Raw genomic sequence first — 125,873 nt, forward strand, 5'->3', positions numbered from 1 at the left:
AGGCTTCCAATATGGTATGTTCTCATATGCCAAGGATAGATGGAAATGAGGCCACTCTCCAGGGGACAGAACAAGTCTAGTGCGAGCTTTCTGCATAAGGACCTTGCAGCCGTTCTGGGACACTGTTAAGCATAGAGATGGCCAACAGGATAATCTTCTCACAACACCACAGCTTGGTGTTTCCTGCTCTTTTGACAGACTTTCAGATGGAAACCAAATAACTTGATTGGAAAAATCTATTTCAAGAAAGAAGAGCCACCTCATATGGGCATTTTCTCCCATATAGGAAGAGCTGCCTTGGGACAAGGATGAAGAACTAGAAATTATCCCAGCAACCACACATCCTGCTAGTGACCCTATGGGTCAGAGCATCTTGCAAGAACCTACATGGAGGACTCCAGTGGGAGATTCTAGTGGTCTTACTTGGCTCCCACACAAAGAAGTATCTTGGTTGGGACTCCTATGCCTATCACAGATGGAGAGAGTCCAAGGCATGGGTTGCATTTTTATATATTTAGAACATTAGCCACATGCCCAAGATTTCCACAGAGTGGAAATTGACCATCTGTCTTTTCAGAAGGGAAACACAGACCAAGACAGTTTTGTGCCCAGTAATACTGGAACCTCAGGCTCCTTTGTATCAGACCCACAGGCTCTGCTTGTGAGCAACAGCTTTATTACAGGTCTTCTTGATCCTCATGCCCCAGTGGGCACCCAGCACAATCTTTATGAGAGAGAAATGGAGAGCTTCATTTTTACCATGGCATACATGACCTCGCAAATTAAGTATACTTGGTTTTGTTTTTAGCAAAATGAAGTCCCATGGGTCTCTAACATGGTCCAGACAAATCAGAAGGCAGGTAATTGGTAACATGACCTCGCAAATTAAGTATACTTGGTTTTGATTTTAGCAAAATGAAGTCCCATGGGTCTCTAACATGGTCCAGACAAATCAGAAGGCAGGTAATTGGGTGTTGAATAAATACTTACAGACAAATCATATGAAGGAATGGATGGAGACACGGTTTTACAACAGAGAGGGAGGTTTAACCAAGATATGAAGATTTGACATAAAAAAAACTGTACAACTTCAAACAAGGGTTTAGATGTTGTACTTCCTGTTCCAGGATGCATGTGAGTTGAGAAGCATCACTTAAGTGGATATATAGTACTTAAATCATTTGGGGATTTTGTAGTGTTTGGTATTGGCAGTGGGGAGAACTCCATGCTCCAGCATCCAGAAAGATGCATGAAAACATGGTTGTATATGACAGCTTTTCTTGACGAGGTAGGTCGTGGTGAAAACATGTCACAGAATCTCCAAAGTAGGTGACTGGGCTCAGAAGAGACAACAGAGGACCAGTTTTGAAATTAGGAGGAAGGTCCCTTCAGGGGATCCCTTGCCCTGCCTCACAGGATGATATTGGAGCTTTTAATAGGGTGTGCACTTTGGTTTAGTTCATGGCCTATAGACACTCTCCAAACATTTCTTGGATAGGTATGTGGATGGAATCATAGTTTCATGCATCCATAGACAGAGAGATGGACAGACAAATGAATGGATGGATTGAGGCAAGATTATGCAGTGTCAGTGGTGTCACATTTATGGTATAAAAGTCTTTGTGCAATTTGCAAAATAAAGGGAAGCCTGATATCTTTCAGTTCATGTTTTGATGTAAGTGTTTCTGGAAGAAAGAGGGTAATGGGAAATACAGCTGAAGGGGTTCACTGGGGCCAGGAAAGCCTTGACCACCAAGTAAGATATAAAGTAGTGGGGCCCTTTTAGAACTGACCAAAAATATGACCCAAAAGGCATCTGCATCAGGTTAATCTGGCAGCAAAGAAAGGAAAGACAAGAGGAGACAGAGAAAGAAAACCACCCCTAGAATATTATTGGATTAATCTAAACGTGAGATGATTGTGATCTAAATTTGAGACCTGGAAGTAGTAACTGAAAAATTATAGGGAAGAGACATCCAAGGAACAATTGGAAGGTCAAGGAGGGCCTAGAATATCTAGGGACATGGTAGTGGGATGCATTGAGATATGAAGGAATGTAAGCACATTTTGGGTAGTCTTGATGAATTTTGATTTAGTTATACTGATAATGAGTTGACAGAGAAACTTACTGGAGCAAATGTTCAGCATGGAGAAGGGAATGCATATCTGGAATTTAAGGCAGTGGTGAGGACAACAATAGACATCTAGTAGTCATGTGCTTAGAAGTAATGTTTGAGGAAAGAGAATCCTGAGGCAGAGAGGATAGACTAAAATGAGTAGAGGCTTAAGTACTGAATTCAAGAAATATTTGATAGGGTGTGTGTCTTAGTTTGGCTGCCTGCTATAACAAAGTACCATAGGCTGGTGGCTTATAAACAATAGAAACATATTTCTCACAGTTCTGGAGGCTGTAAGTCTGAGATCAGGGTTCTATGAGGCCCCCCTTAGACTTGCAGACTGCTGGCTTCTTGCTGTACTCCTAGGTGGTGGATAGCTCTCTGACTTCTTATAAGGGCTTTAATTTTGTTCATGAGGGCTCTACTCTCATGACCTAAGCACTTCCTAAAGGCCCCACCTCCTAATACCATCACATTGGGATCAGAGTTTCAATACATGAATTTTGAGGGGACACAAACATTCAGCCCATTGCAGTGGGGGTGTGGCAAAGAGGAACAGCTTGGAAAGAATTCCATTGTGCACTCAAAGAGACAAGAGAAAAAGTAGTAAGGCAGAAGATCAGAGAAGGGAAGGGAAGGAGAAAGCTTCCAGGAGTGGTGGTGAATAGGGCTCCATGCTGTTGAGAACTGAAAGAAAAAAAACTGAGAAAAGGCATCTACCATATTTGTTAACTAGCATGTGAGATGACAAAATTAAGCTTGCTTCTCCATGGGAGTGAAGGAAGGTGCTATCAAGCTGTAGAAAATAAATAGTGGAATTTTATAGCACTGCTGGTCAGCTCTCATTCAATCATACTGACCTTCCACACTGAGAATTAGGAAACTTAATGCAAAGTCATCACACAAAAATAGCTCCAAATTGCTCGCCAAAGATGCAGAGAAATGGCATTGCTTTTCTTTCTTCTGACATCATTCTTTGCCCTTCCATACAGCCATGAAACAAGTTCCATAGCATAGCTGGGCCACCAGATCAAGTTACAATCAGGAATTCTTGAAAACAATCTGAAACTGGATGGTTTCTTCTCATTATCTCCATACCTGTTGTGCTGCCAACTTTCACAGCCTGCTCTTTCTATGTTCTAGTTCATTATGATCCTTTCCTTTCCACTCGCATTCCATATGCTCATCCAGCAGGTGGCAGGAGCCATCCACTTTCAGGAGTGGGTGTAGCTTAAAGATTTCTGATGACAGTCACTCTTTAGCACAATAGTTCTGTGGTATGTGTCTTTTCTGACATACCAAGGTCTTTCTCCCATGACCTTCATCATACCCTACCCTACCATTGTCATCCAGCACATCCTTTTATTGGTCCTCTATAGGGGAGCAATTTTGAATGAAAGCAAGTTACTTCTCAAATGCTGAGCCATGTCTCTGACCAAGTTGCAGTTCAGGCCCTATCTTCTATCATGCTGATAGAAGAGAGTCCTCCTTGCTAAGTCATATCAGACTTACCGTTGGCCAGAAAAGCAGTCATTCAATTAATTCCCAACCAGCCCCATAATGAGTCTGGCCTGCCTTCAGACTTAGCTCCTTAAACATGGGACAGGAAAGGGTAAACTGAAGGGGAACGAAGGATCCAGAGCACTTTCTGTTTTTAGCTTACCTAGGGAAATTGTTAGATGAAGATAATTTCCTCCTATAGGCTTAGGTATCAAGACTCAGCTTTGTTCACTAGATTAATTGGTGGCCACCACTTTGAATCAACCTCTTTTCAACACTTTGCCAAAAGGCCTGCTTCCAGATCCATCCCTGTTGTGAGTTGCTCTGATCCATTCTGGAGGCCATCCTACGGGTGGGAGCCCTAACTCACCTTTCTTTTCTGGTTCATTCAATCGGTATTTATTGTGTGTTCTGGAAATATAGCAATGAACCAGACACATATGGATCCTTTTTCACAGAGGTTTTAGTCTGGAGGGGAGGCAGATGTTTCACTCATAAATAAGTATCTATATCAATATTGGTGATTGCCATAAAACAAAATTATAATCTGCCTTAGAAACATATAACAGAGAGACATCACCAAGCCTAGATGGTCCGAGAAGGCTTTCCTGTGGAAGTGACATTTGAACTTCAACTTGAAGGATGAATAGGAGTTATACAGGTGAATAAGACAAGGGAGGAAATTCCAGGCAAAAGGAAGGGCGTGTTTAAAGGCCTGAGTCAAGAAAGATGTTGGTATATTTGAGGATGTGAAAGAGTCAATGAGGTTGAGAATTGTGCATTGAGAGAAATAGTGACATGAGATGAGCCTGGAGAAATAGAGATTGAACTTGGCTATATCAAGCAAAGCTTTGTGGGCTAGAGTAAGGGTCTTGCACACTGTCCTAAAAGGAATGGGTAGCCTTCCCTAGTCATCCAGGCCCTTAGAGATCCCTCACTATATATGCCCAGACATCTTATTCTTGTATTTTGCAGCATCTATCACAATTAAACAAATATTTTCACAGTTGTCCTTAATTACACAGTCCATTGTAGGGTTTGGAGAAGGAGAGTAACATAATAAAAACTACAATTTTAACTCAAATTTTAATTTAAAAGTCAAAGTTTAATTTTACATTCATGTGATAGTGGATCACAGTGGGGCTGCAGTAGATGTTGGGAGGTCACAACAAAGCTCTCACCTTAATCCACGTGAGAAATGATCATGGATTGGATTATTGTTAGCAGTGAAGAAGATGAAGCTAACTGAACCACTTTTAGGTTTAGTTCTGAGGAGAGGATTTAGTGATGGCTGTGGAGGGTGTGGGAAAGAGGTGCCAGAGTTAATGAGGAAACTGTATAGTCAGAAGGATAAGATGATAAGATTACATGTGAAAATGTCAAGTTTGAGAGGACTGAGACCCTCAAATAGAGAAGAGGAACGGGCTAGGGGATTTTATGGGTCTGGAAGAGAGAGGTGAGAGCTCAGGCTTGGCAATACACATTTGGATTCTCTCAGTATAGGAATATTACTTGGGGCCGTGAAACTGAATGACATCCCTGATGAGAAGAAAAGAGGACCAAGGACTGTGCCCTGGAGAACTCCAAAATTCAAAGATCAGATGGAGGATTTGGCTATATTGACTGAGAAGAAAAAGGAATTGGCAAGAGGAAAACAAATAGAATGGGATGACAAAGCCATGTAATCATTTAGTGAGAGAGATGCAGTGAGCATAGTCTAATTCCAGGCTTCTTTTGCCCTTAAACTAGGATGCCACATTCCGATATCTGTTTCCTCAATACCCTTACTTATAACAATATGCCCCTCTCTCAAAAGCTGAATATTGACAAAGTTGTCATTGTGTTAGATAATAGAAGTGCCAGGGATCTTAAAAGAGTCTCTGTGTTACACAACTCCAGAAGGCACCGTTCACATAGAATGCAATGTGAATGGGGCTTCCTAGGGCCTTAAGGCCCAGTGCAGCTCCATTCTTGAGGTGTTGTTTGTCCTCAGCAAATTTGTTTACTCCAAGAGCTGTGTTCTGGAAAAATCAGTCTTAGAAATTAACCTGAATCTATACTCTTGAGCTGAAAGAGAATAGGGCTCACTTAGTTGTTTGGGAATAAGCCCACATCCATTACTATTGGCCTCTTTTTTCTCTACCAAAACCATTCTATCCTTCTCAGTGTGGAATGGGGGAATTCTGGCTGCTAGGAAAAAGATTGACTTGAGATATCCTTGAAAGAATTATCTGAGAATATTCCTCTCATACTCTTTCAGGTTCTGACGAAAGGACGCCAAGACTCATTCTCCAGTAGCTCTATTCAAAGAGCTCCAGGTTTTATCTTTGCAGGTTCTTGACATCAGGGCCAGCAATTCTACTTCAAATAAACAGATCCAAATAAGCAGGTGAAGCATATCTTTCTTCCTCCAGTTTGAGAATCCTCAAGACCTGCCTTCTAATGCTACCTGGGCCAATACGACAAGGCAGGGTCTATTTGCCAATAGTGGCCTCTCCACTAATGCTCAGCTGTTAGTCCTTGTGAGCAGAGCTTCCCTTCAACCCTAGATTTTAAGTTGAAGGTTAAACTGGATAACTTTCTGGCTTACTTTCCCTCTGATGACTCCTCCCAACCCAAGAAGGTCCTCACTATGCAGGTTAAAAACTCTGCCATTGACAGATTTATAGAGACTGGGACTGTGCAGGAAATGCTGCTCCAGAATCACTCCCTAGCATTCATCAAGCACATCTTGTACTGCAGGTGGGCAGAGCTGCAAAGCATTGAAGAGATTATGCAAGGATGACAAGATGTCCACAACCATATTTAAGTACACATAGTTCTATCCATGGTCAGATGCTGTCAATCACTGGGGAAACAGTGTTCCCATCTGAAACGGTTTGGCTGTGTCCCCACCCAAATCTCATCTTGAATTGTAATCCTCATAATCCCCATGTTAAGGGAGGGACCCAGTGGGAGGTGATTTGATCATGGGAGTGGTCCCCCCATGATGTTCTCATAATAGTGAGTGGGTTCTCACGAGATCTGATGGTTTTATAAGTGTTTGACATTTCCTCCTTCACACACTCACACTCTCCTGTTGCCTTATGAAGAAGATGCCTGCTTCCTCTTCTGTCACGACTGTAAGTTCCATGAGGCCTACTCAGCCATGTGGAACTGTGAGTCAATTAAACCTCTTTCCTTTATAAATTACCCAGTCTCAGGTACTTCTTTATAGCAGTGTGAGAATGGACTAAAAGAGGAATTGGTACTGCGGAGAGTGGGGCCCTGTTATCAAGATACCTGAAAATGTGGAAGCAACTTTGGAACTGCATAACAGGCAGAGGCTGGAACAGTTTGGAGGGCTCAGAGAGAAGACAGAAAGATGTGGGAAAGTTTGGAACTTCCTAGAGACTTGTTGAATGCTTTTGACCAAAATTCTCATAATGATTTGGACAATGAAGTCCAGGCTGAAGTAGTCTCAGATGGAGATGAGGAACTCAATGGGAACTGGAGCAAAGGTCAATCTTGCTATGCTTTAGCAAAGAGGCTGGTGGCATGTTGCTCCTGCCCTAGAGATCTGTGGAACTTTGAACTTGAGAGAGTTGATATGAAATTGGAACTTATGTTTAAAAGGGAAGCAGAGCCTAAATGTTTGGAAAATTTGCAGCCTGACGATGTGATAGAAAATTAAAAACCATTTTCTGGGGAGAAATTCAAGCCAGCTGCAGAAGTTTGCATAAGTAATGAGGAACCAAATGTTAATTGCCAAGACAACGGGGAAAATGTCTCCAGGGCATTTCAGACATCTTGGCAGCAGCACCTCCCATCACAGGCCTGAAGGCCTAGCAGGGAAAAATGGCTTCATGGGCCAGTCCCAGGGTCCCCCTGCTCTGTGCAGCCTCAGAACTTGGTGCCCTGTGTCCTAGCTACTCCAGCTCCAGTTGTGGCTACAAGGGGCCAAGGTACATCTCAGGCTGTTGCTTCAGAGGGTGCAAGCCCCAAGCCTTGGTGGCTTCCACATGGTGTTGGGCCTGCAGGTGCATGGAAGTCCAGAATTGTGGTTTGGGAACCTCCACCTAGATTTCAGAGGATGTATGGAAATGCCTGGATGTCCAGGGAGAAGTTTGCTGCAGGGGTGAAGCCCTCATGGAGGACCTCTGCTGGGGCAGTGCGAAGGCTAAATGAGGGGCTGGAGCCCCCACACAGAGTCCCCACTGGGGCACTGACTAGTGGAGCTATGAGAAGAGAGTCACCATCTTCCAGACCCCACAATGGTAGATGTACTGACAGCTTGCATAGTACACCTGGAAAAGCCACAGACACTCAATGCCAGCTGTGAAAGCAGCCAGGGCAGGGGGCTGTATCCTGCAAAGCCACAGGGGCAGAGCTGCCCAAGGCCATGGGAGCCCATCCTTTGCATCGGTGTGCCCTGGATGTGAGACATGGAGTCAAGGGAGATTATTTTGGAACTTTAAGATTTAATGACTGCCTCACTGGATTTTAGACTTGCATGGGGCCTGTAGCCCCTTTGTTTTGGCCAATTTCTCCCACTCAGAATGGAAGTATTTATTCAATGCCTGTGCTCCCATTGTATCTTGGAAATAACTAACTTGCTTTTAATTTTACAGGCTCCTAGGTGGAAGGGACTTGCCTTGTCTCAGATGAAACTTTGGACTTTTGGGTTAATGCTGAAATGAGTTAGGACTTTGGGGGACTGCTGGGAACAAAAGATTGTGTTTTGAAATGTGAGGACAGGAGTGGTGACTCACGCCTGTAATCCCAGCCAAGGCAGGCAGATCACTTGAGGTTAGGAGTTTGAGACCAGTCTGGCCAACATGGTAAAACCCTGTCTCTACTAAAAATACAAAAATGAGCCAGGTGTGGTGTTGGGTGCCTGTAGTCTCAGCTACTGAGGAGACTGAGGCAGGAGACTTGCTTTAACCCGGGAGGTGGAGGTTGCAGTGAGCCGAGATTGTGCCACTGCACTCCAGGCCGGGTGACAGAGTGAGACTGTCTCATAACAAGAAAAAAAAAAAAAGAAAAAGAAAAAGAAAAAAAAAAAAAGAAATGTGAGGACATGAGATTTGGGAGGGGCCAGGGCGGAAAGATATGGTTTGGTTTTATCCCCACCCAAATCTCACCTTTAACTGTAATCCCAATAATCCCCATGTGTTGAGAGAGGGACCCGGTGGGAGGTGATTGGATCATGGGGGCAGTTTCCCTCATGCTGTTCTCATGATAGTGAATGAATTATGAGATCTGATGGTTTTATGAGTGTTTGACATTTCCTCCTTCACACACTCATATTCCCTCCTGCTGTTCTCATGATAGTGAATGAATTATGAGATCTGATGGTTTTATGAGTGTTTGACATTTCCTCCTTCACACAATCACATTCCCTCCTGCTGCTTTGTGGAGAAGGTGTCTGCTTCCCCTTCTGCCATTCCCTTTCTGCCATTCCCCTTCTTCCATGATTGTAAGTTTCCTGAGGCCTCCCCAGCCATGCAGAACTGTGAGTCAATTAAACCTCTTTCCTTTATAAATTACCCAGTTTTGGGTATTTCTTTTCTTTTCTTTTTTTTTTGAGATGGAGTCTTGCTCTGTCACCCAGGCTGGAGTGCAGTGGTGCAATCTCGGCTCACTGCAAGCTCCGCCTCCTGGGTTCACACCATTCTCCTGCCCCAGGCGCCCGCCACCATGCCTGGCTAATTTTTTTGTATTTTTTAGTAGAGACGGGGTTTCACTGTGTTAGCCAGGATGGTCTCAATCTCCTGACCTCGTGATCCGCCCGCCTCGGCCTCCCAAAGTGCTGGGATTACAGGCGTGAGCCACCGTGCCCGGCCAGTCTTGGGTATTTCTTTACATTAGTGCAAGAACAAACTAATACACCATCTAAAGAAATGCATTTGGGGCAACTCAGGGAGCTCAGAGAAACCACAGAAGATATGAAAAAAAGAACCAGGGCCAATGAAACATGGAAGAAATTGATTCTACTTAATCCAAGTGACAGGAAGTTAAAGACCTACTCCTTAGTCTAATGGAATACCAAATCTGGAGTCTGGGGATTGTCAAAGTGAGTGATGTGTAAATTTATACTTTCCATGTTGATCTGTTAATCATCTATTTGTTTTATTATGTTACAATCTTGCCTACTTCAAAAAAGTCTTTTAGTAGTAAAGGAAGAGCAACTCTAACTCCACACAATTACTTTCACTTGAACCCTGAGAAATAGCACAGATATAAAATCTTTTCCACTCATTTTAATTAGATTTTATAGACCAAAAAGTTGGATTTTTTTCCCTTCCATCAGATGAGAATGAATGAATGACTTTCTCCCTGGAGAAGGCTATATATTTTCTGCTCTTCAACCTAAATATCATTTTCCCTAAAGTCTCCACCAGTATCTTAATGGGCAAATGAATTTGTAGTTTTGTTTGTAACCAGAAAATTTCCATTCATTATAACAATACTGTGGCCAGAAGATACATGGAAATTGCCAACCAGTCAAATGTGCGCCAGTGTAGAATCTCACATGTGATTTAGGCAGGTGCACCATCTTTGTACAGTTGGTCTCAAGAAATTGTCTTAAACAAAATATAAAATAGATCTCAATGGCTTCCTGGTCAGAATATTTGCCTGTTTTGCCCAGCCTCGGTTCATGTATTCAACCAGTTGTTCCATTCAGATGATATAGGTTGTACTCTGACCACAGCCTCCAGCCAGGAGGAACAAGAAATCGAGGAGGAGACAGAGTCTGGTAACAGTGTCAGCTTTAAGATCTGACTCACTTTGTAGGGATTTAAGTGACAATATTACAGAGCATTCATTTGAAAATGCTGCTATATAAAAAGAAATGAATTTAGAAAATCATTCAACATGGAGACTCTGATGAAGAGCTTAGAGTAAACTTTGTTTCATTCTACTGTTTCTTTGGTTATGTAAACAGAGAACTACTCCCTAGAGAAAATGTGTCCTGGCAGCCCTGGTCTTCACTATAAAAGCAGAGATACCCTGGCACTGCTGCTTGGCCACTGTGTTTCTTTTAGCAAATCATTAACCACTCTCAGTTTTCTCAGGATTGTATGTAGTCATAGGGATAACTTACTGTCAGCCTCCCACTCCTCACCTATGAAATGGAGAGCCCACACCACCTACCTCAGGGGTTAATGAGTAACTCGCACAGAGTGTGGCACAGGGTGGGTTTGAATTTAAGGGCAGTTTCTTTCCCCCAAGCACCACCACACCTCATTATTGGTGCAGCATTCTGCTCTTGCTTTATATTCTCATTTAAAATATATAACAGGGTCTAATTTCACCTCTTAAACTAATCTGGCTCCCTTTTTTCAAACTCCTAATTTTGAAAAAAAAAAAAAATCCAGACAAGTCCTTTTGTATCGCCAAAGGTTCTTGCCTTAGCCACGCCAAAGAGAGAGACACAGATCAGACCGAGAGTAAAAAAGCTGTAGGCTTTATTAAGCAGAGTGACAGTACAAAGCTTTCACAGCGTGGAAGGGGTCCCGAGCGGGGTAGCCAGTGTTAGATTTTTTTATCACCTTTTAAACTCTCTAAGGCAGGAAATATGTGTGGTGGGAAGATGTTACCAGAGGGAGAAACAAAGACAATTAACATGTCTCAGATCTTGAGGAAAACTGGAATTGTAACTTAAGTTTTCTCTACTTATAACCTTGCAGCGGGATGGCAAAGGAGACAGGATCTCACGGGATTTTACAAATTGTGTTTACAAGGAATTGGAATTGGGACCATAGATAAGGTCTGCTGGTCACAGAAAAGTGGGCTTTTAACATTCCTTTTAGTTTCAGGGGAGGGGGAAGGGAGAGAGGGAGAGAGGACACAGGGAAGCTTACAACAAAATTTTCGCTGTTTATAGCTTTCTTGGGGAAGAAAACACAGGCGCAAATTCTGATGTTAGGAATGTTTTAAGCACATATCTTCAATATTATTCATCCAGGACCAAAGTAAGTCCGCATGCAGGAAATGAGTGAGTTTCACAGCTTTCTGAGCCCCTACTTGACCCAGGAAGCCCAGCTGGAACCTCCTCTCACTTTCTACTTTCTTCTGATATTCCTTGAAAATACTTCTCCTTCATAGCGGAGATAAGTAGTTTTAAACAGCTTGGTTCCTTCCCTGCTGTGAAGTATTGAGTTTTATTTCAGGACCAAAGGACATAAACCAGTTTATGACATAAACAGGTTTAGACAATCTGCAAAAGACAGGACAGAGATTGCATATTGTATTTACTAGGACAAGAGATTTACACTGACCACTCTGGAATAAGACTGTGCTTACTTAGTTCAACTAAGTACTGAAAAGTCTTACAGAGACTGAAAAGCCAACACTTTTTCTGTGTGTATGTAATTGCTTTATTATTATTATTATTATTTTACTTTGAAAAAATAATGCTTTGTCATGGTGACAGTTTTATCTTTGATATCTTTAAATAGGGGGAATGAATGGAAATTTGCTTTCTCAGCTGTTCAACTACACTGTGTTTTTAATAGACACTTTCTTTCAGTAGGATGCTATGTATTTAAGCATGCAGAATTCTTCCTGGGTATTTCTGAATCCTGTTGTGTACATGTGGGTTGAAAATTCAAATATCTCATCTTCTTTAGTACTTAGTTGCTCACTTTATTGTTAGAGAAACTGGTGGCTAGGTATCCTTTCTCTATTTTCTGCCATAAAACCTTTTAGAATTTAAATTTCTTCTCACCATACATCTGGTATTGACTTTGGAAGCACTGGCCATAGAAAAAATGTTCTTACTCAAACCATCTAATTAAGAAATAATTGACTCATGCCTACTCCCTAAGTTTGAGGCCAATGTGGTGCTGTAATTTTTTCCCCATAACACTAAAATTCTACTGCAAGTATCTTCCTTAAAATCCTACCCATATTCAAGGAAACAACCATGAAAATGTGTGTGTGTGTGTGTGTGTGTAGGTATGTATTCTTTTCCTAAGATAGTGTTCATTTTCATATGTTAATTCTGTCATTTAATAAAATCTCATTCTTCTTTCAGTAAAACTGTAACCTTACGTCTTTTCCAAACCTTGCCAATTGGCAAACACCTCTTTGTAGAGCTATCCATAGTTCTCAGATCTGCTAGTTTACACTCTGTGGACCTCCAAATATAGTGGAAAAGATAATGTGACCAGGGAGGAGAGGATTGTTAGACTCTAACGCATTTTTGTTTAAATCTAGCAACAGGTTGTACCCTTTGCATAGTCCAGGGCAGATAACCTGATGCATCCTGGTCCTTTGTTCACACAGCTCACCACTGAGGAAGCACATCTATGAATTCCCCATTCAAATTTGGTTGGCTCTTTAGTATGACTAAAACATGGGGACCCCCCCATCTCTAAATAAATAGTACTGCCTGTTTCTTCTAATGGCATCTCAGCTTATTGTTTCTAAGCCATGTGAATCTTTGCAATTTTAATAATGGAAGCTAGCCCCCTAATCTCTGGGAAAGGGTCTATGTAGCATAAAGTGGACAGTTGTCCAACCCACTTCCATAATTCTTGTTACTTTAAACATCAGTTTAGTAGCTTACACTGTATTAACATTAACTCTATACATAATAGATGGAATTATGAGATCACATAATGTGCTAACGTAATAAATTTTTGTTTAAGACAAAATATTACATATTTCTTATCTGACAGAATTGTGCAGTGTTTCCTACTAAGTCTGAAGTGCACACTCTAGAGGATAAATGATACAGAAGGTATCTAAGTATACAAGAGCCTTAGAAACATTCTCCCTGGAAATACAAAGTGTAGAGACAGTTATTAGAGAGAGATTTTCATGTTCATAGTCTAAACTGGGTCTGATTGTTGCCATTACAACTAGAGAGCAATTTCAACAGAACATCTACCTTCTGAGGGGAGTATGGCAGTTCATTTCAGTGCAAGACTGAATCTGGCTTTGCATATTTGGGAATACTAACTTATGGTTTTTTGAGTGTGGATTTTTTGTTTGTTTTTTAAATGAAAGCTACATACCTCTTTACTAGGCTACTGTATTTTTAAAAATGAAGACTTACTTGTATTTTAAAAAGATGTTTAACATAGAGTTTCTAACTGACAGATCTGGAAATCAATCTGAATTGGACATATGGCTTCAATGCACAGGAGAAGTTTCCTCATATTGCTACCTTAACATGAAATTGACACTCAACTTGAAAACTCTATGTAGAAAGAGTAAAATAAAAATAAAAATAAAAATTTCATAAACATTTATTCACAGCCCCTTTAAAAGTACAACAGTGAAGTAAAACCCCAATTAAACAACTGCCCATTAACTTGTTACTTAAAATGTAGACTTAAAAACCAATAGACTTTTTTTGGTGTGTATGCAATTGCTTTTATAAACACAGTTTAGGTTGGAATAAGGAAGTCCTAATTCATCATGTTGGAGCTTGCCCTCGCTGCTGCAGGCTGTTGAAGTGAGCCTCCTTCAAGGTCTGGTTGATATGGGAGTAAAGACCTTGGCATGGTACATACCCCTCATGCAAGAACTGGGGAAAGTTTGCATCGGGTTCAGTAACAATCTGGTTTAAGTTGCCTTCTGGTCCACTTGCTCTCTCTGGGATATTAATGCGGCTGCTGCTCCTTTCATTATCACTCCATGAAAACTGGAAGGAAAAAGACAGAAAGGGGATTGCTATTATGCTATTACAACATTTTTCCTACTTGGCTTGGAGAATAGCAGCATAAAACTCTATAATGGGCTTAATGGTTTTTACAAAGTAGAGCCATTTAAGATAGTTCATTCTATCCTCACAATAACCCTTTAATGAAGTTGGGATTAACAGCCCCCATTTTACAGATGAGGAAACAGATCACTGCCTTGTCCAAAGTCATATATCTACGAAGTGGCAGGGTGAGGATTCAAACACAGGCCTTGCAATTCCAAATCCCTTCACACATTCTCTACCCTTGCTTGTACGATTTATTCCAATAACTGCATCAGAGAAGTAAGTACTCATCCTCCACCTGAAGTATCAATTAATGCTGAGGATGTAGTAGAAATAATGACCATAACAAGTAAGTTGGACTATGGGTAAAAGTTACAATGAAGCAAATAAGACACACACATTTATACATACGTGCATACACACATAGATACAAATAAACAATGATTTTGTTCACATATCCTGATGGTGGACATGTATGGTCTTCCTATATCAATTCAGTGCTACATACATATCCTGAAAGGCATTTGACATACTTTTAGTTAAAGTTATATGTTACTTATTAGCATTTTATGACTAGTATTCATTGTTCTTCTATACTTATGAATTTAATAGGGTGTGTATTTTCCTCTTAAGATCTCTTTTTCTTTCATTAAACTAACATGATTCAGTGTCTTTTTTATGTTGGAGAAGCTACTCAGGGATCCCTGTAAACAGTTGTTTCCAAGAATTTCCTGCCTTCCAATGTTACAATTCCCAAAAGAAGAAGGTAATGGCAAGGACTCTTATTCAAATTACAATATTTAACAATGCTGGTATTATATTTCTTCTAAGTAAGTTTTTTCCAAAGGTAACATTAGTAAGATTTAAACCAAGAATGGTCATAGTCCATAGGTCATTTGCAGCTGTTCAACTTAGGTCACACAGTAACACTGTCCACAGGTACCAAGAGACAACCTATGCTCATCTTTATCCAACTAGAAACATGTTAAAAGAACTTGTGCAGGAAAAGAGATAGAAGGGGTCAAATGAAGCCAGATGTGAGAGTTAGCAATAGCAATCAAATTGATTTAAGGATTAAATGTCAAAGCCAATTCAAAAAGAAAATTAAAAAAAAATTTTTCCTAGGCCTGAGTATAAAAATATAGAATGCCCACTGTCACAAAGTAATGAAGTTATGAATATTCCAAAATTAAGTAAGCTATTACATTGGATAAGAAACCCACAGCTGACAATTCGGTTCCTCTTAGTTGGCTTTCCTTGTTTTTTTTTTTTTTTTTTTTTTTTTGTTACAGTACTGCCTGAAAAATAAGGTAAGAACTAGAAATCATTTCTGATGAATCAAATTTTCTTCTCCAATGACAACATATTGATTTTACACTGTAGTGCAACACTAGGGTGATGCTATGCTGTGTACATTAAAAATTCATAGGCTAGAAGGGATTTCTTTAGAATAATTATTAAGAAAAAAATCTACCTTTAATTTGTTTCATTTTAAAAGTTTTTAAACTCAATTGTGTACAGATAGAAATGCTCATTAAGACATTTTTATGCTATCAATATTTTTATTAGCTGAAAATCAGAAATAACTAAATGTTTAAAAACAAAGAAGTATTTAAATTATAGTGCATGCATTCATACAACAGAATCTCATCAGCCATTAACAATAATGATATATCATTCTATATCAGAAGTCTTTATACTTCAGGTTCTTAGAAAAACCTAAATTTATAGGCTATAAAAATAGTTAACAGAGAAATAACTAAATGATGACATTCACAGCTTTCATCTGAGTAAACCATTTAAAAAATTAATTAGGTAAATGTAATAGAAAAAATGCCTGTAAATAAACTTGTCATATAATTTAAAATCTAAAGTTATATTAAGTTAAATAATAAATACTCATTAAACATCTGGATGATTTCTAATTTTTAAAAAATTATAGGAAAATATTTTTCTAAAAAATATTTTCTTATTTAAAAGAAAATAATTTTTGTCTAATTCAAAGGTTACTTAAAAGTTATTTATGAAACAAGGTGAAAGAAACCAGTAAATAAGAGCAATGTAAAGAAATGTCTCTTTCTTTACATACTATATATTTACCTCTTTATAAATATAAAGGGGTATTTTTGGCAAGAAACGTTAAAAGGAAAATAATTTTATATGAGAAAAAATCTTGTATGGTAAATTTCTGTCCTAAAATAACTGGTTATTTAAGAAAGAAAGATGTCTGGGATAAAACAGGAAGTCCAAGCATCTCATTAATGATTTGTATCAAGTTGTCTATAATTAAAGGGAAATTATTTATAATAGTCTTTTTAGAGATTGGGTTTTGATTTTTTAAAAAACATACACTAAAGAATCAGTTAGAGCAACAAAATTTTCTTAAGGTATTGATTTACTCTCAATAAAATTACAACGGATTTTAATTTGTTTAACCCAATTTTCAACTTTTATTATCTTGTATTTTCAGCTTTCTCTCCCCCTTGAAAAGGCCTGAGATAATAACCCTCTCCTTCAACTCATTTTCAGCTTCTGTAATTTTTCTCCTCAGGTTCTAACTGTTTGTCATAGCCTGATGCTAAAAATGTTTTATCTTAAAGGTCTAAAGAAAATGTTTTCTTCCAACATAACATTCTGTGCTCTTGGCTTTAAATTTGTCCATGAATCTGAAAATTTTCATTTATTACCCAGGAAACACTCTGCCTATGTCTAACTAATTCAAGTATCATTTTCATTAGTTTTGATTTGCAGCTTACCTAAATGGACTTTCCATAGGGAATATCAATTGTACTGCAGGAGGTTTTTTTTTTTTTTTTTCTTGCCTTTTGGTAACTGGTCTAACAAATTTTACATTTTATCAAAATAACTCCTATGCCATTGTTATTAAGTTTTAATTTGCTTAGAAAAAAACTGAGGTTAAATTTTTCTTTTAAATCAAGGTTACTATATCCACGTAACTTTCTTGCTTTTAAAGTCCTTGTGCCTTTAAGTTACAGGGCGTTGACTCCTGGATATAAAAAGAACACCAAGTCTTGCTAAATCTTAAACAATGACAGCAGTTAAAGCCTTATCTTCAGACCCAGTAGAAGATACCAATCAAAATACACTGTGTTCATAAGGCACAAGGCCAGAAATTAAAACTATTAAATTCCTCAAGGCCCAGGGACTATCATGGAAGAGGTGGGTGTGTGAGATTGTAACGGCCAATTTTGAGAGATAAAATTAGTTCAGTTTCTCTATAAATTAACTATTAATATTGAAGGCACACTGATGCAAGACCAGCATCTGGGCCCCGATGTCAGAGTAACAAGGTTTTCTTGGCGCATTAACCCATTTCTTAATTAAAGAAAAATAAAGGTTATGAAAAAATTTATTGAAATTATATCTTATGGTCAAGATGACCAAAACTTAATAAATTTGTTTGGAAAAATTTAAAAGACAGATTTAATGGGCCTCATGTTGTCTTTATGAAAGCTTATGGTTTGGGAAATTAAGTCTCCTGTCTCAAAAAAATAAAAACTTTTGTCTTTCTTTGAAATCTATCACTCAGCTAAATGAATGACTTATTTTACAATGACTTTTGATCCTATTTTGTGATATCAAGTGTTTTTAACTTTTTCTAGTTGACAAACTTTCCAAAATAAAATTCTAAATTTGGTCCTCATTAATCTTTTAATATTAGGTCCCCTGACGCCCAAAAGAGACATATTTGGGTTATTTGATATAATACAATCATACAAGAAGTATTGTCAAATATAAAATGGCATTTAACCCTTGGATTATATTTATATAAATGTGTTATTAGTATGTGTTTCAGAATTGTATGAAATTCCTGTGATTCTGATATGTCTTGGTACATGTCAGCAGTCCCCAACCTTTTTGGCACTTGGGACCGGTTTTGTAGAAGACAATTTTTCCACAGATGGGGGAAGGAAGGGATGGTTTCAGGATGAAACTGTTCCACTCAGATCTTTAGGTATTAGATTCTCATAAGGAACACACAGCCTAGATCCCTCACATGTGCAGTTTACAACAGAGTTTGCGCTCCTATGAGAATCTAATGCTGCTGCTGACCTGACAGGAGGCAGAGCTCAGGCAGTATTTCTCGCTTGCCCACCACTCACCTCCTGCTGTGCGGCCTGGTTCCTAAGAGGCCGTGGACCAGTACCAGTCTGCAGCCCAGGGATTGGGAACCTCTGGTATATGTTATCAGTAGTAATAATGATTATGTAAAATAGTTGTAAGCCACAGAAGTAACCAAATTTCCTTGTCAATTATGTCTTTATGACTGTTCTAAGACTCTTGTCATTCATAGTTGTTTTACTTTTATCACTTTCAAAAGGTGGTTTTATAATCAGCTATAGGACTCTGACAGGTACTCTTGAATGCAGGCTTCTGATAACTTTGGAGACTGTGATACTAGAATAGAGGAAAAACTTCCAAGACTCCCACAGAGAGCTAATGTGTTCATAAACATTGAGCAGAACAGGAGTTAATTACCCAGATGAAACTAATGGAAAACTGAAATAATCTTTTTGTGACTTCGAAACATTGTTTGAAACTCAGAAACTTTTGTTTCTGAATTTGTAACATTGTTTCTTTTTCTAACTTTTGTTTCTGAGTCCAGAAAACCATTTTTCTTTGAGCTATTTTGCAGCTTTTAATATTGGGTTAACTATGTTAGTGTGAGAAAAATCTGAAGCATATTTCTACCTGATTTTTCCAGAATTTGAAAACTATTTGCAAGTATACGTAGTTTATGGTAGTATAGTTATTTGCAAAAAATTGATAAGACTCTGTTTTCTTTTGTAACAGGACACAATTGAAGGCACTGATTTTACTGAGGCTTTGATTGGAATGGCAGATCCAAACAGATTACTTTAAGTAATCAAAGTTGACTTATAGAGCCAATAAAATCCCCTTGAGAAAGCTGGCCTCATATATTGTCTACACAGTACATGTACAGGTTCGTGACCTGTGGTAAGTAAAGAATGGCACTTTCTGACAGGCCCAAGGAGTCCCAGATTATCTTGGGACCTCAGTAAGTAATTTACCCAATTAATGTGGGTATTTACAGGCACAGATAAATCCATGGCTGCGCCCAAGGCGTTGAAGTGTAATCTGAGATTCCTTATGGAATAAAGTTCCAGCAAAACAAAAGAGCGTGCACGGCAAATAGTTATTCTTGCTGACTTTATACAAATACTCAGGCAAAGTATAATAAAACTAACGCTTATTTTACACATAAATTTGTCCTATGATTTGTCTTTAGTGAAAATGGGGCTTGGAGAGAGAAAAAATATGTTTCAAAATGAACTACAGTACACCTGTTGTTAGATTCTAGTCTTGCCTAATGTTTTCTCAATTTTTCTTATTTTCTAGTTTAGGCTGGATTCTAAAATTTTTCCTGGCTACAAGTCTCCAAAAATAATGTTTTCATTTTTTTTCTTTCTTTCCTTTCCTTTTTTTCCATTTTTCCTTATTTGAAATCACTAAAAATTAAGCTGTGCTTTCTTTTTTTTTTTTTTTTTTTTTGAGACGGAGTCTCGCTCTGTCGCCCAGGCTGGAGTGCAGTGGCGGGATCTCGGCTCACTGCAAGCTCCGCCTCCCGGGTTCACGCCATTCTCCTGCCTCAGCCTCCCAAGTAGCTGGGACTACAGGCGCCCGCCACTACGCCCGGCTAATTTTTTGTATTTTTAGTAGAGACGGGGTTTCACCGTTTTAGCCGGGATGGTCTCGATCTCCTGACCTCGTGATCCGCCCGCCTCGGCCTCCCAAAGTGCTGGGATTACAGGCGTGAGCCACCGTGCCCGGCCAAGCTGTGCTTTCTTAAAACCCTGTGAACTGAAGCTAGACAACTTCAGCTTCAGAAAAAAATAACAGCAACCTATTTACATACATAAAACACTTTCATACCTGCCTACAGATGTATGGACTTCAGAGTAATATGGCCTATATTGATTTTCCAGGATTGTTCTCCATCTTTTTGTTTGTTGTTTTCTTTCTCTCTTCCTCCCCCTACTTTTTTTGTCATAGAACATGATACTTCACAACCTGCTAAAAATAAGGTTTCCTAATAATGTGTGACCTACCCATCTAGAAACAAACCATCTTTGCCACAAGAGATCAAACAAAATCTGAGACCAGAGATTCATTTTCTTCTTAAATGCTTTCTCCAAAAGATTTAAGAAAGAAAGTGGTAAAAATGTGAAAGGAAAATAAATCTCAGGGCCCTAAAATCATTAGGCCAAGGGAAAATTAGTGAAAAACATTTTCACTAAAGACAAAGCCAAGGGAACTACATCAGGCAAACCCACTTCCCATTTTATTCCTAAATCAGATAGCTATAAAGATTCTTTTTAAAGCGACATACCTTTCTCACAATTTGCCCACAAAGAAATTCCTTGTGGGACTCAAGATCTTTACCCTAAAACAGTTCTGTTGAATTTTACCCTGGCAATGTAAACTGATAACTTATCTTCACAGGTGTCAGACAGAAAGTCACCCCTCTGCTCACCTGAGACAAATGCATATCTGATTACTCCCTCTACCCTATTGTTTGTGTAAAAATGCAGATTCACCAAGCCAGACTAAATTGTATATTCAGTGAAAGGCAGATCAAGGACTCAAAAGATTGCAACCTCTTGTCTCTTATCTACCTATGACCTGGAAGCCGCAGCTTCAAATTGTCTCGTCTTTCTAGACTGAATCAATGTACATCATACACATATGGATTGGTGTCTTCCGTCTCCCTAAAATGTATAAAAGCAAGCTATACCCCGACCACCTTGAGCACATGTTGTCAGGACCTCCTGAGGCTGTGTCACAGGTGCGTGCTTAATCTTGGCAAAATAAACTTTCTATATTGAGACCTGTCTCAGATATTTTGAGTTCACATATACAGAGTTGGGACTTTAAATAATTTTTTTTAAATTTTAGTTTTGTATTTTCACTTTCTTTTTTTAAATTTTTATTTATTAATTTTTTTTTTTTTTTTTGAGACGGAGTCTCGCTCTGTCACCCAGGCTGGAGTGCAGTGGCGCGATCTCAGCTCACTGTAAGCTCTGCCTCCCGGGTTCATGCCATTCTCCTGCCTCAGCCTCCCGAGTAGCTGGGACTACAGGCGCATGCCGCCACGCCCAGCTAATTTTTTTTTTTTTGTATTTTTAGTAGAGATGGGGTTTCACCATGTTAGCCAGGATGGTCTTGATCTCCTGACCTTGTGATCTGTCCGCCTCGGCCTCCCAAAGTGCTGGGGTTACAGGCATGAGCCACCGCGCCCGTCCTGTATCTTCACTTTCTAACTCATCCACTACAAATATATTTCTTTTGTGAAAAAGAAACATTTTAAGTAGGCAAACTAAAGAATGCTACTACAAAACCAAGTAAAATCTCCTGCTTATGGATTCAGTTACTTCTGACTTCAAAGCAAAGACTTAAAAAGCACTGTGATTCCATAACCGAGATTTTGGGAAGAGGGTTTAACCTCCTTTAGCCTAGTAAAGAGCATCTACAAAGTCATATACACTAGCATTTTCTAGGCTAATAATGCTGTTTATTTAATAAACATAGCCTATATTATGCAACCTGGGCTTTGTCACACTTACCTTGTGAATCTGTTTCATGTGAGATCCCACTTAATGGACCGTTTATCAGAATGATTAAGAGGAAAATTTGCTTTTGATGGTGTATGGTTTTGACACTTGAAACTGCTATCTTAGTACAGAAGCATTAACCTTAATACACTTTATTTTATTATTTTTTTAGAGACAAGCTCTTGCTCCATCACCCAGGCTGGATTGCTGTGATGCAATTGCAGCTCACTGTGGCCTTGAACTCCTGGGCTCAAGGGATCCTCCTGCCTCAGCCTCCCAAAGTGCAAATTCTTTTATCAGAGAATAAATGAGATTTTAAGCACTTTAGTATTTGGAAAGGCTCATAATATATAAAACATCTTCACCATCCTCCTGAATCCTCATACAAATGTCTTACCAGAATGCTTATACTATCTGACAGTTACAAAGCTTATTCTTTTTTGTCTGAATTTTCAATATAGGTTTAATGCTTGATATCTGTGCAAGGCAAATGAAGAATAGAGCCCTTGCAAATTCACACACATAGCAAAATAAAATTATATTTATGAAGACTCTAAAGAAGGGGATCTCATTATGCAAAATTCACAAAGGCACTTTACAAAACTCCTGGGGTCCAGGTCTGTGTGAAAAAGCAGGATTTAGGTTAGTTTGGGCCATAAAGAAATCTGCATACTTACCTGTAACCAAAGAAACTTTGAGGCCAGCAGGGATTTGCTATAATACATTCTGTTTCAGAATAGGCATCAAAATCACCGTGTGGTTTTCTAACACTTTGACTCGTGTGCATATGCTGGGGCCCAACCTCTGAGAGGCTGTCAAGTAGGCACAGATTGTTCTGATGCCCAAGCAGTATCTAAACAAATATTCGCATGTCTATTATACAATGTATAAGAAGGCACTTTGCCTGGGCTACTTAGGGATTCAACAGGTAATTCTTGAGCCTAATCAAGAAGCATACAGTACTCTGAGAATGACAGCATCAAGCTATTGCAATGACAAGAATGTAGCAATGAATGCTGACTGGGGAAATAGAGGAGGCTTCTTAAAATGAAATGCATCTGAGCTAGGCCTTCAAAGATACAGAGAATATTAATAGGAAGGGTGTGACAAATGGAGAGAGCAATAAGAGCACAAGCAAGCTGAAGAAGAGTTCTTGAGGAGACAAAGCCACAGATGATGTGGCTGGTATCTCCCAGAGAAGAGTTAGTGAGAGCTAAAATATGCAAGAGAAGATACGGCTAGGTTATCAGGGGCCTTGAATGTTACTCTAAGAAGTCTGTACAAACAGGTATTTGAGCATAAGATAAATGCTCAGATGTATATTTAGGAAGAGCATTTTAATGGATGAATGAAATAGGGGGTGGATGAGACCACAAAAATCACTGGGAAATTTTGCAATGTATCAAGCAAGAGGCAATGCAAGCCTGAATTAGGATGGTGGAAATGTAAAGAAAGGGATATATTTGATACACGCAGAGGTAGAATAGAAAGGAATCATTGAGGAAATGACAGAGACACTAAGTTGATGCCAGGCACCCAGGACAATGATTGGCAAATGGTAGGTGCTCAGTAAATATTTGGTAATGCAATTTAGGAAGTCTCAGATGTTTCCTGACATGTTACAGCAAAGGAATAGGGAGGGGATGGAGGAGCTAAGGTTTACTGAGCACGAATGGAGGTGAGAAACAAAAGGGAGTGAATGCAGATTACAGTTTGGATTTAAAAGAGAGGGAAAAGACACAGTACTTGAGAGAAAAATAAACTAGACACAAGATTAGTTAGGGAGTGAAAAGAGAACCTTAGCAGGCTAATGAAGGATAAATAGAACTGAGGAGATGAGGAGGAATATTAGTTACAGAATATCTTCACAAAAACAGAGCAGAAATTCATGCATGTATTCATGATATAAAATTATATAACACTTTTTAATGATAAAAGCAGATGAACCCAGTATTTTACTTTCTTCTTCTTCTTTTTTTTTTTTTTTTTTTTGAGAGGAAGTCGCACTCTGTCACCCAGGCTAGAGTGCTAGAGTGCAGTGGCACGATCTTGGCTCACTGAAACCTCCGCCTCCCGGGTTCAAGCGATTCTCCTGCCTCAGCCTCCCGAGTAGCTGGGACTACAGGTGCGCGCCACCAAGCCTGGCTAATTTTTGTATTTCTTTAGTAGAGGTGGGGTTTCACCATATTGGCCAGGCTAGTCTTGAACTCCTGACCTCATGATCCACCCGCCTTGGCCTCCCAAAGTGCTGGGATTACAGGCGTGAGCCACTGCGCCTGGCCCAGTATTTTACTTTCTTTCAAGCCCTAGCTTTCCTCTCAATTCCATCCCTCCATGCCTTACAGCTTTTCCTTTATGTGAACCTCCACAACAAAACATTCACTCCTAATACATAGTCTATCCCTGGAATAATAATATGATGCTTATTCAAAGGCACCTGTAGAAACTTGAGTAAGTAAAACAGATGATCCTAACCAAATCCATCAGAGGGCACTTAAAATATGTGCTCCCAAAGTTCCAAGGCATTTAAAATGACGTGTACACATTCTCTAATACTAGAAACATTGTGGAATCTTATGAATTGTAAAATACAAAATTAATTAGGTTGTTGAATTACAACCACTTTCCAAATTAGCAAGGTAATGATATTCATGTGTTAACTTCTCTGTGCTGATGGGGTAAATAATCAATGCTTTTTGTAGCTTAGTTTCCCTCCTAAGATGAAGTTAGAACAGACACTGAGTTGTAAGTTATTTTCCAGCTCAAAAATTAAATTTATAATAGAATCTATACAACTATTTAAAAATCTATACAACTCACCTTGTTTCAATTCAGTAAATGGGATTTGAACAAACAAAAATGAAAAAAAAAAGACTGATAGGTAATCCTCACCTGCAGAAAAACATGTGGACATATTCAATTCATTAAAACAACTGAGATTGTAAGATTCAATTGCAATATGAAAGTGCTTGGGATGTTTAGTATGCTCCATGAACACGGCTTCTTAAAATGTACAAAATAGATTAGGCCATCTTTGAAAAAGCTTGTTCCTCCATTTTGAATGTATCTTTAAGTAGAAGCTAATTTCAGAAGGTTCCCATTTTGCCATAGGGTTTAAAACCACATCTGATGACCATTACATTGTTCAACAACGATTTCATCCCCAAAAATGTTTCCCAAAGTAGTTCTGTCTCTTAGAATTTATGTGATCAAACGTGATGAGAATGACTCCAAACTACTAAGAACCTAAGAGAAAATGTTCTTCAAAAAATTTCACCAAAGCCGGGGCGTGGTGGCTGATGCCTGTAATCCCAGCACTTTGGGAGGCCGAGGCGGGCGGATCACTTGAGGCCAGGAGTTCGAGAACAGCCCGGCCAACATGGAAAAACCCCACCTCTACTAAAAATACGAAAACTAGCCGGCCATGGTGGTGCATGCCTGTAATCCCAGCTATTCCGGAGGCTGAAGCACCAGAATCGCTTGAACCCGGGAGGTGGGGGTGCAGTGAGCCGAGATCGTGCCACTGCACCTCCAGCCTGGGTGACCCAGTGAGACTGTCTCAAAAAAACAAAAATGCCCCAGTTGTCATCTGAATTGATATTACTTAAAATGATAACCTGACAAGGGGAGATTTCCTATCAGCTGAAAAATAACAGGATTCATAGACCTCTAATTTTAAATGTATTTGGGGCCTCCTAGTTCTGTTTTTCTCTCATTTGTCTTATTTCTGCTGCCCCCTTGGAATTGTAGCATTAGGGCACAAAATCTTTTCCTACTCTATACAGTAGGGAAGAGAAAAAGGCAGAGATCTGCTCCAGATAAGCCACTTGTGTGTATATCTACATAATATTCCACTCTTAATTTCTTGTACTACTCAGTAATCTGAAAGGTAAAATGAATGTTCCTGGCAAGTTAGACACACTTGTACAGAAATGTTCGGCTCTTTGTGTTTGTACTTTCTGTAAGTCTTATACCTATGTACTAGGGTTTTTACAGGGAAAGTGGTGGTATAATTTGTAAGATGTATGGTTGAAAGAAAATATTCCTATATGTGCAAACATATCCAACAAAAATCCCCCAGCACCTAAGAGAACAAATTATATAAGTTAAATCTAGTTATGTTTTACCCATCCAAGTAGCTGCCCACAATCTTGGATAATCATACCTGTGTATAGGTAGGTACCAAGAAGAGGACCTGGATTGATAATCTTTTCTCATCTTGCTCAAAAGAGGGCAAGGTGAGCCATACTTAGTTATTAACTAAGAGGATTAACTCAGAAAGACTTTATGAGGTTCCTTTAACACTCCACTAGTAATTATATCTCAATTAAAGCTATATTATGCTAATGAATACAAGTTATTAAAGTGAAGCACCTTGAAGTTAAAATTCAAGCTCCTTAGAATGGTGGTTACTAGAGGTTTAGAAGAGAGGAAGGGGGGATGAAAAGAAGTTGGCTAAGGGGTATAAAATACAGTTAGATAGAAGGAATAAGTTATAGAATTCAACAGTACAGTAGGAAAATTACAGTTAACAATAATTTATTGTATATTTCAAAATAGAAGAGAAGATTTATAAGTTCCCAACACAAAGAAAAGATGTATGTTTGAGGTGATGGGTAGCCCAATTACCCTGATTTGGTCATTACACATTATATACAGGTATCAAAATATCACATGTACCCCCAAAATATGTACAACTATTCTATATCAATAAAAAATTAAAAACTTCAAACTCTTTTTCCAGCACCATTAAAGTTTTGCAAAAATCATGAGACTGCCCCAAATTTTTCACTTTTTTTCACTGAGAAAGCAAGACTTGCCTTCCAGCTAATAACATATCACTATGTACTAGAAAATATGTTTTCCATATAAAAAGAAGGGAAGTAAGACTACTATTCCCTGCTCATATGAGGGGACAAAATTACAGGGGCTAATTCCTCCTGATTATGTTTAGCAAAGTTTTTCTGTGCTTCTTTTCCATTTTCTGTGAGATACTATATCATAATTTAAAGCTCCAGCTCAAAAGCCACTGTAATCAAGCAAGAAAACTTTTATGAAGGTTTCTTGGAATAATACATTTCTTTTCATTATGGAGCACAAATTGGATAATTTAGTGTAGGCAATGAATGAAATAGAGGCAATCTGACCATACTTGCTACCTCTGTATCTTGAGAATCCTGAAAGATAGGGTTTCTCTTATTCCTTTTGGGCTGGGTGGAATGATGGTTGCCCTCTTTACTGCCATTTCTTCTTCTTTTCCTGAAAATAAATTGTAAAGAGAGAGTTGTTACATGAAACAACTGATCTTTTGGATGCTTAAATTGTAAAGCCGTGACAACATACATATATGAGAACTTGTCTGAAAAAATGTCACTATCTGCTATCCCAAGATATAAAAGTCATATAAGTACTCCATTACCAGGCATGAAGATAAAAAAATGTAATACAAGAACTCTAAGTAAAGCCAAGCTGTGCATTTCATTTCTAGAAATAATTTTCATAACCTTAAATGATCCTTGAAAATAAAGAATATGAGGAATTTAATAGCTAAGTTTTCAAAATCTACCTAATTAGTTTCATTGTTTTGACTCCATGAAGTTACAATTCCAGGGTAAGTGATTTTTAACTCCTTCAATAAGATCGTAAGACATGTGTGTCTGCCAGTGTCTACTCTTAAGTTCTTATGCCAGTGGTGTAGCGACACTGAAGAGATATTTCTTGTATGCTGAATGTGGTTAGGCACTTACTGTTGCTATACCAGCTAATATTATGACATAGTTACTCCACTAGATTGTCACCATGAGATTGTGGCTGATTACTTCCTTGAAACATTCTTTTCTCAAAATTGTTTTCAATGATTGGTAAGATTACATCTTCAGTTTCAAGTTCCTTGTCAATAAGTAATCAGATTGCAGCGTTTGACATAGTTTTCACAGCACTCTATTATTAACCAGACATTTGCTTAGAGACTTACTTTTGAGTTTTTGGTACTCCTAAGAATGGCTGAGTTTACTCATTTTTATAATTTCATTACTCTTTAATCAATTCTCATCTCTAGGAGACTGAGTACTAGGAGACTCTAGGAGACTGAGTACTGAGTACAAAATGCCAAATAAAAAATCACGTAGAAAACTGCTCCTATATTACACTCCATTATGAAATGATTGATTATATATAAAGAAAAAATGACCGGGTGTAAATATTATTTTATTTCACAATGTTTATTGAGCATCCACTAAGTGCTAGGCACTCCTCCAGGTGCCAGGATAAAAGAGTGAAACAAACACATGCCACAGCTCTGCCTTCATTAGGGAGCATGGTGATGTTTGTCTTTGATCATGGTATTTTGAGTATTTGAGTATTTTGCGCTCAAGTTTTACTGAAACTTTCAACAGCTTACAATACGTTTGCATTGTTTTTAAAACAGAGTAATACTATGAAAATGATTTTTCAAAGTGTGAAGCTGAGTTTAAAAAGCGGAATGTTCATGAAACAATGTTAATCTCATTTTTTAAAATGCAACTTTACGAATGAAAAACATCTAAGGAAATTTATCACAGAATATGATTAATGGTCACGGCTGGGTGATCGGACTGTGGATAAGATTGGTTTCCTTTATTACGCTTTAACAGTCTAACCAAGTTTTCTACCATGAGATTCAGAGACGTTTGTAATGAAAGAATACATTGATAAAGGTCCATAGAACCCCAGTAACACGTGGAGAAAGATGACAAAACCAATCAGAGAAACAGAAATACCAGTTGCTAGGGTACCTAGCAGCCTCACCGAGGAAATGCCAATTTGAAAAACAGAATGCTATTGTCCACTGACTGAGTTTTCGCGAGGGACCACATCCCCACCTCACCCCCGCCTCCAGGGCTTGTAAGGCACTGACAACCAAAGAACCAGCATGTTCTTTCGGAGAAGGCTTCGCGGGATTTTTTTTCAAGCACGAAGGGCGGGGCACGAGGCAAGCAGGGCCGCGCCACCGGCCAACACTGTCACCTGCAGGTCATGAGAGCCGAGCGCCACCAACCCCGGAAGAAAATACATATCCGCTGCGTTTCCGCCCTGAGCCCCGAGATCTTGGCTGAGAAAGCAAAGCGTGATGACCGTGGGGACCAGAGCTCGGACTGGTACCGGCCGGAAAGGCCCCGACGAACTTACCGTACAGGGCAGCCTCCCATAGTCCTGCCCTCGGAACCATAGCAACCGCGCAGGAAGTTCCTGCGCCGCCGGAAAAACGCAGCCCGGAGGGCGGGGCTGGCCAAGGATTGACGGGCTCTGGGCCTGCGCATCGGAGCCCGGGGAGGTCGGCTCCTGTTTCCTCTGGGTCCGCCGCAGGCTCCCTTCCCTGCAGTTGGGAGCTGACGCCTGAGGGACGATCCGCTGAGGGTCAGGCTCTGCTGCGCGACTGCCCGAGCCGCCCCATGTTCGAGACCTGTGCCAATCCCATGGACATTCTCCTCCCACCCAGCCAGCCTCTGAACACGCTTCTCACGTGGCACACGCCCTGTCCTCGCAGCCCTCACACCGCTGATCCTCCTCGGCGACCTCAGCGCCCCCGGGGCTGACCAGGCCGTGGCCGGCGCCTCTCCGTCCTCGGGGGGGTCTCCTTCCCCCCACTTAAGTCTCTTCTGCCCGCGGTCATGCCCTGGGCCTCAGGAAAGACCGCGCCCCTCCACGATGTCCATTTCTTGCATCCCCCATTCTCATAACGGGCAGCACCCGATCGTGTCCTAACAGCTACCTCTTCCAGTGCCCCAGCATCCACAGCCTTTAGCCTCAAGGAGGCCTCCTCTCCACTAACCACAACCGCGTTCCTCACCATTCACCTTCCTTAGCCAGCTTACCCAAAGCTATTAACTCTCTCCTCCCTACTCTCCTGGCAGTCCCCCCGCCGCCAAGTAGACAAACAATGTACACCCTCCACAAGTGTACCTTCTCTGTCTAGTCTACTTACAAGATCCCTCCACAAGCACCAGCACCCAATTTTCTCATGATATTCACTGATATTCCCTTGAGAAAATAGAAGCAATCAGAGAAGAATTCACACCACTTCCCAACAGCAGTAGACCTGCACTTATAATCTTGGCTGCTTCCCTGGAGGAAGAGACAGGATCCTACTTGAGACCAGGCCCTTCACCTGGATCCTATGCCTTCCACCTTCTTAAGGGATCATCCTTTGCAGTTATGCTTTCTCCTGAATTATCATGTTCCTCTATCTGTATTTATTATCTAAAAAGTTGGCAAAGGGAGTGCTAGAGTTTAGGCTGATCCTGGTTCTTGCTGTTAAGTAGGTGATCTCACAGGGGGCTGCATTCCCTGAGGATGGAAGGGAAGATGTGGAAAGTGGCTGATTCAAGAACTAAAGATCATGCCATAAAGGAAGCCTAACCCAGCTAGGGGCTAGGTGACCCTGCAGCCGAGGCTGTGGAGTAGACAGCCCTGGACAGGGGACTTTTAGACTGCCATGTTTGTCGCTGCATTGTGCAATTTTAACAAGAATCCTGCTAAGTCAGTTTAGTTAGAATTTCCCATCATCAATATCTCAGTTAGGTTCCTCATCCCCCAGGTGATGTCTAGTCACCCTGGCCCACCTTCACCAACAATCCTGTTAGTTCAATTTAGCCACAATACCCCCTTACCCGTGGTGTTTCCTCTTAGTAATTTTCCGTCCATTGCTCCCCACCCTGCTCCTTGGCTATAAATTTCCACTTTTCGTTGTTGTATTTGGAGTGGAACCCAGTTTCTCTCCCTTCACTGCAAAACCCCATAGCAGTGGTCCCTACACCTATCTTGATGGTCCTGAATGAAGTCTGCCTTACCGTTCTTTAACAAATGCCATGAATAATTTTTTTTCCTTAACACCCTTCACTTGGATCCCATGCCCTTCCACATTCTCAAGGAACAAGCTTTTGTAATGATCATTCCTTTTACTTGAATCACCATGTTCTCCATGTCTATCGGATCATGCTATCGTCTACAAAGTGGGCAAATAGATGGTTAGAAATGAGGGATTTTGCTTTCAAGAGCTGATCTTGGTTATTGCTGTGTTGTAGGTGAGACCCCAAGGGGCTGCATTCTCTGAGGAAGGTGGAGGGGTTGGAGGGTATGGAAAGTGGCTGATTCAAGAGCCAGGGGTGCTACCATGGGGCAAGCTTAAGCCAGATAAGGACTAGGTTACCTTGCAGCTGAGGCTGTGGAGTGGACAACCCTGGCCAGGGGCTGAAGGGAGGATGAAGCCCAGATTCAGAGGGGTCTGCAGAAGCTAGCACACATGGGCTGAGGCTGAGTCAGCCAGGGAGTACCAGATTCTGACCAAGATGAGAGAGACAAAAATGCAAGTTACACCAGCCACAGACATACGTGAGCAAATCAGCATCACCAGCAGGATTTGGGAGATAAGTTAGCCTTCCTTCAGAAACCACTGAGGACACTGCAATCAACATGAGACTCCTAAGCAATGCAGACCATGTATTAGGCCATCTTGCATTGCTGTAAAGAAATACCTGGAGTCTGGGTAATTTATAAAGAAAAGAGGTTTGAATTAGCTCATGGTTCTGCAGGCTGTACAGAAAGCATGGCGCCGGATTTGTCAGAGGCGTTCGAACCAGAGCAATTCTATCTTGAAAAAATAGGAAAAATCTAGGAAAAAGGAGGCTGGGATTTGCTTGGCTGCATTCTCAGAAAATTAGGTATTTCTAGCCTCTAGATGTTTTTACTGAACAGACCCAGACTTAGGAGTGTCGTGATATCCCAATATCTTGAGAACAGAAGCATTCCTAATTTTGCTTTAAAGATCATAATATCAATTCTTGCAAGATATAGTAATTAAGAAAATTAATCCTTTATCACAAACCCTTGTAGCAGAGCACATCTCCCCATAATCTTTTTTATCCTGTATATAAACGAGTATTGTACCTAGGGTGGATGCATTCCTTTTCTTACTTTTGGGAATATCCTACTCTGTCTGTAGAGTAGCTGTACTTTCACCACTTTACTTTCTTAATAAATTTGCTTTTGCTTTGCACTGTGGACTCACCTTGAATTCTTTCTTGGGCGAGATCCAGGAACCCTCTCTTGGGATCTGGATCGGGACCCCTTTCTGGTAACAGCTTCTGGGGAGGCCTCAGGAAGCTTTTGCTCATGGTAAAAGGTGAAGCAGGAGCAAGCACTTCACGTGGCAAAAGCAGGAGCAAGAGAGAGAGAGAGTTGGAGGAGGGGAGGGAGGCGCCACACACTTTTAAATGACCAGATCTCATGATTATTATGTAATGTCCGATTTTGTCCCTTGTAATAATCTCCACTATAAAGAGTGCTTTGTGAGGTATTAATTTGACACCTTGAGTTTTTATGTGGTTCATGTTTGCAGGGTATATCTTCTTCCATCCTTTACTTGTAACTTGTTTATTTTTAAAGTGAGGTTCTCTTTTTCCCAAGATACAGATTAGCGATAAATATATTGTGAAAATCAAGATCTTCTTGCAGCCGTGAAACGGTAACAGTAAAAACACCAAAAAATCAGATGTAGAAGTTAATATGGAACTGAAGTGTTATGCAGAAATCCACAGAATAATTTGTTAGGTTCCTCAAAAGAACCTCAATCAAATTTACTGACAGCCTTTATAGAAAGATAACTTGAAACTAAAGTGATACATTTATATGAAAAATATTACTTTATCACCCCATTTTCTGCAGTAGGCTTTTAGATGAAATTTCATTTCACAAAAGTGTTCTGTTGCTAAAAATATTTTGAAAATGGCTGTATAGGATAATGTTTCAGAGGTCTCTCAGCTTAGAAATTTTGGGATTCAAATATCCTTCTCTACATTGAATGGAAAAAGTGAAAAGAGAACAATATCATGGGGGAGGGAAATGTTGGTCTACTGTATTTTTCTTTTCTTTTTCTTCCTAAACTAACCGGTCTGTGTTGGTTCTCAGCTGTGCTGTTAATCCAGGTAAAAGATGCCCTTCAGGAGAATACATGGATTCATTGGGCCCCAGGGAAGTTTTGAATTGCTCAGAAACAACAGCCAGAATAACTTTTGAAAGGCTGTAAATGGAGATGATTGAGATCTTCTGATATGGTTTGGTGGTGTCCCCACCCTGTGGAAGGGACTCGGTGGGAGGTGATTGAATCATGGGGGCAGGTCTTTCCCATGCTGTTCTCACGATAGAGAGTGGGTCTCACAAGATCTGATGGTTCTATAAGGGGGAGTTTCCCTGTACAACCTCCCTCCCTTTGTCTGTTGCCATCCGTGTAAGACGTGACTTGCTCCTCCTTGCCTTCCACCATGATTGTGAGGCCTCCCCAGCCATGTGGAACTGTGAGTTCTCCATTAAACCTCTTTTTGTTTTTTTTCTTTTTTGTAAATTTCCCAGTCTCAGGTTTGTCTTTATCAGCATCATGAGAACAGACTAATACATCCTCTGATTTATGTTACTTCTCACTCAAGTTGCTCAAAGTGCCTTCTCATCAAGAGCTGTTTGGGTAGAGACAGACACATTTGTTCAGCCCTATTTTTCTCTGTTTTCTTCTCCTCCTTCCTTCCTCTTTCCCTCCCTCCCTCCCTCCCTTCCTTCTTCCTTTCTTCCTTCTTTGTACAAAAAATAAGTGAATTTATTTCTTCTCAGTAGAAATATCAGAATATTTCATAAATTTTGTGAGTTTTTTTGAAACTTTTATTTTGGGTTGAGGAGTACATGTGCAGGTTTGTAATACAGGTAAATGCGTGTCACAGGGTTTTGTTGTACAGATAATTTTGACACTCAGGTATTAAGCCTAGCGTCCATCAGTTATTTTTCCATATCCTCTCCCTCCTCCTACCCTCCACCCTCTGATGGGCCCCAGTGTGTTGGTCCTTGCTATGTGTCCATGTGTTCTGATCATTTAGCTCCCACTTATAAGTGAGTAAATGTGGCATTTGGTTTTCTGTTCCTACATTAGTTTGCTAATGATAATCACCTCCAACTCCATCCATGTTGCTGCAAAGGTCATGATGTCTCTCTTTTTCTTATAGACGCATAGTATTCCATGGTGTATATGTACCACATTGTCTTTATCCAGTCTACTATTGACAGGCATTTAGGTTGATTCTGTCTTTTTTATTGTGAATAGTGCTTCAATGAACATACTTGTGCATGTGTCTTTATATACCTAGTAATGGGATTCTGGGTCAAATGGCAGTTCTGCTTTTAGCTTTTTGAGGAATTGCCACACTCCTTTCCACAGTGGCTGAAATAATTTACACTTCCACCAATAGTGTATAAGCATTGCCTTTTCTCCATAAACTCACCAGCATCTGTTATTTTTGTTCTTGATTTTTTTATTTAGCCTTATACTGTTTGACTATTTTTTTATTTGAGACAGGGTCTCATCTGTCTGTGAACGTGGATTCTACTTATGTCAGAGACTTCTAGGGATTCCAGCTCTCTCAGCTGCCTACGTTTGAACTTTATGAATTTATTACATTTCAGTTGTTTCCTTCTTACCCACTTTTATGACTGTCACTTCTTGCACACATGTTCTGCCAGAGGTAACACAGTTTGTGTGTGTCATCTCTCCTCAGAGGGGCTTGTCATCCTCTTGTATCAGTTCCCATGGCTGCCTTATTACCTCAGCTCTCTCATGATCTAAAAAAAAATGATAATATAGGTTATTAGGCTTTTTCTCATTTTCAGGGCTAAAGTGACTTTCTCTTGAGCCTTTCTAAATATTATGTGGAGGTAGAGCTCTCCTTTGTTAATATTTTGACTACTGGTACAAAAATGCAGCATTCAAATATTTGAATTAAAAGATAATCCAGGGGATAGCTGACTATGGCTTGGTAGCTAAATCCAGCCCATGGCTCATTTTTGCATAGCCTTTAAGATAAGGACTTTTTTTTTTTTACATTTTAAACTCTTATTTTTAAAAAACACAACAATATGCCACATAATCTATGTGGCCCACAAAGACTAAAATATTTATTGCCAAGCCTGTTAAAGAAAAATTCATGACCCTGTATTAATCTAATATCTACCATTCTGCATCACATTAAGAAATACATTTTCATCCATTATTTAATTTATTTACTCGCAGATTGAAAAGTGTGGATTATTTTCTGATCTTACCCTATCCCCTTAAGAAAGCATCCAGCTTTACCAAACCATGTTTTCAGTCTGAGAAACTTGTCCCAGGGCTTAAATGATACAGAAACATATATCTGAGGTAGGAGACTGGCAGGACTTGTTTCTGGTCATAACCCTGCTGACTAAAACAGAATCTGATTCAGACAGAATAAAGTGGATAAACTGGCAGAAACCAGCAGATGGCCACAAGGGTGATCCCTGGTTGCCCTTATTGCTTATTAGCATGAGACACTCCCACCAGCACCATCGCAGTTTACAAATGCCATGGCAATGACCTGGAAGTTACAACAGCTTCCCATGGCAATGGCCTGGAAGTTACCCCCTTTCATAGAAAGTTCTAAATATCTCGCCCCTCAACTTGCATTAACCTGCCCTTAATGTACATATAATTGAAAGTGGGTATAAGTCAATAGAAATGCGTTTGCAAAGACCCCATAAGTTGGTGACTCTGAGTGTAGTGCCTATGAGTTAGCCCTGCTCTGCAAGGAGGAGTTCCATTCAATAAAAGATTGCTGTCTGACACTACCAGCTCACACTTGAAATCTCTCCTGGGCAAAGCCAAGAGCCCTCTCAGGCTAAGCTTCAATTTTGGGGCTGGCCTATCCTGCATCAGTTTCAAAGGGAGAATTTTTCCAAGTATTCCATGATTGTGTATTTCTCAAGGTCATTTAAAAAAATGTCAATATCTCAGAATCTTTCATTCTATGTCTTGGTCAATGTATCATTTATGTAAGCATGATGGTGACATATACCTCAAGTGTAACGTCTGTTAGTCTGATTATAAATGCAGTAGAATTATTGCCCAGTAAGATGTAACATCAAATATGCATATTTAATTGCATTGGACTCCTCCGAGTACTTACAGGAAAGTTGGTAAGAATAAATATTCATGCTTGAAAATATTTTGGAATATGTGTAAAACGGATCAAATCCGAATACCACAGATGGCACTGTCACTAGATGCTAATGAAGTACATAATAGGAACCATAAGAGACAGTCAATAATAAAGGGGGGAAATGAAAGGGAACACATCAAAGCACCATCAGATGAGTGCAGAAGCACACACATGAACACACCCTGTAGCTGCAGAAACACATGGTAGGAACTAAAGCCCCACCACTAATCAGACTTTTTCTCACCAACTCAGGAGTTCGCAAATGAGTTTGCTAAGGGTCAAATGCCCACAATAAAACTGACCAATTTAAACATCACTGAGAGCTACTTAGAGCATTATGTAGAAAGCTACAGACAACAGTGAATTTATTCTGAGCAAGTCTTAATCCATCATCTTCACAGATGGCTAAAGAAAGGGCCTCTAAACATTTTGTCTCATAATCTCTAAGGTAGTGACCTTCAAACTCTTTTATTACAATGCATGAGAAATACACAGTTTGTATATACTTCAGTACACAAATAAATATAAGTATGTATATGTGGATGTGCCGTGTATTTGTATATTTTGTATGCAATGGATACTATTTACTAATTATTTTATCTCATTTCTTTAAAATTATCATTCTTTGAACTCATCCAGCTGGTCAAGGGTTATCTCCCACAAGAATGGTGGGAAGAAACTTAAATTTGGCATGAGGTTAAACACTGCCCTTTGAAGCTGGAGTGCGGCTACTCAGCAATCATTAAAATCCAGGTCTCAGTGAAGAACAACCATGCAGCCATCTGATGCCATGACTTTGATCATGTGTTAATTAGTTGCTCACAGAAAGTCTAAATCCGGAAATCACTATCTTCCATTCTTTGAGAACTTGTGAGTGCACTATACTAAAAACTGAAATTAACAAGAAAGATAAAAGATACACTAAATATTAGGTCAGGATTATGACTGCTCTTACTCCAAACAAACCAAAACCAAAACAAAACAAAACGAAAATAAAAACAAGGTCCAGGCGCGGTGGCTCAGGCCTGTAATCCCAGCACTTCGGGAGGCCAAGGCGGGTGGATCATGAGGTCAAGAGTTCGAGACCAGCCTGGCCAACATGGTGAAACCCCATCTCTACTAAAAATACAAAAATTAGCTGGGAGTGGTAGCGCATGCCTGTAGTCCCAGCTACTTGGGAGGCCAAGGCAGGAGAATCACTTGAACCTGGGAGGTGGAGGTTGCAGTGAGCCGAGATTGTGCCACTGCATTCCAACCTGGGTGACAGAGTGAGACTTCATCTAAACAAACACCTTGAAGAACCACAATTCCTACTCAAGCTGCTTTTTAGAGACAGAGAAATTGAGAAACCTCTCTTTTCCTACTCAAGGTATTTCCTTAAGGGAAGCCCAGCTGGATGGAATATATAGGAGTCAGCTCAACAAGATGTTCTAATTTACTTACAAAAAGCTACGTCTGATCAGGGCCCCCTTCCTATGCTTCCTTTTCATGTACTATTTCCCACATTAAACTGCTAAGTAATATAAAAGTAAAGACAACAGGAATCATGCACACAGCTTACTGTCTACGTTAGTGTGAGTTTATACTCCACTAGCTTCATCAACATGTTTACTAACACAGGAATCTCTTGCCTAGGAAAATAAACGTTGCAAAGAACTTTACTGTTGTTTCAGCAACTGCCTGAAAGATCTATCAACTCCTCAATAAAAGGTGTCAAATGACGTTTTTCAATCCCAAAACTCTTTGAAGCCTTAGTCTAAAAATCCTTGTCTTGTTGGCTCCATCAATCCTAAATCATTATGATTCCTACCCAATTCTAACAAAACTGTCCCTGACTTTAAAAGACCCACTTTACACCAGATTTCAAACTCAGAATAAATGTGCCTAAAGCCAGTACACATCTGACATACTAGTGGCTCTTTTGAGGTAGTGCTCTTCCTTACAGTGCTATGCAAATAATGTCAGAGCTCTCTTATGAACAGGTTATTTGGCTGCTATTTGGGGAGTGCAGTTTATGATGAGCATAGTCACCACTGCTGTACATCATGTCACAGTAGACTGAGCCTAGATCCTACCATCAACATCTATGGAGATTTCTGAACTATAACACTGCCTGAATGACCTACAGTTATATTCATGTAAATCTGTTACTATTCCAGAGAGTTAAATGTGCAATAACACAACCTAAAAATAGTAAACAGGTGTGTATTTATTTAGTCTGCATTAGAATTTAGTTAAACTCATTGCAAGCATGACAGAAAACACAGAACCAAATAAAAATTGATTAATCAAAGCATGTATAAAAATTGGCCAAGGTGGGAGGATCACTTGAGCCCAGGAATTCAAGACCAGCCTGAGCAACATAGTGAGACCACTGCCTAAAAAAATAAATCAATCAATTGCCCAGGTGTGGTGTCCACACCTGTAGTACCAGCCACTCGGGGGGACTGTGTCTTGAGGATTGCTTGAGCCCAGGAGATCGAGGTTGCAGTGAGGTATGGTCATGCCACTGCCCTCCAGCCTGGGTGTCTGAGTGACATCCTGTCTGAAGAAAAGCATTTATAAATATAGATATGAAAATAATTTAGTTCTTTCACAAAAGGTCTTTCTATGTCCTCCACTAAGGGTAATGTGGGACTGTCTGTTCCCAAAGTTTCTGGATGCATGAGAATGGTTGGCAAGAGACAAAACAAAACAAAACAAAAAGATCTCTCAAGTCCCTTTCTTTGTGTTCCTGAGACCCTGTGGATGTGAGTCTGGGGACAGCAGGAAAACCCTGTCTGGCCCTGCATGTATGTGACTTAATAGTGTGCATGCCCCTTGCTGGGCAAGTCCTTTGTTGCCCATGTGCCTTGGTGTCTGTCTCCTGTCCCTGCAGAGCCCTGATAGATGGTGACTTTTTTTTTTTTTTTTTTTAGGTGGACTCTCGCTCTGTTGTCCAGGCTGGCATGCAATAGCATGATCTCGGCTCACTGCAAACTCCGCCTCCCAGGTTCTAGCAATTCTCCTTCCTCAGCCTCCTGAGTGGCTGGGACTACAAGTGCACGACGCCACGCCCTGCTAATTTTTTGTATTTTAGTAGAGACAAGGTTTCAACGTGTTGCCCAGGCTGGTCTGGAACTCATGAGCTCAGGCAATCCGCCCGCCTCGGTCTCCCAAAGTGCTAGGATTACAGGTGTGAGCCACTGGGCCTGGCGACAGATGGTGACTTCTTTCGTTCTTGTCAACTAGGATCCAGCCAGTAGGTCCGCAGATCAGCCCTCCCAGAAGTTGAAGGGGGAGTGAGTGTGAGGAGGGGCGGGTGGTCTTTGCGTGCATCAGGCGACTGGATCCATGGCCACGTAGAGAAAAGGGTTGCAAGGTGGTCATCCTTCTACTAAAAGGCAGTGATGCTGCCATGGCCTTGTTGTCATGGGAGGACCAGACAAGGAAGGAAGGAGGGCCCTAGAGGGGAGGAGGGTCAGTTGCACTTGGAGTGAGTTGTGAAGGGGTACACTATTTGAGGTCTTTGAGTCCCTAAGCATATGAATCCTCCCACAGAGGACGGATTCCAACTTCCTTAGTGGGGACCTGGGAAGGAGAGGAGGACTGGACGTGGCGGGACAAGGAGGGGCAACTCAGCCCACAAGACAAAGTCAGATCTCACTGTGCATGCTTCTTGGGTGGCCGCCTCAGTGCACATGTTCACTAGGCTTCCTCTGGTCGACCCCTTTGCAGCACGTTGCAAACGCTATGGGGCTGAGAGGGTGTGAGGGTCGCTTTCCTGCTGTCTGGACTCTTTCTCCCCTACTGAAACATAGCGGGTAGGTCCGCAGGCCAGTCCTCCCGGGAGGTGAAGTGAGAATGAGTGTGAGGAGGAGCCAGCAAGCTTCTGAATGGGTCAGGCGGCGTGGTCCCTGGCTCAGAGGTAGAAGTGCCTCAAGGTCGTAGTTCTTCTCATGCGGCACCACGGCCATGGGCCTTCTGGTCTTGGCAAGGCCACAGCTAGGGAGCAAGGAGGGCCACGGAGTGGAGGGGGGTCAGGCGGAGTTGGGGCGACTGCTGGGGTTGCTGTTGGAGGTATCTGAGTCCTGGAAGCATCTGGAACCCCCAACAGAGGAGAGATTCCAGACTCCTAGGTGGGGAGTCTGGGTGGGTGGGAAGGGCTGTGAAGGGACGAAGTGCGTGGTAAGGAAGGAGGCTAGAAACTGGGAACGCTGTGGGCTGGTGACCACAGCCCTGAGTTCTGTAGAGTGCCCGGCAGAGGTGGCCCGTGAGGAGCACCCAGCGCTGTGTCACAATTTCTGAACTCCACCGTGGAGGTTCGAATGGGCCGGGCTCTGCATTCCAACAAAACTTGATTTTAGGGGGCAAATGGGCCTAGCAAATGGGTGTGTGAGATAAGCCGTTGCCACTCAGATTTTAATTCTCTGGCTGTATTTTCCTAAATGTCTCCATGATGGAGAGTCCAATTGTGACACCAAAAACCTCATCAGAAATTTCCTGCGTCTTTGCCAGGAGCCTTAAGACATTGCTGTGCTAGCTTGACCAACATAAGTAGCTTTGCAAGCATACGATTCAGAAGACATACACACACACTTGCCCTGGGACTTACTTTCAAAGTTTTTCCAAATTTTAAAAAAATTACAAGTTAACATTTGTCCATAGAAGTGGCCAAATATAGCTATCCTCTCAAGTGCATTTTCCCAATCACCGTATTCTGTTTGCAGAGTGAAATATGAGGTGCCAAGGAAGATCAACATATAGGCCTATACCAAGATGAAGTTTATGACCTTCTGAGCTGACTGTGCCTCTGCTTGTGAGTGCCTTAACATTCAATGTTTTCTATTAGCAGAAAGTTATTTTTGTGATAGTGTTGTTGAAATAGTATACATACACTGGTAAAGGTCTTCCATGCTGATAAAAAATGATCATGGCATCTCATGAAGGACAGACTAATCCAAGAGGATTATGTTCTGGTTTTGTCTGGATGGATGATCTTCTGTTCCACGGTTTTTGCCCATGACTTCCTTCTCATGCTTATTGATAACTGATTGCACACATCTGTACCAAGACAGATTAAAATGGCTTCCAAAGCCCTTGAGGGTAACTGTCTTAGAGTAAACTCTCTGTGGGAAGAGTAACTTTATGAAACATTAAGAATATGAAATAGTGTTGGAGAAATGTCTTAGACTTATGATCAGAAGTATCTATGTATTCTGTATACTTATATTACTGAGATGTATGTGAGTGTATTTGCACACACTCATCCCTCCTGGTCCCAGGAGCCCAGTCATGAAGAGTCTCAAGAAGAGGAACCACCAACTGAAAGTCGGGATCCTACACCTGGTCAGGAAAGAGAAGAAGATCAGGGTGCAGCTGAGATTCAAGGTGCTGGGAAGGGAACGAAAGATGTCTGTGGGAAGGGGAGGAGGCCTATGTGTGCATCACACATTATACCATGACCAGTAACAGGAGGAAAGAAAATATTAGGAAAGGATGTCAAACATTTGCTGAAAGTTGGCTGGAAAAGTGAAGAGTATGGTTTGCAGTCTTGTGCAGTCTCTGGATATAATGAATCTTCTCTTTTTCTTTGAGATCTACTTTGTATGCTTGCAAATACAGTCCTTGCTAAATTAGGACTTAGGTGACCACAGCCTTGAGGTCTGTAGAGTGCCTGGTAGAGGTGTCCAGTGAGGAGCACCCAGCGCTGTGTTGCAACTTCTCAACTCCACCCTGGAGGTTCGAATGGTAGGGGCTCTGCATTCCAACAAAACTTGATTTTTGAAACCATTTGATGTAAGAAAATGTACATTATTTCACTAGTGTAATTTGATCTTCTTAGAATGTTATATCATCTTCTCAACCGTGGTGTCCACAGTGTTGTATGCACCCTTTAATAGCACGTAGAGTGCCAAGTCACCCTACCTTGTAACACCCTGAGTAAAGCCCATTTGCATAGGAATGTTAGCCCCATTTTATAAATAAGAAAACTGAGTCTCATGGGTTGAGGTTTACCAAAGAACACTTGAGTCATGGAGACAGAATTCATATTTCGTTTCAAGGTTTATGTTCTTCCTATCATCTATGTTGTAAGAGAAAGTGACTGGTTTTGCTTAAGATGCGTAATACTCAAATATGGCTGTACTATAAGGTACTTCATTATTGGCTCAGGACAAAACACAGTTCAGTGAAGCAGGATAGAAACTCCAGAAAAGAGCTCAATGAATGACAGCCACTGTTTCCTTTCATTGGTGTTTTTGACAGTATGTTTGGTAAAAGTTGGATAATTCAGGACACTGGCATATGGATAGCTATATTAGTATGATTTTGAGAGGCTTTTAAAAGTTGTTTAAACACTTTTATAATTAGAAAACTTAAAGTGCTGTAAGATTATCATGAAACAGAAATTGTTTCCTCAACGGGTAGCATTTTCAAGGTAAACACTGACAGAATTTGGGCCATGGATTATTTAGCAATTCACTGTTAAGGGGTTTCCAGAATATGACTGTCCACAATCCTGGTTTATTTATTTATTTTAAATTATACTTTAAGTTCTGGGATGTATGTGCAGAATGTGCAGGTTTGTTACAGAGGTATACACATGCCATGGTGGTTTGCTGCACCCATCAACCCATAATCTACATTGGGTATTTCTCCTAACGTTCTCCCTCCCCTAGCCCCCCAAGCTCTGGACAGGCCCTGGTGTGTGATATTCCCCTCCCTGTGTCCATGTGTTCTCATTGTTCAACTCCTACTTATGAGTGAGAACATGCAGTGTTTGGTTTTCCTTTTCTGTGTTAGTTTGCTGAGAATGATGGTTTCCAGCTTCATCCATGTTCCTGCAAAGCACATGAACTCATCCCTTTTTATGGCTGCGTAGTATTCCATGGTGTATATGTGCCACATTTTCTTTATCCAGTCTGTCATTAATGGGCATTTGGGTTGGTTCTGAGTCTTTGCTATTGTGAATAGTGCTGCAGTAAACATATGTGTGCATGTGTCTTTATAGTAGAATGAATTATAATCCTTTGGGTATATACCCAGTTATTTATTTGCACTCAACTTCCTGTACTCTCACTGCAGGACAGTGATTTTGCTGTTGTTGTTGGTACTTCATTCTCAATGAGATTCATCTATGGAAAGTTACATGTAGGGCCTTTGGACCTAAGCATAACTTTAATTCATTTTACCAGAAAATGTTCAAGTTATTTCAACAAGGGATGGGTGTCACGACTGTATGACTTGTCATAGGCCAGCCAATACATTGATGTAAACTCTCAGAAAATTACATTTAAGTTATGATTAAAATGCTATTTATGTGGCAGACTTCAGATTTCTTAGATAGTTGACACTCGCTATTCATAATACACAATGGTAACTAACTTACGGAAAATGTAGGTATAGTGTGATTTATCCTTAGATTGTCATTTAAAATAAGATTTCAGGCCAAGACCAGTGCCTCATGTATATAATCCCAAAACATTGGGAGGCCAAGGCCGGCAGATCCCTTGAGCCTGGGAGTTTGAGGCCAGCCTGGGCAACCTGGGGAAACTCCATCACTACTAAAAAATACAAAAATTATCCTTGGTGGTGGCATTCACCTGTAGGCTCAGCTACTCGTCAGGCTGAGACAGGAGGATCCGTTGAGCCCAGAAGGTTGGGCCTGCAGTGGGCCGAGGTGGTACCACTGCACTGCAGCCTGGACAGAGTGAGACCCTGTCTCAAAAAGCAATTAAATACATAAAATAAAATAAGACTTCATAATATGAGAAAACGAAATTGTAACATTTTTGCATCACATTTGTTATGACACTAGCCTACAGGCTTTTATTTCATAACGCTGAGGAAAAGAATATTATAATTTCCTTATTTATATTTTATGTTTGTCTGCTTCAGTCGATAATTTTTGCATTTTTAAGTGTCTGACCTGGAAGCTGATCTCCAGGAATTGTCTCAGTCAAAGACTGGGAATGAATGCAGAGATGATCCTGATGTCAAGGGGAAGATTCTGCCAAAACTAGAGCATTTTAAAATGCCAGACGCAGGTATGTTATCCATTAAGATGCAAAATTAGGTGCTTTCTGTTTTCCACAATATTATACTTTTGATAATAAAAGCAGAGAACATTAGTGCCCCTTTAAAAACAGAGCTCAAATACAGACTTTCTTTGAAAGGTAGTTCAGACCCTGAATGCCTGACTGCAAGACTTAAACACTATCAGATACAGAAACAAATTGGGTCAAAGCCATGTTGAATCATCAAATGTGAAAGCATTTTCTTCTGAGTATAACCAACAGCTCACAATTTTCGAATTAGTTTTTAATTTCTGCTTTTAACAAATACATTGTGCATTTGTAATACCAGTTTGTGTGAAATGTGCTGAGAACTGAAGAGGATTCTAGTACCAGCTCTACCATAATTTGTGAGATTCTGGATGAATCCTATAAATTCTACACCCATGTTTGCTCTTACTGAAAATAGTGAATGCACATCAGATTAAATTCCATTTCAGTGCTGATTTCTACATGCTGTGGTTTTGTTGGATAGAATACAAAGATACTTGACTTTCATGATTTGTTTATCATAACAATCAGCTTCAGTCCAATTATAATATCTGAGTTGAGACTTCATTGCTCCTAAGAAAATAAACAACCACTCTGCTTGATATTTGTTTCTCTATATGGAGACCTGAATGACTGTTCTTGGATTTTGTCAAATTCTGAATTCTGCGGCTCTTTTTTTTTTTTTTTGAGATGGAGGCTTGCTCTGTCGCCCAGGCTAGAGTGCAGTGGCGCGATCTCTGCTCACTGCAAGCTCCGCCTCCCGGGTTCAGGCCATTCTCCTGCCTCAGCCTCTCGAGTAGCTGGGACTACAGGTGCCTGCAACCACGCCCGGCTAATTTTTTGTATTTTTAGTAGAGACGGGGTTTCACCGTGTTAGCCAGGACGATCTTGATCTCCTGACCTCATGATCCGCCCGCCTGGGTCTCCCAAAGTGCTGGGATTACAGGCGTGAGCCACCGTGCCTGACCAATTCTGTGGCTCTTAATGAATAATGGCAGTTTAAATCCTTTCAGCCGTGAAGCCTTGAATATCTGAATAATAAAATGGCAGGAGACAGGTTTCTGTGGCCCATGAAGTAGGGAGAATGCATGTAGGCCAGTGAGCATGCTCCTTGCCCTACTGTTAGTCTTCATGAGCTACTGTGTGTAATTACATTGAAGACACATATGATAGAATCACCTCTAACTGTATCATAGATTACATATTATAAATTTCTGTCTTGAGATGTCAGTTAATAGGATCTAAAGTTTAAAGTCCGTAACTCACTAATTCCTGAGTATTCAGCATAGTTTACACATATTTTCCAAATTGCTGACTGTTAATTAGAAGAGCTTCTGAATTTAAAGGAAACACTCCATGTTTAGGGAAGAAATTACCTAGATGTTTTTACTCTACACTGCTAAACCATTTCATTAGACTATTTGCATTAAAAGATAGTTTTCAGACTATTTCCAGGAGCCTATTGAACAAGCCTCAATTGCATTCTTAGGAAGATCATAGCCTTAAATGCACATCTTATTAAAGCGGATAGCAAATTACATGATACAAGAAAATCATAATAAAAAACAAAAATAATAATAAAAGAGCAACAGAATAAACCTAACAGAAGAGGAAAGAGGTCGTGAATAAAAGACAGGTACAAATCATTAGTAAAATGCAAACTAATCCAAAAGTAATAAATTTAAAAGCTTGTTCTTTTGAAAAATAGCTATGAATAAAGTATCCAGTAGTATATAGTAGTTTACACTATCTAGAAGAAAATGGAAAAAGATGGACATGGAATATGTACAAGACACAGGTTTTGAATATAGGGCGTAATAGAAAATGAATACATTCTTGAACTCTAATATTTTCAAAGTATGGATGAAATTATTGATATGATAAGAACACACTCATTATTTAACATATTCCTGTAATACCTGAATATCTAAACATCACAAAGACTGTAGAACTTGTGACATTTGCCAGTTGTCCCTCAAACACACTTACTTTTAGAAACAAATATTTGTCTTCTTCACGTGTCTTACTCTTCTTTTCCATTTCCCTCTATCTCTGTTTCCTTTTTTGCCACACTGTTCATGATATATACTTATTTGATGTTTTGATGTCAAAAATAGTGATAGCTTAACACTAATGTGGCTATATAATTAATTATGTAATCAGAAATACTTTCCTAGTGAAAAAAGAGTCATTGTGGTAATAAAGTTAATGGCCCCTAAGATAGAAGAAACACCTGCCAAGTGGAGCAAGAAGATGGTCAGATCCACAGAGGCTTCTTCATGTGCTAGATTTCCTGCTAAAGGGGGATAAACTGTTCAGCTGGTTCCAGTGCCAGCTTCTACTATTGAGGATGCAAGTGGAAGCAGAAAAGATGGGGGAAGAAGTCAGAAACTCATATTATTTATTCGGGGGAATGCCATGTTGGGTGCACCAATTATCAGAGGGACTAATCAGTTGCTGAATCCCCCAATTATGACTGGTATTACCAGAAAGAAGATCATAATGAATGTGTGGGCGGTAACAGTAACATTGTAGATCTGATCATCCCCTAGCAGAGTTCCTGGTTGGCCTAATTCTGCTTGAATTAGAAGGCTTAAGGCGGTGCCTAGTATCCCTGCCCATGTGCTGAATAGCAGGTATAGCGTTCCTATGTCTTTGTGGTTAGTTGAAAACAATCAACAATTAATGAACATAAGTGGGGAAAAAAAGGTAAAATGGCTGGGTAAGCATTAGACTGTAAATCTAAAGACAGAGGCCAAGGCCGCTTTTTAGCAGCCCTGAGGGGATTTCTCATGTTGAATTGCAAATTCAAAGGAGAAGCTTCAGTCCTGCTGGGGCTTCCCCCACCTTTTCCCCCAACGGTGGAGAAGTAGATTGAAGCCAGTTGATTAGGGTGTTTAGCTGTTAACGAAATTTTCGTGGGTTTGAATTCCACCAATCTAGCAAGGGCTTAGCTTAATTAAGGTGGTTGATTTGCATTCAATTGATGCAGAATAGAGTCTTGCAGTCCTCAGGTCTGTTACAGAAATTAAGTGTAATCTTCATGCTTTGAAGGCTCTTGGTCTTATTTAACCTAAATTTTTAAGTTATAGTTAGTATTAATGGAGAGATAGGTAAGAGGAGGGTAGAAGAGATAAGTGGGGGGAAGAATGGTATGGGTTTTGTGTTTTTGAATTGTCATTTTATTTTCATATTATTAGACGTGGGGAATAATGTCACTGAGGTGGAATAAATTAGGCGTATGTAAAAGTACAGGTTGAGTAGGGTTATGATAGCTATAATGTTTCAGCAATAAGGCTCTTGTTTTTTGTAAATTCTTGGATGATGATTCATTTAGGCAGGAACCCTGTTAATGGAGGTAAACCTCCTAGAGATAGTAGAATTAGTGGAATTATAGGTGTCAACCATGTTAATTTGTTTCAGGTGTGTAATAGTGACAGCGTTGTGGTGCTTATACTCAGGTTGAGTGTTAAAAATATGGTTATTGTTAAGATAAAATAAATAGGTTTAGAATGGTAATGTTTGGGCTATAGAGTAGTGCTGCTATTATTCAGCCTATGTGAGTGATTGAGGAGTAGGCTAAGATTTTACACAATTGTGCTTGGTTAAGCCCTCCTCAGCTGCCTACTATAATGGATAGAATTGTGATAGACAGGAGGATGTTCATGTTTGTTGATGGGAAAATTTAAAACATAATCGATGTTTCTTCACAATATCATGTGAGGAGAAGTATACCAGGTATTAGAGAGGTTCCTTGGGTTACCTCTGGGACTCAGAATTGAAAGGGGGCTATTCCTAGTTTTATTACTAGGGTCACTATTATTAATGATGAAAATTGATTAATAGTGTTTATTATTGTTCATTGTCCAGAGGACAGGTTGTTGAAAAGGATACCTATTATGAGAATTACAGATGTGGTTGCTTGCGTAAGGAAATATTTGGTTGCTGCTTTTGTACAGCTGTAGAGTGGGGACTTATATTTTTAATTAGGATTGGGATAAGGGCTAGTATGTTTATTTCTAGGCCTGTTGAGATGAGAAATCAGTGTGATCCTAGCATTGTGATAAGAGTTCCTGTAAAAATAATAAGGGAAATAGCAAGTTGAGCTAAGGGTTTAATTAGTATGGGAAGGGTGTAACCAACATTTTCGGAGTATGGGCCCGATAGCTTATTTAGCTGACCTTACTCTAGGACATGGTGTGATAGGTAGCATGGAGAATTTTGGATTCTCAGGGGTAGGTTCAATTCCTACAGTTCTAGAAATAAGAGGATTTTAACCTCTGTTGTTTACTCTATCAAAGTAGTTCTTTTGTCAGACATATTTCCTATGTTTGGGGTGGGATGCTAGAAATTAGGACAGGCATTGAGATATGTCATATACAGCATGCTAGTGTAAGTTGTAGGAAATTTTTTCATAGAAGATATATGAGCTGGTTGTAGCAGAATCAAGGGTATGCTCTTAGAATTCATAAGAATAGGGTGGTTAAAAGAAGGGTCTTGGTAATGAAATTTATGGTATAGAGTTCTGGTGAATATATGGTATGTAGTGCTCCTAGGAAGATAGTGGTAGTTAGGGCATTTATTATGATAATATTCATGTACTCTGCTATAAAGAAGAGGACAAATGAGCTTGTGGCATATTTGATGTTGAAGCCTGAGACAATTCTGACTCTCCTTCTGTTAGATCAAAATGGGCTCGGTTAGTTTCTGCTGGTGTGGGGATAATCACATTATGGCTAGGGGTAATGATGGTAGGAGCAGTCAGAGGAGTTCTTGCATTGTGATGAATGCATATAAGTTAAATGAACCACTTATCAGTAAAACTGATAACAGGATAATGGCTAGGGTGACCTCATTTGAAATTGTCTGGGCCACAGCTCGTGATGCGCCAATTAGTGCATATTTTGAATTAGATGCTCATCCTGATCATAGAATAAATGGCTAGGATTGATATGGCTAGTATAAATAGGAGGCCTATGTTAAAATTAATTAGAGGATTTGGTATAGGGAGGGGAGTTCATAAGAGGAGATCGATAGGAAGGGCTAGGATTGGAGCAATAATATAAAGGGTAATAGTAGATGTTGAGGGCTGTAAGGGTTCTTTGGTGAAAAGTTTTATTGCGTTAGCGAATGGTTGAAGCAGCCCGTAGGGACCTACAATGTTAGGTCCTTTGCGTAGTTGTATGTAGCCTAAGATTTTTCATTCGATGAGTGTAAGGAATGCTATAGCGATGAAAGTAGGGATAATAAGTAGGAGAAGGTTAATTATAGGTATATTGTTAATGAGAGGAGTTGAACCTCTGATTATAAAGTTTTAAGTCTTATGCAATTGCCGGGCTCTGCCATCTTAACAAACCCTGTTCTTGGGTAGGGTATGTGATGATTTGTTAGATTGAGATAGCATCATCTGTGGAGCGAGGGCACTTTATGAAGTGGGCCCTATTTCTCTTGTCCTTTCATACTAGGGGAAATGTTAAATAGATAGAAACCGACCTGGATTACTCTGGTCTGAACTCACATCACGTAGGACTTTAATTGTTGAACAAACGAACCCCTAATAGCGGTGACACCATTAGGATGTCCTGATCCAACATCGAGATTGTAAACCCTATTGTTGATATGGACTCTAGAATAGGATTGCGCTGTTATCCCTAGGGTAACTTACTCCGTTGATCAAATTATCGGGTCAATATATATTAACTTGCTTAGGCTAGTGCAGTCTTAGTTTAGGTTGCTCGGAGGTTGAATTATGCTCTGAGGTCACCCCAACCAAAAATTTTAATGCAGGGATAGTAGGCTAGGGCCTGTAGGCTTAAGTTTTTATTTGCATTAATAAATTAAAGCTCCATACATAGGGTCTTCTCGTCTTATTTGTTTATATCCGCCTCTTCGCGGATAGGTCAATTTCCCTGATTAAAAGTAGGAGACAGCTGAACCCTCGTGTGGTCATTCATACAAGTTCCTATTTAAGGAACAAGTGATTATGCTACCTTTGCACAGTCAGGATACTGCGGCCATTGAACGTATGTCACTGGGCAGGCAGTGCCTCTAATACTGGTAATGCTAGAGGTGATGTTTTTGGTAAACAGGCGGGGTAAAATTTGCGGAGTTCCTTTTACTTTTTGTATTCTTTCCTTAGAGCATACCTGTGTTGGGTTAACAGTGTAAATAATAAAGAGCTTATTATATCGTTTATTAATATTAGGCTAACTGTCAGTGGGTTATTCCAGTCTGATGTAAGCTTATGCAATGGAGAATGTTTTCATATTACTTATATTAACATTATTGCTTCTATTAAGTAATAGATTAGTCCAATGTGATGTTAGGAGTTCAGTAGAGTGACTAGAATTTAAGATAGATGTTGAGCTTAAACGCTTTCTTAATTGGTGATTGCTTTTGGGCCAACTATGGTGGAAATATTTTTTACTCTCTGTAGGAAGGTTGTTTCCTAGGGTCTAAAGAGCTGTCTAAACTTATGGGGAGATTAAGTAATTCTGTGGGTAAGTTTAAAGTTGAATTAAGATCCCATCTTGGACAACCAGCTATCACCAGGCTCGGTAGGCTTGTCACTGCTACTTATGAATCTTCTCACTATTTTGCCACATAGGTAAGTGTGCTCTTTCAGCTGTTCTTCGGTAGCTCGTCTGGTTTTGGGGAACTTGGCTATAATTCTCTGTGTAAAGTTATTTCTAGTTAATACATTATGCAGAAGATATAAGGGTTTGTCTTTGCTTTTTGATGCTTGATACAGTTCTTTCATCTTTCCCTGACGGTTCTATGTCTATTGCGCCGGGGTAAAAATTTCTATTGCCTATACTTTTGTCTAGGGTAAATGGTTTGATTAAGATAATTTAATAATATTTTTAGTGAGGTTTGGAGCTAGAGTTGGCTCAAAGTGATCAGGTCGTGATGAAATCTTCCGGGTGTAAGCCAGATGCTTTGGGTTAAGCTACACTTTGGTTTGTCCAAGCACACTTTCCAGTACGCTTACCTTGTTATGACTTATCTCCTCTATATGTGTGTAGAAAATTTTTAGTAGTAGTGATTTCTGGAGTAATACTTGAGGGTGACGGGTGATGTGTGTGTGTTTCATGGCCTTATTCAACCAAGCACTCTGCTCTTGGTTTACAGCTAAATCCTCCTTGAGCCTTGGATTTCATAAAGGTTGTCGTGAGAGTTTCTGAACATAGAAAATGTAGCCCATTTCTTGCCACCTCATGGGCTAAACCTTGACCTAACGTTTTTATGTGTGTACTTGTGCTTACTTTATAACCTTTTTAGGGTTTGCTGAAGATGGCAGTATATAGGCTGGGGGGAAGAGGTGGTGAGATGTGTCGGGGTTCATTGATTATAGAACAGGCTCCTCTAGAGGGATATAAAGCAACGCCAAGTCCTTTGAGTTTTAAGCTGTTGCTTGTACTACTCTGGCGAATGGTTTTGTTAATGTAACTATCAGGGTTTAGGGCTAAGCATAGTGGGGTATCTAATCCCAGTTTGGGTCTTAGCTATTGTGTCTTCAGGGTATTAAAGCCACTTTCATAGTATATTTTATTTCAGCTGAAGTTTTTTACAACTTCGTTGGAGTTTAGCTTTATTGAGGGCAGACCTTAAACACTCTTTATACCGAGCTCTATTAGCTCGGGTTAATCCTATGGCCGCGGTGGCTGGCATGAAATTGACCAACCCTAAATATTAGTATAGTTTAGTTAAACTTTCGTTTATTACTAAAGATTTATTACTGCTGTTTCCTGTGGGGGTGTGGTTGAGCAAGGTGTTTTGAGCTGCACTCGTGCGTGCTTGATACCTGCTCCTTTTGATCCGGGTGATCTAGAGGGCATTTTCACTGGGGCAAGGATGCTTACATGCGTAATCTTACTAAGAGCTAATAAAAAGGCCAGGACCAAGCCTATCTGTTTATGGTGTCGTGTGGACCCATCTAGGTATTTTCAGTGTCTTGCTTTGAATAGTTAAGCTACATTAACTATATAAATACTTAAATGTAAAATTAAAATATGAAAAAGAAATAAGTACGAATGGTTGTTTACAGTTCTGGAAATTCAGGGTCTTTAAAATTGAATTGGCAGAGGTTTGGCCGAGAGGGTTAGTTATAATTAGAGTATAATTGATTTAGGACATAATATATGGGGCAGTGTTTTCAGAGGGATATGCTCAAAGTATCATGTTAGTATTAGGGCAGAAGTATAGTTATTGCATTTATTGTATGAAATGGAGGATAAATTTGGTGGGAGGGTCTTAGATTTTTTAGAAAAAGTACATCAATTGAGGGGTAGCTGTTGGGGTGTTCGTCGTTAAAACACGATTTCTCGGCTCCGACTGGGTTGCATTTTAGTCTCTTGTTTTTGGGGTTTGGCAAGGGTACATTTACCTAGGTTGATGGTAAAGTCAGAGATGGGGGGAGGAGGGATTTGCAGATTCAATCGGAGATAGTTCTTGAAATCATACATGCATGAGTGTACGATTTTTCCAGTGAAAAAAGAGTCATTATTCATGTTGACATCAGCACTGTTAGGTGAAAACTGGGGACAAATGTTTACCATACCTGAAAAACGACATAAAGATAAACTAGCTTAAAGCAAGTTTTTTTTTTTTTTGTACTTTTGCACAAGAGGGAAAAATCAAATACTGGCCTTTCTATTCACTTCAGTTATGCAGTTCTTAATGTGACATTAACTGTTTTCTTAAAAGATAGCTTTCAAACAACTTCCAGGAGCCTATTTGACATCCAGACCATAGTTTCAAGCCAGAACATTAAATTATTCTTTTTTTTTGTAAATTCCATTTGTTTCTTAGGTTTTTTTGAGTGTTGGTTTTATTTTTAGTAAAATTATACACAACTTTTGTTTTCTATTTTAACCCCTCTTTTAATAGGTTCACTTGATTTAATGTGTTCTGACTTCGGACTGTCTTTTGGTTTTCTTGTAGCACTAGAAAGTAGGGTGTGTTTAAAAAAATTTTTTAATGTATATGCTTGGAAGTCTATCTCCAAAGTCTCTACGAGGTCTAACGGAATGTAAGCTGAAGGGTAACTCTTAGACTTCTGGTTTTAGTCCATTGCATAAAAGTGAAACTTTGGTGTTGTTTGCAAACCTTTAATGTCATCTGAATACAGTTCTGCTAGTAATGTCCCCTCCTCTTATGTTTCTATCATAGGTGAAGGGCAACCACAGGTTTGAATGAAAATAAGCTGAAACAACGTAAACTGGTTTTATCTAAGATGTTTGACTTAAAAAGATCTCAATAAAGTTTTACAGTTTTTTCCAAAGAATTCTTGCACATCTTTTGTTAATTTTATTTCCAAGTATTTGAGACTATTGAAAATTGTGGCTGGGTGTAGTGGCTCACGCCTGTAATCCCAGCATTTGAGATGCTGAAGCAGGAGGATTGCTTGAGCTCAGGAGACTGACACTAGCCTGGGCAACATAGGCTCTACGAAAATGAATGAAGGAATGCATGAATGTATGCATGTACGTATGTAATTGTAGTCCCAGCTACTCCGGATGCTGAGGTGGAAGGATCCCTTAAGCCCAGGAGGTCGAACATGAGGATGAGGTTAATCATGTTCAGGTCACTGCAACTTCAGTCTGGGTGACAGAGGGAAACTTTGTTTTTTTTTAAAAAAAAGGCGGGGGGAAAGAGTATTTTGAAATTTTGTGTTCTGATTGAACTAGTGTAAGCAAGTGTGATATTGTGAAATACGTATTTGGTCCTCCATCCTGTTTACTGGCATACAACTCCTAAAAATTTTAGAATCTCCAAGAAGTGACTTTTTTTTTTTTTTTTGAGACAGAGTCTCGCTCTGTCACCAGGCTGCAGTGCAATAGCGTGATCTCAGCTCACTGCAACCTCCGCCTCCCGGGTTCAAGCAATTATCCTGCCTCAGCCTCCCAAATAGCTGGGATTACAGGTGTCTGCGACCATGCACAGCTAATTTTTGTATTTTTAGTAGAGATGGAGCTTCACCATGTTGGCCAGGATGGTCTCGATCTCTTGACCTTGTGATCCACCAGCCTTGGCCTCCCAAAGGAAGTGGCATCTTTTATATGCTAGTGAGTTGACTGAGGCTGGCAGCCCCTAGGTAGTTCTACCATGGGGAATTAGAGGGTTGGGACTTTCAGCCCCACCCCCAAACTTCAGGGAAAGGAGAGGGCCTTTTCTGTGATGAAAACTTTTTATCTCTTTAATCATCCTCTTTCTCCTCCAGACTTTTCTTTTCTGGAAGGGTTGTATGCAAGAGGGACAAAAGCATTTTCAGAAACCACATTTTAGTATAATTTAAGTAAAAATTTTCATCATGTTTAAGAAATAGTCAGGATAAAATTCCGAATTTTGAAAAAATTAAAAAATGGGTTTACAGAACCTCTATCCCTTTTGTCTCTATCATTTATCCAGAGAAGCATGGAAAACTGCAATCCCTGGCTTGTGGCTGCTGCATTGAGTAGCCAAACTGCTGGACCTCTTCTGTCAATATCGTCACACATCCAGATGTATTAACCAAGAAATGGAAGGCTGTTTTAAAACTCCCCCCTTTTTTCATCTCCAAGAAATTTCCTTCAAGCTCCTTGCAGTAAATTCAGCACTCACAGAATTAAAAGTATCATGGACAAGAGAGATCCTGGCTCAAATGTTGGGAGGTGGCTGCAGTAGCCGCAGCCCAGCTGAAAACAAGGCTGGAATGTGTCTTCACACCCCCAACTCCCCTTTCTGAGACAGGGTTTTGCTCTTTTGCCCAGGTTGGAGTACACTGGAGGGCTCACAGCTCACTGCAACCTCAGACTCCTGGGCTCTAGTGATCCTCCAGCCTCACCTTCCTGAGTATATGGGACTACAGGCACGTGTCACCTCGCCCAACAACTTTTTAAAATTTTGTAGAGCAGGTGGGTCTCACTGTGTTGCCCAGGCTGGTCTTGAACTCCTGGCCTCAAGTGATCTCCTGTCTCATCCTCCCAAAGTGCTGAGATTACAGGTGGGAGTCACTACACCTGGCTTGTTTTCCCTGTTTTTTTCCTTTAAGGCTTAAAGTTGATCTAAGGCTTGCTCAAGCCAAGGAAACTGATTTTTTTCCCTCCCACTTGGAGGAAAGAGCAATTCAAACATTCAGGAATTTTTGGCTACTCAAAGCTCTTTGACATTTGGGTCCTTTCTCTACCTTCCTGCAGGAGAAGACAAAACCAGAGTCAGCATCTGGCTGCAGTTTTCCCCCTTCCGTTATCCAGCACAGAACAGCGGTTAAGGGATCCAGAGAGCCAGCTCTCTTGCAGTTGGAGGGATTATTGTTAAATGCTGGGAGTACATGTATTTCTCATAACAGACAGCAGGTCAGCTGCTGCTTCACATTATGGGGAAATCCATAGTCTCCCAGGTGTGACAGCTTCATCATGTCTATCCCTTCACTCTTCCTTTATTGGAAGAAGGCTTTCACCATATTTTAGTGAGTCAGAGTCTTGCTGGTGACTCACACTGTTGCTGCCACTGTGTCAGGGATCCCCAAGGCCACCCTCACTTTCAGTGATTCCATGGCATTCTCTGCTGCCCTTCTGCATACAATGCTCATAACCGAAGCCAACCCCCTCACCTCAGCTCAGGATCCCATGCCTCCCACCTTCTCAGGGGCTTTGTTCCTGCAACGATCACTTCTTTCTCCTGAACCATCAACTGCTCCCTCTATGTTGGATCATTCCCCAAGCTAAGGTGAAATTCACCTTCTTCCCCCATGTCCTTGTGTAGTTACTAACATATTTATCTGCTGCCATTGAAAGCAAAACTGCATCAACATAAACAACTGACTGCATTGGAATCAATTTTCAAAATTATCTGGAAAGGAAAATGAATCAGAACAGCCAAAACAATTCTGAAGGATAACTTTGGGGAACTCATGCTGCATAATGTCAAGATTCACATTAATTATCTTATTTATTTATTATTTTATTAATATGATTTTTAATTATCCAGCCCCATATGTCAATTATGTTAATTCTATAGGAATCAAGACAGTGTGCTATTGGAGAAAAAAATGAACAGATCAGAATAGAGTTCAGCAACAGACTCACAGACATAGTAAAACTGATTTTCAGAAAAGGTGCAAAGGCAATGGACAAAAATTGTCTTTTCAAGAAATTGTGTTGTTTTCCTCGTGCTTCTTGGCCACTACATTCATTGTTTTTTTATTCCCCTGTGTCCCTTCCCTTTGTTTCTCCTTTGCACTTCAACTGCTCTTCTGTTTAAAGGTCTGTCTGTCCCACCACAGTGTGACAGCCCCCACAGCAAGTACCATGTGTTGTTGGTCTTCCCATTTCCAGCATCCCAGATATTTCCTGTAATGTGGCAGGCATCAATCATTGTCTATTGAATTGATTAATCAATCTTCTGTAATGATCTTAACAGAAAATCACCTCCTCTGTTTTGGACTCATTATTGGAGATGGTGTGTTTATAGGCACCTTACATATGGTGTTTGGTTTTGTGCCAGACACTCTAGGGTAATGGCTCTGCCATGGTGTCCTGGAGCTCTTGCAGGTCACCATATAGATCACGTAGGCAAAGCCAGGCTGCAGGCTAACCTGAGTCTTGGCAGAATACCTGGAATCTCGTTGGAGCAAAGGGAGATATGCAGCATGGTGGGAGCTGCCACAGGTACTTTCTCATCAGCTGCCTATCTTCTTGAAGGCCAACACAAGGCCATTCTTCATTCATCTTCATAGTTTCAGTTAACCACAGGCCTTTCCTCATCTTAAGGTACAGTTGTAAAGTATAAAAGTGCTCACTGTCTTAGGGTATGTCTGTGGGCTCCTCATAGGCAGAGAGATCGACCATCTGTGCTGTCACTGAGTACCTCCAAATTAGCATCATACTATGGGACATGATGCTGTTCTTGCTTTTGCTGTGTCTTCAAGCAGTCAACCACTGGGATCCATTTGGGCTCATTGTCTCCCTATTGGCCAAATCTATGGATATGTGACAAGCCAAACTAACAGCTGCAGTGGTGATCCTTGTGGCCCTGTCCGCCACCACAGGGCTGCTTAGGGAATGCTTGAGCACTTGACACAGTATTGTATTCAGTTGTGTGTGGTATCGCCTGACCAGAATATTGGCCTATTCTTCATGGCATCACACACAGCAAACAAGTTTTCAGCATGTACTATTGACTTAGGGTTGGCCTTGTCACACCTTGGTTATTTACAAATGAACTTTAGAATTGATGCCATGTCTGACATCAGCTACACTGCTATTTAATTAACATAACTTATTTAAATCGAATAAGTTTCTGAACTGATATTCATTTAAAAAGGTAAGTAGATATCCCTGCTTGACATTCAAAAGCAGTTATCATATACTAGAGATGTAATTGTAAAGAAAACTGGAATGAAAAAAATTTGAAATTTTAAAGGAAAAAAGGAAATATAACTAGTAAACCAAATTTATCTACAATGTAATGCCTACTTGGTATGTTATTTCATTGATTCTTCATAGGAATAATTTAGTGTAAATATTCTCATTTCTAATTTAGAAATGGGGAAACTGTCCCAAAGAATATAAGTATCTTGCCCGACACTTCAATGCCAGTGTGTGAGAGGCAGGAGGGAAACCCATGGCTACTTCATGCCATAGCCTGTAAAGCGACAGTGTAGGTAGACCCAAGTCATCTTGCCTCAGCAAGTTGCCCTGGTTACTTTCCCGTTTCTTCTACCTAGGCCCTAATTCTTTCACCCAGCTTTACAGCCTAGGGACTTCTCACATATTTTGTGGCAAATGGGTTACCCCGAGAAAGGATGCAGATGAGGAGACACATAGGGTAAGGTATGTTGGAAGGGGCAAGGAGCTTCCATGCTCTCTGTGGGCATGGTACCCTCCATGTGTTCAGCTAGCTGGAAGCTCTCTCAACCCTGTCCTTTTGGGTTTTGATGGAAGTTTTCATTATGTAGGCGTGATTGATTAAACCGTTGGCCTGCCATTGGTGATCAACTTAACCTTCAGCCCCTCTCCCTTCCCTGAGGGTTGGGGGTGGGGCTGAAAGTTCCAACCCTCTAATCCCCATTCTAGAGCTACCTGTAGGTCATTTAGACAGTGTATGGGTCAGAAGTATCCATAGATTGATCTTTGTTATTGCTTTTCTTCTTCTAGATTTAGGTTTAGTTTGTTCTTGTTTCTCCAGTGCCTTGAGGTGTGACATTAAGTTGTCAATTTGTGCTCTTTCAGACTTTTTAATGTAGGCATTTAGCACTGTAAACTTTTCTCTTAGCAGTGCTTTTGCTGTATCCCAGAGGTTTTGATAACTTGTTTCAATATTATCATTCAATTCCAGGAATTTTTAAATTTTCATCTTGATTTTATTATTAACTCACATATCATTTAAGAGCAGATTATTTAATTTTTATGTATTCATGTAGTTTTTAGGGTTCCTCTTTGGAGTTGATTTCTGGTTTGATTCCACTGTGGTCTGAGAAGATACTTGATATAATTTTGATTTTTAAAAATTTATTGAGACTTGTTTTGTAACCTACCATATGGTCTATTTTGGAGAATGTTCCATGTGCTGATGAAAATAACGTATATTCTGCAGATCTTTGGCAGAATTTTCCGTAAATATTTGTTAAGTCCCTTTGTTCTAGTGTGTCATTTAAGTCCATTGTGTCTGTTGACTTTCTGCCCCTAAAATCTGTCTGGTGCTATCAGTGGTGTCTTCAAGTCTCCCACTATTATTGTTTTGTTTTGCTGTCTGTCTCATTTCTTAGGTCTAGTAGTAATTGTTTTATGAATCTAGAAGCTCCAGTGTTTGATGCATATAACTTTAGGATTTTATTATCTTCTCGTTGATTTAATCCTTTTGTCATTATATGGTGACCATCTTTGTCTTATTTATTTATTTTTTTCTGTTGTTGCTTTGAAGTCTGTTTTGTCTGATATAAGAATAGCTACTCCCGGCCAGTCACAGTGGCTGACGCCTGTAATCCCAGCACTTGGGAGGCCAGGCGGGTGGATTACCTGAGTTCAAGAGTTCAAGACCAGCCTGGCCAACATGGTGAAACCCCATCTCTACTAAAAATAAAAAAAAAATTAGCTGAGTGTGATGGCGGACGCCTGTAAACCCAGCTACTCAGGAGGCTGAGGCAGGAGAATTGCTTGAACCTGGGAGGCAGAGGTTGCAGTGAGCCAAGATCACACTATTGCACTCCAGCCTGGGCAATAAGAGTGAAGCTCCATCTCAAAAAAAAAAAAAAAATACCTACTCCTGCTTGCTTTTGGTTTCCATTTGCATGGAGTACCTTTTCCACCCTTTTACCTTGAATTTATATGAATCATTCTGTGTTAGGTGAGTCTCTTGAAGACAGTAGATATTTATATTGTGATCTATTATCAATTCTGCCATTCTGTATCTTTTAAGTGGAGGGTTTAGACCATTTACATTCAATGTTAATATTGAGATGTGAGGTACTGTTTTCTTCATCATGTTAATTATTACCTAGATTTTTTTTATCCTTGTGTTATTGTTTTATATGCCCTGTGAGTTTTAAGCTTTCAAGAGGTCCTATTTTGGTGTGTTTTGGACTTTTCTTTCAAGGTTAAGAACTCCTTTTAGCATTTCTTGCAGTGATAGTGCTTGTAGTGCTGGTGACAAATTCCTTCAGCATTTGTTTGTCTGAAAATGACTATACTTCTCCTTCATTTATACACTAGTTTTGTGGGATATAAAATTCTTGGCTGACAGCTGTTCTGTTTAAGGAGGTTGAAGACAGGGCCCTAATCCCTTCTGGCTCGTAAGGTTTCTGCTGAGAAGTCTACTGTTAGTCTGATAGGTTTTCCTTTGAAGATTACTTGCTACTTTTGTCTTGGTGCTCTTAGAATTCTTTCCTTCATGCTGACTTTAGATAGCCTGATGACTGTATAGTTTGGTGAAGATCTTTTTGCAGTGACTTTCGCATGATTTCTTTGAGCTTCTTAGATTTGGATATCTAGATCTCTAGCCAGGCCCAGGAAGTTTTCCTCAATTATTCCCTCAAATAAGTTTTCCAGACATTATTTTCTCTTCTCCCTCAGGAACATCAGTTATTCTTAGGATTGACCATTTTACATAATCCCTTATTTCTTGGAGACTTGGTTTATTTATTTTTATTCTTTTTTTTAAATTTTTGCCTGATTGGCTTAATTCCATCTTCCTGGTGCCATGTTATTTCTTCTGTTCTGATGGAAACATTTCTATTCTTTCAATGTAAATAAAAAGTTTGAGGGTACTTCTTTTAAATCGTAAACTTGTGGTTTATAGGCAGAATATCATCGCCCACTTTGGGACATTTTGGAAGTTGCCAAGGACAGCTTTGGTTGTTGGAATGATTGGCAGGGGCTACCAGCAATGGGGGCATAAGGTTACAGGGAGGCAAATGTCTTTTTCCAGAGTCTTAAAACAACTGGACTTTCAATACACGTCAGTCCCTGTAAACTGAGGGAGGCTTCTATGTTGCTTCATCTGTGAAATTAAAAAGACTGTCAATTGAGAAAAATGATGAGATAAGTCTCAATCATTTTAGGAGATTTATTTGCATGCCTGGGAAACAGGTCTATGCCTTTCTCTGAAGATGATTTTGAGGGCTCCCAAATTTGAAGGGGAAAGGGCAGGATACTGAGAAGTACACAATTTCATGAAAAAGGGGGGTAGGCAAAAATAGCCATTCATGCTTTTTTGTGGCTCACTGAATCTGCATTTTTTATATAAGATGACATAGACAAATGGGACAGAGGAAAAATGCAGGGAATCTGCATTTTACATAAGATAACATAGATAAAAATGGGGCAAAGGAACAACCAGAAATGCATTTGTGTCTTGTGGGCTGGGGGTGACTGCACCTGTAAAATAAGCTATCAATTTACATTGCCATGGTGAAATTTTAACAGAAACACCTTGAAAGATTTTGCAGCTTACTAGGAATTTCCTTGTGGGCAAAATATGGGAGAGGCAGGTAGCTTTTCATCTTGTAGCCATCTTATTTAGGAACCAAAAGTGGGAGGCAGGTCTGCATGACCCAGTTCCCAGCTTGAATTTTCCGTTTGGCTTAATGAGTTTGGGGTTCCAAGATTTAATTTCCTTTAACATTTCCCCACCCACCGACTTCTTTTTTAAAGTCTTTTAGAGAAAGCATTTTAAAAGGAAATGAGTCTCTGGTCCCAGGTTTTGTCTGATCTCTCATGGCCAGGATGGTTTATTTCTGTACAGGTAGGTCTAGAGTTATTAGGAAAGCTCATTTCTAGAAGGTTGTGAGGTCTCATGTCCTATGGAAAAAAAAATAGGGGGAGGAAGGGAGAAAAACAACAAACCAAAGAACAACTCTAGAAAATTGATATAGGCCACATTACTCTGAAGTCCATACATCAGTAGGCAGGTATAAAAGTGGCTTATGTAAGTAAATAGGGTGCTGTTAATTTCTTCTCACGTTTGGGTTGTCTGGCTTCAATTTGCAGGGCTTTATGAAAGCACAGCTTAGTTTTTGGTGACTAAAAATTAGGAAAAAATGTGAAAAAAAGAAGGAAAAAAATTGAAAACATTATTTTGAAGACTTGTAGCCAAGAGAAAATTAGAATTTGGTCCAAACTGTAGAGAACAATAAAAATTGAAAAACACTTGGCAAGAATAGAAACTAACAATGGGTGTACTATAGTTTTTTTGAAACGTAATTTTTCCTTCTCCAGTTTCCCATTTTTGCTAAGGACAAATCATGGTAAGACTGGTTTACTTTATTACAGTTGACCTAATTATTTGTATATAGCACAGCAAGAATAATTAATTTTTACATAGGCTTTTAAATTGGCTTTGATGGAACTTTGCTCCATAGAAGGAATTTCAGGTAAGACTTTTTTAAAGCTAAGCCCAGCTGTGAATTTGCGCCATCAAATATCTATGAGTTGGGTACATTTCCTTCCCTCTTGAGGTTCCAAGATAAACCTGGGGCTTCTGGGCCTGTCAGAAAGTGACATTCTTTACTTAACCACAGGTCAGAAACTCTGTACAGGGACTGTATATGCAAAATATGAGGCCAATTTTTCCAAGAGCTTTATTGGCTCCATAAGTCAAGTTTGACTCCTTAAAGGAAAGCACACCATTCCAGTTAAAGCCTTGGTAAAGTAATCAGTTTCTCCAACTGTATGCTGTTACAAATGGAAACAGATTCTTACTGCACTTTTGCAAATACTGAATTGCTGTAAGTTAAGAATACTTACAAATAGTCCCAAATCAGGTAGAGAAAAACAAATATGGAGATCAGGTAGAGAGAAATAAATATGCTCCAAATTTTTTCATAGGAGTATACTAAATTGTTAAAAGCTGTCAATAGCTCAAAAGAGAAGTTTCAAGACTCTGAAAAACAAAACAAAGGATCAGCAACATTTTAAGCAAAAAGTCAAAAGATTAGTTCAGTCCATGCAGTTAATTCCTGTTCTGTTTGACACTCATGAACATTTTATCTATGAGTCCTCAAAGTTTTTCCTCTACTTTGATGTCACAGTCTCCAAAGTTAACAGAAACCTGCATATAAAACCTGTTAGAGTTTTATAGCTGATTATAAAACCACCTTCTAAAGAAGACCAAAACAACATAATTGCCCATGGATGACCAAAAGTTTTAGGGCAGCCATAGTCAAAGACATAATTGACAAGGACATTTGTTACCTCTGTGGCACACAATAATTTTAACAAAACAATTACAATTATTACTGGCAATGTACACTAAGTCATATTAGAATTATAGGAGTTTCCCATAATTTTAGAACACATACCAATAACATTTATACAAATACAGCCCAAAGAAAACCAAACACCATTTCATATTCGACAGTGCTTCCTGTATAATTTTTACACCGAATAAGCCAAATTATGTAGTTTTTGGACCTTAGGGAACCCAATATCTTAAAGGATTAATTAGGTCAGAAAAAGATATAATTCATAATTTGATTTTCTAAAGCTTGTTAAATATTAAAGGTTTTTTAAACACTTGATATTACAAAATAAGATTACAGGTTATTGTAAAGTCATTCATTCAACCAAAGTGATAACTCAAGGATTTTTTAAAAAGTGAAAACCTTCATTCTTTGAGAGAGGAGACAATTTTCCAAAGAAGAAGCCCTAATAAAAACAGCATGAAGCCAATTAAATTTGTTTTTTAAAATTTTGTAAACAATTTATAAAATTTAATCTTGATTATAAAATATAACTTCCATAAGCCTTTTATAACCTTTATTAAGGAGTTGGTTAATGCTTCAAGAAAACCTTGTTGGCCAGGCATGGTGGCTCACGCCTGTAATCCCAGCACTTTGGGAGGCTGAGGCGGGTGGATCACAAGATCAGGAGATTGAGACCATCCTGGCTAAAATGGTGAAAACCCATCTCTACTAAAAATACAAAAATTAGCCGGGTGTAGTGGTGGGCGCCTGTAGTCCCAGCTACTGGGGAGGCTGAGGCAGGAGAATGGCGTGAACCCAGGAGGCAGAGCTTGCAGTGAGCTGAGATCGCCCCACTGCACTCCAGCCTGGGCAACAGAGCGAGACTCTGTCTCAAAAAAAAAAAAAAAAGAAAACCTTGTTAATCTGACACAGGGGTCCATATGCTGGTCTTGCATCAGTGTGCCTTTGACATTAATGATTAATTTAGAGAAAATGAACTTATTTTATCTTTTAAAATTGACTCTTACAATCTCACATGCCCACCTCTTCTGCAATAGTCCCTGGGCCTTGAGGAGTTGAATAGCTTTAATTTCTGGCATTGTGTCTCAGGAATGCAGTTTATTTTGATTGGTGTCTTCTACAGGGCCTGAAGATTAGGCTGTAATTGCTGTCAGTGTTTAAGATTTATCAGGACTTGGTGTTCTTTTTAGAACCAGGAGTTAAAGCCCTATAACTTAATGTCACAAGTACTTTAAAAGCACATACAGAAAGATACAGGGATGTAATAACCTTAACTTAAAAAATTTTAAATCTCAGTTTTTTCCTAAGCAAAATCAAACTTAATAATAATGGCATACAAACTATTTCAATAAAACATAAAATCTGTTAGGCCAGTTACCAAAGGGCAAAAGAAAAAACCTTCAGCAGTGCACAGATTGTTATGTTGGAAGAAAACATTTCCTTTAGACCTTTAAGAAAACATGCCTTTTAAAAGGGAAGAGAAAGCTGAAAAGTGGCGAGATGCAATAAAAGTTGAACTTTGGGTTAAAAAAGTTAAAATCTCTTATAATTCATAAGAGTAAAGTTGGCTCATGCCTGTAATCCCAGCACTTTGGGAGGCTGAGGAGGGTGGATCATCTGAGGTCAGGAGTTTGAGACCAGCCTGGCCAACATGGGAAAACCCCATGTCTACTAAAAAAATACAAAAATTAGCTGGGTGTGGTGCCACGGGTCTGTAATCCCAGCACTTTGGGAGGCTGAGGAGGGTGGATCATCTGAGGTCAGGAGTTTGAGACCAGCCTGGCCAACATGGGAAAACCCCATGTCTACTTAAAAAAATAAAAAAATTAGCTGGGTGTGGTGGCATGGGTCTGTAATCCCAGCTACTTGGGAGGCTGAGGCAGGAGAATCACTTAAACCTGTGAGGCAAAGGTTGCAATGAGCCAAGATCGCACCATTGAACTCCAGCCTGGGCAACAGAGTGAGACTCTGTCTCAAAAAAAAAGAGTAAATTAAGCCATTAAGAAAGTTTTATTGTTTTAACCAATTATTTAGTGTATAAGTGTTGTTTTACATTAAGCCCAATCTCTAGAAAGGGCATTTTAATTTTCCTTTAATTATAAATAATTTGATAATATAGTTGTTTAAATAAATCCCCTTATTGCTACTTACACAGACCATTCATGACATGCTTTGATTTTCTGGTTTGTTCTGAGCATCCCTCCTCTTAAACAACCAGTCATTTTATTTTAGGACTAAATTTACCATGCAAGAGTCTTTCTCACATAAAATTATTTCTCTTTAATCTTTCTTACGACAAAAAAAACTACTTTATTTTTATAACTTTCTTTACATCTTTTTTACTTCCTGGTTCCTTTACCTTCTTTTACACATAACCTTTAAATAAGCTTTGAATTAGACATAACTTGTTCACCTTTTTAAAAAAGGACACACTTTTTTTGTCAAGAATGTTTTCCTACAATATATTTTTATTGGAAAATACCCAAATAATGAAATATTTATTATTTAATTTAATATAACTTTATATTCTAAATTATGTCATTTGTTTACAAGTATTTACCTCATTACATTTACCAAATTATTTTAATTGTTTACCTGGATTATTTATGAAAACTGTGATAGTCATGATTTAAAGTTCTGAAACCACCATTGCAAAATTATAACTGAGACAGTGGAAAAGATATGACCTAACTAACTCCATCTTGCTTCTAACCTCCAAGCTGTCCTTGTTCATTGCTGGACTTTGGGAGGATAGTTTATAGTTTCACTTTGAAACAAATACAATAACAGTCCTTTTCCAAAACAAACCTCCTTACTGCCTGTGGACTCAACTGCCTAAAGCCACAGGATTAGAAATTATGGTAATTTTACTAAATTCAAGATGCAGCTATTTTTATTAAACAAATATCAATGTCTGATTTATTAAAAATTAAAAAAGTAAAGATTATTCTGGTTTGGGCTGGATTTATTCTTTTGTAACTGCTACGCTAAATTTTGACACTTTGTAGTATTTGGCAGGGATAAGTGTGAAATTGGTTGATTAATAAATGCAACCAAAAAGTAGTGAAACATTGTGTAAACAGCACATAAATACAGAGACATATTAGGCATGCTGATGGAAATACATCTTATAGATTAATAAAGGGCCCCCCTTCTTTTTTCCTATCTTAGACTTTCAGATTCTTAATAACCTGTTTTCCAACACTAGGCAGTTATTAGCTAAATAGCTTTAAATTTGTATATTAAAGGAAACAACTCATGTGAAAATCAAATAGCAAAATTTACATCATATGGTACAGAGAAAAAAAGTCTGGTGGTGCTAGAGGGAGACACTTTTATTTTTCTTTGAGCCAAATTAAACATAGAATTACAGAAATTTATCATAGGATTGTATAGGGAGACCAATTTTATTTAGGTAAGGATTACCTATCTGTTAACTGGATCTCAGCTTTGGGCAGAGCCCACCAGTCTGAATCCTGGGTCTCCAAAGAAAGAGAGAATAATTTTGAGGTTAGACCACATGATGCTTTTACAGTGCACTTAATTTTTTTTAACAAAGACATTTCTAAGAGTCTAAACTGCACTCTTCCTTAAAAACTCAGGAGTAGTCTCTGTTGCACTAGCTATTAATGAAGAAAACAGAATTCAGTCAACTGAGAAAATAAAAAAAAAACACTTTTGCTCAGAAAAACAAGGTCCTAGGAGAGAAAAAACAAACAAACACAAAAACATGAAGGCCTTTTTTTTAATTTTATAATTATTATACTTTAAGTTTTAGGGTACATGTGCACAATGTGCAGGTTAGTTACATATGTATACAGGTGACATGCTGGTGTGCTGCACCCATTAACTCCTCATTTAGCATTAGGTATATCTCCTAATGCTATCTCTCCCCCCTCCCCCCACTCCACAACAGTCCCCAGAGTGTGATGTTCCCCTTCCTGTGTCCATGTGTTCTCATCGTTCAGTTCCCACCTATGAGTGGGGACATGCAGTGTTTGGTTTTTTGTCCTTGCAGTAGTTTACTGAGAATGATGATTTCCAATTTCATCCATGTCCCTACAAAGGACATGAACTCATCATTTTTTATGGCTGCATAGTATTCCATGGTGTATATGTGCCACATTTTCTTAATCCAGTCTATCATTGTTGGACATTTGGGTTGGTTCCAAGTCTTTGCTATTGTGAATAGTGCCACAATATACATACGTGTGCATGTGTCTTTATAGCAGCATGATTTATAATCCTTTGGGTATATACCCAGTAACGGGATGGCTCGGTCAAATGGTATTTCTAGTTCTAGATCCCTGAGGAATCACCACACTGACATCCACAATGGTTGCACTAGTTTCCAGTCCCACCAACAGTGTAAAAGTGTTCCTATTTCTCCACATCCTCTCCAGCACCTGTTGTTTCCTGACTTTTTAATGATTGCCATTCTAACTGGTGTGAGATGGTATCTCATTGTGGCTTTGATTAAAAAAAAAAAACTACATTAGGGAGTTTGGCTTTATCCTGAGAGCAAAGGGAAGCCATTGGAGAAGATTCAGTCAGTCTTTTAAAAATTAATTAATTAATTTACTTTTTGATTCAGTCAGTCTTGACCTGCCTTGAGGACGTGTGTTTTCCAGTGATCTTCTGATTACAAAGGAAGGGGACAGAGACAGGGAGGTTATTTTATTCACGGATTGTCAGTCGGTCAGGACAATTGCAGACTGACCTGGTCATGCACAGAACTTAGGTTCTTTTTGGAAGATAACAGTAACTGCTCAAGAAAGTTAAGTAGGGAAACAGTTACCTACTTGCTTTCCTCCCAACTCAGTCACCATACATGGATAACTGATTTTAATAAAAGTGAGTCTTAGATCAAATTTGCAACACATTTTTAAAAATAAAAATTCATTTTTTTGAATATAGTTTATACAACTTGTTCTATAACAAGTAATGCGGTTCCAAGTTCTCCATTTTTTTTAGGTACTCAACCACGCCTTTCAACAACACCTTGTATACAATGTTCACTTGAGGCACACTCAGTCTCCTCCAATGGTAATATCTTATATAAGTATAGTATGACATATTTTAAAGTAATTACAAGAACATATATATAGTGTTCAGGAGACATACATAATGTCTTTCCTGCTGTCATTTACTACAATTTAAAATTTATTCTAGCAAATAAAATTTACTTCATATGGTATTACAAAAAAAAACATGAAGGCCTTTAAATACAAACAGGCACACATACACACATACACATACACATCTTGGATGTTAGTTTTTAATTAAGCTTTTAACCATTGAGCTCCTTTTAAAAAATCTTTTAAAATCTCATTACTGTATTTCAGCTAGAACAAATTGCTGCTGTTTCAGAATTACCAAGTATCAAACCAGAAAGGATTTGATTTAGAACCAAACCTAGGTTGTCATGGTGGGGAAAAAAAGAAGGCAGAACCTTAGCTATTGAACTGCAGCATGGTTGGGGGGAGAGAGGGGACAGCCATTGCTTTCAGTTTGGCATGGTTAGCAAAAAAATGTGGCTTTGTTATGGTAATAAATCCCCTTAAATAGTCAAAATCAAAAATCTTTCCTTTTGTTTTTATTTTTCTTTTGCTGGCTGTTTTTCTCCCTGCAGTATACTACCTTTCATTTAGTAGGAATTTAGCCACTTTAGAGGCCTTGTTCCCCATCCTTTGGAACTTTTCTTCAGATTTGATCAAGTCAGGTAGAGTTGGCCAAACCCAGTAGGAAAAAGATGGAAACAACATCAAAAACAGAAACAAACAAACAGCAACAGAAAAACACTTAAGCAAACAAATGAATGAAACAAATTATATGATGACTTGAGTGCTCTAATGGTAAGGAGAAATTAAGACCAGCTGGTTGTTAATCTTAACTTTAGCCAAGACAAACCCCAATTCAGTTAGTTACCTAGGGATGGGTCTCAGGCTGTAGACTGCTGTCTACCATCCTAGAAGAAGGAAAAAAAAAACCTCATCTTCCATGTTGGAATCGAGCTCAAACTCCATAAATGAGTTACCTGCCTTCCATAGTTATGGAAAGAGGAAATCTTGCCTTCGTCATGGGAAGCAAGTAAAACTCCAAAAAAGAGGAGTTGTACAGCAAAATAAACTTTAGATCTCAACCAAATTTTGGGAGATGAGGGATTCTCTGGAGATGGTGCTCTCAGACCTCAGAAAATTGTCCTCTTAGTTTGAGCCATAAAGTTAGCTCATGCTAGTACCAAGCAACAACAGGAGATTTGTCAAAGGTCAGGGGCATCTCTACTCACAATCCTTCCATAGTTACCAAATGTAAACCCCGAATACTGGAGACAGGTCTCAGTTAATTTAGAAAGTTTGTTTTGCTAAGGTTGAGGATGTGTGCCAGTGACACAGCCTCAGAAAGTCCTGGCAACATGTGCCCAAGGTGGTTAGGGCATGGCTTCTTTTTATACATTTTAGGGAGACATGAGACATCAATCAATATATGTAAGAAGTACATTGGTTCCATCTAGAAAGGCGGGGACAACTTGAAGCATGGAGGGGGCTTCCAGGTCACAGGTAGGTGAGAGACAAATGGTTGCATTCTTTTGAGTTTCAGATAAGCTTTTCCAAAGGAGGGAATCAGAATATACATCTATCTCAGTGAGCAGAGGGATGACTTTGAATAGAGTGGGAGGCAGGTTTGTCCTGAGCAACTCCCAGCTTGACTTTTCCCTTAGCTTAGTCATTTGGGGGCCCCAAGATTTTCCTTTCACAGTATAAAACCAAGCTGTGCCCTGCCCACCTTGGGCACATGTCGTCAGGACCTCCTGAGGCTGTGTCATGGGTGTATCCTTAACCTTGGCAAAATAAATTTTCTAAATTGATTGAGATTTGTCTCAGACACTTTTTGGTTTATAAGATAAACAGGAACAGGCAAATTTGAATATACTGTTCCATATCTTTTTAGTCAGTGTTGTAGTCCTGAGACTAGATCAGTCCAGTTAAACAGCTATATCCATTAGGAGGTGACATTGCAAATGGACAAGGCTTCTATATGTCATGAAGACAAACATATTTTTAATAAGAGGCATTTCTATAGAGACAGAAGAAAAACAAACATTAATGTTGAGCACAATTTATCCAGACATCTTTAGTCATAGAGGAGGAAGGCAGTGACAATCTGACATTTTTTTCTCTGGCCTATATTACAAGGCACAAGCTTCAGCTTGCAGGGCCTCAGTAAAGAGGGAGTAGCAATTTCATTGAGGAAAAGTCAGAAAAATAAAAGAAACATTTGAAAGCATTAGGATGGGGATTGTAGCCCTGAAAGAATTCAGGATTCAGTCCAAATTGTGTAACCACCCAATGGGTTCTTGCCCAAATTACAAGTCCAAATTACTTGCCCAAATTACACAATTCCAAATTGTGTAACTTGCCCACTGCCTAGACAGAGCCAATTTATCAAGACAGAGGAATTGCAATAGTAAAAGAGTAATTCACGCAGAGCTGGCTATGTGGGAGACTGGAGTTTTATTATTACTCACATCAGTTTTCCTGATAATTTGGGGATCAAAGTTTAAGGATAATTTGGTGGGTAGGAGGTCAGTGAATCAGGAGTTCTGATTGGTGGGGTCAGAGATTAAATCACAGGGAGTTGAAGCTGTCCTGTAGTGCTGAGTCAATTCCTGGATGGGGCCCACAAAACCAGATGAGCCAGTTTATCTGGGTGGTGCTAACTGGTCCATCGAGTACAGGGTCTGCAAAATATCTCAAGCTCTGATCTTAGGTTTGACAATAGTGATGTTATCCCCAGGAGCAACTTGGGGACGTTTAGAATCTTGCAATCTCCAGCTGCATGACTCCTAAACCATAATTTCTAATCTTGTGGCTAATTTGTTAGTCCTGCAAAGGCAGTCTAGTCCCCAGGCAGGAAGGGGATTTGTTTTGGGAAGGGACTGTTATCCCCTTTGTTTCAAAGCTAAACTGTAAACTAAGTTCCTCCCAGTTAGTTCAGCCTACACTCAGGAATGAACAAGGACAGCTTAGAAGTTAGAAGCAAGACGGAGTTGCTTAGGTCAGATCTCTGTCACTGTCTCAGTTATAACTTTGCAATGGTGGCTTCAGTTGCAGAAAATAATAAAAACTCAAAAACAGTGGATGAGACTAAAATCTACCAACAGGTATACTACCGTTTTTTTCTGAAACATAATTTTTCTCTCTCCAGTTCCTGCTTTTACTAAAGACAAATCACAGTAGGACAAATTCATTTGCAAAATAAGTTTTAGTTTTATTATACTTGGCCTGAGTATTTGCATAAAGTCAGCATATTATTTGCCATTATAGGCTGTTTTAAAATTTGGCTTTGCTTGCAGATTAGACTTCAAAACCTTGAGCCCAGCCATGGATTTATCTGTGCCTACAAATACTTGTATTAATTGGGTAAATTCCACACCTTGTAGTCCCAAGGTAATTTGGAACTCCTGGGCCTGTCAGAAAGTGACACTCTTTACTTACCACAGGTCAGGAACCCTGTACAGGGACTGTGTAGACAAGATATGAGGCCAGCTTTCCCAAAGGGTTTTTATTGGCTCTATAAATCAACTTTGTTTCAATCTATTTATGTCTGAAAGTATGCTATTCCAGTCAAAGCCTGGGTAAAATAGCCAGTGTCTCCAATTGTGTCCTGTTACAAAAGAAAACAGGTATTTATTGAACATATGCAAATAACTTTACCACCATAAATTAAGTATACTTATGAATAGTTTCCAAATTCTGGAGAAATCAGCTAGATCGAAAGAAATATGCTTCAAAGTTTGCTCACAGGAGTTTACTTTAGCCAATTGTTAAAATCTATAAATAGTTAAAAGGAGATAAAGGTTTTCTGAACTCTGAAAAACAAAAAATTAGCAATGTTTCCAACAAAAAGCCATAAAAGGATTATTTTAGTCTTCCATTAGTTCAGTCTATGTAATTAACTCCTGTTCTGCTTGATATTCATGAACACATTAGCTCTCTATGGGAGTCTTGGAAGTTTTTTTCCTCTATTCTAGTGTCACAATCTCCAAAGTTATCAGAAACATGCATTCAGGAGCACCTGTCATAGTTGTATAGCTGGTTATGAAACCACCTTGAAAATAACCAAAGTGAAACAATTGCAGATGACAAAAGCCTCAGAACAGCCATGATAAAGTCTAGTCATCTCTGTGGCACACTGTAGTTTAACATAACGATCATGATTATTACTGATAACATATACTGAGACATAACAGAATTACAAAAATCTTACATTGTTATGGAACACATACCAATAACACATTCATATAAATACACTCTAAAGAAAACCTGATACCATTTCATACTTAACAATGTTTCTTGTACTATTTTAATATACCAAATAAGCCAAATATGTGTCTTTTGGACTTTGGGGTAACTAATATCTAAAAGGTTAACCAGATTTTTAAAAAGGCTTAATTTAGAATTTAACTTTGGAAAGCTTGTCAAATATCAAAGGTTTAAACACTTGCTATTACAAGATAAGATCCCAGATTACTGTAAGTCATTTATTTAGCCAAAATGATAACTCAAAACATTTTTAAAGGCAAAAATCTTTACTCATGGATAGAGGAGAGACTCAGTTTTCCAAACAGGACCCAATAAAGACAGCAAGAGGCCAAATAAATCTGTCTCTTTGTTCCTCCCCTCCTTTTTTTTTCTGTCACTTATTCAAAAGGCAAACAAAAATCTTTTATTACATTTTAACATTACATGAAAATCTTGTTTAAAAGAGAAAATCAAATTTCTCCTTTGCATTAGTATATTATTAATCTTAAACCCGATCCTTAATAAAACCCTATAGGATGGGTGCAGTGGCTCACACCTGTAATCCCAGCACTTTGGGAGGCTGAGGTGGGTGGATCGCTTGAGTCCAGGAGTTTGAGACCAGCCTGGGCAACATGGCAAAACCACATCTCTACAAACATACAAAAATTAGCTGGGCGTGGTGGCACATGCCTGTAATCCTAGGTATTCGGGAGGCTGAGGCACGAGAATTGCTTGAACCCAGAAGGCAGAGGCTGCAGTGAGCTATCACACCACTGCACTCCAGCCTGGGTGACAGAGCGAGACCCTGTCTAAAAAAAAAAAAAGACCAAAAAAACCCCTTATAATAAAATCTACACAATCTTACTTGGTTTGACCATGAGGTAAAATTTTCATAAACCTCTTACAACCTTTTACAATTTTCTATTAAACAGCCAATCAATTCTCTAAGAAAACCCTGTTATTCAGTCACATGGGCCCAGGTTCTGACCCAGCATGTGTGTGCTTTTATTTCAATATTCAACCTACAGAAAAACTAAATAATCCCCTTCAAATCTTAGCTAACTTGCCCATACCCACAGAGCTTCTTTTACAAGATCAACCCTTCACAAACACTTTGCAGCTTGCTTCAACCTTTAGTTTTGCCTCATTGCTCTTTTAGGCTAGGACAATGCTTTAAAACATCTGAACTAGACAAAATTACATTCCCTTTAACAAAAACCATATTCCCATGCCATCTTATAATCTCCCACCAAAAACATTCTACTTTCCTTCTATACCTTGCATGTAAACCTGTTTTTCCAGTAGTCTCAGATACACGTGTTACAATGTTAACTCTTAGCAGCTTTTACTTTTAGTGAAAAACCTGGTAGGTAAGCAGTTTTAACAATGTATAAGATTGCAGAGCCCATGACTTTTCCCGGCTTAGCCAAGGTAGTTGGCTAACTCCATATACCCCAGGCCTTACCTAGAATCTAATGGCTTTAAAACAGACAAGTCAAACAATTACTAAAAGTCATAGCATTTTATGCCCTTAAAACATCTACCAAACAGTATCTGACTTGCCTAATGTAGACCAAATGTGTGAACTTTGAAGACGTTTTTATTTTACTTTACCAATTATCTTTAAACTTTCTTTATTTTTCAAAGATTATCAGAATCACGTGAACTAAAGGCATTAATGTTTCTATTTTTCTGACATTATGTTTGATTCAAGTGCTTATATTTGTTTAAGCCAATTAACTAGAGCTCTTTTATATAAACATCACACACATAACACATACAGATACACAGAGAGACAGAAACAGAATCATGAAAAAAATTCCGTCAACTGAGAAGTTTTTAGAGGGAGAGCAGGAGTTTTAAAACAACATATGTACACAGCCAAATATCAGCTTTAAATAAGTTGATTTCTAACTACAGAGCTCTCAAAAGAAAAATTATTTAAAAATCTTTTATTACCAGATTTCAGCCAGGACAAATGGTCAATATTTATGGCTTTTGAATATTTTTATACTAAAGTAACTTCCTATGTGAAATTAATAAGCCTTAACTAAGGGGATGACAACCACAGACGCACGAGGTGTCTCCAAAGCGATATTAAGTGATTTTTACAAGATCTAGAGTCTCCCCAAAGGTAGTTTAGAGGAAAGAGAATTCAAGGCATGAAATCAGAAGCTGTCCATGGAGTGGAAAAGAATCAATAAATGGCAAAATTCCAAAGGTATTAAACCACAAATGATTCACTCTCAAAGCCAGGAATTGAACCCTGGGCCACCACTGTGAGAGGGCAAAACCTTAGCAGCTGACCTAAGATACAAGGTGACTGCTATTGTCATTCCCAGAAGGAGCATAGAGCATTTTCAAGCATGCAAAAGATTTTAAGTGCTCAAGAGAATTTTCTAACACTAGCCATGCCATTATTATGCGTCCTCCTTTTAACCTTTTTCTTTTAGTGGTATACTCAGTTCTAATAATAACTCAATCCAAGAAGCTTGTTAAAGTCCAGATGGTAATTTTCTAGGTTTTTACCATATAAGCACGAGGTATTTCCAGAAAGGGGGTAGAGGAGGCATCTTTATGATCCCCAAGAATTCACTCTCAGAAATGAGCTTAAGATAGCAAAATACTACAAAAGCCCCGAAGGGATGAGACCTTTTAAGACAAAAGTCACCCAAGGGCTTGACATTCGGAAGGCAGAATATGCTGACTCATCTCAGACTCCAGGTCTTCTTGGACTGGCCACCTGACATGAACTCGAAAATTCCTGCCTACTGGATGGAGGAGACCAAGAGAGAGTGCCTCCACATGGTCACAAAGTCATGCTCTCAAGGACATAAAACAAGATGAGAGGGAAACCTCATTTGGTTTTTGTTTCAGGGACCCACAGCCACGTTTGTGACCAGTCTGCTGGGTGGGTTTGAACAGTGGGCTGATAAGGGTCCTAGGCCCACGCTGTATCATTCAGTATCTCTCTTTATGACAGAACGACACAGAAAGACAAATTCATAGCACAAATTGCACCAGATTTGCTACAGCCTAAGACTAGCCTCACAAATCCTTTTTAGAGACAGGAATTTTTACGGTTTACCAGTTTGCACAGAGAGAGAGAGAGAGAGAGAGAGAGAGAGAGAGAGAGACCAAAAGACTTTCTGGTAAGAAATTCTTACCCTTTTGCCAGCATGCCAGGTTCCTGGAGTCCCTTTCCCTGAGTGGCTCTGGTGACCCTGCTTGCCGCACCATAATCACAAAGAAAAATCACCTTTTTCTGTTTCATGGAAGCATAGGCAAAAGCTTCTCAATCTTGCAAGATGCCGCCCAATGGGCTGCATGGGGGAACTGAGTTAACATTTTCCATCCCAGCTGACACAAAATACACATAACAAAACAGACACTGACCCAATATCGACCTGCCTGTGTTGGTCCTTGTCATCTTTGACCCACTCAAGGTAGGGAGGGATGACCTTTGACCAGGAATTCAATAGGTGGTCTCTGGGCAAGGTAATGAGCAGACAGTCACCCTGAGTCAGGCTTGTTGAGCTTTCTGCTGACAATTCCTTCAGAGCTCACTGAATGTGACCAGACGAATAAGGAAGGTTCTCGGAGTTAGGCCTGCTGGACGTCTGTCAGCAATTCCTTCAGAGATCCCCTCCACAAATACACACAACCAAGAGAAGACAAATGGAAGGCCTTCCAAACCAATATTCCTAACCAAGAATTTTCAAGAGTATTTCTTCCAAACTAACCTCCTAGTCTCCATCTGAGAAATCTCCTTGAAATCCTGCCAGTTGAGGAGAAATCTCCCAAACCAAGACTCTTCCTACTAATTAGGGAGAGCCAGCCAAGACTCCCAAAGGAGCCAAACCAAGCCCTAAGAAAGGAGATGAACTGATCAGGGCAGGGGGCGGGGGGCGGGGGGGAAGGAAGGAGGTGTTGCCAGTGCCTAGAATACCCACCAGACCAGTTTAAAGGTATTTTTCCAGGAACTATTTCTCCACTGCAATCAATCCCAAGCACTATGGGTCAATATCACGTCATCAGTAGGGACAGTACCAGAGATGGCCTTCAGTTAAATAAGCGGAGCTCACCTCCGGGTCAATCATACTGGTAGACAGAGGGCTGATGAGCCATAGGCAGGGGATCCTGAAGGAGCCTCCAAATTTGTAACCACCTGAGGGTTTTTCCCCTGCCTGCTGCACAAAGAAAGACCATGATATTGTAATAGAGAAACAGTTTAATAGACATGAGGCTGGCCATGCCACATGGGAGATGGAGTTAGTAATCAATTCATTTTCCCAGGACAATTTTTAAAAATAATTTCAACTTTCATTTTAGACTCAGGGGGTACATGTACAGGTTTGTTACCTGGGTATATATTGGGTGATACTAAACTTTGGGGTATGAATGCTTCTGTCATTAAGGTAGTGTGCATAGTACCCAATAGGTAGTTTTTCAGCCCTTGCTCACCTCCCCGTCTCCCCTGCTCTAGTAGTACACAGTGTGTATTTTTCCCAACTTTATGTCCATGTGTACCCAATGCTTATCTCACACTTATAAGTGAGAACATGCAGTATATGGTTTTCTGTTAACCCAGGACAATTTTAACCACCCATAAAAGACCCCCCAGAAAAGAGCACAGAAAGAGGGGAGGACCAGAAGACTGACACACAGAATGAAGAAACTGATGAGCGTTGTCACTGAGTGAGCAGGGCCTCCTAGAGGCTCATCATTGCCCTTTACAAGTGATGCTAGGCTCCAGTGTTCTTTAACAACACAGACTGCATTTCCCAGGGCCTGGGTTGTAGCACTGAGTACTGCTGGAGAAAAACACAGAACATGTTATAACTATTGCACTTTCATTGTCATCATTGTTTCTTAGGATCTCAATGCTAGACAGAAGGCTTTCTTGGTGAATCGGGTCCCTCCCCCAGTCCCTTCTTAGGGAGTTCCAAGATTTCACCTCTCTGCTGGAACCATCTACCACACATTTATCCTCTTGCTATTAGCAAAGCACATTCCCAGTCTCACCTGAGGTCTAAGTGGGCAGATGGTGGGAGGAAGGCCTCAGTGCTGGATCAATAAATTTGCTTGTCACAGGGGTCCTTGTGAATGCACAGAAGCATGTACATAACATTCCTTCCAGCCCAGAGGAGCACTTTGATTGGGGCATGAGGTATAAGTGCGGGAGGCAGGGATGATGTGCGAATGTAGGCAGATGCCAGATCATGAAAGGAAGAGAGGCACTGCTTATCTTTTAAAATTATTGCATACTGTTTATTCCAAGGCTTTCTTTTTAAAGACTTATTTTTAGTGGTTTTAGATTTATAGGAAAATGAAGGGAAGGTACAGATGCTTCCCATATTCCATCTTGCCCCAGCCTCAAAGTTTCTTCTGTTATCAACATCTTGCATTAGTGTGGTAAATCTGTTACAATTGATAAGCCAATAATATGTAATTATTAACAAAAGTCTATAGTTAAGTTTTCACTCTTTAAGTTGTATAGCCTATGCGTTTTGGCAAATATGTAAGATGTAGCTACCATTACAGTATCTTACAGGATAGTGTCACTGCCCTAAACATCTCATGTGCATCATCATTTATCCCTGTCTTTCTCCTCCAAATCCCTGGCAACTACTAATCATTTGACTGTCTCCAAAATTGTTCCTTTTCCAGAATGTCATACAGTTGGATTGGTGCAGTATATAGCCTTTTCAGATTGGCTTTTTTTCTCTTAACAGTATACACTTAATGTTTGTCCATATCTTTTTTTGGCTTAAGAGCTCATTTCTTCTTATCATTGAATAATATTCCATTGTACAGACATACCAGAGTTTGTTTATCCATTCACCCACTGGGGGATATCTTCAATGCTTCTGAGTTTTAGCAATTATTAATAAAGTTGCTATAAACATTTATGTGTAGGTTTTGTGCACATATTAAGTTTTTTTTTTTCTTGAGACGGAGTCCCGCTCTGTCACCCAGGCTGGAGTGCAATGACACAATCTTGGCTCACTGCAACTGCCATCTCCCAGGTTCAACCGATTCTTCTGCCTCAGCCTCCCGAGTAGCTGGGACTACAGGCCCACACCACCACACCTGGCTAATTTTTTTTTTTTTGAGACGGAGTCTTGCTCAGTCACCAGGCTGGAGTGCAGTGGCGCAATCTCCACTCACTGTAAGCTCCGCCTCGCGGGTTCAAGTGATTCTCCTGCCTCAGCCTCCCGAGTAGCTAGGACTACAGGTACCTGCTACCACATCCGGCTAATTTTTTGTATTTTTAGTACAGAAGGGGTTTCACCATGTTGGCCAGGATGGTCTCCATCTCTTGACCTGGTGATCCACCCACCTCAGCCTCCCAAAGTGCTGGGATTACAGGTGTGAGCCACCACACCCACTATATTTTTGTATTTTTAGTAGAGATGGGGTTTTGCCATGTTGGCCAGGCTGGTCTTGAACTCTTGACCTCAGGTGATCCACCTGCCTTTGCCTCTCAAAGTGCTGGGATTACATGCATGAGCACCGTGCCTGGCCCATATATTGTTTTCAACTCATTTGGGTAAATACCAAGGAGCAGGATTTCTGGGTTGTATTGCTTAGTTTTGTTAAAAAGACGCCAAACTGTCTTCCAAAGTGGCTGTACCATTTTGCATTTCCACCAGCAATGAATGAGAGTTCCTGTTGGTCCACCAAATTATACCATCATTTGGTATAATCAGTATTTTAGATTTTAGTTATTCTACTAGGTGTGTATTGGTATCTCATTGCTATTTCAATTTCCACATCCTTGCCAGCATTTTGAGGCAGGAGAATAGGGTCTGGAGGCAGGGAACCTAAGGCTATTTCACTCCGACTTCCTAGAACTAAATTGAAAGGAAAACCCTAACTTTCCACACCTAAGTAACAAAAGGACCAGAGGCTACTCCCTTTCACCTTTTCTGCGTGGCAGATGGGAAACTGGTTGCCGGCAACAAATCATACTGAGTGTGGGCCGAGTCTTCGTTTGCAACTTTGTAACTCCAGCTTCTGAATGGTTGCTGTCCACAACCAATCATACTGATTGCGGGCAGAGTCTTCTTTTGCATAGAAGTGTAACTTTATAACTTCACCCTAGCCTCTGAAGTTTGCACAGGAGTGTGACCTTTGTAACTTCACTTCAGCCTCTGGTTGGCTGCTTTCTGCAACCAATCAGACTGATTGTGGGCTACCACTTTCGTTACAAGGTGAGCATGAAGTGGCCAATGGGAAACTTTAGGGGGCATTCGGACCCAAGAAGATTCCGTATTCAGGCCCTTGAGCCACTGCTCGGCTCTGCTCCCACACTGTGGAGTGTACTTTCTTTTTCAATAAAGCCCTGCTTTCGTTTTTTTGTTCTTCATTGTTTCTGTGCTTTGCTGGGCGTTTTGTCCAATTCTTTTTTCAAAATGCCAAGAACCTGGACAACTTGGTGTCACTACCCTCTACCGGTGACAATTTGATATAGTCAGTATTTTAAATTTTAGTTATTCTACTAGGTGTGTATTGGTATCTCATTGTTGTTTTAATTTGCAGTACCTTAATGACACGTGATGTTGAACATCTTTTCATGCACATATTTGCCATCTGTATATCCTCTTTGGTCAGGTGTCTGTTCAAATCTCTTGCCTATTTTTTAATTGGGTTCTTCCTTTTTTTATTGTTGAGTTTTCAGAATTCTTTGTGTATTTGGATACCTGTCCTTCATTACATGTGTTTTACAAATACTTTCTCCCAGTCTTCTGTATTTTGTTTCATTCTCTGAACGGTATCTTTCAGAAAGCAGAAGCATTTAATTTTATTAAAGTCCAATTTATCGTATTTTTTCTTTCATGGATTGTATTTTTTGTGTTATTTTTAAGAAGTCATGACCAGGCCGGGCGTGGTGGCTTATACCTGTAATCCCAGCACTTTGGGAGGCCGAGGCAGGTGGATCACGAAGTCAGGAGTTCGAGACCAGCCTGGCCAACATGGTGAAACCCCGTCTCTACTAAAAATACAAAACTTAGCTGGGCGTGGTGGCAGGCGCCTGTAATCCTAGCTACTCGGGAGACTGAGGCAGGAGAATGTTTGGACCCGGGAAGCGGAGGTTGCAGTGAGCTGAGATCGCACCATTGCACTCCAGCCTGGGGAACAGGGCAAGACTCCCTCTAAAAAAAAAAAAAAATATATATATATATATATATATATATATATATATATATATATGTTTATATATATGTGATATATATATTTATTGGTGATATATATATTTATTGGTGATATATATATTTATTGGTGATATATATATATTTATTGGTGATATATATATATGTATATATATATCTCACCAAACCCAAAGTCACCTAGATTTTCTCCTACATTGTCTTTTAGAAGTTTTACAGTTTTCCATTTGAATCTAAGATCCATTTTGAGTTCATTTTAATGAAAGGTATAAGGACTGTGTCTGGATTGATTTTTTTTATATGTGGATATCCACCAAGGCTCATTGTGACATTTACATTATGTTTAGAGCTATATCTACAACTAGTTATTTAGAGCAAAAAGGCTCATTGTGACATTTACATTATGTTTAGAGCTATATCTACAACTAGTTATTTAGAGCAAATTCTACCATAAACCTACTTCACCTGAAAGAAGTTCAGCCATATTTCTAGCAATTTAGGAACAAAAAGAATCACAGACATTTCCTGTCTTCTGATAAATTGGGCTAGAAATTTGCTTAGTAATAAGTCAAATGCTCAACCTACATATTAAAAAAGTTGATCTCAAAATTTTACATTGTAAACAAGGGTTTAGATGTTGCAGTTCCTGCTCTGGGATGCCTATGGTTTGAAAAGCACCATTCAAGTGGATATGTAGCACTTTCGTCTTTTGGTTATTTTGTAGTAATTTGCTCTTGGCTAGTGGGGAGAACTTCATTGTTACACCATCTAAAAAGATGCATAAAAACCATGGTTGTCTCTGAGAAATTTTATGTATGAGCTGGAGATAAATGTGTCAAACAACATCCAAAGGAAGTAACTGGGCTCAGAGAAGGCAAGAGAGGATCAGAGTTTCAAAATTAGGAAAGAAGGTCCCTTCAGAGAGTCCCTTGCCCTGATGCTGAAGACTTTTTTTTTTCCAAGTGAATTTATTTATTTTTAAATTGACAGATAAAATTGTATGTATTTATTGTGCACAACATAATATTTTGAAGTACATATATGTTATGGAATGGTTAAATATAGTTAATTAACATCGTATTACCTCACATAGTTATCGTTTTGTGGTGAGAACACTTAACATCCACTCTCAGCGTTTTTCAAGGTCTCTTAAAGTTATTCTCCCTATCTAACTGTAATTTTGTAGTCCTTTAATGGGATGTGAACTGTAGTTCAGTTCATGACTTATGGAGGATCTCAAACCATATCTCTTGAACTGACGGATGGGTGGAGTCATGACTTCTTGCATGCACGGACGGATGTAAATTTTAAGTCTCATTTTCTCTGGTGAAGTCACAAGGGTGCTTTCCAGCCCATGTTAAATTAGCTTTATAATTTATTTTGGGACAAAAGTAGTATGAGTCACTAAAAACACAGTGTTGGAAATTACATCATAAGGATATTGACTCTGCAGAATTGTCCCATCAGAAGAATGTTATGATCTGTGTTGAGTGCCTGTCAGAGGACTCTACTAAGAGCTAGGTATTCAATATAAACCACTATGCATCATGAAAAATAAAGATACACATCTGAATGCCAACATACTTTGCATGTGCTCTAATTCCTATGCAGCAAGTGTGAAAATGGTATTCATACAATCACACAAAGGAGTGTGTGCACACAAGGACCGGCATCCGAAGTATCTCAACTAAGGGCAGAAGTTACAAAAAGCCTATATTTACCACTGTGAATGAGGAGCCTCTGGTTTCTACAGCACTGTTCAACCTCTCAGGCTCTGCTCTATGCCTAGTTTTAGCTTTGGTTTAGTCATTCACTCTGATTATATCATTTTTTTCCATGTTACATTCATTGCTCATAAGTTCTTACCTTCATTGGAAGCTTTCTTATGTTTTAGGACACATTAATTTAAAACAATCCACTCACTGTTTTAGTATTTTATAATTTAGACTCTAGAACCTGAATAACCATGAAGACCAACGTGATGAAACATACATTGAATGTTTTAAAATTTATTTTTATTTTTAATTTTTGTAAATATATAGTAGGTGTATATATTTATAAGGTACATGAGATGTTTTGATACAGGCATGCAATGTGAAATAAGCACATCATGGAGAATGGGGTATCCAACCCCTCAAGCACTTATCCTTTATGTTACAAAAAATCCAAAAACATTATTTATTTTAGAATACACAATTATTCTTGACTATAGGCACCCTATTGTGATATCAAATAGTATTCATTTTTTCTAGGTTTTTCTACCTACTAACTATTCCCATCTACCCCTAACCCCCCACTACACTTCTCAGGCTCTGGTATCCATCCTTCTAGTCTCTATGTCAATGAGTTCAATTGTTTTAATTTTTAGATCCTACAAATAAGTGAGAACATACAATGTTTGTCTTTCTGTGCCTGGCTTATTTTACTTAACATAATGACCTCCAGTTCCATCCATGTTGTAGCAAATGACTGGATCTCATTTTTTTTTATGGCTGATAGTACCCCATTATGTATATGTACCACAATTTCTTTATCCATTCATCTGTCGAAGGACACTTAGGTTGCTTCTAAATCTTAGCTATTATAAATAGTGCTGCAACAAACATAGGAATGCAGATATCCCTTCAATATACTGATTTCCTTTCTCTTGAGTATATAACCAGCAGTGGGATTGCTGGATCATATGTTAACTCTATTTTTAGTTTTTTGAAAAACCTTCAAACTGTTTTCCATAGTAGTTGTACTAATTTACATTCCCACCAACAGTGTACAAGGGTTCCCTTTTCTCTACATCCTCACCAATATTTGTTATTGCCTTTCTTTTGGATATTAGCCATTTTAACTCGGGTGACATGATATCTCACTGTAGTTTTGATTTACATTTCTCTGATGATCTATGATGTTGAGCACCTTTTCATATGCCTGTTTGCCATTAGTATGTCTTCTTTTGAGAAATGTCTACTCAAATGTTTTGCCCATTTTTTATTGTATTATTAGATTTATTCCTATAGAGTTGTTTGAGCTCCTGTATATTCTGGTTATAAATCCTTTGTCAGAGGGGTAATTTGCAAACATTATCTCCCATTCTGTGGGTTGTCTCTTCACTTTGTTGATTGTATCCTTTGCTGTGCAGAAGCCTTTTAACTTGATGTGATACCATTTGTCCATATTTGCTTTGGTTGCCTGTGCCTGTGGAGTATTGCTCAAGAAGTCTTTGCCCAGACTAATGTCCTGGAGATTTTCTCCAGTGTTTCCTGTAGCAGTTTCATAGTTTTCAGTCTTACATTTAAGTCTTTAATTCATTTTGATTTGATTTTTATATAGCCAGAGCTTGTGGTCTAGTTTCATTCTTCTATGTATGGCTATCCCGTTTTCCCAGCACAACTTTTTGAAGAGAATGTCTTTTCCCAGTGTATGTTCCTGGCACTTTTGTAAAATGTGAGTTCACTGTAGGTGTGTGGATTTTTTTCTAGGTTCTCTATTTTGTTCTATTGATCTATGTGTGTGTTTATGCCAGCACCATGCTGTTTTGTTTACTATAGCTCTGTAGTATAATGCTACATGCTGTCTGCCTCAGCCTCCCAAATCAATTTTCATTTCTGATTTTATTATTTTTATTATTTTATTTATTTGGGTTTTCTCTCTTTTTTTCTTAGTCTGGCTAATGGTTTGTCAATTTTGGTTAACATATTAAAAAACAACTTTTTGTTTTACTGCTCTTTTGTAGGTTTATTTTCATTTCAATTTTATTTATTTCTACTCTGATCTTTATTATTTCTTTTTTTCTACTAATTTTTGGTTTGGTTTGCTCTTTCTTTGCAGCTCTTTAAGATGCATCATTAGATCGTTTATTTGAAGTTTTTACCTTTTTTGATGTAGGTACTTATAGCTATAAGCATCTTTCTTAGTATTGTTTTTGCTGTATCCCATAGGTTTTGATATGTAGTGTTTACATTATCATTTGTTTCAAGAAGTTTTTAAATTTCCTTCTTAGCTTCTTCTAGGACCCATTAATCATTCAGGAGCAGATTGTTGAGTTTTCATGTATTTATATAGTTCCCAAAATTCCTCTTGTTTTTAATTTCTAGTTTTATTCCATTCTGATCTGGAAAGATGCTTGATATTTCAATTTTTAAAAAATTTTTTATGACCTAATATATGGTCTGTCCTTGAGAATGATCCATGGACTGAGGAAAAGAATGTGTATTCTCTAGCCATTGGATGAAATGTTCTGTGAATATCTATTAGATCCATTTGCTCTATAGTGCAGATAGTCTGTTTTTGTTGTTGATGTTGTTGAGTTTCTGTCTGGAAGATCTGTCCAATACGGAATGTGGGGTGCTGAAATCTCCATCCATTATTGTATTGGGACCTATCTCTCTCTTTAGCTCTAATGGTATTTGTTTTATATATCTGAGTGCTCTAGTGTTGGGTGCATATATATTTAAAATTGTTATATGTTTTTGATGAATTGACCCCTTTATTATTATAGAGTGACATTTGTGTCTCCTCTCAAAGTTTTTGTTTTGAAATCTAATTTTTGTTTATTCTTTAAAAATCTTTTATATTCAGTTCAGGCATACATGTGGTGCAGGTTTGTTATACAGATGAACTTGTGTCATGGGGGTTTGTTGTACGATTATTTTGTCACCCAGGTATTAAGCCTGGTACTCATGAGCTATTTTTCCTGATCCTCTCCCTCCTCCCAACCTCCACTCTTTGGTAGGCCCTGGTGTCTGTTGTTCTCCTGTGTGTGTCCATTTTTTCTCATTTTTCGCTCCAACTTATAAGTGAGAACATGCAGTATTTAGTTTTCTGTTCGTGCATTACTTTGCTAAGTATAATGACCTCCAGCTCCATCTATGTTCCAGCAATGGTTATAATGTCATTTGTTTTTATGGCTGCATACTATTCCATGGTATATATGCACTACATTTTCTTTATCCAGTCTACCATTGATGGGTTTTTAGGTTGATTCCATATCTTTGGTATTGTGAATAGTGCTGCAGTGAACGTATACATGCGTCTTTATGATAGGACAATTTATATTTCTTTGGCTATATACCCAGTAATAGGATTGCTGGATCAAATGGTAATTCTGGTTTTGGGTCTTTGGGGAATCAACACACTGTTTCTCATGATTGTTGAACTAATTTACATTTCCACCAACAGTGATTAAGTGTTTCTTTGTCTCCACAACATCACCAGCATCTTTTTTTTTTTCACTTTTTAATAATAGCCATTCTGACTCGTGTGAGATGATATCTCCTGTGGTTTGAATTGCATTTCTCTAATGATCAGTGATGTTGAGTTTTATTTCATATGCTTGTTGGCCACATGGATGTCTTCTTTTGAAAGTGTCTGTTCATATCCTTGGTCCACTTTTTAATGGTATTGTTTTTTTGTTTTGTTTTGTTTTAGACGGAGTCTCAGCCTGTTGCCCAGGCTGGAGTGCAGTGGCATGATCTCCACTCACTGTAACCTCCGCCTCATGGGTTCAAGTAATTCTCCTGCCTCAGCCACCCTAGTAGCTGGGATTATAGGCATGCACCACCACGCCCAGGTAATTTTTGTATTTTTGGTAGATATGGGGTTTTGCCATGTCGGCCAGCCTGTTCTCAAACTCCTGGCCTGAAGCGATCTGTCTGCCTCAGCCTCCCAAAGTGCTGGGATTACAGCTGTGAGGCACCGTGCCTGGCGTGTCTTTTTTTTTTTTTTTTTTTTTGTAAATTTGTTTAAGTTCCTTACAGATGCTGGAAACTAGAACTTAGATGCATAGTTTGCAAAAATATTCTCCTATTCTGTGTGTTGTGTGTTCACTCTGTGGATAGCTTCCTTGCTGTGCAGAAGTTCTATAGTTTAATTAGATCCCATTTGTCAATTTTCGCTTTTGTTGGAATGGCTTTTGGCATCTTCGTTATGAAATCTTTGCCCATTCCTATGTCTAGAATGATATTGCCTAGGTCGTCTTCCAGGATTTTTATAGTTTTAGGTTTTATACTTAAGTTCTTAATCCATTTTTACTTAATTTTTGTATAAGAAGTGATCCAGTTTCAATCTTTTGCATAAGCTAGCCAGTTATCCTGGGACCATTTATTGAATAGGGAATACTTTCTATATTGCTTGCTTTTGTTGAGTTTGTTGACGATCAGATGGTAATAGGTGTGAGGTTTGCAGCATTATTTCTGGACGGTGTATTCTATTTCATTGGTCCATGTGACTGTTTTGGTACCAGTACAATGCTTTTTTGGTTACCATGGCCTCATATTATAGTTTGAAGTCAGGTAATATGATGCCTCTGGCTTCATTCTTTTTGCTTAGGATTGCCTTGGCTATTCGGGCTCTTTTTTGGTTCCATATGAATTTTAAAGTAGTTTTTTTTTCTAATTCCACGAAGAGTGTCATTGGTAGTTTAATAGGAATATCATTGAATCTATAAACTGCAGTTTGGCCTTTTGACAACATTGCTTCTTCCTGTTCACGAGCATGGAATGTTTTTCCATTTGTTTTTGTCATCTCTGATTTCTTTAAGCAGTGTTTTGTAGTTGTCATAGTAGAGACTTTTCTCCTCCCTAGTTACCTGCATTCCTAGGTATTTTATTGTTTCTGTGGCAATTGTGAATGGGATTGTGTTTCTGATTTGGCTCTGACCTTGAAGGTTGCTGGTGTATAGAAATGCTCCGGGTTTTTGTACATTAATTTTGTATCCGGAAACTTTCCTGAAGTAGTTTATGAGATCAAGGATCTTTTTGGCAGAGAATCTGGGATTTTCTAGGTATAGAATCATATTGTTTGCGAACAGAGATTGTTTGACTTCTATGAAAAACATAGTGAAGTGAAAGCAAACATCTGTCCAGAAGGGAATAGAACAATAAAAATGCCCAATAATAAATTTAATTTGAATGTGAAGAACTAATATGAAGCAAATAACACAGTCATTGTGAGGGATACATAAAAAGACTTGAGGAAATGAGGAGTGGCTTTTTCTTGGATAGAGAAATTCTAAAATAGAAAGATAGATATTGTCCCTAAGTTAAGATGTAATTTAAAAATAATACCTAGTGTCTCACCTGGAATATTTTAGCACCTGATCAAATGATTCTGAAGTTCATCTGAAAGACAAATGTGTCAGAGTAGACAGAAAAGGAAAAAGCAATGAGGGAGGGCAAGCATTATTTCGCATTACAAATATAATTAAGCTACAGCAATTAAAATAGTATACTAGTGGTACAGGTACAAACGACTCAATGGAAGAAAATTAAAATAAGAGAGTTACATACAAAATTGAGTGGGGATGTAGGTGATGATAAAAGAGCCACTTCAAAACAGTGGGTGAAACAGGGATTCAACAAATGATGTAGAGTCCCTACCACTTAATTTTGTTCAGATGGATCAATTTTTTTTTTGTTTGTTTGTTTTGTTTTTTTTTTTTTTTTGAGATGAGGTCTCACTTTGTTGCCCAGGCTGGAGTGCAGTGGCACGATCTCGGCTCACTGCAACTTCCACCTCCCGGGTTCAAGCAATTATCCAGCCTCAGCCTCCCGAGTAGCTGAGACTACAGGCGCGTGCCACTATGCCCGGCTAATTTTTTGAATTTTTAGTAGAGATGGGGTTTCACCATGTTAGCCAGGATGATCTCGATCTACTGACCTCGTGATCTGCCCGCTTGGGCCTCCCAAAGGGCTGGGATTACAGGCGTGAGCCACTGCGCCTGGCCCGGATCAATGATTTTGAATGTACAATCATGCAACAAAAACTATGAATGTCTTATCATATTGGAGTGGGTAAGATCATTGCAAGCATGACAGCAGACTCGCGAAGGCACAAGAAAATGATTTATGAAAGCAGATATAAAATGGGTATTAACATATATAATATTTATTTCTATGATGGCGAATTTGTCCGAAACACATTGTTTTCTTAGAGTAACCTGGGCCTCATATTCTCCAACGCCATTGGAAGTGAAAGGAAGGTTGGGCGGGGGAAAAAGAAAAGTGCTTTGTAAGTTCATTTTCGTTGTCAGAAGAGCTTGTGGTTTAGGTTCTCCACAGAGGCAGGAAACCTTCAGTCACGTGGCAAATACCCCACTGAGTGCGCATGCTGCACAGATCTGTTGCTGCGCATGCGCCTTTCTGCCCACCTTCTGTCTAGGCAGAGCTCTGCAAGGAGAGGTTGTGTCTTCGTTCTTTCCGCCATCTTCGTTCTTTCCAACATCTTCGTTCTTTCTCACTGACCGAGACTCAGCCGGTAGGTCTGCAGAGTGGTCTTCCTGGTAATTTAGTTGTGAGTGAATGTGTGGAGGAGCCAGCGGGCTTAGGACAGGTCCCGTGGCACAGTCCGTGGCTTTGAGGGAAAAGGGCCTCGCGGTGGTCCTCCGCCTTCCCCCAGGTCCTGATGCAGGCGCCATGGGCCGGTAATCGTGGCTGGGCTGGAACGAGGGAGGAAGGTAGGCCGTGGAGGGGGTAGATCGCCTGAAGATGGTGCGAGTCCTGGGGGTGGGTGCTGTTAGAGGTGTCTGAGTCCCGAAAACGCCTGGAACTCTCTGAGGGAGGACAGTTTCTGGACTCTTCGTTAGGGATGCGAGAAGGGATGGTGTGGGTGGTAAGGAAGGGGCCAGGAAACTGGGAACGCTGTGGGCTGGTGACTACGGCCCCGAGGTCTGTAGAGTGCCTGGCAGAGGTGTCCAGTGAGGAACATAACCTTAACTCTGTGTCGCAACTTCTCATCTCAGCCATGGACCTCATGGAAAGGAATGGTTGAGGCTGTGCATTCCAACAAAACTTGATTTTTCGGGGAGTGGGGAGGAGGTGGTGGTGGCCCTAGTATATCAGAGTGGGAGGAAAGCAGCAGTCACTTCAGTTTCAATTTTCTGCCCGTTTTTTTCCTAAATGTGTAAATGATGGAGAGTCTAATTGTGAAGCCAAAACTCAGAAAAGTCCTCTGTCTTTTGCTATGGCGTTAAGGTGTTTTCTGTGCCTCTTCGACTATGATACAAACAAATCTGTCCTTAGTTTGATTGGAAAGCATGCGTACTTATCAATGCTCTGTGACTTAGTTTGAAAATATTTTCAAAATTAAAAAAGTACAAATCACCATTTTGCCATGGAATGTTCATATATATAGCTAAGTTCTTACACACTTTTTCCAAATAACAATATTTTGTTTTCAGTGAGAGATATGAGTGAGCATGTAACAAGATCCCAATCCTCAGAAAGAGGAAATGACCAAGAGTCTTCCCAGCCAGTTGGACCTGTGATTGTGAGTCCTTTAGCATTTGATGTTTTCTATTAACACATTTTATTTTAAAAAATATTTTTGAGCGAGTGTACATGCACTGATACAGGTGTTCCATGCTAATAAAAAATGATGATGGCATCTCATGAAGGCAACTTTGGTTCAGGAATATTATATTCTGGTGTTGCCTTATGGATATGGATATTTTACTCTCTCTCTATATATATATCTATTGGAAAATGTCTTTAGATTTATGATTCGATGCACATATGCATTTGTGTGTTTATATTATTGACTTTTTATTCGCACACACACTTACACCCTTAGGTCCAGCAGCCCACTGAGGAAAAACGTCAAGAAGAGGAACCACCAACTGATAATCAGGGTATTGCACCTAGTGGGGAGATCAAAAATGAAGGAGCACCTGCTGTTCAAGGTGAAGGGAGAGTGGAGAATAATGCTTATGGGTGGTGGAGGTCTATTTATGCATTATATTTTGTGACATACCAGTAACAGGAGGACAGAAAACATTAGGAAGGAATCTTAAACATTTCTTACTGCTGCTGTGCGGAGGGGTGGGACAAGGACACATAAAAAGCCACAAACTTTCCTACCATTTTGACGGAGGCTTTTTATTGATTGGGTATTTGCATGGTTGCCGTAAACCTTTGAGTGTTTTCCAGAGTTCCTGTATGGTTTGTTCAGCTATTTTCTGTTTTTTGTTTTGTTTTGTTTTGTTTTATGCTTCTGTGGAAGAATGGCAGCTTGCAGCTTCCTAGTCTGCCATCTGCGGACATCTCTCATGTATTTTTATAAGATACTTTTTAACACATTTATTAATGCTTCCTCATGCTGTGTAATATACTAAGCGCCGGAGATGTCAGTGCCAAATTTTTGCCTAAAGCTCATAGTCTAGTCAGACTGACTCAAACAAATCACTGATTTAATGTGATAAGAATAAGAACAAATGAGTACAAAAGGAACAAGTAAGTTGTCTAGGGCCAGCCTTGGGAAAGGAAAGGGCAATGTTTGAACATTTCTGCTTTCCTGCTTTTCTGGCAACAGACTTCTGAAATAATTAGCCTACAGGTTTTTATTTCACAATGATGAGGGAATAAATATTATTACCTCGTTCATAGTTCATATTTTAATTCGTAAATTGACGACTTTTTATCTTTAAGGGACTGATGTGGAAGCTTTTCAACAGGAACTGGCTCTGCTTAAGATAGAGGATGCACCTGGAGATGGTCCTGATGTCAGGGAGGGGACTCTGCCCACTTTTGATCCCACTAAAGTGCTGGAAGCAGGTATGTTATTCAATAAGATGCAAATTATAGGGTTTCTATTTTCACAATATTGTATTTTGTGTGACACAGAGGTAAAATTACTGCTACTTTAATATCATACTTCACATCTAAAGATTCTTTGAAGGTAGTTCAGACCCCAAATGGCTGCCTTACACACTATCAGAGATAGAAGGCCAGGTGTGGTGGCTCATGCTGTTAATTCCAGCACTTTGGGAAGCCGAGGCAGAAAGACCACTTGAGGCCAGAACTTCAAGAGATAGAATAAATTGGGTCAAAGCTAATTGAGTTACGATATGAAAGATATGAAACATGCTAAGAGAGTAGATTTTGAGTGTCTTCACAGCTATATGAAATAATGCATATATTAATTAGGTTGAGCCGTTTTACAATGTATGTATATTTTAAAACATCATGTTTTACATGATAAATATATATGATTTCATGTGTCATTTTTAAAAGAAAGATAAGAAAAGGTTTTCTAACTTTTAAATGTAAGTCATGTAACCAACAGCCAATAATTTTCAGGTATTTTTACAGAGGACTGTTTTTTAACAAATACATAACATGTTTATGATAAGCATCAGTTTATGTTGTAATGTTAATTGTGCTGGTAATGTCTTAAAGCTAGCGTGGGGGTTTTCAGTTTACTGTATAAACTGAAATGCTTTTAAGCATGTTGAGAGGCAGGAGTACCAATGAAAATAGTGACAAATGTTCACTACTTAAAGCAACTACATAATGTCTAAACTAGTCCAAAGTAACATTTTAACACTTTTTCACAAGATACACAAAAGTAATACTGACTTTTCTATTTCCTGCACTTAGGCAGTTCTAAACATATTCTATATTCAGAGTGTTATTTCATATCAAAAAATTTAAATGATACTTTAAAAATATATTTTTTTCCTTAGGTTTTTGTTTGGTTGAATTTTTACTAAAAGTATAGGCATATTTTTACTTTCCACTTACACATATAAAATAGATTCACTTGATTTAATTCATTCTGTACTCGAACAGTGTCTTTGTTATTCTACTAGAAAAAGTGGCATGAATTAAAAATATTGTTAATATGCCTGGAAGTCTACCTTCTGAGTTTATTCAGAGGCTAACTGGATGTAAGCTAAAGGGACACCCTCAGGGTTCTGATTTTAGTTAATCAACACTGTAGTTGTATACTTCTAGTGTCATCTAAATAGAAATCTGCTGAATAACGTGCTCTAATTTTATATTTATATTATAGGTGAAGGGCAACTATAGGTTTAAACCAAGACAAATGAAGACTGAAACCAAGAATATTGTTCTTATGCTGGAAATTTGACTGCTAACATTCTCTTAATAAAGTTTTACAGTTTTCTGCAAAGACTTCTGCACTTTTTTGTTAAATTTATTTCTAGATTTTTAATACTCTTGAGAATTGTATCTTTTATGAAAATTTAAATCCTGTGTTTGAGATGGTATATAGAGAGAACATGTTGGTACATTGATTTTCTATCCTGCAACCTTTCTAACTATGCTTATTAATTCCAAAAGTTTACCTCTATATCCTTTTGGATTTTTAACAGACACAATTGTATAATCTTTTAATAATAACAGGTTTCTTTGCCATTTTTAACATTATTCCTTTTATTTACTTTTCTCATTCATGGTAGTGGACAGAATTTCCCAGTATAATTTGAATACAGTTGGTGGTTGTAGACATTCTTGTCTTGTTTCTGATCAGAAACAGATCATTTTCCACATTTCACCTTAATGTTTACTGTACTTTTCTTGTAGGTGCAGTTTATCAGAGTAAGGAAGTTCTATTCCTGGTTTGCTAAGAGTAGTTATCTTCAGTATATGTTGAATTTTATCAAACACTTGTAGTGCATCTATTCAGATGATCATAGGAATTTTTTTTTTTTTTTTGAGACAGAGTCTCACTCTGTCGCCCAGGCTGGAGTGCAGTGGCATGATCTCAGCTCACTGCAACCTCCGCCTCCCGGGTTCAAGCGATTCTCCTGCCTCAGCCTCCCAAGTAACTGGGATTATAGGTGCCCGCCACTGTGCCCGTATTTTTAGTAGAGACGGGGTTTCACCATCTTGGCCAGGCTGGTCTCGAACTCCTGACCTCATGATCCACCCGCCTCGGCCTCCCAAAGTGCTGGGATTACAGGCGTGAGCCACCGCACCCGGCCTTCTTTGCATTATTTCCATGATAATTTCTTTTGCCTCTTTCTCTGTTCTCAGTATCCAGAGATTTTCTTAATCTACATCTATATCACCTTTATTAAAACTTTTAAAATTGTTTCACTTTTGTCTTTCATTGAATGCTTTTTTATTTGCTACCTAATTTCTAAGAGACTTTTAAAACGACTTTTTCTTAATTGATAGCTGAAATAAAAGTATACAGCTTAACCAATTGAGCTCTCCTGTTGATACCAAAGTGAAGGCAACTTCCTAAAACATATTGGATACTCATTTTTTCCCTCTTCTATGGAAGGATGTACACAGCACTGGACTTGTATGTTGCCCATAGACTTGCAAGCACTGCCACCCCCTGCCACCAACTTTGACAACAACCTAAATTTTTTTTTGAGAAGGATAAAAGCCCATGGGGAGCAGGGATTCTTAAGTTGTACTGACTTTGGTTGGAGTGCTTTGAATGAACTAAGTAAGTTCAATTTGGGGCATGCTGAAACTCAGGGAAAACTGATTTCTGCTATTCTCTCCAAGTCATCTGATGACTGTCTTTGATTCAGAAATTTGGGTGTGGAGGCACTCGAAGACAGAAAACTTGGGCAATGAGTAAAGATGGAGAGATCATTGTTTTCTCCACAGAGAAAGATAAACCCATAAAGTCTGGTCTATTTATTCTGAAGTCTACCCATTAAAGGTGATTGAAAATGTTTTTCTGTTGCTCAAGCTTTGGATCATAGACTTTTGTGAGGAACTGTGTGGCTGGGTCAGAAGCCATACTGAAGATGGATGCCAGCCCCCGACCTCCGTCAGCCAGGGATCCTTGAGGTCTAAGAGATATTTATTTCAGCTGCTAGGATCATCTTCTCTGGGTGAGGGATGTGATTATACAAATTAGTCTATGACATAGGGAAACAAAACCTCAGGAGGACCAGAGATTACCATATGTGTCTGTGGGGCAACATGAGGCTAAGAATCCAATGATGAGGCAGCAGCCCCTCCATGTTGCTTGGTACCAGACAGCTCAGATCGATCAGGGTCATAGGCACCTAAAATTCCAAGATTCACAGGATGAGAGTTTGCTGCAGTTGTGTGTAAGGGGGACTCCTCCTTCACAAAAAGTCTGCTTTGGTGGTACTGGTAACAGCCATTGCTTAATTTTCCACCGCTGCTTTTTTCACTTAATTCAACAGTTCTTAAGCCAAACCTTTACCAATGACTCCTCAGCTTTGAAGACTGAAGCCTGTCCCTCCAAGGTAACCCAATTGAGGTATGCTGTCTTCCTGAACATATCATCCAACACTCTTAGCTGTTCCAGAAAAAAGACTGTGTGGCTCCAAGCATACCTTGGATTTGCTGGCATGAGATGCTTTGATGTGCAATAGTTCAATTAGCTGGGTCACATCTGAATTACTTTGTAGTGCCTCAGTTTACTATATGACATTATTTTTAGTATTGAGGCATAATTCAATTACAGAAAAATTCACTCTTTAGTTCTACAGTTTGAGTTTTGACAAATGCATGCAGTATATAAGTACTATCACGATCAAGCTCTAGGATAGTTCTATCATTCCAAAATGTTGTCTTCTGCCCTTTTTTAGTCACCTTCTTTCTCTGTCTCTATCCACTGGCAACCACTGATCTGTTCTCCAACACTATAGTTTGGCCTTTTGTAGAATTTCATAGAAATAAAATCATAGAGTATTTAATTTTTCACATCTGGCTTCTTTTACTTTTCTTTCTTTTACTTTTCACTATCCAGCATGAGATTCATTCATGCTGTCTATCGGTACTTTGTTCCCCTTTATTGATAAACAGTATTTCTCTGTATGGATTTAACACTGTTTGATTAAAGGACAAATTGAAGGACATTTTATTTGTTTTCCTTTCTTGGAGATAAAACCACTGTAAAGATCTATAAGGTGGTTTGAATATTTGTCTCCTCCAAATCTCATGTTGAAATGTGATTCCCAGTGTTGGAGATGGGCTATGATGGGAGGTGATTGGATCATGGAGGCAGATCCCTCCTGAATTGTTTAGCACCATCCCCTTGGTGATAAGTGAGTTCTTGTTCAGTTCACATGAGATATGATTGTTTAAAAGTCTGGGAGGTCCCTTTCACTCTATTGATGCTGCTTACCATGTGTTATGCCTGCTCCCTCTTTGCCTTCTGCCATGGTTGTAAGCTTCCCGAGACCTCCCTAGAAGCAGATGTGGGCGCCAGGCTTTCTGTATAGCCTGCAGAACCATGGGCGAATTAAACCTCCTTCCTTTATAAATTACCCAGCCTCAGGCATTTCTTTATAGCAATGTAAAAATGGCCTAACACAGAAAATTGGGGAGGAGTGGGGCATTGCTATAAAGATAACTGAAAATGTAGAAGTGGCTTTGGAACTGGGTAATGGGCAGAGGTTGGAAGTGTTTGTAGGTCTCAGAAGAAGACAGGAGGACAAGGGAACATTCAGAACTTCTTAGAGATTTGTTAAGTGGTTGTGACCAAAATGCTGATAGAAATATGGACAGTGAAGGCCAGGCTGATAACGTCTCAGATGAAAATGAGGACGTTATTGGGAAGTGGATCAAAGGCCACCCTTGTTACACCCTAGCAAAAAACTTGGCTGCATTGTGTCTATGCTATAGGGATTTGTGGAAGTTTGAACTTAAAAGTGATGACTTAGGGTATCTGGTGGAAGAAATTTCTAAGCAGCCAAGTGTTCAATATGTGGCCTGGCTGCCTCTATCAATGTATGATCAGATACAAAAGCAAATAAATGGCTTAAAGTTGGAACTTATACTTAAAAGGGAAATAGAGCATAAAAATTTGGAAAATTTACAGCCTGGCCTTGTGGTAAAAGAGGAAAGAGCATTTTTCAGGAGAGAACACAAGCCAGTGTTCTCTCTAGCAGCCACTTGCTAGAGAGGTTAGCATAGCTAAAAGGGAGCCAAGTGCTAATATCCAAGACCGTGGTGAAAGGCCTTGAAGGCATTTCAGAGATCTTGGAGACAGCTCCTGCCATCACAGGCCCAGAGACCTAGAAGGAAAGAATGATTTATCGGCCAGGCCCAGGGTCCTGCTGCCCTGTGCAGCTTCGGGACACTGCTTCCCGCATCCTGGCTGCTCCAGCTCCAGCCTCAGTGAAAAGGGCCTCAGATACTGCTCAGGCCACTGTTTTGAAGAGCACAAAGTGCCATAAGCCTTGGCGGTTTCTATGTGGTGTTAAGTCTGTGGGTACACAGGATGCAAGAGTGAAGGAAGCTTGACAGCTTCCCTCTCAATTTCAGAGGATGTACAAGAAAGTCTGGCTGCCTGGACAGAAGCCTGCCACAGAAACAGAGCCCTCACAGAAATCTACTAGGGTAGTGCTGAGGAGAAATACGGGGTTAGAGTCCTCCCCTCACAGAGTCCCCACCAGGGAGCTGCCTAGTGGAGTTCTGTAAAGGAGACTGCCACCCTCCAGACCCCAGAATGGTAGAGCTACCAGCAGTTTGCATGCTGAGCCTGAAAAAGCTGCAGGCACTCAACTCCAACCCATTAACATAGCCACAGGGGCTGCAACCTGCAAGCCACAGGGGTGGAGCTATCTTAGTCTTTGGGAGCCCACCACTTGCACCAGTGTGTCCTGGATGCTGGACATGGAGTCGAAGAAGGTTATTTTGGAGCTTTGAGATTTAATGACTGCCCTGCTGGGTTTCAGACTTACTTGGGGCCTGTAGCCCCCTTTTTTGTCCCATTTCCCCATTTTGGTATGGGAATGTATACCCAATGCCTGGTACCACCATTGTATCTTGGGAGTAAATAAATTGTTTTTTATCTCACAGGCTCATAGGTGGAAGGAACTCATCTCCAGATGAAACTTGGTACTTGGGACTTTTGAGCTAATGCTGGAATGAGTGAAGACTTTGGGAGACTATTGTGAAGGCATGATTATATTTTGAAATGTGAGAAGGACATGAAATTTGGGGGGCTAGAGGAGGAATGATATGGTTTTGATGTTTATCCCCTCTAAATCTCATGTTGAAATGTGATTCCCAGCGTTGGAGGTGGGCCCTGGTGGGAGGTGATTAGATCATTGGGGCAGATGCCTCATGAATGGTTTAACACCATTCCCTTGGTGATAAGCAAGTTCTCACTCATTTAGTTCACACAAGATCTGGTTATTTAACAGTCCAGGTTCTCCCCACTTTGTTCTCTTGCTCCCTCTTGCCATGTGATATGCCTGTTCCTTCTTTGCCTTCCAACATGATTATAAGCTTCCTGAGCCCTCCCCAGAAGCAGATGCGAGCACCATGCTTCCTGTGCAGCCTGCAGAACTATGGGCTAATTAAACCTCTTTTCATTATAAATAACTCAGCCTCAAGTATTTATGGCAAAAACAAAAATGGTCTAACACAATCTATCTGGGATTTTTGGAGACATAACTTTTCTCCTTTTTGAATAAATATCTAGGAGAGGGATTGCTAGATCATATAATCAATGTATATTTAAGTCTATGCAATGAATTGAATGTGTCCCCACCGAATTCATATGTTGAAATCTCAATGGGATGGTATTAAAAGATGAGATATTTGGGAGGTAATTAGGTATTGAGGGTGGGACCCTCATGAATGGGATTAGTGCCCATATAAAAGGGACCCTAGAGAGCTCTGTTACCCTTTTTCCACCATCTGAGTTTATGGTCAGAAGTCAACTGTCTGAAACTCAGAAGAAAGCTCTGACCAGAACTCTAATATCCTGGAACCCTGATCTCAAACTTCTAGTCCCTAGAACTGTGAGAAGTAAGTTTCTGTTGTTTATAAGCCATCTACTCTATGATATTTTGTTATAGCAACCTGAATGGACTAAGACAGTTTATTAGAAATTGCCAAACTGTTTTCCAAAGTGTCTCTGTCATTTTACATTCCCACAAGCAATGTGTAAGAGTGTTAGTTGCACTGTATCCTAGGTAGTACTTGGTATTGTCAGTTTTAAAAAAATATATTTTTCTTCACATTTTAGGTGTTGAGAGATTTTAATATTAATGGATGTTGAATCTTATTAAATGCTTTTTTTCTCATTTACTGAGATTATCATATAACATGCAAATGTGAAGGAACCCTGAATTTTCAATATAAACCTCATTTCCTCATTGTACTTTTGCATTTTTAATATATTACTGAATTCAATTAGCCAATATTTTGAGAATTTTTGTGTGAGTATTCATAAGAAATATTGGTGTGTAGTTTCATTTATTTGTAATGTCTTTATATTGTTTTGTATCAGAGTAATGATGAATTCATAAAATTAGTTGGGAAGTATATTAGGGTTTTCTAGAGGGACAGAACTAACAGGATAGGTGTATATGTGAAGGAAAGCTTATTAAAGAGTATTGACTCACACAGTCACAAGGTAAAACCCCAAAATAGGCCATCTATTTGCAAGCTGAGGAGCAAGGAAGCCAGTCTGAGTCCAAAAACCTCAAAAGTAGGAAAGCCAACAGTGCAGCCTTCAGTCTGTGGCTGAAGGTCCAAGAGCCCCTGGCAAACCACTGGTGTAAATCTGAGTATAAAAGCTGAAGAACTTGAAGTCTGATGTTTAAGGGCAGGAAACATTCAGCACGGGAGAAAGATGAAGGCTGGGAGACTCAGCAAGTCCACTCCTTCCACCTTCTTCTGCCTGCTTTTTTTTTCTAGCTGCACTGGCAGCTGATTAGATGGTGCCCACCCAGATTGAGGGTGGGTCTGCCTCTCTCAGTCCACTGACTCAAATGTTAACGTCCTTTGGCAATACCCTCACAGACACCCCCAAGAACAATACTTTGCATCCTTCAGTCTAATCAATTTGACACTCTATATTAATCATCACAGGAAATATTTTTGTCTGTTCCATTTTCTTGAAGAGTTTGGATGAATTGTCAATATTTCTTCTTTAGGGGTTTAACAGAAGCCACTTATGCCTGGCATTATTTTGCTGGGACTTCAAAAAATGTGGATTCACAGAAAGAGGTTGAAACCCTAAATAGACAAATATCAACTCTTGAAATGAAATCAGCAATAAAGAACCTACCAACCAAAAAATGCTCTGGATCACGTGGACAGTTACATTCTACCAGATGTACAAAGAAGAACTGATACCAATCTTACTGAAACTATTCCAAAAAAATCGAGGAGGAGGAGTGTTTCCTCCATAACTCATTCTATGAAGCCAGCATCAGCCTGATACCAAAATTTTGCAGAGACACAATGAAAAAAGAGAAATTCAGACCATTATCCCTCATGAGCATAGATGCAAAAATCCTCAACAAAATACTAGGAAATCAAATGCAGCAGCACATCAAAAAGTTAATATACCATGATCAAGTAGGCTTTACTCCTGGAATGCAAGGCTGTTTCAACATACGCAAATTAATAAATATGATTCACTACACAAACAGAACTAAAAACAAAAACCATATGATCATCTCAATAGATGCAGAAAAAGGTTTGATAAAATCCAATATCACTTCATGATAAAAATTCTATCAATATACTAGGCATCAAAGGAACATATCTCAAAATAATAAGAGCAATCTATGACAACCCTACAGCCAATATAATATTGAATGAGCAAAAGCTCAAACGTTCCCCTTGAGAAATGGAACAAGACAAGGATGCGTACTCTCTCTGCTCCTATTCAACATAAATACTGGAAGTCCCAACCAGAGCAATCAGGAAAGAGAAAGAAAAGGCATCTGAATAGAAAAAGAAGTCAAACTAGTTATCTTCAGTGACAATATAATTCTATACCAAGAAAATCCTAAAGACTCTGCCAAAACACTCCTAGAATCCATAAGTGACTTTTGTAAAGTTTCACGATACAAATTCAATGTACAAAATATCAGTAGCATTTCTATACACCAGCGTCTAGGCTGAGAGTGAAATCAAGAACATAATCCCACTAACAATAGCCACAAAGAAAATGAAATACCTAGGAATACAGCTAACCAAGGAGGTTAGTTAATACAAGGAATACAACTAAACAAGGAAAACTATAAAACACTGCTGAAAGAAATCAGAGATGAATTTCCACAAATAAATGGAAAAACATTCCATGCTCATGGATTGGAAGAATCAATATTGTAAAAATGGCCTTAATTCCCAAAGCAATTTGCAGGTTCAATGCTACTGCTATCAAACTATCAATGATATTCTTCACAGAATTTTTAAAAACCATTCTAAAATTCATGTGGCACCAAGAAAGAGCCTGAATAGTCAAAACAGTTCTAAGCAAAAAGAACAGAACCAGAGACATCACACTATACTGACTTCAAACTATACTATAAAGTGACAGTAACCAAAACAGCATAGTACTTGTACAAAAACAGACACATACATTAATGGAACACAATAGAAAACTCAGTAAAATAGCCTCACACCTATAACCATTTGATCTTTGACAAAGTCGACAAAAACAAGCAATGGGGAAAAGACTCCTTATTTGATAAATAGTGCTTGGATAACTGACTAGGCATATGCAGAATATTGAAGCTGTACTTCTATCTTTCACCATATACAAAAATTAACTCAAAATGGACTAAATATTTAAATGTAAGACCTGAAACTATAAAAATCCTGGAAGACAACTTAGGAAATACTCAACACTGGTTTTTGCAAAGAATTTTTGGCTGAGCCTCCAAAAACAATTGCAACAAAAAACAAAAATAGATGAGTGGGACCTAATTAAATATCTTTTGCACAGTAAAATAAACATCAACAGAGCAAATAGTCAACTTACAGAATGAGAGAAGATATTTATAAACTATGCATCTGACAAGGGCCCAATATCCAGAATCTATAGGGAACTTAAAGAAATCAACAAACAAAAACCAAACAATCCCATTAAAAATGGGCAAAGGACATGAACAGATACTTATCAAAAGAAGACACACAAGTGACCAACAAACATGAAAAAATGCTCAGCATTACTAATCATCAAAGAAATGCAAATCAAAACCACAATGATATACCATCTCCACCAGTTGGAATGGCTATTTTTAAAAAATTGAAAACAAACAGATGCTGGTGAGGCTTTGAAAGAAAAAGAATGCTTATACAATGTTGGTATGACTGTAAATTAGACCATCCATTGTGGAAAGCAGTCTGAAGATTTCTCAAAGAACTTAAAGCAGAACTACCATTTGACCCAGGAATTCCATTACTTGATATATACCCTATAGAAAATAAATCATCATATTGAAAAAACACATGCACTCATATATTCATCACTGCACTATTTACAATAGCAAAGACATGAAATCAACCCAGGTTCTCCTCAATGATAGATTGGATAAAGAAAATGTGGTACATATACACCATGGAATACTATGCAGCTGTAAAAAGAATGAAATACCACCTTTACAGCAACATGGATGCATCTGGAGGCCATAATCCTAAGCAAATTAGCACAAGAACAGAAAACCAAATACTGCATGTTCTTATTTATAAGTGGTAGCTAAGCATTGAACTCACATGGTCATAAATATGGGAACAATAGACACTGTGGACTACAAAAGGGTGGGGTGGGATGTAAAAAAGTATGTATTGGGTACTATGCTTACTACCAGGTGACAGAATCCATACTCCAAATCTGAGCATCATGAAATATTCCCATGCAACAAATCTGCACATGTACCTGTTGCATCTAAAATAAAACTTGAAATTAAAAAAAATGGATTCAAATAATTTAATAGATCTGGGTATTCTGAGGTTATTTTTTCTTATGAGCCTTGATAATACTGTGTCTTTTAAGGAATTTTTAAAATTTTATTGAAGTTGTTGAATTTATAGGCATAAAGGTGTTTGTGTTATCCCTTTATTATAGTTCAATATCTGTCAAGTCTATTGAGATGCTTTCCCTATTACATTTATGATATTGATAATTTATTACCCCTAGGATTTTTGTTTCTTTGAGGAAATTACTCTAGCTGGAGTTTTATTAATTTTATTAATCTTTCCAAGGAATAGCTTTTAGCTTAATTGATTTTCTTTCTTGTTTTTTTTTTTTTTTTTATTATACTTTACGTTCTGGGATACATGTGCAGAATGTGCAGGTTTGTTACATGGGTATACATGTGCCATGGCGGTTTGTTGCACCCATCAACCCGTCATCTAGGTTTTAAGCCCCACATGCCTTAGGTATTTGTCCTAATGCTCTCCCTCTCCTTGTCCCCCACCCCACGACAGGCCCCAGTGTGTGATGTTTCCCTCCCTGTGTCCATGTGTTCTCATTGTTCAACTCCCACTTATGAGTGAGAACATGTGGTGTTTGGTTTTCTGTTCCTGTGTTAGTTTGCTCTCCTGTTTGAGGTGTCTCTTGACCCCTGCTGGGAGGTCTCTCCCAGTCAGGAGGCATGGGGGTCAGGGACCCACTTGAGGAGGCCATCTGTCCCTCAGCAGAGCTCCAGCGCTGTGCTGGGAGATCTGCTGCTCTCTTCAGAGCAGGCAGACAGGAACGTTTAAGTCTGCTGAAGCTGTGCCCACAGCCACCCCTTCCCTCAGGTGCTCTGTCCCAGGGAGATGGGAGTTTTATCTATAAACCCCCGACTGGGGCTGCTGCCTTTCTTTCAGAGATGCCCTGCCCAGACAGGAGGAATCTAGAGAGGCAGCCTGGCTACAGGGGCTTTGCACCCCACTGTGGTGGGCTTTTCCCAGTCCGAACTTCCTGGTGGCTTTGTTTACACTGTAATGGGAAAACCGCCTACTGAAGCCTCAGTAATGATGGACGCCCTTCTCCCAACCAAGCTCAAGTGTCCCAGGTCGACTTCAGACTGCTGTGCTGGCAGCGAGAATTTCAAGCCAGTGGATCTTAGCTTGTTGGTCTTTGTAGGGGGTGGGATCCAGTGCGCAAGACCACTCAGCTCCCTAGCTTCAGCCCCCTTTCTAGGCGAGTGAACGGTTCTGTCTCGCTGGTGTTCCAGGCACCACTGGGGTACAAAAAAAAACTCCTGCAGCTAGCTCGGTGTCTGCCCAAATGGCTGCCCAGCTTTGTGCTTGAAACCCAGGGCCCTGGTGGTGTAGGCACCCGAGGGAATCTCCTGGTCTGTGGGTTGTGAAGACAGTGGGAAAAGCATAGTATCTGGGCCGGATAGCTCTGTCCCTCACAGCACAGTCCCTCGTGGCTTCCCTTGGCTAGGGGAGGGAGTTCCCTGACCCCTTGTGCTTCCCAGGTGAGGCAATGCCCCACCCTGATTCTGCTTGCCCTCCATGGGCTGGGCTGCACCCATTGTCTAACCAGTCCCAATGAGATGAGCTGGGTACCTCAGTAGGAAATGCAGAAATCACCCGTCTTGTGCGTTGGTCCATTGATCTTGCTGGGAGCTGCAGACCAGAGCTATTCCTATTTAGTCATCTTGCCTGGATGGCCACATTTTTTAATCCATTTATCTGTTGATGGACACAGATTACTTCCAAATCTTAGCTATTGTGAACAATGCTGCAACAAACATGGAAGTATAGCTATCCCTTCCATGTACTGGTTTCCTTTCTTTTGGGTATATTTCCAGCAGTGGGATTGCTAGATCATATGGTAGCTCCATTTTTAGTGTTTTTTTTGTTGCTGTTGTTTGTTTGTTTTTTGATGGAGTTTCACTCTGTCTCCTAGGCTGGAGTGCAGTGGCATGATCTTGGCTCACTGCATCCTCCGCCTCCTGGGTTTAAGCAATTCTCTGCCTCAGCTTCCTGAGTAGCTGGGATTTCAGGTGCCCACCACCACGCCCAGCTAATTTTTTTGTATTTTTAGTAGAGACAGGGTTTCACCATCTTGGCCAGGCTGATCTTGAACTCCTGACCTTGTGATCCACCTGCCTCAGCATCCCGAAGTGCTGGGATTACAGGTGTGAGTCACTGCACCTGGCTTATTTTTACTTTTTTGAGGAACCTCCAAACTCTTCTCCATAGTACTTGTACCAGTGTATATTCCCACTAACAGTGTATAAGGGTTCCCTTTTCTTCACATTCTTGCCAGTATTTGTTATTGCCTGTCTTTTGGATATTAGCCATTTTAAGTGGGGTGAGATGATAACTCATTGTACCTTTTATTTGCATTTCTCTGATGATCAATGATGTCGAGCACCTTTTCATGTGCCTATTTGCCATTTGTATGTCTTCTTTTAAAAAATATCTAGTCAAATCATTTTTGGTTGGATTATTAGATGTTTTCCCATAAAGTTGTTTGAGTTCCTCGTATATTATGGTTATTAATCCCTTGTCAGATGGGTTGTTTGCTAATATTTAGTTTTCTCCCATTCTGTGGGTTGTCTTCTCACTTTATTGATTGTATCCTTTACTGTGCAGAAATTTTTTTAACTTGATGGGATCCCATTTGTCCATGTTTGCTTTGGTTACTGTGCTTGTGGGATATTGCTCAATAAATCTTTGTCCAGACCAATATCCTAGAGATATTTCCTTATGTTTTCCTGTAATAGTTTCATACTTTAAGGTCTTAGTTGTAAGTCTTTAATCCATTTTGATTCGATTTTTATATATGGCAAAAGATAGGGGTATAAGTTTCATATTTTTTTCTGCATATGGATATCCAGTTTTCCCAGCACAACTTATTGAAGAGACTGTCTTTTTCCCAGTGCATGTTCTTGGGAACTTTGTTGAAAATGACTCCACTGTAGATGTGTGGATTTGCTTCTGGATTCCCTATTCTGTTCCATTGGTCTATGTGTGTGTTTTTATGCCAGTACCATGCTGTTTTGGTTACTATAGCTCTGTGGTATAATTTGAAGTCAGGTAATGTGATTCCTCCAGTTTTGTTCTTTTTCTTAGGATAGCTTTGGCTATTCTGGGTCTTTTGTAGTTGTATATAAATTTTAGAATTGTTTTTTCTATTTCTTTGAAGAATGTCATTGGTATTTTGCTAGGGATTGCATTGAATCTGTAGATTGCTTTGGTTAGTATGGACATTTTTAACAATATTGATTCTCCTCATACATGTACATAAAATATATTTTTTTCATTTTTTGATATCCTCTTCAATTTCCTTCAACAGTGTTTTATAATTTTCACTATAGAGATCTTTCACTTTTTTGGTTAATTCCTAGTATTTAATTTTACGTGTGGCTACTGTAAGTGGAAATACTTTTTAAAATTTCTTTTTCACATTGTTCACTGTTGGCATATAGTAATGCTACTGATTTTTGTATGTTTATTTTGTATCATGCAACTTTACTGAATTTGTTTATCAGTTCTAATAGTTTCCTTGTGGAGTCTTTAGGTTTTTCCAAATATAAGTTCATATTATCAGCAAACAAAGATAATTTGACTTCTTCCTTTTCAATTTGCATATCCTTTGTATGCTTCTTCTGTCAGATTGCTCTAGCTAGTACTTCCAGTACTATGTTGAATAACAATGGTGACAGTGGGCATTCTCATCATGTTCTAGATATTAGATGAAACGACTTCAGGTTTCAGTTTTTCCCCATTCAGTATGATACTAGCTGTTGGTCTGCTGTATATTTTTTTTAAATATAGGTCAATAGCTTTTCAGGAACAGGTGGTTTTTGGTTACAGGGGTTTCCCCTTAGTGGTGATTTCTGAGATGTTGGTGTACCAATCGCCTGGGCAGTGTACACTGTGCCCAATGTGTAGTCTTTTATCCCTTACCCCCTCCTACCTTTCACCCTCCGAGCCCCCAGAGTCCATTATATCATTCTTATGCCTTTGTGTCTTCATAGTGTAGCTCCCACTTATAAGTGAGAACATAAGATATTTGGTTTTCCATTACTGAGTTACTTCACTTAGAATAAAGTTCTCTAACTCCATCGAAGTTGCTGTGAATTTCATTATTTCATTCCATTTTATAGCTGAGTAGTATTCCATGGTATAGATATACCACATTTTTCTTTATCTACACATTGGTTGATGGGCATTTAGGCTGGTTCCATACTTTTGCAATTGTGAATTGTACTACTATAAACATGCATGTGCAACTGTCTTTTTCATAAAGACTTATTTTCCTTTGGGTAAATATTGAGTAGTGGGATTACTGTACCAAATGGTAGTTCTATTTTTTGTTCTTAAGGATTCTCCATAGTGTTTTCCATAGTGGTTGTACTAGTTTACATTCCCACCAGCAGTGTAAAATTGTTCCCTTTTCACCACACCCATGCCAAAATCTATTATGTTTTTGTTTTTTAATTATGGCCATTCTTGCAGGAGTAAGGTGGTATCTCATGGTTTTAATTTGTATTTCCATGATAATTAGTGATGCTGAGCATTTTTATGTGTGTTTTATAACTATTTGTATATCTTCTTTTGAGAATTTTCTATTCATGTCCTTTGCCCACTTTTTGATGCAAGTGTTTGTTATTTGCTGATTTGAGTTCCTTGTAGATTCTAGATATTAGTCCTTTGTCAGATGTTTAGTTTGTGACCATTTTCTTCCATTCTGTGGGTTGTCTGTTTACTCTGCTGATTATTTCTTTTGCTGTGCAGAAGCATTTTAGTTTAATTAGGTCCTATCTATTTATTTTTGTTTTTGTTGCATTTGCTTTTTCGTTCTTGGCCATGAACTCTTTACCTAAGCCAATGTCTAGAAGATTTTTTCTGATGTTGAGCATTTTCTCATACACTTATTTGTCATTTGTGTGTCTTCTTTTGAGAAATGTCTTTTCAGGTCCTTTGCCCTTTCCTAAATTGTTTTTCTGCTATTGAGTTGTATGAAGTCTTCATACACTTCAGATATTAACCTTTTATCAGATAAATGATTTGCAAATATTTTTTCCCATTCCATAAGTTGCCTTTTCACTCTGTTGATTTTTCCTTAAGGGCCAGAAATGTGTCTGATTCAAAGAGCCTGGCACAGAGTACAGAGATCACATGATCTCACTCACATGTGGAGGCTAAAATAAGTTCCTCTCATAGAAGTAAAAAGCAGAACAGAAGTTATTAGAGGCTGGAAAGAGTAGGAAAAAGGTGGGGATAGAGAAAGATTTGTTAAAGAACATAACATTTCAGTTAGTTCTAGTGTTTTATGGCACTGTAAGATGACTTCAATATAACAATGGTATATTATATATTTTCAGATAGATAGAGGATATTGAATGTTCCCAGCATAAAGAAATGATAAATATTTATGATGAGTATACGATGTTCATCTGATTATTATATATTGTATGTGTCAAAACATCACTATGTACCCCATAATATGTGCAATTATTATGTGTTAATTAAAAGTAAGTAAATAAATTTTTAGAAGGAAGTTCTTTTTAAAAGTTCAATGACATTCTGGAAGAATAAAAAGCCTGAAGATCCTAGGGAACACTTTTGGGAAGTGCTAGTCAGGTCTGCAGGGCATCCTCAAAGGGTGCTAGCTGATCACAACACCCAAGTACTTTTGAATATCTGGAAAGCCTTCCCAAGAAGGATGGTTGCAAACAAGCCCAGACAGTGAACGCTACAATAAATACCTAACTCTTCAATGCCCAGACACAGAAGAACATCTGCTAGCATCAACGCCATCCAGGAAAACATGACCTCACCAAATAAACTAAATAAGGCAACAAAGACCAATTTTAGAGAAATAGAAACATGTGACCTTTCAGACACAGAATTCGAAATAGTTGTGTTGAGAAAAAAAGAAATTCAAGAAAACACAAAGAAGGAATTCAGAATTCTATCGGATAAATTTAACAAAGAGATTGAAATAATTAAAAAGAATCAAGCAGAAATACTCAAGCTGAAAAATGCAATTGACATACAGAAGAATGCATCAGAGTCCTTTAATAGCAGAATGGCTCAAGCAGAAGAATTAGTGAGCTTGAAGACAGGCTATTGGAAAATACACAGTTAGATGAGACAAGAAAAAAGAACAAAAAAGAATGAAGCACAACTACAGGATTTTAAAAATAGCCTCAAAGGGCAAACCTAAGAGTTATTGGCCTTAAAGAAGAGGTAGAGAAAGAGATGAGGTAGAAAGTTTATTGAAAGGGATAATAACAAAGAACTTCCCAAAAGTAGAGAAAGGTATCAATATCCAAATACAAGAAGGTTATAGAACACCAGGCAGATTTACCCAAAGAATATTACCTCAAGGCATTTAATAATCAAACTCTCCAAGGTCAAGGACAAAGAAAGGATCCTAAAAGCAGGAAGAGAAAATAAACAAATAACATACAATGGAGCTCCAATATGTCTGGCAGCAGACTTTTCAGTGGAAACCTTACAGGCCAGGAGAGAGTGACATGACGTATTTAAAGTGGTAAAGGAAAAACTTTTATCCTAGAATAGTATATCTGGTGAAAATATCCTTCAAACATGAAGAAAAAATACTTTCCCAGGCAAACAAAAGCTGAGGGATTTTTATTAACACCAGACATGTCCTACAAGAAATGCTAAACAGAGTACTTCAATCAGAAAGAAAAAGATGTTAATGAGCAATAAGAAATCATCTGGAAGGGGGAGCAGCAAAGATGGCCAAAGAGAATCAGCTCTGCTCTGTGGCTCCCACCAAGAACAATAAAAACGGTGAGTGAATTCTGCATCTTCAATTGAGGGACCAAGGTTCTCTCAATGGGACTGCCTAGGTGGTTGTTGCAGTCTACAAAGAGTGAGGAAAAGCAGGGTGGAGCAAGGGCCTATCTAGGAGCTGAACAGAGCAAAGTGATCTCCCTTCCCTGGCCAACGGTGGTGGTGAAGGATTGTGCTACCCGTCCCTTAAAACAATGCTTTTTCCATGGATCCTTGGAACCCGCAGATCAGGAGGTCCCCTCATGAGCACATGCCACCAGGGCCTTGGGGCCCAAGTGCAGAGCTGTGGAGATGCAAGGTGGTGGTTGGGTGGGCAGCCACTCGAGCAAGCATTGAGGTACATAAGTATTTGCAAACTCTGGCTCTGGGAACTCCAGTGAGGCAGGAAATCAGTCCATTCCTATGAGGAAGCCAAGCAGCCTAATTCCCATGGAACTCCACAAGCTAAAACTCACGGGTTTGGAATTCCCACCGACCAGTGCAGCAGGCTGGAAACTGCCTAAGAAGACTGAGTTCCCAGTGGGGAGGGGGGCCACCATCACTGTGGCTCCAGTCAGCCGTTTTCCCCTGCTGCCAGGGCCGGTGAGACTGGGCAGTTTGGACCAGGGGCAATTCCCCACAGCATAGCACAGTGGTTGGGTCAGTTTGTGGCCAGACTGCTTCTTTAAGCGAGACCCTGATCCACTCCTTCTTATTGGGCAGGGCCTCCCTGTGGGAATTCCAGCAATCCCAGCCAGGAGTTTATGGACAGAAAGCTGATATCCCTGAGAGGGACCCTTAGGAGGAGGGAAGGCTGCAATATCACGGATCAGTGGTCTTAATTTTTTCTGCTGGCTGACTCTGAAGAGTCAGGGCAGCCTGGACAAGGGGGATTCCCCCAAGCACAGCATACTTGCTTCACTAAGATGAATCCAGGAGCTGGTTTTTTGAAAAGATCAACAAAATCGATAGACTGCTACCAAGACTAATAAGGAAGAAAAGAGAGAAGAATCAAATAGACGCAATAAAAAATGATAAAAGGGGATATCACCACCAATTCCACAGAAACACAAACTACCATCAGAGAATACTACAAACACCTCTATGCAAATAAACTAGAAAATCTAGAAGAAATGGAGAAATTCCTCGATACATACACCCTCCCAAAACTAAACCAGGAAGAAGTTGACTCTCTGAATAGACCAATAACAGGCTCTGAAATTGTGGCAATAATCAATAGCTTACCAACCAAAAAAAGTCCAGGACCGGATGGATTCACAGCCGAATTCTACCAGAGGTACAAGGAGGAGCTGGTACCATTCCTTCTGAAGCTATTGCAATCAATAGAAAAAGAGGGAATCCTCCCTAACTCATTTTATGAGGCCAGCATCATCCTGATACCAAAGCCTGGCAGAGACACAACCAAAAAAAAGAATTTTAGACCAATATCCTTGATGAACATTGATGCAAAAGTCCTCAATAAAATACTGGCAAACCGAATCCAGCAGCACATCAAAAAGCTTATCCACCATGATCCAGTGGGCTTCATCCCTGGGATGCAAGGCTGGTTCAACATACGCAAATCAATAAATGTAATACAGCATATAAACAGAACCGGAGACAAAAAACACATGATTATCTCAATAGATGCAGAAAAGGCCTTTGACAAAATTCAACAACGCTTCATGCTAAAAACTCTCAATAAATTAGGTATTGATGAGACGTATCTCAAAATAATAAGAGCTATCTATGACAAACCCACAGCCAATATCATACTGAATGGGCAAAAACTGGAAGCATTCCCTTTGAAAACTGGCACAAGACAGGGATGCCCTCTCTCACCACTCCTGTTCAACATAGTGTTGGAAGTTCTGGCCAGGGTAATTAGGCAGGAGAAGGAAATAAAGGGTATTCAATTAGGAAAAGAGGAAGTCAAATTGTCCCTGTTTGCAGACGACATGATTGTGTATCTAGAAAACCCCATTGTCTCAGCCCAAAATCTCCTTAAGCTGATAAGCAACTTCGGCAAAGTCTCAGAATACAAAATCAATGTACAAAAATCACAAGCATTCCTATACACCAATAACGGACAAACAGAGAGCCAAATCCTGAGTGAACTCCCATTCACAATTGCTTCAAAGAGAATAAAGTACCTAGGAATCCAACTTACAAGGGACATGAAGGACCTCTTCAAGGAGAACTATAAACCACTGCTCAATGAAATAAAAGAGTATTCAAACAAATGGAAGAACATTCCATGCTCATGGCTAGGAAGAATCAATATCATGAAAATGGCCATACTGCCCAAGGTAATTTATAGATTCAATGCCATCCCCATCAAGCTATCAACGACTTTCTTCACAGAATTGGAAAAAACTACTTTAAAGTTCATATGGAACCAAAAAAGAGCCCGCATCGCCAAGTCAATCCTAAGCCAAAAGAACAAAGCTGGAGGCATCACACTACCTGACTTCAAACTATACTACAAGGCTACAGTAACCAAAACAGCATGGTACTGGTATCAAAACAGAGATATAGATCAATGGAACAGAACAGAGCCCTCAGAAATAATGCCGCATATCTACAACCATCTGATCTTTGACAAACCTGAGAAAAACAAGCAATGGGGAAAGGTTTCCCCATTTAATAAATGATGCTGGGAAAACTGGCTAGCCATATGTAGAAAGCTGAAACTGAATCCCTTCCTTACACCTTATACAAAAATTAATTCAAGATGGATTAAAGACTTAAATGTTAGACCTAAAACCATAAAAACTCTAGAAGAAAACCTAGGCAATACCATTCAGGACATAGGCATGGGCAAGGACTTCATGTCTAAAACACCAAAAGCAATGGCAACAAAAGCCAAAATTGACAAATGGGATCTAATTAAACTAAACAGCTTCTGCACAGCAAAAGAAACTACCATCAGAGTGAACAGGCAACCTACAAAATGGGAGAAAATTTTCGCAACCTACTCATCTGACAAAGGGCTAATATCCAGAATCTACAATGAACTCAAACAAATTTACAAGAAAAAAACAAACAACCTCATCAACAAGTGGGCGAAGGATATGAGCAGACACTTCTCAAAAGAAGATATTTATGCAGCCAAAAGACACATGAAAAAATGCTCATCATCACTGGCCATCAGAGAAACGCAAATCAAAACCACAATGAGATACTATCTCACACCAGTTAGAATGGCAATCATTAAAAAGTCAGGAAACAACAGGTGCTGGAGAGGATGTGGAGAAATAGGAACACTTTTACACTGTTGGTGGGACTGGAAACTAGTTCACCCATTGTGGAAGTCAGTGTGGTGATTCCTCAAGGATCTAGAACTAGAAATACCATTTGACCCAGCCATGCCATTACTGGATATATACCCAAAGGATTATAAGTCATGCTGCTATAAAGACACATGCACACATATGTTTATTGCGGCACTATTCACAATAGCAAAGACTTGGAACCAACCCAAATGTCCAACAACGATAGACTGGATTGAGAAAATGTGGCACATATACATCATGGAATACTATGCAGCCATAAAAAATGAAGAGTTCATGTCCTTTGTAGGGACATGGATGAAACTGGAAACCATCATTCTCCGCAACCTATCGCAAGGACAAAAAACCAAACACCGCATGTTCTCACTCATAGGTGGGAATTGAACAATGAGAACACATGGACACAGGAAGGGGAACATCACACTCTGGGGACTGTTGTGGGGTGGGGGGAGGGGGGAGGGAAGCATTAGGAGATATACCTAATGCTAAATGACGAGTTAATGGGTGCAGCACACCAACATGGCACATGTATACGTATGTAACAAACCTGCACATTGTGCACATGTACCCTAAAATTTAAGTATAATAATAATAAAATAAAATAAAAAAAAGAAACTCAAAGACCACACAACTACATGGAAATTGAACAACATACTCCTCAATGACTTCTGGGTAAATAATGAAATTAAGGCAGAAAACAAGAAGTTCTTTGAAATTAATGAGAACAGAGACAATGTACCAGAATCTCTGAGACACCGCTAAAGTAGTGGTAAGAAGGAAATTTATAGCACTGAACGCCCACATTGAAAAGCCAGAAAAATCTCAAATCGATACCCTACCATTACAACTAAAAGAACTAGAAAACCAAGAGCAAACAAACCCCAAAGCTAGCAGAAGACAATAAATAAACAAGCTCAGAGTGTAACTGAAGGAGAAAAAGACATGAAAAACCCTTCAAAAAAATGGATGAATCCAGGAGCTAGTTTCCTGAAAAAATTAATAAAACATATAGACTGCTCCTAGACTAATGAAGAAGAAAAAAGAGAAGAATCAGATAGACACGATAAAAAGTGATAAAGGGATATCACCACTGACCCCACAGAAATACAAACAACCTTCAGAGAATACTATAAACACCTCTATGCAAATAAACTAGAAAATCTAGAAGAAATGGATAAATTCATGGACACATACACCCTCCCAAGACTGAGCCAGATAGAAGTTGAATCCCTGAATAGACCAATAACAAGTTCTGAAATTGAGGCAGTCGTCAATTGCCTAGCAACCAAAAAATGCCCAGGACCAGGTGGATTTACAACTGAATTCTACCAGAAGTACAAAAAGGAGCTGATACCTTTTCTTCTGAAATTATTCCAAACAATTGAAATGGACGCACTCCTCCCTAATTCATTCTATGAGGCCAGCATCATCCTGATAACAAACTTGGTAGAGATACAACAAAAATAGAAAACTTCATGCCAATATCCCTAATGAACATTGATGCAAAAATTCTTAATAAAATACTGGCAAAACGAATCTACCAGCACATCAAAAACTTATCTGCCACCAATAAATTGACTTCATCCCTGGAATGCAATTGCGGCTGGTTCAACATACCCAAATCAATAAACCTAATTTATCACATAAACAGATCCAAAGACAAGAACCACATGATTATCTCAATAGAGGCTGAAAAGGCCTTGATAAAATTCAACATCCCTTCATGTTAAAAGCTTTCATTAAAATAGGTAATGAAGGAACATGCCTCAAAATAATAAGAGTGATACATGAAAAACCCACAGCCAATATCAAAATGAATGGGCAAAGCTGGAAGCATTCCCCTTGAAAACTGGCACAAGACAAGGATGACCTCTCCCACCACTCCTATTCAACATAATATTAAACGTTCTGACTAGGGCACTCAGGCAAGAGAAAGAAATAAAGAGTATTCAAATAGGAAGAGAGAAAGTCAAATTGTGTCTTGTGTGCAGATGACATGACAGAAAACCCCATCATCTCAGCCCAAAAGCTTCTTCAGCTGATAAGCAACTTCAGCAAAGTCTGAGGATACAAAATCAATATGCAAAATTCACAAGGATTTCTATACACCAACAACAGGCAAGCAGAGAGCCAAATCATGAATGAACCCCCATTCAAAATTGCTGGAAAAGGAATAAAATACTTGGGAATACAGTTAACAAGGGAAGTGAAAGACCTCCTCAAGGAGAACTACAAACCACTGCTCGAGGAAATTAGAGAGGACACAAACAAATGGAAAAATATTCCATGCTCATGAATAGGAAGAATCAACATTGTGAAACTGGCTATATTGCCCAAAGTAATTTATAGATTCGATGCTGTTCCCATTAAACTACCATTGACATTCTTCGAAGAATTTGAAGAAACTACTTTAAAATTCATATGGAACCAAATAAGAGCCCATACAGCCAAGACAGTCATGCTACCTGACTTCAAAGTATACTACAAGGCTATAGTAACCAAAACAGCATGGTATTGGTACAAAAACAGACACATAGACTGATGGAACAGAATAGAGAACTCAGAAATAGGACTATACATCTACAACAAACTGATTTTTGTCAAACCTGACAAAAACAAACAATGGGGAAAGGATTCCCTGTTTAATAAATGGTGTTGAGAGAACTGGCTAGCCATATGCAGAAAATTGAAACTGGTCCCCTTTCTTACACCTTATATGAAAATTATTCAAGATGGATTAAAGACTTAAATGTAAAATCCCAAATTATAAAAACCTTAGAAGAAAACCTCAGCAATACCATTCAGGACATAGGCATGGGCAAAGATTTCATGATGAAATTGCCAAAAGCAACTGCAACAAAAGCCAAAATTGACAAATGGGATCTAATTAAACTAAAGAGCTTTTGCACAGCAAAAGAAACTATCATCAGAGTGAACAGACAACCTAGAGAGTGGGAGAAATTTTTTGCAATCTACCCATCTGACAAATGTCTAATATTCAGAATCTACAAGTAACTTAAACAAATTTACAAGAAAAAACAACCCCATTAAAAAGTAGGCAAAGGACACAGACACTTCTCAAAAGAAGACATTCATGCAGCCAAACATGAAAAATAGCTCAACATCACTGATCATTAGAGAAATGCAAATCAAAACCACAGTGAGATACCATCTTATGCCAGTCATAATGGTGATTATTAAAAAGTCAAGAAACAACAGATGCTAGCGAGGTTGCAGAGAAATAGGAACATTTTAACACTGTTAGTGTGAGTGTAAATTAGTTCAACCACTGTGGAAGATGGTGTAGCAATTCCTCAAAGATCTAGAACCAGAAATACCATTTCACCCAGCAATTCCATTACTGAGTATATACCCAAAGGAATATAAATCATTCCATTACAAAGATACATGCATGCATATGTACACTGCAGCACTATTCACAATAGCAAATACATGGAATCAACCCAAATGCCCATGAATGATAGACTAGATAAAGAAAATGTGGTACATATGCACCACAGAATACTATGCAGCCATAGAAAGGAATGAGATCATGTCCTTTGCAGGGACATGGATGGAGCTGGAGGCCATTATCCTCAGCAACCTAATTCAGGAACAGAAAATCAAACACTGCATGTTTTCACTTAAAAGTCGGAGCTGAACATGAAAACACATGGACACAGGGAGGGGAACAACACACACTTGGGCCTGTCCCAGGGTGGGATCGAGGGAGGGAGAGCATTAGAAAAAATACCTGATGCATGCTGGCCTTAATACCTAAGTGATGGGTTGATGGGTGCAGCAAACCACCATGGCACATGTTTACCTAAGTAACAAACCTACACATCCTGCACATGTACCCCAGAACTTAGAATAAAAATTTAAAAATATATATAGTCATTTCAATTGATGCTGAAAAAGCATTTAAGGTTCAACATTCCTTCATAAATAAAAACCTTCATAAATCTAGGGATAGAAGAAATATACCTCAACATCATAAAAGCCATATGTGACAGACTCACAGCTAGTACCACAGTGAATAGGGAAAAACTAAAAGCCTTATGGAACATAACAAGGATGCCCACTTTCAACAAGGATGCCCACTTTCACCATTTTTATTCAACATAGCACTGGAAATCCTAGCTAGAACAATTCAGGTAAGAGAAAGAAATCAAGGGCATCCAGATTGGAAAGGAAGGAGTCAAAGTATCCTTGTTTGCAGATTATATGATCTTATATTTGGAAAAACCTAAGGGCTCACAAAAAACTATTAGAACTAATGAAAGTATTCAGTAAAGTTGCAAGATATAAAGTCAATATAGAATAATCAGTAGCACTTGTGTATGCCAACAGTGAGCAATCTGTAAAACAAATCAAGAAAGGTATCCCATTTACAATAGCCACAAATAAAATAAAGTACCTAGTAATTAACTTAACCAAAGAAGTGAAATATCTCTATAATGAAAACTATAAAATACTAATGAAGGAAATTGAAGAGGACATAGAAAAATGGAAAGGTATTTCATGTTCATGGTTTAGAACACTCCATATTGCTAAAATGTCCTTACTATCCAAAGCAATCTACAGATTCAATGCAATTCCTATCAAAATACCAATGACATTCTTCACAGAAATAGAAAAAAAATTCTAAAATGTATATGGAACCACAAGGACCCAGAATAGCCAAAGCTATCCTAAGCAAAAAGAGCAAAACTGGAGGAATCACATTACCTGACTTCAAATTATACTGCAGAGCTATAGTAACCAAAACAGCATGGTACTGGCATAAAAACACACATATAAATCAATGGAGCAGAATAGAGACCCCAGAAACAAATCCATACACCTACAGTTAACTCATTTGCAACAAAGACTCCAAGAATATGCACTGGGGAAATGACAGTCTCTTTAATAAATTGTGCTGGGAAAACTGGATATCCATATGCAGAAGAATCAGACTAGACCCCTATCTCTTGCTATATACAAAAATCAAATCAAAATTGATTAAAGTCTGAAATCTAAGACGTTAAACTATGAAAATGCTACAAGAATACATTGGGGAAACGCTCCAGGACATTAGTCTGGGCAAAAACTTGAGTAATATTCCACAAGCACAGGCAACTAAAGCAAACATGGACAAACGGATAACATTAAATTACAACGTTTCTGCACAGCAAGGGAAAAAACTAACAAATGGAAGAGACAACACAAAGAATGGGAGAAAATAGTTGCAAGCTACTCATATGACATGGGATTAATAACCAGAATATATAAAGAGCTAAAACAACTCTATAGCTAAAAATCTAATAATCTAATTAAAAATGGTGAAGAGCTATGAATAGACATTTCTCAAAAGAAGACATACAAATTGCAAACAGGCATGTGGAAAGGTGCTTAACATCATTGATCATCAGAGAAATGCAAATCAAAACTACAATGAGATGTCATCTCACCCCAGTTAAAATGGCTTTTATCCAAAAGACAGGCAATAACAAGTGCTGACAGGGATGTGGAGAAAAGGGAATCCTCTTACACTGTTGGTGGGAATATAAATTAGTACAACCATATGGAGAACAGTTTGGAGGTTCCTCAATAAATTTAAAACAGAGCTACACCATACAATCCAGCCACCCCACTGCTGGGTATATACCCCACAGAAAGGTAATAAACATATTGAACAAATATCTGCACTCCTATGTTTGTTGCATCACTGTTCACAATAGCCAAGATTTGGAAGCAACCTAAGTGTTCATCAACAGATGAATGGATAAAGAAAATGTGGTTATTTATACACAATTGAGTACTATTCAGGCATAAGAAAGAATGGGATCCAGTGATTTGCAGCAACATGGATGGAACTAGCAGTCATTATGTTAGGTGAAATAAACCAGGCACAGAAAGACAAACATCACACGCTATCACTTATTTGTGGTATCTAAAAATCAAAACAATTTAAACTCATGGAGATAGAAAGCAGAATGATGGTTACCACAGGCTGGGAAGAGTATTGGAGAGGTCAGGGGGAAGGTGGGGATTGTTAATGAGTACAAAAAAATGGAAAAAGTGAATAAGATCTAGTAATTGATAGCACAACAGGTTGATTATAGTCAATAATAATTTAATTGTACATTTAAAATAACTAAAAGAGCATAACTGGATTGTTTATAACACAAAGAATGAACGCTTGAGGGGATGGATACTCCATTTTCCATGATGTGATTATTATGCATTGCATGTCTGTGTCAAAACATCTCATGTATCCTATATATACACCTACTATGTACCCACAAAAATTAGAAATTAAAAAATTTAAAAAAGAACAAAATTTAATAAAAGGAGATAAATTAACCATAAATGCATGAGGTAATTTCTATGTTTTCTATCCTGTTCTATTGGTCTATGTGGTACTGTTTCTATGCCAGTACCACGCTGTTTTGATTACTATGGATTTATTATGTATTGATATTTTAGAGTCAGTTAGTGTGATGCTTCTAGCTTTTTTCTATTCACTCAAGATTTCTATGGATGTTTGGTGTCTTTTGTGGATTCATACAAATTTGTGGTTAGTTTTTCTTTTACTGTGAGAATTGTCATTGGAATTTTGATAGGGACTGCACTGAATCTGACATTTTAATTTTTTTTTTGAGACAGAGTCCGGAATTTTGACAGGGACTGCATTGAATCTGACATTTATATATATATATATATATATATATATATATTTTTTTTTTTTTTTTTTTTTTTTTTTTTGAGACAGTCTTGCTCTGTCACCCAGGCTGGAATGCAGTGGCGTGATCTCTGCTCACTGCAACTTCCGCCTCACGGGTTCAAGCGATTCTCCTGCATCAGCCTCCCGAGTAGCTGGAACTACAGGCACATGCCACCACACCTGGCTAATTTTTTGTATTTTTAGTAGAGACGGGGTTTCACCATGTTAGCCAGGATGGTCTCGATCTCCTGACCTCGTGATCCGCCCGCCTCGGGCTCCCAAAGTGCTGAGATTACAGGCGTGAGCCACTGCACCAGGCCTGATATTTTAATATTTTTAATTATTCCAATCCACGAACATGAAATATCTTTCAATTTATTTGTGCCTTCGTTTATTTGTTTCATCATTGTTTCATAGTTTTCAGGGTAGAGATATTTCACCTCCTTGGTTAAATTTATTCTTAAGTAATTTTGTTTTACAGCTATTGTAAATGAGATTATTCTCTTGATTTCTCGTTTTGGATAGTTTACTGTTAGCATATAGAAGAACTACTGATTTTTGTACAGTATTCCCTTCACTTTCAATCTATGTGTGTCCTTAAAATTGAAGTGTCTTGTAGACAGCATGTAGTTGAGCCTTCCTTTTTATCCATTATGCCCCTATTTCTTTTGATTTATATAGTCTATTCACAGTCAAAGTAATCATAGACATGTAGCTTACTACTACCATTTTGTCGATTGTTTTCTGATTGTTTTGTAGGTTCTTTTTTCCTTTCTTTCTCTCTTGCTACCTTCCTTTGTGGTTTGATGATTTTTTGTTGTTGTTGTAGTATTCTTTGATTCCTTTCTCTATTTTTTATACCTATTACAGGCTTCCGCTTTTTGGTTACCATGAGGCTTACATAAAACATGTTAGGTTGGTGCAAAAGTGATTGCTGTTTTTGCCATGACGTTTTGCCATTAAGGCTTTTGTTTGCCATTAAATGGCAAAAACAGCAATTGCTTTTGCACCAACCTAATACTTAAAAAAGACTGTTTTAAGCTGATAACAACTTAATCTTGATGGCATTAAAAAACTCTACACTTTTACTCATTCCTCCATTGTGTGTGTGTGTGTGTGTGTGTGTGTGTGTGTGTGTGTGTGTGTTGTTTGTTTGTTTGAGACAGGGTCTCGCTCTGTCACCCAGGCTGGAGCACTGGTGCTCACTCAACTCACTGCAACCTCTGCCTCACAAGTTCAGGTGATTCTCATGCCTCAACCTTTTGAGTAGCTGAGACTACAGGGGTGTGCCACCACACCCAGCTAATTTTTGTATTTTTAGTAGAGACGGGGTTTCGCCATATTGGCCAGGCTGCTCTTGACCTCCTGATCTCAAGTGATCCACCTGCCTTGGCCTCCCAAAGTGCTGTGTTTACAGGCATGAGCCACTGTGCCCAGCCCATTTTGTGTCTTTCATGCCACAAGTTACTTCTTTTTATAATGTGTATCTTTTAACAAATTCTTGTGGTTACAGTTGTTTTTAATAGTTTTGATGTTAACCTCCATACTAGAGACATAATTGATTTACACACCACCATTACATTGTTAGAGTATTCTGAATTTGACTGTGTACTTACTTTTACCAGTAAGTTTTATACTTTTATATATTTTCATGTTTCTAGTTAGCATCATTTTCTTTCTGCTTGAAGAACTCCCTTTAGCATTTCCTGTAAGGCAGGTCTAATGGCGATGGACTCCTTCAGCTTTTGTTTGCCTGGGAAATTCTATATTTCTCCCTCATTTCTGAAGAACAACTTTTCTAGATAAAGTATTATTGGTTTACATGTGGAGAGGGGCAGTTAACACTTTGAATATATCATCCCACTCTCACCTGGCCTGCAAGATTTCAGCTGAGAAATCCACTGATAGCCATTTATGTGAAACCACAAAAGACCCCAAATAACCAAAGCACTCTTGAGAAAAAAGAACAAAGCTCAAGGCATTATACTTCCCAATTTCAAACTGCAGTACAATGCTATGTTAGTAAAGACAGTATGGTACTTGCATAAAAACACACGTAGGACAATAAAACAGAATAGAGAGCCCAGAAATAAATTTAGGCATATATGTTAAACTAATTTTTGATATGGAAACCAAGAATACATGATAAGGAAAGGATATTCTCTTTAATAAGTGGGGTTGAGAAAACTGGATATCCAAATTCCAAAGAATAATATTGGGTCCTTACCTTATACCATACATAAAAATCAAATGAAAATGGATTAAAGACTTAATCATTAAGACTTAATACAACACCTTGAAGAAAACAAAGAGAATAAACTCCTTGACACTGGCCTTTTCAGTAATTTTTGTATGTGCTACCAAAAACATAGGCAACAAAAGAAAAAAAATTTAAATGGGACCACACCAAACTAAAAAGCTTCTGTACAGTAATGGAAACAATCAACAAAGTGAAAAGGCAGCCTACAGAATGGGATAAAATACTGTAAACCATATGTCTGATAAGAAGTTAATATTCAAAATATACAAGGAAATTACGCTACTCAATAGCAAGAAAACAAGTAACCCTGTTTTAAAAAATGGGCAATGGACCTGAATAGACATTTTCCCAAAGAAGACATAGGAAAAACTGCTCAGTGGCACTAATCAGGGAAATGTAAATCAAAACCACAATGTGATATTCCCTCACATCTGTTAGGATGGCTATTATCAAAAAGGCAAGAGATAACAAGTGTTGTTGAGGATGTGGAGAAAAGCGAACCCATGTACACTGTTACTGGGAGTGTAAATTGGTAAAGCCATTATGGAAAATAATATAAAAGATCTTTAAACAATTAAATATAGAATTACCAAATATGCTCCAGATTATATGGCTCTCCTGGTTATATACTCAAAGGTAATGAAATCAGTACCTTGAAGGGATATCTGCACTCACATGTTCATTGCAGCATTATTCACAATATCCAAGATATGGAATAGATTGAAGTATCCATTGAGTGGATAAAGAAATTGTGGAATGCATATACAATGAAATGTTATTCAGACTTAGAGAAGAAGGATATTCTTCCATTTGTGACAATATGGATAAACCTAAAGGGTATTATGTAAAGTGAAACAAGCCCGACACAGAAAGAAAAATACTGCATATTATATGTGTAATCCAAAGAAGTTGAATACATGGAAGCAGAGTAGAACAATGATTACCTGGGGCTGGGAGGTGGGAGGAATATGGAGATGTTGCTCAAATGGTATGAAGTCACAGCTATGTGGGATGAATAAGCCTAGAGCTATAATGTATTGCATGAATACTGTTATGTACAATGAAAATTTGCTGACACCAGAAAAACCCAAAAAGGTAACTATATGAGGAGATAGATGTGGGTATTTGCTTCACTATAGTAATCATTTCACTATGTATATCAAAACATCTAGTACACCTTAAATATATACAATTTTTATTTGAAAAATGAAAATAGGAAAAACAATAGAACAAGAATAACCAAAATGATTCTGAAGAATAATGTTGAAGAACTCACGCTACCTAATTTAAAGACGTAGTGTAAAACTACAGTAATCAAAATAGTGTGGTATTGGTTAAAAAAAAATGGACCAGAATAGAGTCCAGAAATAGACTCATGCATATATGATCAACTGACTTTCAACAAAGGTGCAAAAACAATTCAATGGAGAGAGAGAATCTTTTTAACAATAGGAGTCTAGAAGCAAAAACAATAAAACAAAAAATACAAAATGGACAAACAAAAAACTACCTTATTCCAGCCAGGCGCGGTGGCTCACTCCTGTAATCCCAGCACTTTGGGAGGCTGAGGCAGGCTGATCACGAGGTCAGGAGATCGAGACCATCCTGGCTAACATGGTGAAACCCCGTATCTACTAAACAAAATACAAAAAATTAGCCAGGCATGGTGGCAGGCGCCTGTAGTCCCAGCTACTCGGGAGGCTGAGGCAGGAGAATGGTGTGAACCCGGCAGGTGGAGCTTGCAGTGAGCCCAGATTGCACCAGGGCACTCCAGCCTGGGCGACAGAGGGAGACTCCATCTAAAAACAAACAAACAAGCAAACAAACAAAACCAACCTTATTCCACATGCAATAGTTAACCTAGTGTGTGTCATAGAGTTAAATATAACACCTAAAACTGGAAAACTTCTAGGAAAAAAAAAAATATCAGAAGATATTTTTGGCCTTCTGTGAAGCAAAGATTTCTTGGATTAAAAAAATCCATTAAAGAAAAACTAGGTACTTTGTACTTCAAAACTAAAAACATCTTCTGCTCTTCAAAATACATGGTTAGGAGAAAGAAAGACAAGGTACATATCAGGAGAAGATGTTTGCAAAACATCACATATGGGGAGAAAATATTTGCAAAACACATCTCTTATAAAGTACTCATTTCCAGAATATAAAAAGTACCCTCAAATCTCAATAAGAAATGAAAATAACTCAATTAAAAAATTGGCTGAAGATTTGAACAGACACCACAAAAGAAGACATGGATGGCTAATAGGCACATAAAAAGATGCTCAGCATCATAAATTATTAGGGAAATGCAGATCAATGCAATATGTTACTACTAAGCACCTATACTGGTAGCTAAAATGAAAAGAAATACTTTTTAAAATGAAAACAACACTGCCCATCTGGCAAATTTTAGTTTATAATTGTCATTCACCCTTACATTAATAGAATCAAGTATATGAACCCAGTGATCAGTGGATATGGGAAGTCCAGTGTATCCATTTCACTTTTAACAGTGAGTCTTCTTTTTGTGCTTTTCTCCTGCTTTTAGGGAACCCCAGTCTCTTTTAAAATTTTTATTTTTATTTTTGGCTCGATTTCTTGCCCCTGTTCATTCTTTGTGTTTCAACTGCTTTTGTGTTTATTTATGTCTGTCCCACAAGAATGTGATGTCACCCATGACAAGCACCACATTTTGTTGGTCTCTTCATTTCCAGCATTCCAGAAATTTCCTGAAACATAGCAAGCATCAAGCCATATTTATTGAATTAATATTTTGTAATGACCCAGACAGGGAAAGCATCCCCTCCATTGTGGAACCAGTATTGGAAATGTTATGTTCATAAACACTATACATATAGTCTTTTGTTTTATGCCAGACACCAGGGGAATGGCTCAGCCTTGGTGCCTTGGTGACCCTGCCACAAGGAATTTTCTCACTTGCCTCCTATCTTGCTGGTGGCTGACATGAGATCATTACTCATCCATCTCCCTAGTAGTTGAGCACAAGATGTTCCTTGTTGCCCCACCTTAGGGTACAGTTCTGGGTATAAAATTGCTTACTGACTTACCACAGTGTAGTTATGGACTTCTAAATGGCAGAGAGACCCACCACCTGCACTGTTACCGAGAGCCTCTGATTTGATGTCAAACTGTGGGACTAGGGAAGCAGAAAGCTGATACAATGCTTTTCTTGCTTGTGCTGTCTGTAAGTAGTAAACTATTTGGATCTATTTGAACTCATTGTCTTCCTACTAGCTGACTCTATGAATGTGTGAGAAGCCAACCTAACAATTGCAGTGGTGATCCTTGTGGCACTAGTTAACCACCACAGGGCTGCTTAGGGACTGCTTGACCACTTGACAGACAGACTGATATTGAGTTGTCTGGTATTGCATGACCAGAATATTGACTTATTTTCGTTGGCATCACATACAGCAAGGAGCAGTTTTCAGCACATACGATGACCTAAGGTGGCCTTTGCTAGGCCTCTGTCATTTACAAACCAACTTTAGATACAATACCATATCTGATACCAACTACACTGCTATTTAATGTTTACTTAAATCAAACTAGTTTCTGAGCTCAGATTCTTTCGGTTATATAATATAATTACCTGAAATTCAAAATCAGTATCTCTTACTAGAGATATAATTGTAAAAGTAAATGAAATAAAAAATTAATTAAAAAATGGACTATAACTAGTGAACCAAATCCATTTATACTGTAATGCCTACTTCATATGTGTTATCTTACTCATTTATTATTATTATTTTTTTTTAGTAACGATGAGGTCTTGCTATGTTGCCCAGGCTAGTCTCAAACTCCTGGGCTCAAGCAATCCTTGGCCTTCCAAAGTGCTGAGGTTATAGGCATGAGCCACCATGCCTGGCTTTATCTCACTTATTAATAATAGTAATACTTTAGTGTAAATAATGTAATTTATATTTTAGTAATGCAAAACAGTTCCAAAGGATGTATCTTTCTCACTTTCACACAGCCAGTTTGCGTCAGAGCCAGGATGAAAAACCATGGCTATTTCATGCTACAGCCTATAAAGGGACAGTGTAGGTAGGAACCAAGACATTTTGCCTCAGCTACTACCCCTTTCATTCCTACCTAGCTTCTAATCTTTGCAGTTAGCTCCAGCATCTAGGAACCTCTCACATATTTTGTGAAAATTGATATACCCTGCATTTTTCTCATTTTTAAATTTTAACCATAGATTTTTAGTCTTTTTGGATCAAGAAAATATTTTTAACTTGCAAGTAGCAGAAATAGTTGCTATTTATAATCCTGTGTCTTTCCCTAAGCAAGGTGGATTTTAGGTAGGGTCTTTTCTGGTATAATTGTAAATGTGTGTGAATATGAATGGGGCTCAGAGTTATAACCTGCTGTCATTGTGTAAAGTAATAAGGGTGCAAGGCTGGAATTAGGCAGCTTTGGAGGCTTCTTAGTGAGATATGGTGAATATCAGGCCAATAAAGAATTTTACAGAGGAAAAAATAGATTTGACACTGCTCCTTCTCAATCTCTAAATTAACTTTGAGAAAGAACAGAAGGGGATACAAGAGAAACTTTCCTTCAAGGAAAGAACAAGGACTTTTAAGTAAAACAATTTTATATTAATATGTTGATTAAATTTTTATGAAAGTATCCTATTACTGGCTAATGTCATCATGTACTGTGTTAGTTCCTTACACAACACTTTCAGAAGCATATACTTTAAGAAAAGTATCAGCATAAAAACATGAGCAGGTGGCTTTCAGAGTGACAGCATCATTAGAGGCATCTAAGCATTCAGAAAAGATGTGCCTCACAAGGTTTGAAGGGATGGGAACCTGGAGCTGCCCCTTCTGTCACTGCCTTTGAAGTCCTAAAATTTAAAATTGTAAGAGACAGAAGCCATACAGAAACAGATGAGCATAGGAAAGCCTAGCCCTTCACAACTCACAATTTGTAGAGATTTTATTTCCAGCAAATGGAAAAAGTTTTACATTCCAATTCACATTAAAACGCTAGCATAACCTTGATACCAAAGTCAAACAAAGATAGTACATGAAATCAAAGTGTAAGTTAATCTCACTCATTATATATATAGATATATACATATACCCTAAATAAAATATTAGGACATAGATTATTGAAAAAGGATAACATTTCAAGAACCAATTGTGTTTACCCTACAAATGCAATGTTGGTTAAATGTACTCAGTGTATTCACCACAGTAATAAATAAATAGAGGAACAAATCCTATGATAATCACAGTCGATGAAAGT

General features: G+C 39.0%; 2 protein-coding genes, 1 non-coding gene and 7 pseudogenes across 15 annotated transcripts, besides 4 other annotated features; 4 read left to right on the forward strand and 6 right to left on the reverse strand.

The window, feature by feature from the left end:
* Positions 5,863–6,504, forward strand: LOC100421179 (component of oligomeric golgi complex 1 pseudogene; annotated as a pseudogene).
* On the reverse strand, positions 11,047–29,130 carry VCF2 (VCP nuclear cofactor family member 2). 12 transcript variants are annotated; one of them, NR_030722.2, is made up of 4 exons: positions 29,082–29,130; positions 27,067–27,173; positions 14,126–14,256; positions 11,047–11,820 (listed from the first exon to the last, which is right to left on the reverse strand). NR_030722.2 is itself a non-coding variant. In NM_138362.4 (4 exons), the coding sequence occupies exons 1-4, from the start codon at positions 29,099–29,101 to the stop codon at positions 11,724–11,726; spliced, it is 348 nt and encodes a 115-aa protein (NP_612371.2). In that variant the 5' UTR covers positions 29,102–29,130; the 3' UTR covers positions 11,047–11,723. The 12 variants fall into 12 exon arrangements, 11 of the variants coding, with proteins under 11 accessions (NP_612371.2, NP_001160171.1, XP_016885442.1 ...); NM_138362.4 differs by having other exon boundaries at positions 27,074–27,173; NM_001166699.2 differs by having other exon boundaries at positions 27,071–27,173.
* Positions 28,793–29,092: an enhancer, noted in NCBI's record as "active region_29676". NCBI's record gives its function as "activates an Ori minimal core promoter by ATAC-STARR-seq in GM12878 lymphoblastoid cells {active_cell/tissue: GM12878}" and the evidence as "EXISTENCE:reporter gene assay evidence [ECO:0000049][PMID:35858748]".
* Positions 28,793–29,418: a biological region, named in NCBI's record as "H3K4me1 hESC enhancer GRCh37_chrX:55187406-55187906".
* Positions 28,918–29,418: an enhancer, noted in NCBI's record as "H3K4me1 hESC enhancer chrX:55187406-55187906 (GRCh37/hg19 assembly coordinates)". NCBI's record gives its function as "activates a minimal SCP1, AML or CMV promoter by ChIP-STARR-seq in naive H9 embryonic stem cells {active_cell/tissue: H9 hESC(naive)}" and the evidence as "EXISTENCE:reporter gene assay evidence [ECO:0000049][PMID:30033119]".
* Positions 29,419–29,919: an enhancer, noted in NCBI's record as "H3K4me1 hESC enhancer chrX:55187907-55188407 (GRCh37/hg19 assembly coordinates)". NCBI's record gives its function as "activates a minimal SCP1, AML or CMV promoter by ChIP-STARR-seq in naive H9 embryonic stem cells {active_cell/tissue: H9 hESC(naive)}" and the evidence as "EXISTENCE:reporter gene assay evidence [ECO:0000049][PMID:30033119]".
* Positions 40,662–53,183, forward strand: LOC101060042 (X antigen family member 3-like; annotated as a pseudogene).
* MTCO1P52 (MT-CO1 pseudogene 52) lies at positions 46,152–46,682 on the reverse strand (annotated as a pseudogene).
* Positions 47,077–48,108, reverse strand: MTND2P24 (MT-ND2 pseudogene 24; annotated as a pseudogene).
* NMTRQ-TTG1-1 (nuclear-encoded mitochondrial tRNA-Gln (TTG) 1-1) lies at positions 48,178–48,249 on the forward strand (annotated as a pseudogene).
* Positions 48,316–49,252, reverse strand: MTND1P30 (MT-ND1 pseudogene 30; annotated as a pseudogene).
* MTRNR2L10 (MT-RNR2 like 10 (pseudogene)) lies at positions 49,337–50,387 on the reverse strand (annotated as a pseudogene).
* Positions 51,425–51,552, reverse strand: SNORA109 (small nucleolar RNA, H/ACA box 109). Its single transcript, NR_132964.1, has one exon. It is a non-coding gene; the product is annotated as a small nucleolar RNA, H/ACA box 109 (small nucleolar RNA).
* Positions 53,184–88,290: 35,107 nt separating the features above from the next.
* PAGE5 (PAGE family member 5) lies at positions 88,291–92,053 on the forward strand. Of its 2 annotated transcripts, none has more exons than NM_130467.5 (5): positions 88,291–88,596; positions 89,320–89,408; positions 89,712–89,820; positions 90,566–90,691; positions 91,932–92,053. In NM_130467.5, exons 1-5 carry the CDS (start codon positions 88,545–88,547, stop codon positions 91,946–91,948), a joined length of 393 nt encoding a protein of 130 aa, NP_569734.2. In that variant the 5' UTR covers positions 88,291–88,544; the 3' UTR covers positions 91,949–92,053. The 2 variants fall into 2 exon arrangements, with proteins under 2 accessions (NP_569734.2, NP_001013453.1); NM_001013435.3 differs by having other exon boundaries at positions 88,291–88,397.

Source organism: Homo sapiens, chromosome X, assembly GCF_000001405.40.
Source record: "Homo sapiens chromosome X, GRCh38.p14 Primary Assembly".
NCBI lineage: Eukaryota > Metazoa > Chordata > Mammalia > Primates > Hominidae > Homo > Homo sapiens.

Excerpts from the sequence above, each read along its gene's own strand:
- VCF2 (XM_024452475.2), bottom strand. The coding sequence starts at position 28,768 with ATGTGGTCCCTCGCGAAAACTCAGTCAGTGGACAATAGCATTCTGTTT. Across the intron at positions 27,174-28,700 it reads TTCAAATTGGCATTTCCTCG|GAAAAGAAGAAGAAATGGCA; the intron begins GTGAGGCTGCTA and ends ATTTATTTTCAG. Across the intron at positions 14,257-27,073 it reads AGGATTCTCAAGATACAGAG|TTTTCATGGAGTGATAATGA; the intron begins GTAGCAAGTATG and ends TTTTCCTTCCAG.
- PAGE5 (NM_130467.5), top strand. The coding sequence starts at position 88,545 with ATGCAGGCGCCATGGGCCGGTAATCGTGGCTGGGCTGGAACGAGGGAG. Across the intron at positions 88,597-89,319 it reads GGCTGGAACGAGGGAGGAAG|TGAGAGATATGAGTGAGCAT; the intron begins GTAGGCCGTGGA and ends TTTTGTTTTCAG. Across the intron at positions 89,409-89,711 it reads AGCCAGTTGGACCTGTGATT|GTCCAGCAGCCCACTGAGGA; the intron begins GTGAGTCCTTTA and ends TTACACCCTTAG.